At 34.4% G+C, this 121896-nt stretch overlaps 1 protein-coding gene and 1 non-coding gene across 18 annotated transcripts; both read left to right on the forward strand.

The window, feature by feature from the left end:
* The first annotated feature begins 40295 nt into the window (after positions 1 to 40295).
* CYLC2 (cylicin 2) lies at positions 40296 to 119758 on the forward strand. Of its 17 annotated transcripts, none has more exons than XM_045043782.1 (12): positions 40296 to 40391; positions 50067 to 50107; positions 51480 to 51601; positions 53027 to 54878; positions 57884 to 57945; positions 60096 to 60143; positions 71127 to 71195; positions 71315 to 71471; positions 73350 to 73494; positions 85024 to 85157; positions 86258 to 86372; positions 86704 to 86867. In XM_045043782.1, the coding sequence occupies exons 1-4, from the start codon at positions 40375 to 40377 to the stop codon at positions 54248 to 54250; spliced, it is 1404 nt and encodes a 467-aa protein (XP_044899717.1). In that variant the 5' UTR covers positions 40296 to 40374; the 3' UTR covers positions 54251 to 54878; positions 57884 to 57945; positions 60096 to 60143; positions 71127 to 71195; positions 71315 to 71471; positions 73350 to 73494; positions 85024 to 85157; positions 86258 to 86372; positions 86704 to 86867. The 17 variants fall into 17 exon arrangements, with proteins under 17 accessions (XP_044899717.1, XP_044899719.1, XP_044899726.1 ...); XM_045043784.1 differs by lacking the exon at positions 60096 to 60143 and adding an exon at positions 83898 to 84049; XM_045043791.1 differs by lacking the exons at positions 60096 to 60143; positions 86704 to 86867 and adding an exon at positions 119680 to 119758.
* LOC111557636 lies at positions 79622 to 79726 on the forward strand. The gene has a single exon (XR_002737875.2). It is a non-coding gene; the product is annotated as a U6 spliceosomal RNA (small nuclear RNA).
* Positions 119759 to 121896: the final 2138 nt, after the last annotated feature.

The following is a 121896-nucleotide window of genomic DNA, read 5'->3' on the forward strand; positions in this document are numbered from 1 at the left end:
TCCTATGAAATCAAGTGTGCAATCATAAAATAATAATAACCAATAAATAAGAGCTTTTTATAGGTTTAACACTGTTCTAAGAGTTCTATACAAATTAAAACACTTAAGTCTCACATCAACCCTAAAATGTAGGTACTATTATCACATATTACTACCTTATAGATGAAGAAACTGAGACAGAGTAGTTGCATAACTTAACCAAGGTTTTATGACTAGTAATTAATAGAGCCATAGTCTGAACCCAGATATTCTTGAAAAAACCCACATCCTTAAACATTGCTATAGAGTCTCTCCACAGAAGGGCTGTGCTCAACTGGACAGGAGGCAGGTGTGTAAGAGTCTTCTATTTCTGATTTGCAAGAATACTGCTTTATTTAATAGATGATAGGTATATTAGTTAGGGTTCTCTAAAGAAACAGAGCTAATTGGATATATATAGAGATTTAGAAAGGATTTCTTATGAGGAATTGTCTCAGGCAATTATGGAGGTAGAGCAGTCCCACAATCTGCTTTCTGTGACCAGGCGGCCCAGAAAAACCAGAGGTGTAGTTCCAATCCAAACCCAAAGCCTGAGAACCAGGGGAGCCCATGGTGTAAGTCCCAGTCCCAGTCTGGTGGCCTGAGCACCAGAAATGCTAATGTTTGAAGGCAGGCATAGATAGATGTTCCAGTTCAAGCAGAAAGAAAATTTGCCCTTCTTCTGTTCTATTCAGGGCCTTCATGGACTGAATGATGACTATCATATTGGTGAGGCAATCTTAGTCTGTGAATTCAAATACCAGTCTCTTCTAGAAACACCCTAACAGAAACATCCATAAATAATGTTTTATCAGCTATGTGAGTATCCCTGAGCCTAGTCAAGTTGACACATTAAATTAACCATCACAAAAGGGGTTCCATGTAACTAGAAAGTGTAAAGAGGCCTTATAAAAGTACTATAGAAAATAGGGTCTTTTTACATGGTTCTGGTGTTAACTGAAGTTTTACAAGGAAGGACTGAAGGCAGATACTCATAGCAAAAGAGAATTATAAAATGTGTCTGAAGCAGTTGTCACTAATTTAATCTCCTAGAAGGTGATTCTGCTATTATGACAATTTTTACGATAGATTAAACTCTACTAGTTTTGATGTTTTTTTTTTCACGAGAGATGGATTTTGAGTACTTAGAAAGCTTTTCAAGAGAAATGATATTAAAAATTGTATAAATGCAACATTATGATACAGTGATGGTAGCTGGAGGCACTCTCAAAACTGGCAAAATTTGTTTCCTATTGCAAAGGACGAGATAACTAAAAGATGGTACTGAACATGTAGAAGCTTATGGGACATTCATCCATCATGATCTCTCTCATCTAGAAAAGTCCTAAAGTAAAATTTCTGGTGGCCATAAAGAAAACTATATGAGTAGTGGATTCATCAGTATCTAGCAGCCACTGACATGTAAATTCCATGGTCAACTTTTAATCATTACTTTCTTAGAGACTGAGGAAAAAGTAGTTACTTGGCATGAATATGTGTAATGCATAAATAAATTGCAACCTGCAATTGAAATTCCAGTGCCTCATGGTAAAAGAAACTCATACATGCTAAACTCACATCAAGGCAGTAAAGATCGTTGTTATTACAAGTGTAGTAAAATACAAGGGCCTTGGTGCATTGTGCCAGGTGACTTGAGGGTGAGATCAGATAGCAGTGACACCACTATGCCTAACCTGTCTTTCAAGCTCTATTACCTTAATTTGGGGTTAATGAGGAGTGAAGGCATCTAGAGGGGAGCCCTTATTGACAGTCACATGGAAAGCAACATGGCATTGTATTTAGTTGTGCAGGATTTAGAGTTAAATTTGGTATGATTTCTACCTCTAACTCTTACTGGAAGGTAGTGCAGACAAGCCTCTTCTGTAAAATATGGATAACAATGCCTCTCTCTAGAGGCATTCTACCTAGATTCTACCTACCAAGGATTCTATGGTAGAACCTCCTTTGAAGGCCTATGGCTTCAAACCCAAGGGCTGTGCATTTCTCTTTTTGCAAAGCTCATAGTTGAAGCTAGGTCTGAACAATTTAATACTTCATGTTAAAATAAATGTCAAAGGGCACTGGTGTGACATGGACACAGTTCCATTCCTCATCACTGCTTCCTACAAAGAGATACCTGTAATATACAGTGCATGAACGCTTTTATATATATTATTTTTGAAACCGTGATCATGACTAAAGTAAAAGAACTAGAACAGAAAAAGGGCTTACCTTTGATACTGTGCATTATTTAATTTACATTTTGCAGCATGTACCTTCCTTACTTCAGATGGCATCAACATTGGAACGAATGAACTTTTAAATAAGTTACAGCACACGAAAGACAAAAGGAAAAGGCCATCCCGGACAGAAAAGGAAAAAAATGAAAGTGGAAAACACTTTCTTGAAATTCAATAAAACCTCATGAGGAGACCTGCCAGTGGACAGGAAAAAAATGAATAAAAGCTGATTTTCTTACAGTTACAGTTGCAATGAAAACTGATACAAGATCGTTCAGCTAAAAAAGTAAATGCAACTTGAGGAAAGATGCACAGGTTAATGGTAGAGAACTTCCAAGACTGCAACACCAGACAGAGCATTTTTCTAACTCAGATAATTTGCATCATGATTAGAAACCAGTGAAATATGAATTAGTGATAAAGATACTTGCACGAGGAAGACTTTTAGTAGGATGGGTTGAGTGAGAGGTCCCAGTAACAATGGAGAAATCAAAGAAAATATCAATGTTCCATATGTAAGTTAAAATTGGTTTTTAACTGCACATAATGAAGAGCAGACTTCATTCAACTAGAATAATTTCCTTGGAATTCTAAAGAAAGAGGTTGCCCTTAAAATATACAACAGATTTAATATTGATAGATACTATGTTGGAGTCACCTTAAGCAAGCAGCAGGGATAATTAAAGCGTATGTTAAGGAATATTAAAAATAAAGTTCTCATATAGTTGGTCCTGAGAAAACTCTGGCCCTTATTTAATAAATTAATAAAATGGTACTAAAATCAGAGAAAGTTAATAAATATTATAAACATTGTTTTTGTTAACTGTACTCAATGTTCTAGAATGTAATTTTATCTATTATCCTAAGTCTGTTCTATGTAAACAGAAGGTAAGATGTAATTTATAAATTTGTGAAAATATGTATAATTGTGTCATGGATAAGGAAAAATTAAATTTCAATACATTTTTAATAATAATAGTAAACCAACTTATAATTCATTGGAATAAATTTGAAAGTTACATTGAAATAAATCTAATTCTGCATGTTGCTGTCCAGTTCTCCAATGTTTATAGCAGCACTCTCAACAATAGCCAAATTATGGAAAGAGCCTAAATGTCCATCAACTGATGAATGGATAAAGAAATTGTGGTTTATATACACAATGGAATACTACGTGGCAATGAGAAAAAATGAAATATGGCCTTTTGTAGCAACGTGGATGGAACTGGAGAGTGTGATGCTAAGTGAAATAAGCCATACAGAGAAAGACAGATACCATATGTTTTCACTCTTAGGTGGATCCTGAGAAATTTAACAGAAACCCATGGGGGAGGGGAAGGAAAAAAAAAAAGAGGTTAGAGTGGGAGAAAGCCAAAGCATAAGAGACTGTTAAAAACTGAGAACAAACTGAGGGTTGATGGGGGGTGGGAGGGAGGGGAGGGTGGGTGATGGGTATTGAGGAGGGCACCTTTTGGGATGAGCACTGGGTGTTGTATGGAAACCAATTTGGCAATAAATTTCATATACTAAAAAATAAAATAAAATAATAAATAAATAAATAAATCTAATTCCTCTTATTTTTTTTTTCAAAAAAACTGGTGAATTCAGAAGTGGAGAGAGCATGAACTAAGGAGACAAGCAGATATAGGATCAAATGTGTTAAGTATCAAATGATGTAATATATAAAACAGTAAATATATCAGAGTAAATACAGAATTTACTGTAGCATTTTCCATCTTTGTTGTGTAAAATATTTAGGGTGTTTCCTTATTTTTTTGAAATGAAAGAATGGATAGTATTATTCAATTATTAAGCATGAGAAAAAAAGAGATATAAGCCATAATTCTATTCACACTTTCTGAAAGGGGAAATGTAAATAAAAGAACACTACTAGATATTTATCCAAAGGATACAAGAGTGCTGATTCCAAGGAGCACATGCACCCCAATGTTTATAGCACTATTGACAACAGCCAAAGTATGGGAAGAGACCAAATGTTCATCAACTGATGAATGGATAAAGACGATGTGGCATGCATACACACACACACACACACACACACACACACACACACACACACACACACACTGGAATATTACTTGGTGATCAAAAAGAATCGAATCTTGCCATTTGCAACAACATGGATGGAACTAGAGTGTATTACACTAAGCAAAATAAGTCAATCAGAGAAAAACATTATTTCACTCATATGTGGAATTTAAGAAACAAAACAGACGAACATAGGGGAAGGGAAGGAAAAATAAGATAAAAACAGAGAGGGAGGCAAACCATAAGAGACTCTTAAGTACAGAGAACAAACTGAGGTTTGTTGGCAGGGTGTTGGGGGGGATGGGCTAAATGGGTGAGGGGATCAAGGAGAACACTGGTTGGGATGAGCACTGGGTGTTATATGTTAAGTGATGAATCACTAACTTCTATTCCTGAAAACATTATTACACAATATGTTAACTTGGATTTAAATTTAAAAAACAATTTAATAAGTAAAAATATGCAACTGTAGTTCATTTATTCTCCCTTTCCCTCCCCTCTTCCAATACAAACACTGTTGTCCCTAACTTCATCTATACACATGAAAATGTTACCAAAAGTAACATTGGGGGTAAATCGCTACCCCAAAGAATGTGAATGTGTGCATCTTCATTTATACTGAATATTGCCAAATTCTCATAAAAACATTTTACCAATTTACCTCATAGAACATCTTCCTCAATGTATATTAGCAATTTATTAAAATTATTCTTCTCACAGCCTTTCTCAGTTGGGGTTTCTTATCTGAATCACAGAACACAAAATGAAGTGAGTGACAATCCTCTTAATTCTCCCAAGGATGGAATATAACTAGTGCCGTTTTAAATGAACTGGAGAGAAGTTAATTCATTACAAATGTTCAAGGCCTTAAGGGATTCTATCTTAACACTCTCCTGAACCCTGATTGAAAAAGTTGTATCATGAGTGGTAAATGATAAAATGATATCCTATTGAAGAGCTAATTTGCATTTTGCTCATTAGAAATGAGTTCCACTCTTTCAATTCCTATATGCCAAGTTTTTAATTAGGCTTAAACACTACGTATCTTAAAGTACCAAATAATACTAGTTTCAGCATCAATCCTACTCCACTCTAACCTGTTCTGCTTATTTTTTTTTTCATGATACTCCTGCATTTAGATTCCTACGTGCATATCTATTTCAAATGTATTTCAAAATGCATTTTCCTTAATTCTACTATTTTTTTTCACATTTCATATACCTGAATTAATGATGTCTCTTAAAACTAATTTATGATACAAAAATTTCATTTTCAAAGGATAGATATAACTAAATAGGTATGTCTCACAAATTAGAAAAATGAGGAAACATGGGACTATAAAACACATGAACACTTGCTTTATATAAAGCAGTCTTTTCAGTTAAATAAGTACACTCATATGGTTGATCATTAATTTAAATGAGTATACTTGTACGGTGGTTTTTGTATATATACTATCTATTTATCATCTATCTATCGTCTATCTATCGAGGGAATCTCTATTTTAAACCAAAAAAGAGTAAATGGTTATTGAATTCAGTAATAATTATGTCTTTGTAATTCCACTTGCAGCCTTTTATATTTAAAGGAATAGAAATGAATTTAAGAACTCTTTATGCCAAAAATCATTAAAATAAATAAAAATATGAGAAACAGTTTCATACTACAGGATAAATGAAATGTTAATTCCTTTAATAGTTCTTGTATTTTTAAAAACTAAGTAGAAAAAGGGCCCTATGAGTACAAAGATAGAAGGCATCCATCTACAAGCTAGAAAGATAGCTCCCACCAGAATTCAAATTTGGTGGCATCTGCATCATGTATTCTTGCCTCCCAGAACCATGAAGACTACTTATGGTAGTCTGAGCAGACTAACACATTTACAAATGCTTTAAATGTGCTGGATAAATCATCTTCAATCCTAAAATTTTTAAATCCATGACTTTAAAATAATGGGATGTTTCCTAGCCCTAACACTAATAGTGAAAAGATCAACGTGAGGATGGTTGCTAATAAAAATCATATTGTGATTGTTCTGAAAGTTATGTTAAAAAACATTTAAAAGAAATCAAGAAAATAAATAAAAAGTATTCTACAGATGAAGACCAGTAATATTTGCCATGATTTTCACATTTAAAAAAGGAGCTATCTGTAGTAAAACTAATGAAATAGTTTAGTAATGTGATTAGTTAAAAATTACATATTGAGAAACTTATACTATTCTCTAAGCAAATCATAGAAGTGTAAAGGAAAAAAAGAAGACATGTATATGGCTAACAGACTCATGAAAGATGTTCAACATCACACATCATCAGGGAAATACAAATCAAAACCATGATGGGATACTCCCTCACACCTATCAGAATGGCTAAAATTGTTACAGGAAACAACAAATGTTGGCGAGGGGGCAGAGAAAGGGGAATCCTCTTACACTGCTGGTGGGAATGCAAACTGGTACAGCCACTGTGAAAAAAAAAATACGGAAGATCATCAAAAGTTAAAAATAGAACTACTCTCCAATCCAACAATTGCACTACTAGGTATTTACCCAAAGGATACAAAAACTGCTGATTTGAAGGGCACATTACACTGATGTTTATAACAGCATTATCAACAATAGCCAAATTATGGAAAGACCCCAAATGTCCATTGACTGATGACTAAATAAAGATGTAGTGTGTGTGTGTGTGTGTGTGTGTGTGTGTGTGCATGCGCATGTGTATACACACGCACACACATACACGTATACATACAATGGAATATTAGCCATCAAAAAGAATGAAATCTTGCTATTTGCAATGATGTAGATGGAGCTAGAGTTATGCAAAGTGAAGTGTAGGACCCAAGGAATTTAACAAAATCCCCTACCCCTGCACAAGCAGAGCAAGACTAACTCCATTTTGAGCTACACCCACCATCTCATGTATAACCCCCACATGACCTACTTATTGCTTGAGACACTCGCCCACCCTAGTCAAGCCGCTGAGCACACCCTTACTGGAAACCGGCTCATATAGGAATGCGGAACCCCTAACTGCCAAAGAATGTAAACCCCGCCTTTTGCCCGCCAAACTTGCACACCAATTTCTAAAACCCTCCTTTTGCCCACCAAACTTGTGCGCCAATTCTGACCAGATTAATAGCCTAGTTCGAACAGTTACTATAGGGTAAATTGTAATTCAACTGGCCACCTGCGTGTGGACGGACATGACTATGCAACTTTCTGTGTGTGTTACAATCTCATTGGCCACTGGCCCCTATAAAACTGCTACCCCTTTTAACCTAGGGGTCCAAGTCCCTACTCCGCTGTGTTGGGTATACTTGGGCCCAAGCTCGAGCTTGCAAATAAACCCTCGTGCGTTTGCATCGGTATCAGCTCCTTGGTGGTCTCTCGGATTCGAAATTGGGGACATGACAGAAGCAAGTCAATCAGAGAAAGACAGATACTATATGATTTCATTCTTATGTGGAACTTAAGAAACAAAACAAATAAATGTAGGGGAAGTTGGGGGGCAGAGGGAGGCAAACCATAAGAAACTCTTAACTATGGAGAACAAACTGAGGGTTGCTGGAGGGGAGGTGGGTTGGGGGATGGGTTGAGGGACATTAAGGAGGGCACTTGTGATGAGCACTGGGTGTTATATGTAAGTGATGAATCACTAAATTCTACTCCTGAAACCATTGCTACATTATATGGTAACTAACTTGAATATAAGTAAAACCTTTGGGGAAGGGGGAAAAGGAGGACCCTTGTGATAAGCACTGGGTATTAAATGTAAACCAATGTTACACTATATGTTAACTAACTAGAATTTAAATAAAAACTTAAAAAAAAAGAAATATGAAGGAAAAAAGTTCACAGATAAGACAAAAGTTTTTAAATAATTCAAAATAAATGTAACAAACCTACTGCGCATTTAGGATGAAACCTCAAATTTTTAACAAAGTACCTAAAAGAACTTTGAATAAATGGAGAAAGCACAAAGGTTTCCTCCAGTTTTGATTTTTTTTTAAATTTCTGTTCTTAAATTGTGTGTATGTGTGTCCACATGTGCAAGTAACTCAAACTCTTTATTAAACCATTAAGTGGTGTAGACTCCTTGAAGATAATTTTGGGCAATTTAAAAATTGTGTTTTACACTCTTTCCCAAACTTTTAACATTCAAAATATATGAATGCTTAAAAGTACAATGTTGAGGGGCGCCTGGGTGGCGCAGTCGGTTAAGCGTCCGACTTCAGCCAGGTCACGGTCTCGCGGTCCGTGAGTTGGAGCCCCGCGTCGGGCTCTGGGCTGATGGCTCGGAGCCTGGAGCCTGTTTCCGATTCTGTGTCTCCTTCTCTCTCTGTCCCTCCCCCGTTCATGCTCTGTCTCTCTCTGTCCCAAAAATAAATAAAAACGTAGAAAAGTACAATGTTGAATTAAATTCATCACTAACCCATAAAAATGTCCAAAACACATGGCTACTTGACAAAGTATCAAGCTTGTATCACATAATTTCCAATGATTCTAAACAACTTACTCCAGAAAATCTCTCCTTTCCTGCTCTGAGTAAACACTTTCTCAAGGCAAAAAACATATTTTAAAATGATTATATGTATGGCATGCTATACAATATATTGTATATATATAAACACACAGTTGCTTATAGATTTATTTAGGATCAGTTTGCAGAGAGCCCAGTCAAACATCACTTAGCAATTCAGTGGCAGCCAGAGACTGTGAGAAACCATTTTCTTTTTTGCTATGTTTTCCATTCTTTTTTCTTTAATTTTTTTTTTGTTGTTTAATGTTTGTTTATTTCTGAGACAGAGACAGAGCATGAGTGGGGGAGGGGCAGAGAGAGAGGGAGACACAGAATCCGAAGCTGGCTCCAGGCTCTGAGCTTGAGCTTGTCAGCCCTATGTGGGGCTGGAACTCACGAACTATGAGATCATGACCTGAGCTGAGTCGGTTGCTCAACCGACTGAGCCACCCAGGCGCCCCAGCATTCTTTTTTCTAATGCAACTTCTGCCTTACTTTTTGACTCAGCCTATAGTTTTATGCCAGTTCCTGATATGAGTGACCATATGACATCTTGTGAACTGAAACACTTTATGAAGTTATAACAGTAATATTTTAAAAGGTCCTCTTTTAAAATTGTGACTTAACTCCACCATTTCCTGCAATTGTAGATATTTTTTACTTACAGTGTACTGAAAAAGATCTTTTGAGATGTAGCAATTTCAATACCATGATGGACATATTTTAATAAAAGTGAAATGACAGAAAAGCACACGTTATTAATTAATCAGTCAAAAATAGCTAATAGCAATTTGACTCTATTTATTTTAAATTTATGTAAGTGAATGACCTCACAATGTGAGTCTGATACTGTCCTTATACAACATAATTCTCTGGTATAATATTTATGTAATATTTCATATATCATGTTGTCCTGGGTAAACTAATAATTTTTTGTTTGAATCTTTCCTCAGTGCTAGTACATTTTCTCTCCCTCTCTCTCCTTCTCCCCCTTCCTCTTCTTATATCCACATAGATGAATTATCTCCCATTTACACCAATTTCCTTGAGGCCAAATTTACTCCATGTTTTTAACTCCATAGCACAATATGCCAGGTTAATATAATCAGTGAATATTTGTCGAATTTTACTGTATTTCATTTATTTAGAGTTGATGTCAAATAGGTATTTAGAGCTTGATAGTAAGCTAAATTAATCATATCTGAAAGACTGATAAGAGATAAATGATCAGTATAATTTTCTTCTGGCTTAATTCTTGCAACTCACATATTAGCCTTAGAAATGGGAGAGGAGCAAAAAAAAAAAAAAAAAAAAAGAAATGGGAGAGGAGATATGAGTACAAACCATAAAACTCCGCATGATATGAGTTCATTTTGTCATCCTCTCTAAATACAATTCAACACAAGTAGAATACATTATTCTATTCTACCTTGCAATGACTTTGACAACTTTATATGTAGCTGCTTGGTAAATGCAGTTGAAGGGATAATAAATTTAAAAAACCCTTCTTGATAATGTAGGTTTGTATTATTGAATAATTGGACTTGTATATGGTAAAGAGAGAGACCAGTGACATATGAAGCATCCTAGGAGTCAAGGCTTGAGGACAAAAATACATTAGATTTGAAGTGGAGAAATCAGCAAGTACCCAGCTAGCTATATATCAAAAGGACAATCTCCATTTTACAATTATAGTATAGTTTTTATACTCTCACAATGTAATTATTTCTTTCAAGTAATTATGGTATATTCTATAGATATATTCTATACACTTTAAAATCTCCTTTTGAATTTTCACATTTTGATTTATAATTCTTACAGATATTATATAAAAGGGAAGGGCAATATGCGTTCTTTTTTATTGTGGTAAAAAACATAACAAAATTTACCACTTTAATCCTTTTTATTTTTTTTTAATTTTTTTTCAACGTTTATTTATTTTGGGGACAGAGAGAGACAGAGCATGAACGGGGGAGGGCCAGAGAGAGAGGGAGACACAGAATCGGAAACAGGCTCCAGGCTCCGAGCCATCAGCCCCGAGCCTGACGCGGGGCTCGAACTCACAGACCGCGAGATCGTGACCTGGCTGAAGTCGGACGCTTAACCGACTGCGCCACCCAGGCGCCCCTTTAATCCTTTTTAAAAGCACAGTACACTAGTATTAACTGTATGCATATTATTGTGCAAGAGATCTGTAACGTTTTTCATCTTGCAAAATGGAAATTCTCTACCCATTGAACAGTAACATCCTTTTTACCCCTGCCTCCAGCCCTTGGCAACCATCATTCTATTTTCTGTTTCTAAGAGTTTGACAACTTGAAATATCTCATAGAAATGAAATCATGCGGTATTTGTGTTTTTATGTTATTTTTTACTGTCTTATTTCACTTATCATAATGGCCTCCAGATTCATTCATGTTGTAGCATACAATAGGATGACCTCCTTTTTTAAAGCTGAATAATCTCTCAAAAAATAATAAAAATTTGAAAGAACTTGAGGAAGGAGTTAAGATGGCAGACCAGTATGGGGACCCTGAGCTTGTCCCGTCCCTGAAACACAGCTAGACTAGCACCAAACCATTTTGAACACCTAGGATGTTGATCTGAGGATTAACACAACAATCTACATAACTTGAGCCACAGAACTTCCCAGGTATGTGGTGCAGGGAGGTGAACTGGGGTAGAAATAAACTGCAGAGCTACAGAGGGTAGGGAGCAATTTTTGTGGAGAGGAAATAGAAAAAGAAAGGGGGAGAGCACAGCACATCAGGATTGCACAAGAAAAGGACTCCCCCCGAAAGTAGCTGGAAAGAGAGAGAGACAGAGAGAGAAAATGCTCACAGGGGACTGAGCAAGAAATCTGTTCCCCACAACCACTGATGGGGAGAAAGGAGAGGGTTCCAATACTGCCAGTTTCTATGAATGGGGGAGCGCAGAGTCCGAAGGTTTCAGAGCTCAGTGCCTGGTGGTGCAATGGTGAGGAAGTATGGTGAATCCCCAGGAGCAGGCAGCACAGTCTGAGAGGTCCAAGTACCACACAGGGAAAAGCTGCTCCTCTGATTGGACTGCATCTGGTAGAGGCCATATGGCCTCCCTGTGGGCAAAGGTCCCAGTGGACCCCAGAGAGAAGCCAGGTTTGCTGGTATTGGAACAAAGATGCCAGAGTGTGGTGAAACCTGGAGACAGCTGCGTGTTTTAATTTGCCATAATCTCTGAACCTCTGCTATTGCATGATGGTGCAAATGTTTTCTGGGGCAAACTGGCACCCAGCCATTATGCAGCAAGCCACTCCCCTAGAGAGTCAGGGTGGGTCCAACCTGAGGGGGTTGGTCTCTGAAGTGTGAGGTTTTATTTTTTTATTAGTTTTTTGCATGTTTTTATTTATTTTGAGAGAGAGACAGAGTACGAGTGGGGGAGGGGCAGAGAGAGAGGGAAGCAGGCTCCAAGCTCTGAGTTGTCATCAGAGCCTGATGTGGGGCTTGAACTTATGAACCGTGAGATCATGCCTTGAGCCAAAGTTGGATGCTCACTGAGCCACTCAGGTGCCCCTAAAGTGTGGGGTTTTGAAAAACAACCCCATCTGAGGTAAAACTTTAGAGAGAAGTGCTACCTGGAAGGCAAACAGCTTGGACAAGGATAGAAGTCGACAGAGCCCTGAGACAAAGGAGAGATGCTTGATCACAGGTAGGTGATCATGAACAAGCCCCATCTGGGGTGCCTGGGTGGCTCAGTCAGTTAAGCATCCAACATCGGCTCGAGTCATGATCTCGTGGTCCGTGAGTTCGAGCCCGGCGTCGGGCTCTGTGCTGACAGCTCAGAGCCTGGAGCCTGCTTCAGATTCTGGGTCTCCCTCTCTCTCTGACCCTCCCCTGTTCATGCTCTGTCTCTGTCTCAAAAATAAATAAATGTTAAAAAAAATTTAAAGAAAACAAGACCCATCTGTATTCTACCTACAAGAGACTCATTTTAGACCTAAATGCACCTACAGATTGAAAGCAGGGATATGTAAAACCACCTATCATGCTAACGGACATCAAAAGAAAGCCAGAGTAGCCATACTTAGACAAACTAGATTTTAAACCAAAGACTATAACAAGAGATGAAGAAGGGCGTTATATGATAATTAAAGGGGGCTAAACATCAAGAAGATCTACAATTGTAAATATTAATGCCCCCAACTTGAAAGAGTCCAAATGTATAAATCAATTAATCACAAACAAAAGAAACTCACTGATGATAATACCATACTAGTAGGGGACTTCAACACCCCACTTACTACAATGGACAGATCACATAAGCAGAAAATCAATAAGGAAACAATGGTTCTGAATGACACACTGGACCAGATGGACTTAACATATGTATTCAGAACATTTCATCTGAAAGCAGCAGAATACACATTCTTATCAAGTGTACATGGAGCATTCTCCAGAAAAGAGAATACTGGGTCACAAATCAGCCCTCAACAAGTACAAAAAGACTGATATCATACCGTGCATACTTTCAGATCACAATGCTATGAAACTTGAAATCAACCACAAGAAAGAAAAAAATTTGGAAGACCATAAATAATTGGAGATTTAAAAACATCCGGGCACCTGGGTGGCTTAGCCAGTTAAGCACTGGACTTTGGCTCAGGTCATGATTTCATGATTCATGGGTTCAGACCCTGCATCAGGCTCTGTGCTGACAGCTCAGAGCCTAGAGCCTGCTTCGGATTCTGTGTTTCCTTCTCTCTCTGCCCCTCCCCCACTCATGCTCTGTCTCTCTCTCTCTCTCTCTCTCTCTCTCAAATAAGTACTTAAAAAATTAAAGAAATCCTACTAACACACGAATGAGTTAATCACAAAATTAAAGAGTAAATTAAAAAATACATAGAAGCTAAAGAAAATGAAAACACGACAGTCCAATACTTCTAGGGCACAGCAAAGGTGGTTACAAGAGCGAATTTATACCAATCCAGGCCTTCCTAATGAAGGAAGAAAGGTCTCAAATACACAAGTTAACCTTACACCTAGAGAAGCTGGAAAAAGAACAACAAATAAAGCTCAAAGCCAACAGAAAAAGGGAGATGACAAAGATGAGAGCAGAAATCAATGATATTGAAATTAAAAAAAAAATTGAATAAATCAACACAACCAGGACTTGGTTCTTTGAAAGAATTAACAAAATTAATAAGCCTCTAGCCTGACTGATCAAAAAGAAAAAGGACCCAAATAAATAAAATCATGAATTAAAGTAGAACAATCACAACTAACACTGCAGAAATATCACCAATAAGAGAATATTATGAGCAATTATATGCCAACAAATTGAACAATCTGGAAGAAATGGACAAATTCCTAGAAACATATAAACTATCAAAACTTAAACAGGAATAGAAATATGAACAGACCCATAACCAGTGACAAAACTGAAGCAGTAATAAAAAATCTCCCCACAAAAAGCGTCCAGAGTTGATGGTTATCCAGAGGCTAACATTTAAGGAAGACTAATACCAATTCTTCTCAAACTGTTCTAAAAAACAGAAACAGAAGGAAAACTTCCAAACTCCTTTTATGAGGGCAGCATTACCTTGATTCCAAAACCAGACAAGACTCTACTAAAAAGAACAAGAGAACAATTTCCCTGATGAACATGGATGCAAAAATTCTCAACAAGATCCTAGCAAACAGGATCCAACAATAAATTAAAGAATTATTCACCACAATCAAATGGTATTTATACCTGGGATGCAGGGCTGGTTCAATATCTGCAAATCAATCAATGTGATATTAATAAAACAAAGGAAAAGAACCATATGATCTTCTAAATAGAGGCAGAAAAAGCATTTGACAAAATACAGCATCATTTCTTGGTAAAAAACCCTCAAGAAAGTAGGGATAGAAGGAACACATCTCAACAGCATAGAGGCCATATACAAAAGAAATATAACTAATATCCTCCCCAATGGGGAAATACTGAGAGCATTCCCCCTAAGGTAAGGAACATGACAGGAATGTCTACTCTCAACACTGTTGTTCAACATAGTGTTGGAAGTCCTGCCCTCAGAAATGTGACAACAAAAAGAAAAAAAGGCATACAGATTGGCAAGCAGGAAGTGAAACTTTCACTGTTCATAGAGGATAGTCCACATGAAAAAAACAAAAGACTCCACCAAAAAACTGCTAGAATTGATACATGAATTCAGCAAAGTCACAGGTTATAAAATCAACATATGGAAATTGGTTGCATTTCTATGCATCAATAATTAAGCAACAGAAAGAGAAATCAAGGAAGGATCCCATTTACAACTGCCCAGGAAACCATAAAATACCTAGGAGTAAATCTAACCAAAGAGGTAAAATATCTATATTCTGAAAACTATAGAAAGTTTATGAGAGGACACAAAGAAATGGGAAAACATCTCATGCTCATAGATTAGAAGAACACTGTTAAAATGCTGATACTACCCAAAGCAATCTACACATTCAATGCAATCCCTATCAGAATGCAAAGTATGGAAAGAGCCAAAATGTCCATCAATGGATAAATGGATAAAGAAGATGTGGTATGTATGTATATGTATATGTGTGTGTGTGTGTGTGTGTGTGTGTGTGTACACACACACACACACACACACACATACAATGGAGTATTCGGCCATCAAAAAGAATGAAATCTTGCCATTTGCAACTACGTGGATGGAACTGGAGGGTATTATGCTAAGTGAAATCAGTCAGTCAGAGAAAGACAAATATCATATGACTTCACTCATATGAGGACTTTAAGAGACAAAACAGATGAACATAAGGGAAGGGAAACAAACATAATATAAAAATAGGGAGGGAGACAAAACAGAAGAGACTCATAAATATGAAGAACAAACTGAGGGTTACTGTAGAGGTTGTGGGGGGGTGGGCTAAATGGGTAAGGGGCACTAAGGAATCTACTCCTGAAATCATTGTTGCACTATATGCTAATTTGGATGTAAATTTTTAAAAAATAAAAAATAAAACATGTTAAAAAAAAAAGAATGCAAAATAACATCAGCATTCTTTACAGACCTAGAACGAACAATTCTAAAATATGTATGGAACCATAAAAGTATCTGAATAGCCAAAGTAATGTTGAAGAAGAAAACCAAAGCTTGAAGCATCACAATTCTGGACTTCAAGATGTATTACAAAGTTGTAATCATCAAGACAGAATGGTACTGGCACAAAAACAGACACACAGATCAATGGAACAGAATAGAAAAATCCAGAAATAGACCCAAAGCCATATGGCTAACCAATCTTTGTCAAAGTAGGAGAGAATATCCAATAAAAAAATGTAGTCTATTCAGGAAATGGTGTTGGGAAAGCTGGACAGCAACATCCAGAAGAGTAAACCTAGACCACTTTCTTCCACCATACACAAAAATAAACTCAAAATGGATGAAAGACCTAAATGTAAAACATGAAACCATCAAAATCCTAGAGGAGAAAACAGGCAATAGCCTCTTTGACCTCAGCTGCAGCAACTTCTTACTTGACATGTCTCTGGAGGCAAGGGAGACAAAAACAAAAGTGAACTTTTGGGACCTCATCAAGATAAAAAGCTTCTGCACAGAGAAGGACACAACCTACAAAAACTAAAAGGCAATTGATGTAATGGGAGAGGATATTTGCAAATGACGTATCAGATAAAGGGTTAGTATCTAAAATCTATAAAGAATTTATTAAACTCTACACACAAAAGCAAATAATCCAGTGAAGAAATCGGCAAAAGACATGAATAGACACTTTTCCAGAGAAGATATCTAGATGCCTAACAGATAAATGAAAAGATGCTCAACATCACTCCCCAACAGGGAAATACAAATCAAAACCACAATGAGATACCACCTCATACCCATCAGAATGGCTAAAATTAAAACTCAGGAAAAAACAGATGTTGGCAAGGATGTGGATAAAGCAGAACACTTTTGCACTGCAGGTGGGAATGCAAACTGGTACAGTCACTCTGGAAAACAGTATGGAGGTTCCTAAAAAAATTAAAAACAGAACTACCCTATCACCCAGCAATTGCACAACTAGTATTAATCGAAAGGATACAAAAATGCTGATCCGCAGGGGCACATGCACCCCAATGTTTACAGCAGCACTATCGACAATAGCCAAATTAAGGAAAGAGCCCAAATGTCCATCAACTAACAAATGGAAAACACATACACGCACACACACACACAATGGAATACTACTCGACAATGAAATACTACTCGACAATGAAAAATAATGAAATCTTAACATTTGCAACAACATGCATGGAACTAGAATGTATTATGCTAAGCAAAATAACTCAGAGAAAGACAATTATATGATTTCACTCATATGTGGAATTTAAGAAACAAAACAGATGAACATAGGGGAAGGGAAGCAAAAATAAGATACAAACAGAGAGGGAGGGAAACTATAAGAGACAGAGAATACAGAGAACAAATAGAGGGTTGCTGGTGGAGTGTTGGGTGGGGGGATGGGCTAAATGGATGATGGGCATTAGGGAGGTCACTTGTGAAGAGCATTGGGTGTTGTATATAAGTGATATATCACTAAATTCTACTCCTGAAATCATATTACACTCTATGTTAACTACCTTGGATTTAAAAAAAGAATGGGCACATGAAATAGGTAAGGTCAAGTTAGAAAAAATATGGGAAGTCAAAAAGATATTATTGTATGTGTACTTCAGAATTTGTTAGTAAACTTTTAGATATTTTTTAAACAAAACGTTTTTTTAATTACAAAAAGTTTTAAAAAGCAGAATAATATTCCATTCTAAGTATATACCACATTTTATTTATCCATTCACCCATTCTTCCATTTAAGGTTACTTCCACCTCCTGGCTATTATGAATAATGCTGCAATGAACATGAGAGAACAAAAATGTCTTAGGAATAGTGATTTCGTTTCCTTTGAAACAAACCCCAGTAATGGGGTTGCTGGATTATATGGTAATTATATTATTAATTTTTTAGGAACTTCTTTTAAAATTTTTCATAAAGGCTGCATCATTTTATATTCCCATCAACAGTGTATAAGGCTTCCAATTTCTCAGCATCCTCTCCAACATTTGTTATTTTAAGTTTTTTGTTTGTTTGTTTGTTTTGATAGTGACTGTGGTAAAAGTTGTGAAGAGAAATCTCACTGTGGTTTTGATTTGTATTTCCCTGATTAATGATGTGGAATATCTTTTCATATATTTTTTGGTCATTTTTATATCTTTGTTGGAAAAATGTCTACTCAAATCCTGGGGCCAATTTTCTTTTAAATCAGACATTTAGTTTGTTGTTGTTGTTGTCGTTGCTGTTTTGGGGTTGTAGGAATTTTAAAATTTTAGATATTTACCCCTTACATATGGTTTTCAAATATCTTCTCCCTTTCCATAGGTAGCATTTTTACTGTTTATTGTTTCCTTTGCTATGCAGAAATTTTATTTTTATATAGGCCCATGTGTTTATTTTTGCTTTTGTTCCCTGTGACTTTGGTGTCATACTCAAGAAATCATTGCTGAATCCAATGTCACAAAACTTTTCCCCTATATTTTCTCTTTGGAATTTTATACTTTCAGATATTATAATTAGGTCTTCAATCCAATTTAATTTTGTCTTTTGTATCATTGTTAGGCCCATATTTCTGGCTCTTAATATCACTCTATGTTATGACATGGAAAGGAAACATTTCTTTCCCATTATAATACACTGCAACCAGCTGATGTAACACCAAATATTAGTTTTCTTACTATCCTAGTTCTATTTGTTCTCCTTTTGATAGATTTGTATTTTCCTTTTTTAAAAAATTTAGATATGCTTCATTCTAATGCACTGTTAGATTTACCATTAAATTTATTCTTCATGCTTCTATTTTAGGAATTGGTAAACAAACTTATCAAAAGATAACCATTTCCTTGAACACCTATGGTTATTAGCTCTTTCAGCTTTTATGTGAGTATAACATTTAGATCTTTAAGAGACTGTCATCCATTGAAAGGGGTTATTTTAAGTTATTAAGTTTTATTTATCTAAGTAATAGAAACTCGCATCACTTTTTCTTAACCATTAGTCACTGAAGTGTTTTTTTTTTTCTTTTTCTTTTTTTGCCTCTGACTTAGGAATGGCTGATAAAGAGAGGCTCATCCATTGTGAAGCTCTGAAGACATACCTGTCCTTTGCTTCTAAGGACCAAGGTGATTCAATTATCTTGCTTACAGTAGAATGACTGACATTGAAAATTACAGCTTTCTTCTTAGAGTAAGTAAATTGTTGAGATTCTTTTTTCTCTCTCCAACTCTCATAGATAGATGGAGTGTGTATTACAATGTGTGCATACAAACTCTATATACATATATGTGTATATAACAAAGTAATACAAATGCAGTATTTCTCAAGATAAAAGTTAATACATTAAAAGAATACCAGGCAGACACCTCATGCTTTCCATCCTCCTCTTTTGTAACTTATACATATCTCTGGGGAAACTGCATGGCATAGGACTTGTGTACTATGACTCTTAAAACCATCTCCTTTTGCAGGTGACTCAGGACTTGCAGCAAAGATTTGTTCAGATTTTCCAGCAATTTCTGTTTCATGTTTATGCAGTAATAGGAACTCATCTGTTTTGATGATATTGATTCCATTTAGAACAAGTCTAACCTCAGAAATGTTTCTTACACAAAGCTAACTTTGCTTATATACAAACTGAGGGAGTTCTAATCAACAAATCCACCGAATCATGAGAAATTCAAGTCTTACAAAAAGCAAGCAGAGATGAACATATTATGGCTCAACCGGCTGAGCCACCCAGGCGCCCCTCAATAAACTTTTTTTTAAAAAGGACTGAAAATCTATTGTCATTGTCCATTCTCTTATACATCACTCCCAACACCACCAGACTAAGCTATGGAGGACAGGGATAACATTTCATCCTCTCTTGTATCTGCAGACATCGGCAAGACACTAATACCCAAACTGTGGTCATTAAATAATAGCGTAATATATCTATATTGGTTTGATAAATTTATTTTCCTGTTTTTCTCCTTTTCATATCATAATTAAGTTTCTGTAAAGAATCTGTCCAGTCATTCTAGGAATGGTTCACTCTGTGTTTAAACCTAAGAAGTTAACATACAGATGAACATTTTTAGTATTTTCTCAGGTGATCTTCTTTGGACAAGGTGATCTTTGGATTTTTTTTCCCCTTGTGTTCTTTTGTATGAGTGTGTCTTTTTCTTATTGTTGCTGTTGTTGTTTGTTTGTGATTCAACATTAGACCTACCCTCTTAACATATTTTAAGTTCACAATAGGTATTGTCAATTACACGTACTGTGTTGTACAGCAGATCTCTAGAACTTATTCATTTAGCATAATAGAACCTTTATACCCATTGGGCAAAAAAACAATTCTTATTTACCATGTTTAACACTTTACTTCCAAAATTCCCAACAAAATAATCCTTGAGCATTTGTTATATACCAAACACTAGCTAGGGACACTCTTTATATAAAATTGTATTTAATTCTCACAACAACCATAAGAAGAAGTTATAATTAACAACTAAAGTTAAGATCACAGGTGTAATAACGTTTTAAATTCTATAGCTATGCAAAAATAACTCATATAGATACATTCCCACTATGAAACTTGTTATAAACATATTTCTGGCTTCATATACTTTCACACATATGTAGAAAAAAATGTAGATCTACTGTAAACATCAGCAATTGGGTACATCATAAGTATGAATTTTATTCCCTCAAGAATTAAGAAACACTCAGAATAGCAGCTACAGAAATCTATATCCATATGTACTCTATCTCTATAAAAGCCTGCATTTCATTTATAAATTACTCATTTTGTATTGCTGAAGTTTTATAAAAGGAGCACATCCAACCATTTTGTAGGCAATTACATGACAAATTAATGACAAAGGCTTTATGACCATGTTTTTGGAAGAAATAAAAGTATGCAAATACTTATTTACATATATATTTAGAAATTGAACAGCTTATTTCTATCATTCAAAATCTTGCAAGAAGGTGTGAATGGTACTTGACATTGTTATGGAAATTATTAGGATATAATGATTTTTCATAAAGCCATTACAGAGTAAATCTATATCCAGTTACCTGTGTTATAATAACCATTTTGTGAGGCTGAGTATCTTTCCCTTCCAACGAAATTTAAGATCAGTTTTAGCTTAGGAATTTGAGAGCCATCACTATTAATGAATCAAATTCAATTGTGTGTATTTCCTTATATTTAAGATGAAGATGTTATGGTGGATCAGTGTTTTTTTTAACAAATATATATATATATATATATATATATATATATATATATATATATTTTTTTTTTTTTTTTTGAGAGAGAAAAAGCAAGTGAGCATAAGTGAGGGAGGAGCAGAGAGAGAGAGAGAGAGAGAGAGAGAGAGAGAGAGAGAGAGAATCCTAAGCAGGCTCCATGGTCAGCGTGGAACCTGATGTGGGGCTCAATTCATGACTGTGAGATTATGACTGGAGCTGAAATCACGAGTCAGACACTTACCAACTGAGCCACCCAGGGACCCCAGAGGGTCAGTGTTTTTAAGACTGCAATATATGACCTGCCTCTAGGTTACAGAGTTTGTTTAATAATCTCTGACCAGTATTTTAAGTGATAATCTTAGAATGTACTAAAATAATAGAAAAGAAAATGAAAGTATGGTTCATGCATAATGAGGATAATTTTTTATAATACACAGTGATTTTTGTATTCATATATATTTGAGTACACTGGTCAAAATAAACAAAAAGTATATTGTTGTGGGTCATGGCCAAAATTTTCCAAATCACTGGTTTTGTGAAGACAAAGATTCCTTTCAGAATCAGATGAAATTTATGCATATATATTTCCATACCAATTAATTATGATTTGCCAGAGGTCCTCCATGGATTAATCCCTTGTTGAACACAGAAATGTAGGTCAAATCACAATAGAATATATATGTCCTAATTGCTTTTCTAGCTTTAAATATTCTACTAATGGTATTTTTGAAGTTATCAAATGGCCTAAGTAGGAGACAGGTGTCAGATAAAATCTATTAATTATAATGAAAATAAGGAAAAACCATGAATTGCAGCTGAAATGGGCTTAAGATGACTTAATTTGAGTGGTGATAAAAATGTAGCTGAGTTGAAGAAATAATAGATCAGGAGATGTGTACTGAGAAGGTTATAAATTTGGGGCCAATGTTGAGAGACTAATAACCGTTATTATTTAAATACCTATATATTAGGCATACAGTATACAGTAATAACATAAGAATTAGTAACTAGTGATACAACAATGAAAAAAAGAAATGAAAATTCCCCTCTGTGGATCTTGTGTTCTAGTGGGATCTATGGAGAAAAGTTGTGTGTAAGATGATATTGTAGTTGAATGCTGACACGGCAGGCATACTGATTATAGTAAAATGGAAACAGTAGTATGGATTATGGAATTATGGAAACAGTACTATGAACCAGAGAATTTTAAATTAGTTTGGTAATGTTAATAAGAAATACCGGAAAACATAGCTTGGAGCCTGTTTGCAAACACCTAACACAAAGGCAAGAAAATGATGAAAATGTTTGATACACTAAAACTACCATTTTTATTTTACACATAATATTCAAATCTTCCCTCAGGGTGTAAGAGCATTTTGATGGTATTATTGAAAAATTTAAATAATCCTAATTGTAATGAGTATATTTTTTGTCTGCAGGTCTGTATATTAACAGAATGTTTGAGAAGTCTTATGGAGGATTAAAATAATTTATATATGCTCTAGTCAGTAAGGAAAAAATTAAAAATTAGTTCTCAACTTCCAGAAAATATTCTCATGCTACATAAATTTGTCATGTCTATTCTCTTCACACAGTATTTTAATATTTTAAGTACAGAATGAAAAATCTAGTATTTCTGCAAAAATAAATTAATTTTACAAATATGAACTAGAAAAAACAACTTTAGAATAAAACATCTGTTGCACTGTTTTCTCATTACATTCCTTTTAAAAAGTTAACTGCAAAATTTTACATGTTGGATATAACACAATTCATCATGTGTAATTATTTTAGCATTTTACTGAATTCTATTACAGTTTTAACATAACGGATGCTAACGTTTGTGCTTGAGAACAATGTAAGTGAATCACTGATATTTTATAAAAATAAACAACTATCATTTACCTATATTCAAACTACTTTTTCATCTTTGAATAAAGATATGCTAAACACATATGCATACCAACACTTTATCCATATCAACCCTTCTCTTCTGTGTAATACTATTTCTTACACTTTTTAAGTTTATTTATTTATTGAGAGTGAGCATGAGTGGGGAAGAAGGAGGCAATCCCTAGAAAGCTCTGTGCGCAGAGCCCAATGTGGGACTCAGTCCCACGAACCGTGAGATCACAACCTGAGCCGAGATCAAGAGTCTGATGCTTAACCGACTGAGTTACCTAGGCACCCCGACTATGTCTTACACTTTAATTACAAATATATTTATATGTTTATTTTCGTGTATAGACTATTATCTTCCAGAAGGCAAAAAACATATCTTTTAGGTCATTTTTAATTGGTTGAACTTTTATTGTTCTTCTTTCATAATTGCTGTAAATTTGTTTTGGCATCTTTGAAAATGAGCAAAATGTTTGAGAAAACCTCAGGTATTCTTTGAGTGCAGGGAAACTTAAATTTTGTTGTTGTTACCAAGGATCAATTTTTTAGTTTTATTTTATTTTTTTGCAAAGTATAATACACATTTTTATTTTTAATTTTTTTTTTAAATTTAAATTCAAGTTAGTTAACATGCAGTTTAGTCTTGGCTTCAGGAGTAGGACTCAGTGATTCATCTCTTACATATGACACCCAGTGCTCATTCTGCAAAGTGCCTTTCTTAATGCCCACCACCCATTTAACCCATGCCCCCAACAACTCCCCTCCAGCAATTCTTAGTTTCTTCTCTGTTTTTAAGAGTGTCTTCTGGTTTGCCTCCTTCTCTGTTTTTATCTTATGTTTCCTTCCCTTCCCTTATGCTCATCTGTTGAGTTTCTCAAATTCCACATAAGAGTGAAATCATATATTTGTCTTTCTCTGACTGAAGTATTTCACTTAGCCTAATACCATCTAGTTCCATCCACATTATTACAAATGGCAAGATTTCATTCATCGCCAAGTAGTATTCCATTGTATGTATATACCACATCTTCTTAATCCATTCATCAGTCGATGGACACTTGGGCTCTTTCCATAATTTGGCTATTGTTGATAGCTCTGCTATGAACACTGGGGTGCATGCACCCCTTCGAATCAGCATTTTTGTATCCTTTGGATAAATACTACTAGTGCAATTGCTGGGTGGTAGGGTAATTCTACTTTTCACTTTTCAAGGAACCTCCACACTGTTTTCCCAAGTGGTTGCACCAGTTTGCATTCCTACCAACACAGTGAAAGGGTTCCCTTTTCTTTGCATCCTAGCCAACATCTGTTGTCTCTGGAGTTGATACAAGGTTAGTATCCAAGATCTATAAAGAACTTACCAAACTCAACACCCAAAAAACAAATAATCCAGTGAAGAAATGGGCAGAAGACAACTCTTAAAATTTAACTCTTGAAAAATGTAGTTTTTTTTGACTATTCCAGTTTTTAAAATGAGCATGTTTACCTTTTATAAGAATAACACCATTCCTTTTTATTAAAGCTTTAATATACTAATTTTAATACCATATTATATTTTTATAAGTAACTTTTTAAAAATGACTACAGGAAAATTCCTATTCAACATGAATGTTCATTTACTTGACCAGAATTCTACAGTCAGCTTCTTATTCTAATCCCCAAGAAGTAGTTCTCAGTGCTTATTGGATAGATGAAGACTTAAAAAGATACTTCCATTGTTTGTAAGGTAATATTATGCCAAAATTTATGCTCAAATTAATGGGCTTCTTTTATTTTACTTTACTCAGCCTTTACTCGCATGAAGCTACTACTCCCTATTATTGTGTCTTGGGCATTTTGAAGAACATTAGACAAGAAGTGGGAAGGGAAACTATTATCCTTATATACTATTATGCTATTGTTTGTAGTTTGTGTCTTGTCCTGCATAATCTCAGTTTAATCCATACCATAACCCTGTAAATCACGTTTCCAAATTACAAAAATATTAACTTTACAGTGCCAAATATTAAAGAAGTCTAATACTGAACCTAAATACACTCAGATGAGTAGAAAGCTTTTAAATGGTCACTCCCTCTATTCTCCTCACAGAATATCCTCAAGGCAGAGTAGTTTTGAAGGCCCTACACTGGACTCTAGCAAGAATGAACTTTTATAAATCAAATGATCACACCGCTTAAAATCTCCCAATGACACAGGGTGCCTGGGTGGCTCAGTCAGTTAAGCATCTGACTTCAGCATAGGTCATGATCTCATGGTCCGTGAGTTTGAGCCCCACATCGGGCTCTGTGCTGACAATTCGAAGCCTGGAGCCTGCTTCAGATTCTGTGTCTCCCTCTCTCTCTGACCCTCCCCTGCTCGCACTCTTTCTCTCTCAAAAATAAATAAACATTAATTTAAAAAAAAAATCTTCCCATGACTCTCAGTTATTGGAGGATTCCATACGAAATCTCTCCTGCTGGGGTGCCTGGGTGGCTCAGTCAGTTAAGCATCTGACTTCAGCTCAGGTCATGATCTCACAGTTTGTGAGTTTGAGCCCCGCGTCAGGCTCTGTGTTGACAGCACAGAGCCTGGAGCCTGCTTCAGATTCTGTGTCTCCCTCTTTCTCTCTCCTTTCCTCACTCTCTGTCTCTGTCTCTGTCTCTGTCTCTCTCTCTCTCTCTCTCTCTCTCTCTCTCTCCCCCTCTCAAGAATAAACATTAAAAAATATTTAAAAAAAAGAAATTTCTCCTGCTATCTTTATGTTACATTGGTTTCCATAATTTGTTCATCACTAACAATATCAATTGAAGCAGAAAATGTCATTTAAAGTTATTAATAACATTGATAGATTATAAGGGATTTAACCCATTCACTGCTCAAGTTACAGTTATTTACTTATTCACACACTTAATGATCTAAAAGGAAAAGCACTTCCATCCATGAATTTTTGCTTTAATAATAGTGTTGATTCAGTAGAAATGGAACTGAAAAGAACATCAAGTTCCTTACTTTTCTTTTACACACGGGAACACTGAAACCAAGATTAGTGCCTTGTCTATTTCTCATGCAGGGTGACAGAGACACTAAATAGGTGGGGAACTGTATATAACTCCTTGAATTCCATGGCAACATATTATTCACATTTTTCACAAAGATCACTATTTTGTCTTATGTTTCTAAACTGTACATTTGCCCCCTCCTCTACCATCACCTTAATTTTTCTTTGCACAGACATTATCCCAAATTTACCCCTATCTAAATCCCAACTTAATCATTCAACACCTTTTCTTCCAGGTGTTCCACATACAACTGCTTTATTTTGCTCCTTGCTTTGTTTAGACCTCTATGGCTTTATAGATGTTCATATACTTCTTGTCCCTTGACAAGCAGATTAAATATTAACTTTCTATAACACATTACTCTCTGAATTCTCTGGGCAGGAATGGGTCTCTGTGATTACATAATCTCTCAGACTTGCTTCTGCAAATAGAAAAATTATGATTTATATGCATAGTGGTTAAAAGAACTGATTCCAGAGCCATATTACCTAGGTACAACCCCTCAATCTGCAATTTAATCAAATGTTACCCTTAGGAATCAGGATAATAATAACAGTGGAACCTGTTCTGTTAATTGAATTATAACAAAATGTAAAGTAAATCTTTGATAATTGTTTACTTTTACTTTTATAACACTTTTTAAATTTGTTTGAAATTATTTGCTCCCATATTTCTCTATTTTAATATATTTAAGGAAACAAAATTCATGCATTTGCATATCATAAATAATACAATTCCTGATATGCCATAGAAATTTAATAAATACCTGTTGTATGAGTGAAAAGCTGCATATCTATAATCCTGTAACAACTGATTTAGCCAAAGCGGTTTCTCTAGAATCCCATGTTAAGAAATACTGTGTTTTGACATTCACAATACAAAAGATGCTTGGGTTTGACAGATGCCTGCATTTGGAGAATATCCCCAAACAAATAGATGTACTTTAACATCAAAGTGAAATGGAATAGTGTAAAAAGAAGATTTTGTGATCAAAATCAGTTCTCTTCAAGGCAATGTATTTTGTTCTATGGTTGTCACTTGTATAAGTTTTTCTGTACTTGGCATAGCAGCAAAACCAAAATTTGCACGTTATATCTTGCATGTTTAAACATCCCTTTCACTAACCGTTTAATTACTGTCACTTAGGTAACCCCCCAAAAAAATACATTTGTCAGAGGAAGAAGATTCTGAAGCTAATAAATTTGCAGCTAAGCACAAAGGAAGGAAAGCAATCTTCTAATTATGTAGTTTAGGTAATTTTCCAAGCCAAAAATGATTTATGGATAAATGTCATTCATTGATGACAAACTATTTATCCAATAGCATTTGCATTCTCTTGGCTTTAACAGAAACATGAAATATAGTATAAAATGTATTAAAAGATGAACTAAGAATTCTTATTTATATTTTTTTCCTAGATTATTCCTTATGAAAAGTATCCCCAAATGATGAATACATTTTATATGTAGATTTTTATTTTAATACAGGAAAAGAAAGATGTTTTCATTTTTCCCCAAAAAAGACAATGTGATGTCATTACTAATAGATGTTTACATATGGTAATGATGACTCACTCTAACAATCCCCTATAACAAAATTAAATAATCATTTACAAATTTATCAAGTCATAGCATAAAACAAGAGTTTTCAACATGGTCCCCTGACCAGAAAGAAGCATTATATCCACCTGGGAACTTGTCAGAAATGCAAATTCACAAGCCTACTAGAGAATCATTAAATCAGAAACTCTGGAGTTGGGTCCTAACAATTAGTATTTAATAGGTTCTCAAGGTGATTCCAACATGTGCTAAAGAAATATTCCCACATAGAAAGATGCATACTGATAACCAGCATTAAATGGAGGAGAGTAGATGTATGTTAATTGTCGAGTTTAATGGAGCACACTAAATCACTGGTTTAAACATCTAAGGTTCTTAGAGATAGTATGAAATTGTTGGATCACTATGCATCATCATATTTCAACTATACTTCAACAAAAAGAGTTCTTAAAGTTTATCAATAATTTTGTCTACATTTACTGATAAAATTTTGAGAATAAGAATGGTTAGATCTTTTATATACCGATACAAGTTAATCAGTATTTTGGAAACCACTTTTTCTATGGCAATAACTTGATTTCTTCCATATGTCAAAATTCATCAGGCCTGAAAACACTCGATCTAACTTTATTAATACACATATGTTTTATGAGACTACTTTGACACTTAACTTTGCAGACATTTGGACAAGGGGGTGAAAAGCCCAAACTAACTGCCTCTTTCAAATTCTAAGTTGTGTTTCCAAGAAAGACAATGGTAAAGACTGTGGCACTTATTTACTTGATCTCTTATTCAATAGTTTATTTGATTTCTAATTATTAATTTATTCAAAAAATATTTTTCATCATTTATTTTCTTCCAGGCAGCAGGTAAGAGGCAGACCGCTCCTGATGCTTCCTGAATGGGTGACATCAACTTAAAGAAAGGAAATTCTTGAGGGTCACAGAGAGGCCACCTGCTAAATTTCCATAGTCCCTGTAGACCAATGCCAGGTAGTTTCTAAATGGATCTGAGGTATCTTCATATTTTAAAGATAGAGCTACTGATGATTCACAAATATATAAAAAGCTATGAAGTTTGTTTTGCATCAGTCATTATATGAAACAGAAGAATACTTCAGTTTCAACTCACTGATAATCCCCCCATATTTACATGTTCATATTTGATGTGGAAATTCAGACGTTACTTCAATAGTTAAGTAAAGGTCTGCCTTCAAATCCACAGACACCTTCAGAAATGCACAAACCATGGCAGGCAGTAAACTGAGCACATGACAAAAAAATCTCTAATAACTTCTCAATACATAGATATATTAAATATATTTAAATGAACACATAGTTGTGCTTGACACCAAAGAAACTTTTTATAACCCATAAATAGATATTTTTACCAAAAGAAAGCTTTATAAATAGAAATATACAGATTTCCGATAGAAGCCTAGATAGCTTTATGAGAAATTATTGGGAGTTCTGTCTCACAGGACCTAGACAGATGTGCGTCAAGATTCTAGTAATTTGAAAAAGAAGCCCTAAACTCAAGGGAAAAAAATAAGGAAAATAACAGCCACCATATAGATCTATTTGGATAAGATATTTTGTAAACCAATAATAGTATTAGAAAGATCTAATTTTTTTGCACTCACAATTTTGGTTTATGTTAAGAGACATCATTAATCAGTAGATAATTCAATCTTACTTTAATCTGTAATGCATCTTCACTTTCTCTGGGAAGTAATTTTATCCCTAGGTAAATTCTGCATTTTTTGTGGTATTCTCATTACATTTGTCTTTTCAGTTTTAAGTTTTTAACTTTCAGTTGGTTAACATAGTGTAATATTAGTTTCAGGTGTACAATATAGTGATTCAACACTTTCGTACCACACCTGGTGCTCATCACAACAAGGGCACTTTAATCCCCATCACCTATTTCACTCATTCTCCCACCCATCTCCCTGTTGGTAACCATTAGTTTGTTCTCTAGAGTTAAAAGCCTGTTTCCTGGTTTGCCTTTCTCATTCTTCCTTTTTTCCCTTTTGTTCATTTGTTTTGTTTCTTAAATTCCACATGAGACAAATCATATGGTATTTGTCCTTCTCTGACTCACTCAGCTTAATACTTTCTAGTTCCATCCATGTCATTGCAAATTGCAAGATTTCATTCTTTGTCATCACTAATATTCCATTTTGTATATATGCTACTTCTTCTTTACTCATTCATCAGTCGATGGACACTTGGGCTGTTTCCACAATTTGGTTATTGTAGATAACGCTGCTATAAACATCAGGGTGCATGTATCCCTCTGAATTAGTGTTTTTGTATCCTTTGGGTAAATACCTAGTGCAATTGCTGGGTAGTTGTATTTTTAACTTTTTTGAGGAACCTCCATCCTGTTTCACAGAATGACTGCACCAGTTTGCATTCCCACCAACACTGTGGCTCCCCTTTTACTACATACTCACCAACACCTATTGTTTCTTGTGTTGATTTTAGCCATTCTGACTGGGGTAAGGGGATATCTCATTGTAGTTTTCATTTGTATTTCCCTGATGATGAGTGATATTGAGCTACGTTTCATACATCTGTTGGCTATCTCTACATCTTTGGAAAAATGTCTATTCATGCCTTCTGCCCATTTTTTAATTGGATTATTTGTTTTTGGGGTGTTGTTTCATAAGTTCTTTATATATTTTGGATACTAACCCTTCATCAGATATTTCATTTGCAAATATCTTTTCCTATCCTGTAGTCTGCCTTTTATGTCTTTTGCAGTTTTATAATCACCTTTATTAGATACATTTACATATATGTTGCTAGAATCTACATTTAATATTTGAGTTTATCTGGGAGTTTGGAGTTTAAGAGGAAAACTGAAGTCCTGGGCATTATCCCTGGTACCAAGAGACCTTTTTTATCTTAAAGAAACTTTCTAGTGTTGATTAGTTGATATATATGCAGGAACCATGAGATTCCAGGATATGACACTGGTGAGCATAGCTCTGAAAAAGTGGTTTAGATAGCATTTGCAAAATCATCTCTTTTTCTTTCTAATTCCCTCACTGTAAATTGAAGAATGTGGGTTGCTATAAATTTATAGAGTATCATTAAATAAGAGAAACTGTTTACCTGATTTGTCTACAGTGGGCAGGAGAAAAATAATTTCAAATGTCTAATGACTAAAGAGATATGAATAGTTGCTAATGAATTACACATGGGAATATGTGATGGATATTAACTGAAAACATCTATGCACAACAGTATCAATACATAGAGTTGTTTACGTCTAATCCTTTCACACTAAATGTTAAGATCCTTTACATACATGTATAATGCAAACATAGTTTTCATGTGTCTTTACAGATATTCTCTATTTATATTCTTAATTAATTAATCTGTGAACTCTGGTGAACTATGCCAAGTTGATACCTTTATCTACATTGATATAATTACTGTTGGACATTATTATTCTCTTACTCTGCTACTGCACATAGTTTATAGGTTCATAGTAGATCAAGGCATGACATAATGCAATAGATAAGAAAAAGACTACATAATAACAAAAGTTAGTGTGAAAAAAGATCTGACTAAAGTTGCAAAAATTGTGATTCACATTATACTCTCCTCTAACATCTGCTGGGGCTACGACAAGAATACAGCTGTAAGCCCACATGCCATATAAATTAATCTATAACTTGTATATCAAGTTAAGGAGTTGGCCCAGCAAGCATTCCTGCCCAGGGCCAAGTTGCTCTAGACTTTTTCTGATCCAAGAGCTGACTCTGATTTTTCTCATCCCTACCCCTCTCACCCTATTCCTGCAAGCTCTTTGGAGAACTATGCATGTACATACATGCACATACACTCACACACACATATGCATACAGGCACACAGACATACACCCACACCCACACACATATATGCTGGAGCTCCATCAGCCCTGAACCTCTGGCCTAACAGCAAGTTTGGTTTAAGATCTCTCTCCCATGAGTTTAGTTTGATCAAATTGTCACTGACCTTTCAAAACACTCTTACAAGACCAAATTGAAAAAAATATATAGAAAATTTTGTATTTCTGTTTGTGACCCAGAGTCTTCTAAATTCATTGATTTCTTTTGAGAAGCAAAAACAAAAATGTGAACAGTTTTGTAACAACAAAATATTAAATATACATATACAGGATTTAAGATGATTTCACAAATATACACAAGAATATAGGTCTAAAATATAGGCAGATAAATGATTAAAGTATCACATTTGAAAAGCTGTTGTATCAAAATGGTTTAACATTTGCCATTCTAATTTGCAATCTGACTGAGTCACTTGTTTGTATGCAATATAACAACTACATTTCTATAGTGGTTATTTTTCTATTCAGTGTTTTAAATTCAGACTTAATTATTCATGTCATATTCTAATGACATTTTCTAGGTCCTTCAATGCTTCTGCGTTTATTATTGGATTTATTCTCTAAGGATGAGTTGTCTCTTTTCTCTCCCTTAATTTATTTATACAACTATTTATCAACTCATGGATAGTTACACTATTTCATGGATTACAGTCCAACACACATATTATTTTGTTTTCAAATTGTTCCAGATTTTGCTGTTGGAAGATCTTTCAGCTTGGCTCCTATGTGTTTTCAACCTATTCCCACCATTTTTATTGAGCAATTCAATTTTCATTTTATTTTAATCATAAATGGGTTTCAAGATAATGATAAGTCCAGAAAATATATAAATCTGTATTCATACTACATCTCAATTTAATAAGTATTTGTGTGGAATAAATGATATTCCATCATTTAAAATCTATTGATTATAATTTTACTTCTTTTGTGGTATAAACACTATATTGTGATTTCAAAGCTGTTATCTCTGTGAAGTGAGTTAAGAGAACAAATTCTGTTATGTGTATTTTTGTATTTTTAAATTGCTTTCTAACATAAGTTTTAATTTGATGTTGAGAAAGAGTATTTTATTCTTTATTTTTTAATTTTTTTAATGTTTATTTTTGAGAGAGATAGAGACACAGTGTGAGCAGGGGAAGCGCAGAGAGAGGAGGATACACAGAATCTGAAGCAGGCTCTAGGCTCTGAGTTGTCAGCACAGAGCCCAACGCGGGGATCAAACTCACAGACCACAAGATCATGACCTGAGCCGAAGCTGGATGCTCAACTGACTGAGCCACCCAGGTGCCCCATGAGAAAGAATATTTTAACCTGAAAAGAAGTAATACTTTCTGGATAAGGGGAAGACTTTTTTCTTCTGTTTTAACTTCTTGAATTTGACATATCTGTGGAACATCTTCAAAAAAACAGATACGCAAAACCAACAGCTGGCAGTAAATATCTGTTAATATCTTGGTTTTTATATAAGGGACCAGGGCTTAGAGAAGTATTTGATTTTAGAGCCAGAGAAAGAAAAAATATTGATGAGCCTAATTTCATAGTTTTGCTCATTGTGAATGATGTTAATGTAAGTTTTGGTTAGGATACAAGTTGTTAACATCAGGGGGATTTGGATAAATGTGACAATATATTATTTTACAATTTATTGGCAATTCAAAAATGAGTTAAAATAAAAAGTTAAGCAAACTTATATATTCACTTGAGTTTTCTTGATACCTGTGCTATTTGAAGAATTTTGTGGGTTTTTTAATGTTTATTTATTTATTTGAGAGACAGAGAAAGAGAGTGAGAGAGGGGAAAGAATCCCAAGCAGGCCCCATACTATCAGTACAGAGCCCGACGCAGCGCTCAAACTCACAAACCTTGACATCATGACCTGAGCTGAAATCAAGAGTTGGATGCTTAATGGACTGAGCCACCCAAGGTGCCCCTAGAAGAATTTTGTTTAATTTCTAAATAGCTGGTGACTTTCTGGATATTTTCTTATTATTTTCTAGTTTAATTCCATTATGGCCCATGAACATACTTTGCATGATGTATATTTTCAAGATCTTTTTATGGTTGATGATATGCTTTATTTTGGAGAAAGCTGCATACACTTACCTAAAAACCTGAATAAATATTCTCCTATTGTTTGGACTGAATATTTTAAAGGCTTATTTATTTATTTTGAGAGACAGAGAGCTCTCATGAGTGGAAGAGGGGCAGAGAGAGAGAGAATCCCAAGCAGGCTCTGCACTGTCAGCACAGAGCCCAATGCAGGGCTGGATCTCACAAACCATGAGATCATTACCTGAGCTAAAATCAGGAATAGGATGCTTAGCTGACTAAGCCCTCAAAGCACCTCATATTGGACTGAATATTTTGGCTCAGGTCTTATGGTTCAGGAGATCAAGCCCCATCTAGGTCCCTGTGCTGACAGTGCAGAGCTGTTTGGGTTTCTCTCTTCCTCTTTCTGTCCCTCCCCCACTCATGTGTGTGCTCTCTCCAAAATAAATAAGTAAATATTAAAATAAAACAAACAAAAAACCCATAGTTAACATCATACTTAATGGTGAAATACTGCGAGCTTTTCCTCTTGGGTCAGGAATAAGACAAGAATGTCAACTCTTACCATTTTTATTCAACATAGTACTAGAAGTCCTAGCCACAGCAATCAGATAATGAAAAGAAATAAAAGGCATTCAAATTGGTAAGGAAGAAGTAAAACATTCACTATTTGTGGATGACATAACACTAAATATAAAAAAAACCCAACGACTCCACCAAAAAACTACTAGAACTCATCAATGAATTCAGTAGGGTCACAGGATACAAAATCAATATACAGAAATCTAATGCATTCCTATACACTTAATAATGAAACAACAGAAACAGAAATTAAGAAAACAACCCCATTTGCAAATGCACCAAAAATAATAAAATACCTAGGAATAAGCATAACCAAGGAGGTAAAAGATCTGTATTCTGAAAACTATAAGACAGTGATGAAAGAAACTGAAGATGACACAAATGGGATGGTATTCCATGCTCCTGGATTGGAAGAACAAATGTTATAATGTCCATACTACCCAAAGCAATATACAGATATAATGCAATCCCTATCAAAATGTCCACAGCATTTTTCACAGAACTAGAAAATTCTTAAATGTGTATGAAACTATAGAAGACTCTGAATAGCCAACACAGTCTTGAAAAAGAAGTACTAAGCTGGACATATCACAATCCCAGATTTTAATATATACTACAAAGCTGCCATAACCAAAACAGTATGGTACTGGCACAAGGAAAATATAAATCATGGAACAGAATAGAGTCCAGAAATAAATCCACCATACATGGTCAAATAATCTTTGACAATGGATGCAAGAATATCCAATGGGAAAATAAGTCTCTTCAATAAATGATGCTGGGAAAACTGGACAGGTACATGCAAAAGAATTAAACTGGACCGCTTTCTGCATATACAAAAATAAACTCAAAAAGGATTAAAGACCTAAATGTGAGACCTGAAATCATAAAAGTCCTAGAAGAGAGCATAGGTAGTATTTTGGCAATAGCAACACTTTTCTACATAGGTCTCCTGAGGCAAGGGATATAAAAGTAAGAATAAAAGAATGCGACCACATCAAAATTAAGTTTCTGCACAGCAAAATAAAAAATCAACAAAATAAAAAGACAAGCTACTAAATGGGACAAGATATTTGAAAATGATATATCTGATAAAGGGTTAGTATCCCAAGTATATGGAGAATTTTTTGCAACTCAACACCAAAAGCAAATAATCCCATTTTAAAAACTGGGCAGAAGATATGAACAGGCATGTCTCCAAAGAAGACATACAGATGGTTATCAAACAGGAAAACATGCTCAATATCACCTCTCATCAGAGAAATGCAAATCAAAGCCACAATGAGCTATCGCCTCACACCAGTCAGAATGGCTAAAATCAAAAACACAAGAAACAACAAGTGTTGGTGAGGATGTAGAGGAAAAGGAACAGTCATGCACAGTTAGTAGCAATGCAAACTGGTGCATCCACTGCGGATAACAGTGTAAAAATAGAATTACTATATGATCCAGTAATTCCAATGCAGGGTATTTACTCAATGAAAATGAAAAACACTAATTCCAAAAGATATATGCATCCATGTTTATTAACGAATTATTTACAATAGCCAAAGTATGAAAGCAATCCAAGTGTCCATCAATAGATGAATGGATAAAAAGATTTAGGGAACACACACACACACACACACACACACACACACACACACACACTGGAATATTATTCAGCCATAAAAAAGATGCTTAACTGACTGTGCCACTCAGGTGCCCCTATGTAATATTCTAGGAAATATAATCCTTGGTTATATTTCTTGGTCTGATACCTACTTTGTACAAAGTTAATATAGTCATTCCAGCTTCTAGTTGTTATTTCTTCTTCTTAATTTTTTTAATGTTTATTTTTTTTTTAGAGAGAGGGTGAGCAGCAGCAGGGGAGGGGCAGAAAGAGATGTTGAGAGACAGAATCCCAAGCAGGTTCTGTGCTGATGTGGGGTTTGATCCTGCAAATGGTGAGGTCATGACCTGAACCAAAATCAAGAGGCTTAATCGACTGAACCACCCAGGCAAACATTCTAATTATTATTTCAATATGTTATATAAATTTCCCTTTTGCTTTTAATACATCTATGGCTTATGTAATTTTTTTATGAAAAGTTTTCTATAATTCTTCTTTTTCTCCTTTGGTAGGTCATGTGTTGTTGTTGTTGTTTTCCCTACACCTGCTCTTTCACCAGTGTTCCTAATCATTAATAATCAGGAAAATGTAATTTAAAACAACAGTGATATACAATCACATAACTTCAAACCAGCTAAAATTAAAATAATTCATAAAAACCACTGTTGAGAGGACAGGGATGAACAAGAGATCTCTCTCACACACCACCAGTGATACAGATACTTTGGAAAATTATTTGGCATTGTCTAAAGTTGAGCATCATTAAACCCCACCATCAAATATTTTTATAAATGTTATATATCAACATACACATATGATCATGTCTGCCAAAATACACATGAAAAATTGACCATAATAATTAAAAATAGTTAAAAATTAGATGTAAAATAAATTCATCAATTTAAGAATATATAAACAATGTTATATACATATAATGCTATAATACACAAATAATTACACCTACAGAAAAATTATGAACAAACTGCAAACATATGCAACTAGATGGATGAATATAAAAGTGTATATTGAAAGAAACCCCATTAAAGAAAATACATATTGGGCGCCTGGGTGGCGCAGTCGGTTAAGCGTCCGACTTCAGCCAGGTCACTATCTCGCGGTCCGTGAGTTCGAGCCCCGCGTCAGGCTCTGGGCTGATGGCTCGGAGCCTGGAGCCTGTTTCCGATTCTGTGTCTCCCTCTCCCTCTCTCTCTGCCCCTCCCCCATTCATGCTCTGTCTCTCTCTGTCCCAAAAATAAATAAACGTTGAAAAAAAAATTAAAAAAAAAAAAGAAAATACATATTACATACTATTATAGGATTTCAAAAACAGACAAATAGTATAATAGTTATGATAATTGTGGTCACTTTTGGGGAGGACATAAGGTTAACAATTTGAATAGATCATAGGCTACCAGTAATAATCCCTTTGTAACTGAGATCATTGTTAAAAACTTTGTTCATTTTACAATATTTTATCATGCTGATCACTTAACGTTTTAGTTACATTTAAAAATAATAAGAAAACTTAGATATTTATATAATTTTGTGGTTAATCTTTACAATAATGATACAAACTACTATACAATACAAATAGCTTGAATTATATTTAATAATTTTATTTCTACATTTATAATACCCTTGTTAGGTGTCTTAAATCTTTTAAGCAACACAGAGAGAAATAAATAAGTTGATGATACATGGATACATAAATAAGTTAATAATCACATATATATATTGTATACATAATTCTGTGAACTCTGAAACCAGCACAAGCTTGAATAATCAATCTATCTATCTATCTATCTATCTAATGATCTATCTTTTATGGGCAAAATTATATAACCATACTTTTAAATTGGTAATCTATTATAAAATGTTAGGAAATAGCTGAAAATATCAAGGACCAACTGTACCCACTTCATACTGTATTATTATAAGAAAAAATGAGTTAATATACACAAATTATTTTATAACCTATAAAACACTTAAAATATATTATCTATTTATACTTTTATATTTTTATTTTACACATAGTTTTTAAATACAATATTTATATTTGAAGACATACTAAGCCGAATGGCCTTTTAAAAAACAACAAAATGCTTGTAGATAATCATAGTGCTGCTGGATAGACATTGGCAAAATCTTAGGACATAAAAATAACATATATCAGGCTGATATATTTCTCATAAGCCTCAAATAAAGTAAGACTTTAGTCTAATTTTGGCTTTATGTGAAGCCATCGGCAGAATGTGAAGAATGACCCCCAATGACCTTTCATTTTGAGCACAGGTGGGCCTTGTGACTCTGAAGAGATATTATCCCCATGGTTATGATCTGTTATGAGGGACAGGTGACCTTCAGAGAGATATCTACAGGAGCCTAATGTACCCAATGAGCTGTTTAGAAAACAAAATTTTCCTCATCTGGTAACAGTGGACGAAGGGAGAAAAAGAACACAGATATGAACTAGGAGAAGGATTTGAAACGCTTATGGTTTGAAGAGGGAGGGGGTCATCTGAGAAGGAATGTAGGCACCTTCTAGGAGCAAAAAGTAGCAGACACTGATAACACACAAGAAAACACAGACATCAGAACCAGCCACAAGGAACTGAATTCTGCAAGTAGAATGTTGCTTGGAAATAGACTGTTTCTCAGAGCCTCCAGGTAAGAGACTAGTCAACAAATTGACTTCAGCCTATGAGACACTGAGCAGAGGAACCAACTGAACCTGAGATTTCTGAACTACAGAATATGAGATTATAATTTTTTTTAATGTTTATTTTTTGAGAGAGTGAGAGAGAGCGAGCATGAGCAGGGGAGGAGCAGAGAGAGAGAGGGAGACACAGAATCTGAAGCAGGCTCCAGGCTCTGAGCTGACAGTTCAAACTCACGAACCACGAGATCATGAACTGAGCTGAAGTCAGAAGTTTAGTCAAATGGGCCACCCAGGTGCCCCCAGAATTATGAGATTATAAATGTTTTCTATTATAACACTAAGTTTGTGATAATTTGTTATACAGCAATAGAAAATTAATACAAGCTTAGAATAAAAAGATCATTAGCTCTCTGAGATCTTAAAAGATTACACACAGTTAAAATGAGAGATTAATTCAAGAGGTCATGGTGCAGAAGGCAAGTATTGTTGGCTGCCCAGTAATGATCTGGACCTTACTCCATGCTGACAGAAGAAATGCACTGGGTATACCTACTTTCATAAACCAGGTATTTATTATAAAGTCTTAACAAAATACTGTGGATTCAGAAATCATACTTTGTTAATCATCACTTTGCAAAAAACCAACAGCATTAATAGGGTTAAGTTAGTGGATAATGAAGCCATTAAATCAGAGAAACCTGAATTACTAAACATTGTTTTGGAGGAGCACCCGGGTGGCTCAGTCAGTTAAGCGCCGGACTTCAGCTCAGGTCATAATCTCGCAGTTCGTGGGTTTGAGCCCTGTGTCTGGCTCTGTGCTGACAGCTCGGAGCCTGGAGCCTGCTTTGGATTCTGTCTCCCTTTCTCTCTGCCCCTCCCTTGTGTGCTCACTCTCTCTCTCTCAAAAATAAACATTAAAAAAATTTAAATCTTGTTATGGAAACCTCCTACCTCAACCACCCTAGAGCTTACCATGGTCTGAGACATAAGATAGTAAGTTTCACTGAGTTAAAACCACTGAGGTTTTTGTAACTGATCTCCCACAGTAGCTGAAGCTTAATCAAACTATTCCTTAAGGGGAAAAAAAATCAGCTGAATTTCCCTAAAAGGAGCAAGATAATGGCAGCATGTTCAAATACTACTTGTATTTGCATTCATCTGTTAGTGGGGTGGAGGGTGGGTATAGTAAAAATGACCTGAGATCTATCAGTAACTTGATAATTAAAAAAGATTAAGTTTATTTATTTTGAGAGAGAGAGAGAGAGAGAGAGAGAGAGAGAGAGAGAGAGAGAGGAGGGAAGGGGTAGAAAGAGAGACAGAGAGAGAATCCCAAGCAGGCTCTGCACTGCCAGAGCAGAGTCCAATGGTCATGAACTGTGAGATCATGACATGAGTTGAAATCAAGAGCCAGATGCTAAACCGACTGAGCTACTGACGTGCTCCTAAATTCAAATTTTAGTAAGCACCTAGCCTTCTTTAAAATCTTGTATCTATGAGCAACCCGTGTGTTTAAGATGGGAAAAGGTAAAAGGCACAAAGTTATACAAAGAATTTAACAAAAGACACATGAATATCAAGGAAGTTAGGATTACAATTTATTTTAATAGATACTCAGATTCATCTTTTTGTCTTATTAGTCAATAAATTAAAATTACATGAAAAACAGAAACAAGAATTTTATAAGATGTAAAACCAACTGGTTATTTTTAAACCATCAGTTGTAGTCTGTCAGTAATAATGAAAGAAAACACAAATCTTAGACTGAATATTAGAAAACATAAAATACAAGTTAAAGTGATTGCTTTTGTTTTCCCCTTTAACTCCCAGTGCTCTTGGCCTCTTTATGATGTCACCTCTCAACATCAATAATTTGAACTTACAGTGCTTACTTAAGTCCTGGCAAATCATAGGTGGTGGAAATGTCTGTACCAAGATTGTAAGTCCTCTTGTCAAATTTTATATTTTAAAATAACTGAAATGCTCTAGTTAGCTTTATATTCTCTTTAGTATAAAGAGATGTCCATTATTATTCATTATAAACAAGAGAGTATGTGTTTAGCACATACATTCTCAAGCAACATCATAGGCTGTTTTGATCCAAGACTTAACTAATTCATTCATTTCAGTGAAATATATGCATAGTTTTGGATAAATATTTTTGAATGTGATCCTTACTTCATTTTTTTTATCATACTGTATTTTGTAACATACAGAATAAAATGTTTCATGGTTCTCATTCAGGGAACTTTCACCTCTTGGAGCCTATTTGGAAATCTCTGGGAATGTTTTTTTTTTTGTTTTGTTTTTGTTTTCTGTTTTGTTTTAAACTTTATTTTTGAGAGAGAGAGTGGCACTGAGAGAGGAAGAGAGAGACTCCCAAGCAGGCTCCTCACTGTCAGCACAGAGCTCGATGTGGGGCTCAAACTCATGAACTGTGAGATCGTGACTGGAGCAGAAATCAAGAGTCAGACACTCAACCGATTGAGCCACCCAGGCGCCCCTTGTTTTTTTTTGTTGTTGTTGTTGTTGTTTGTTTGTTTTTTTAATGTCACAGTGACTGAGGAGTCTACTGACTTTTAGAGGGCGTGTATCAAGGATGCTAAACCTTTGGTAATAAGTGGGGCACCCCAACAGAAAGAAGATCAATTAAATACTAACTGTATTCCCCTTGAGAAATACTGAGTAGGCAAAAATACTTTGCAATGAAAAGCAGATTATGCAGACATGGGAAGTTTGACGATAGTAGCTTCCTCACGCTTAATTTATGTTGTGTTATAATGAGGTAGGGAAAGAAGACCTTCAATTATGTAAGCCTTTTAACTATGTAGACTTGGAACAAAGGTGAAAGTATGAACTATGAAATAGAAAGAATGTAACTGGTTTTTATTTTGGACAGTACTTTTGAAGAAAAATAAAATACAACTCTTGAAGATAAACAAAATGGGCTTTAAAAGTCCCTAGTGCCTACTCCATTATAATGCACTCATAAAGGACTACCACCAGTAAAAGGGTTCAATGTATGTGTAATAATTAAAGGGTGAGGGACTTGCTGATGATTACAAAGCAATCTGTACTTGGGCATGTAACATGACAGAATTACACTGTATAATAATTACTTTAAAATGTTGAAGCACAATAAAATATTGATGGCATTACTATTATCATGAGCACTGCATGACTTTCAGAGAACTTCACACAAAGAGTTAAAAACTTATTTTTGGTTCTATGACTATTTCTTTATGTTGTTTTCTGGTATAATCCTAAAACTCTCATGTATCATAGAAGGAACGTGTGGTTCAATTCATAATCAAATGGCCTCATTGTTAGCTAATGAAGCACACATACAAGTCCTTAATAACAAAATCTTATATTTCTTTGGGTTCAAACGGCAACTTTCAATTCAGTTACAAGAGAATTTGAGAAAATAATTTTGTGCTTTTTCCTCTGAATTCTATGACAGGACCTTAATTCTGGACTTACATTTCTGTGTCATGGCTATCAACTTATAGTTGATAGAAGAAATTTTCTCCTTTCAGTTCAGTTTTCCCCCTCCCCACTTATTCCTCTTTAATACCCTTGTTCATCAAAACCTCAACAGCACCATTCAAATGTTTCTCCTCTTCCTGCCTTTTCCTCCAACTCAGGTTGTATCAGTCAACCCAATCCTTCCTTTTCTAATACTGAATAGACCTAAGGTTACTGAAGGAAGTAAGAGAGGTTTTCACAAAGAATGGGGCTATCTAAAACGTGAACTTCTTAAACTTCCAGTATTAACTTTTGGATCCCATATTGACTATACATTTTTTTCATCCCTCGAATTGCATTAATAAGGTCCTCTCCTACCATCTTGCCTAGGAATTCACCTTGATATAGAACAAGGTATAAGAATCTTAACACTATTGACTTATTAGGAAGGGTAACTACTTATAGGAGGACTGGGAAGGGGGCAGGGAGGCACTCTGCAGTGTAAGTAGCTAGCAGCAACCCTGGTCTCTACCCACTAGATGCCACTATCAGCACTGCGTGTACATCCCCCGCCCCCAAACCAAAAGATACACACAATTGTGATAAAAATATCTCAGACATTGCAAACGTCCACTGCAGGCAAGGCATTAATAATAAACCCAGGTTGAGAAACACTACTCTAGAAAATGTTAAAAAAAAGACAGTGAATTTCACCATACTATACCTAGAGTCATCTTTCACCAAGACAATAACCATGTGACAGTTGAGTTTTGCCTTAAAAAAGAGACCTCTAGAGCAAATACAAGAGTGACTCAGACCCAGTCTGTCCCTGGAAAACTTTCTGCCAAGTACTTTATGGCTTTATTTGTCATATATCTGATGCAAAATACAAAAATCCAAAGTCAGCCAGCAGGATATGTTATGAAACTCACATATAATGATTGTAGCCATTTCAAATCAAAATAAAGTAGGTATAAGATTATTGAGAGCCCTTATTCTTTGAATTTATTATACATTTCAAAGATATACCAGAGATACAGTTAAAGGTAAGAGTAAGGGCAGGTTTATTGTATACAAAGATTAAAAATTTTAAGACTAAGAAAAAAAAGTCCTACAAATACAGTTACACGTTTACTCCTTTAAAAGGAAAAAAAAAACAACTTATTTCCAGTGGTAATATAAAAATAGATTTTTGTCATAAAAAATAAAGATCCCCATGTCTCCTACTTTGGGATCTCAATTTTTTATTTAGGAAAACCCAAACCCAGTTTCCCTTTCTAACTCATGAATGCATGACATTCCACAATGCTAACAATGGGCACCTTCTTTACTTAAAGCTCACACATATGTGGAATCTAACACAAAATGAAGAATCAGACCTATAAATACAGAGAACAAAGTGATGGTTGTCAGAGGGGAGGAGGATTGTGGGGATGGGCAAAATGCATGAAGGAGAATGGGACATACAGGTTTCAAGTAATGGAAGAAATAAGTCATAGAATGAAAGGCACAGCATATGGAATACAGTCAATGACACTGTAATAGTGTTGTATGGTGACAGATGGCAGCTACACTTGCTGTGAGCAAAGCATTACATATAAACTCATCCAATCACTATGCTACACACCTGAAATTAGTGTAACACTGTGTGCCAACTATACTCAAATAAAAAAAATTAAAAGGAATCTTGAGATTAAGGGAAAAAAAAGCTCAGAGACACTGAGACTGATTTTGAAATGATTAAATGTGTGCACTACACCTGAAGTGAAGGCAGGTTTTTGTGGCACCTGTTTTCCATTGCACTATGGTTAAGATGAAGTACTAGTTACTATGTTTCCATATATATATATATATATATATATATATATATATATATATATATAACCAGAGATCTTAATTCAAAAACTAGGTATATCAAGACAGAACAACCTTTTGACTTGTTGCATTTTTTAATGAATTAACCAATTGTTTCAAAATAGAAAATATAAAAAAAAATATGTTGACTGTGTGTGTGTGTGTGTGTGTGTGTGTGTGTGTGTGTGTGGTTTAATAAAAACTTTAAAAATGGAATCTAACTGCATCCTGGTCTAGAAAATTTCTTGATGTCCCAGAGAGGTAAAGGGAGAGATGCTATTACCAGCAGGACCAGATTTAGGCAAAAAAGTAGAAAAATGCTATCTATTCCCAACAGGTTAAATTTATTGAATTGCTTATGACATATGTAAATTTACACAGGAAGTGAGAACTAGAGTATTAAGATCATGGCTATTTTGGGATCCTATAAAATCTTCCCAGTGAAAATGAAAGAGAACTAAACTTATTTGTCACTGACCCTAACCTAACCAAACTTAAGAAACGTTAAGAATTTTCAACACCATTAAGTTACATTGTGTCACTTTCTAATCAACCACTCTGCCCCTCCCCCACAACAGGCTGTTAAATTACCATAGAGAGCCTTGCCTATGCTTGAAATTCATACAAATTAGATCATACAGTATATACTTTTGTGTTTCTGGATTTTTTCTTTCAGTATAATTTCTTTTTGATTCATTCATGTTGCATATATCAATGGTACATTCCTTTACATTGCAGAGCAGTATTCCATTACATGAATATACCACACTTAGTTTTTCCATTCTGCTGATAGACATTTGAGTTACTTTAGTTTTGGGTTATTATGAATAAAGCTGCTATACACATTTTGTCCAAGTCTTTTTGTGAACTTCTCCTGGGTAAGGTACAGTGGAAATGCTGAATCACACATACAGCACACATATGTTCAACTTTATTTTACAAACATCAAGTGGTTTTCCACTATTGTACTATTTCCACTTTGTACTATTTTACACCTACCACCAATGCTGAACATGTCAGATACTCTACACCTTTGCTGTTATGTCATTAGCCTTTAATTTTAGTTGTTTTGGTAGGTATAAAGTACAAAGGATGTCTGTGAATCAGAAAATATATATTATGTATATGAATTAAAATATAGGTTTATACATATGCATGTGTGTGTGTGTGTGTATATATATACACACACATATATATGTGTGTGTGTATATATATATATATATATATATATATATATATATATAATTTTCTTCAAAAATTCACACAGAGCCCAATAATCTCATAGACTGTGAGATCATGACCTGAGCCAAAGTTAGACACTTAATTAACTGAGCCACTGAAGCATCCCTTTTAATGTTTATTTTTGAGACAAAGATCAAGCGACCAAGAGCAAGCATGAGCAGGGGAGGGGCAGACAGAAAGGGGGACAGAGGATCTCGAGCGGGCTATATGCTGACAGCAAAGAGCCTGATCCAAGACTTGAACTTGTAAATTATGAGATCATGACCTGAGCCAAAGCCAGACACTTAACTGAGCTACCCAAACGCCCCTTAGTTTTCTTGCACATATTTCAATAAATTTACCTCTAAGTAGTTTTTTTTTATGGTATTGCAAATTATACTGTGTTCTTAAATTTATATTTTTAAATTTTTCCAGTTATATTTAAAAATATGTAATTTTTAAAAAAATGTTATTTAAATCCAAGTTAGTTAACATATAGTGTATTAACGGCTTCAGGAGAATAATTTAGTGACTCATCATTTACATGTAACACCCAGTGCTCATCCCAACAAGTGCCCTCCTTGATGCCCATCATCCATCATGGCGATCCCCCCACCCAACACCCCTCCAGCAACCTTCAGTTTGTTCTCTGTATTTAAGAGTCTCTTATGGTTTGCCTCTTTGTTTTTTTTCTTCTTATTTTTCCTTCCTTTCCCCATGTTCATCTGTTTTGTTTCTTAAATTCCATATGAGTGAAATCATATGGTATTTGACTTTCTCTGACTTTCTTTGCTTAGCATAATACTTTCTAGCTCCATCCACGTTGTTACAAATGGCAAGATTTCATAACTTATGTAATTAGAGCCTATATCATACAATCTTATTACATTCACTTAACAGCTCTAAATAATTTTTTAAGTTCATTTATTTTTATTTATTTATATTATTTAAAAAATTTCTTTAAATGTTTCTTCATTTTTGAAAGACAGAGGGTGAGCAGGGGAGGGGCAGAGAGAGAGACACAGAATCTGAAGCAGGCTCCAGGCTCTGAGCCTTCAGCACAAAGCCTGATGCAAGGCTCGAACTCAAGAACCATGAGGTCATGATCTGGGCCGAAGTCAGATGCTTAACCAACTGAGCCACCCAGGTGCCCCAATTTATTTATTTTGAGAGAGAGAAAGAGAGCACAAACAGGGGAAGGGCAGAGAGACAGAGAGAGAGAGACAGAGAATCCCAAGCAAGCTCTGCCTTGTCAGCATCGAGCTCAACACAGGGCTTGAACTCAGGAACTGTGAAATCATGACCTGAGTGGAAACCAAGAATCAACCAAAAGTGGGATGTTTGACTGAGTCACCCAGGTGCCCCTTCCTAAATCATTCTTTTTGTAGATGTTACTGGATAGTCCACTCAAGCACGTCTTCTGTGAACAAAGACAATTTTACTTCTTCCTTTCCAATCTTAACGTTTCATTGTCTTATGGAACAAAATAGTCTGGATTGCAAGGTTGATTAGAAAGAGTGAGCATCTTTGCCTTATTTCTGGTTTCTAGAGGAAAGATAGTCAACATCCACAACTGATTTTAGAAATGAGTATTGTCCGGGGACATTTTATCCATTTGAGGAAGGTGTCTTCTATTTCTATTTTTCTCAGAGTTTTAAATTATGAATTGATATAATTTTTTTCAAAAATTCTTTTGCGGGACACCTGGGTGGCTCAATTGGTTAAGCATCTGAGTCACAGAGAACTCTCTCTCTCTCTCTGCCCCTACCCCACTTGTACTCTCTCTCTCTCTCTCTCAAAAGTAAATATTAAAAAAAAATCTTCTATATATCTTGAAATTATTAGATGAATTTTCTTATTTGTTATTTGGAGTGACTGTCTGGGTTGATTTATACATGTTAAACCAAACTCATATTCCAGAAAGTAAATTTCAATGACCATGATGTATTTGCCATTTTATATATTGTTCAGTAACTGGTTAACAAATTGCTAAGGAAGTTTTGTGTCTGTGTTAGTGCAAGATATTAGTCTATATACTCATTTCTCATAACTTCTCAAAACTTCTTTGAGAAGTTTTAGTGTCAGAATTATTTATATTTGTGTCAAAAATGAGTTGAAACTTCTTTCCCCTACCTCTTGTTTCTCAAAACCTTGTGTAGAGTTAGTATTTTTCCTAAATTTTTTTTAAGATCCGAGTTTAGGTCTGTGCTTTCCTTTCTTGGAAGGTTTTTGATAATGGATCCAATTTACTTATTATGGAGCCCATTCACATATTTATTATTTAATCATGTGTTTTGCTAAATTAGTTTTACAAGGAGCTCATCTATATCATTTAAGCTGCTGAACTTTTTGCCATAAAATTATAAATAATATTTCCCATTATCCTTTAAAATCTACATAGTTAAAAAACTTGCATCAATCCTGATATTGGTAATTTGTATTTTCTCTTTATTTTATCAGTCTAAGAGTTAATCAATTTTAATAATTAAAAAAAACAAATTTTGGATTTTTAATTTTCTTTAATTTTGTGTTCACGTTGTTTCTGACTTATAGCTTTATTATTTACTCCCTCTAACTTTGAACTTAGTCTGATATTTTCCTAATTTTATTCATTTATTTTTCATATTTTCCTAATATTAAAGCAGGGATTTAAAACACTGTTTTAAACTTTTTTCTAATACCAGTCATTAAAATTATAAATTCTCCTTTGTGAACTGTAGTCTACAATTTTTGATACTATGTTATTGTTGTTTCTTTTCGTAAATGTGCACTGTGATTTGATGATAGGTTATTTAGAAGAACGATTTTTTTAAAAAATTGTATATTTTCTATATAGTGACTTGATTTCTAATTCAATTACTTGTTGATTAAAGAACAACTATAGAAATTATACAAGGAATAAATGGATCATGCCTATGTACATTTTAAATCACATATTTAATATTGTTTCATGAATCTGAAATATTTCCTCTTTCAGAGTATTTAAAACAGAGATGTTCATAACTATAGCTGAACATCAAAATTTCTTCAGCAATATCTTAACATACATTGGCTAGATCCAATCCTAGAGATTCAGATTGGCCAGATCCAGACTTAGAGATTCAGATACAACAGGACAAGTGATTTTAATGCATGTCCTCAGTTAAAAAGAAAAACCATCACCAGCAACAAAACCCAACTGTGTGGATGGAGCTACAGAGTATTATGTTAAGCGAAATGAGTCAGAGAAAAACGAATACCATATGATTTCACTCATATGTGAAATTAAGAAACAAATGAACAAAGGTTAAAGAAAAAGAGAGGTAAACCAAGAAACAGACTCTTAACTACAGAGAACAAACTGATGGTTACCAGGGGGAGATGGGTGGTGAAGTAGGTTAAATAGGTGATCGGAATTAAGGAGTGCAGTTGTTGTGATGAGCACTGAGTGATGTATGGAAGTGTGATAGCACTATATTGTAACCGTGAAACTAATATTACACTGTATGTTAACTGGAATTTAAGTAAAAGCTTAAAAAAAAAACTAAACCAGATAACTTATTGGTTAATACATCCTAAATTTTATTCAATTAAAATCATTTAAATTTTTATAGAGTGACAAAAATGTGCCAAGTTTTGTGCTAGGAAATAGAGCCTAAATAAAAATATCAAGATACTTATTTTAATGTACTTTATTTTTCAATTTTTTTGAGTACAGTTGACATGCAATGTTACATTAATTTAAGGTGTACACTAGACTTCTCTATTCATTATGCTGTGTTCATCCCAAGTGTAGCTACCATTTGTCACCATAAAACATTATTACAGTATCATTGCCTATATTCCCTATACTGTGCCTTTTATTCTCTTTTATTCTAGTGACTTAGTCATTCCACAACTGGAAGCCTGTATTCCCACTCCCCTTCACCCATTTCGCTTTCCCCCACAAACCATTAGTTTGTTCTGTTTATGGATCTGGTTCTGCTTTTTGTTTACTCGCCGTTTTTTTTTAAATTTTACTATGTACTTAATTCTTAATATTTATATAATGTCAAAATAAGTAAGATCCTTGTGTATGTGTGTTTGTGTGTGTGTGTGTGTGTGTGTTTATGCATGCCTGTAAGCTCCAAACTCACACACGATCAACAATGGCTTTATTTTTGTAATGCAATGAGATGCTGTAAAATAACATTTTTTAGGGGTACCTGGGTGGCTCAGTGGGTTGGGCATCTGACTTGGGCTCAGGTCATGATCTCACTGTTTGTGACTTCGAGCCCCACATCAGGCTTTATGGTGACAGCTCAGACCCTGAAGACTGCTTTGGAGTCTGTATCTCTCTCTCTCTCTCTCTTCTCCCCTACTCCAATTCCGTCTCTCTAACTCTCAAAACTAAAGAAACATTTAAAAAATGTCTAAAATAACCTTTTTATATGAAATATTAATGTATGCCTCCAATGCAAATATTAGATAATTAAATTCCGCTTTGTGGGAGCAAACATGCTCATATAGTACTGAAACAAATGGAAACTTTTAAATGAAAAATACTTTGCAAAATAGTTTTTATTTCTCAGATATTCCTGAAGAACAAAAATTAAAATAAAAATCCGTATCGATACTTATGGTGCACACTGACACACATACACATTCACACACATATAAGTATGTGATTGAATGGTTCAGATTTGCTTAAGTTCTGAGAATATTTTGAGGATCTGATTTTGCTTAAGTAATGCTTTTAAAGTGACATATTTGCTAAATTTCAATTGCAAGTGAATCTGGAGCATGAGGCAGAGAAAAATAATTCAACTATGATGTCACAATTCTTTTTTAAAGTTTATATTTCAGATATGGCAATTTGGTAACTTTCTAAACTGTTTTTTATCTACTTTGTTTTAGTTATGTTAAAGTTTGTGCAAAAGACACACATGTACTCATTTCTGTTTCTTCTAGAGTGAAGTAATCTTACATAATAGTAGAGATCTGAGAATGCAAAATATTTCTCTAGTTGGTGATGGCAAGTGCTTACACATAATAGTGATCATTAGAGTGATTATATATAAATTAATTTAAACTTTCCCTCTTATTTTAATAGCCAAAAAATAAACTTTGGAACATATGATAATTACATTCCAGGTAAGAAAGAATTTAATATTTACTTTTGAAACATGATTAATTTTAGGATTATGATTATTTTAAGGATAAGTGATTATTATCCTCTATTCAAAGGGATAAAGCAAGAGCTCTTACAGAATATTATTAAAAATAAACCCTTTTACTTATAAAGCACCTTACTCATGGACTCAGCAAACACTTTCTAAGATATTGTGTTTTTAAATCAAACAAAGTTTAAGCAAATAGGTTCAGCAACATAAAGGTGTTATGTTAGAAATCATACGTTAGAAATAAAAAAATCAGATAATCTTACAGTTGAAAAGTAGTCTAGAAACTGGATAAACAACTCACCAATATCCACAATGACTTGTACTACATTCCTGCTAGACTATATCCCCCTGATAATAGGCCAAAAACCCAACAATCTGATGTTGAAGGCCTTCATATATCAAATGATTTTCCCTCATATAGTGAGATTAAATATCTCTTTCATTCTGTATATTTTCTCATCGATCCTGTTTTCAGGAGACTCATGGGAAAAGTATATTTTCTCTTACACAAAGTACTACTACTGCACGTGTTTAAATGCAGTGAAAATCTCTCACTAGTTTCATTTGTACCCTAAATGTCTCTAAACCATTCTCTTATAGTTTCCAGGTAACTTTACCCTCACAGTCACAATTCTATAGGTACTCTTAATTTGTTAGATTTTTTCATTAATATGCCACTTACATTTTTTTTCAAATTTTTATTTAAATTCTAGATGGTTAACATATAGTGTAATATTGGTTTCAGGAGTAGAATTAAGTGGTTCATCACTTATTTATAATACGCAGTGCTCATCAAAACAAATGCCCTCCTTAATACCCATCACCCAATAACAACAATGCTGTTATTAAGTGCACAACATTTACTCTTGTAACTTGGAAAATTATTAACTAAAGGAATCTTAAGCAGTAGCATTTAGATTCAATCATATATTTACAAAATATTTTATAACAAGTACTGTGCTAAGTACTTTGGAGGCTACAGAAGTAGTTACCATATTTTCTGATCTCAATAGAATTTATTCTAACCTAAAGAATCTATAGCAAGAATCCAGACCTGGAGAGACAGATTATAATATAAGAAAGCAGTAAAGATGTTTCTTTGCATTTATATCACAGACTATATTAGTTTTACAATGACTAGTTATCTGTAAAACTGATCAAAATAGAAAAATAAATTTTTACTTTCTTGTACTGATAGCAGAGAATTCCAAATATTAATAAAATAAATGAAGCCATAATTCGTATCATTTGTTTATTCATGAAGTCTATTATCTTACTGTCGTTTTAGTTCTGATGAAATTCTACTTACTCTAAAATGTTTGTTAAATATTTTCTTATTTTAGTCAGTGAATTAAGCAAAAAATCATGGAATCAGCAACACTTTGCCCTGGTATTTCCCAAACCACCACGGCCAGGAAAAAAAAAGAGATCAAAACCATCTCAACTACGAGACAATACAGCTCCTGTGAGTATTGAAAAGATCATATAATCTTACTAGTGATAAACTTGTGAAATCATGTATAGTTATGTGCTTTACAGATCAGTGCTGACCAATGGGATTTCTGTGATGATGGAAATATTTATGTCTTTGCATTCCAATATAGCTATTGAACATTCATTTTGAGAGGCTAGTCCAACTGAGGAATTGAATTTTACATCTCAACTCAATTCAATTCATTTCTCTTGAGGCTTATATACCATATTGGACAGCACAGTTAAAGGTAATTCAAACTCTACTACTTGACAAAAGTAGATATATTTTATTTTCATTTCACTGTATAAAAATTGGCCTCTTATTTCATATTATTTCTTTAGTAACACCACACTATAGAAAAGTGTGTTCAAGAAGCACAAAAATCGGAGGATCCTAATGCTGCAGTTAATAAGAACATTCAGAAAATGTTCCCTAGCTAAAGAGACTCCCTCATTAAAGTTGTGGGGTTATATTATACCCTGATGAAGTTTTAATACTTCCTCAATGTAGAATTCAGTATTCTGAATACTTGAAGATAAATATTTCTTAATGTGTGTGGAGACATCATGGGATATGAAATGTTAAAAAAAAAAAAACTTTCACAAGATAAATGTATCAACTCTTGTTTGTTATAGGGAGTGTTTCTAATCAGTAGTGATCCTAGCTTATTCTGTAATCTCACACTCCTTGCTTTTCCTTTCTTTCTTTATTCAATTTATTTTTCCATTATTTGTTATCATTACTTGCAAAGTTTGCTTTTTTTTTGCAATTAAGATTTTGCAAATACTTGGTTAGGAGTTGAAAATAAAATGTACCATTCTGCACAAATTTACTTGCACTGAATGTTACAGATTTTATCATTGTAGTTTCCTATCGTAAAGATATCAATTTATACCTTGCCAAACAGTAGCAGTTTTAGGCTTGTACTTTTAACCACATGTAGCAATCCAAATTCCAGAGACCTTGAATGTGATAATAGAGAACAGGATACGCCTGAACATGAAACTATTAGATATTATAGAATAGTTTCTGAGTTAGCCTAGTAATGGAGAGTGGGCAGAATATTTTAAGAATTCTCCAGAACACTGAGGAAAAAAAAGCCTCCCTGATTGTGAAATCAGAAATTCTGATATGTCATTAGTCAGTGGAGGTCTCTACCAATTTTAACATAATATCTCGAGGGAATTATGAAGATCCTCTAAATTGAAATAAGGCCCACAATAATACATGAATATCAATTAGTCATAAAAAGAATGAAATTGGAAAAGCAAAATAAACTATGAGATCTACAATGTATCCACTTATCAAAATCTAAAATCTTTTAATGGTTGAAGTTAAAATGTATTTGATATCTGGTAATAAAGGCTGTGTAACTTGCACACAAGTTGTTCATCATTATTCTAACCAATATTTCAGAAATATGATGAAGAGAAATTAAGAGAAGGTCCTAAACGACCGTTATGGATGCACAGTTCTTTAATGAGAATTTCTGAAAGACCATCTGATTATTTAGCTGCCAGGATATGGCCCCAACATAAACCAACCCATCACCCCAAGGAGGTTGCTAAAGTAGCAGATGTACACAAACCTGTATCTCCAGCAAGAGGTAAGAAAGATAAAGAACACAAGAAAGCAGACAAGAAAGATAAATCAGAATCAGAATCAGAATCCACAGTTTCAAAGGGGCCACTAATAACTAGGAAGGAGTCAAAGAAAGATAAGGATATAGAAACAGGAACTAAAGGTGAAAAAGATGTTGCAAAAACAGATGTCAAAAAAGAGAAGAAACATACAAAGAAGGGTAAGGAGTCAGCTACAGAATCTGAAGAGGAACAAAAAGGTGCAAAAAAAGATACCAAAAAAGAAAGAAAAGATTCAAAGAAGGGTAAGGAGTCAGGTACAGAATCTGAAGGTGAAAAGAAAGATGCCAAGAAAGGTGCCAAGAAAGAAAAGAAAGATTCAAAGGACAAGGAGTCGGGTACAGAATCTGAAGGCGAAAAGAAAGGGGCCATGAAAGGTGCCAAGAAAGATAAGAAAGATTCAAAGGACAAGGAGATAGGTATAGAATCTGAAGGTGAAAAGAAAGGGGCCACAAAAGATGCCAAGAAAGATAAGAAAGACTCAAAGGACAAAGAGTCAGGTACAGAATCTGAAGGTGAAAAGAAAGATGCCAAGAAAGAAAAGAAAGATTCAAAAAAGGGCAAGGAGTCAGGTACAGAATCTGAAGGTGAAAAAAAGAATTCAAAGAAAGATGCTAAGAAAGATAAGAAAGATTCAAAGAAGAGCAAAGAATCAAGTATAGATCCTGAAGATGAAAAGAAGGGTGCCAAGAAGGATAAGGATGGGAAAAAAGATTCAAAGAAACCGGGAGAAAAAGATGATGAGTCAAAAGACAAGAAAGAATCCAAGAAAGATGCAAAGAGAAAGGTGAGTAAAAAAGAGAAGAAAGATGAAAAGCCCAGTGGGACAGATATTGAATCAAAAGATGATGCCAAGAAAGATGCCAAGAAGAATGCCAAGAAGGATGGCAAGAAAGATGGCAAGAAAGATACTGACACAGAATCTCCTGATGCAAAGAAGGATGCAAAGAAGGATACAAAGGATGCAAAGAAGAATGCAAAGGCAAAGAAAGGCAAGTAGGCCTTGGATAAAATTCAAAAGCATGTTCGATAGAACAATTTTAGCAATCTGATACCAAATCTATGAGTGACAGGGGGCCTCAAAGAATCAAATAATTTTTAAAATGGAGCAAAGAAGAATACAAAGGAAGACTCATAAAATCATAAAAATATAAAGAAGAAAAGAAAAATTAAGAGATGATTCAATGAAGAACTTGGAGGATACATATGCTAAGTTTGGGGATATGAAGGATTCAATGAAAAATCCCTAGAAATGTTCAAAGAAGAATATTCAAATCAGGATGTAGAAGTTAATGACACTGGATCTGTGGATAGCAAAAAACAAATATATCAAGACTTCAAAAAAATCCAAGGAGGTAGACATTCAATCTATACAATCAAACGGTGAAGCTGCATCCACAGATTTAAATAAAGAACTATAGGTGTATCAGAGGAAGTCAAAAAAATTTCAGAAAGTCTTTCAAATAAATACAAATTAAAAGTAGCATTCTTCAAAAAAAATACGGAAGGAAGGAAGGAAGAAAAGAATTGCTTCCTTGAGAAACTATACCGTCATCCCTGAAGCGTAAACAGACATACCAGGTTGATGGAAATTAAATTCCACATCCAAGCCAAGACAAACACACTTGGTAAGTTAGTTTTTTTTTTTTTATATGAGATTTATTGACAAATTGGTTTCCATACAACACCCAGTGCTCATCCCAAAAGGTGCCCTCCTCAAAACCCATCACCCACCCTCTCCTCCCTCCCACCCCCCATCAACCCTCAGTTTGTTCTCAGTTTTTAACAGTCTCTTATGCTTTGGCTCTCTCCCACTCTAACCTGTTTTTTTTTTTTTTTTCCTTCCCCTCCCCCATGGGTTCCTGTTAAGTTTCTCAGGATCCACATAAGAGTGAAAACATATGGTATCTGTCTTTCTCTGTATGGCTTATTTCACTTAGCATCACACTCTCCAGTTCCATCCACGTTGCTACAAAAGGCCATATTTCGTTTTTTCTCATTGCCACGTAATATTCCATTGTGTATATAAACCACAATTTCTTTATCCATTCATCAGTTGATGGACATTTAGGCTCTTTCCATAATTTGGCTATTGTTCAGAGTGCTGCTATGAACATTGGGGTACAAGTGGCCCTATGCATCATCAGTACTCCTGTATCCCTTGGATAAATTCCTAGCAGTGCTATTGCTGGGTCATAGGGTAGGTCTATTTTTAATTTTCTGAGGAACCTCCACACTGCCTTCCAGAGCGGCTGCACCAATTTGCATTCCCACCAACAGTGCAAGAGGGTTCCCGTTTCTCCACATCCTCTCCAGCATCTATAGTCTCCTGATTTGTTCATTTTGGCCACTCTGACTGGCGTGAGGTGATACCTGAGTGTGGTTTTGATTTGTATTTCCCTGATGAGGAGCGACATTGAGCATCTTTTCATGTTCCTGTTGGCCATCCGGATGTCTTCTTTGGAGAAGTGTCTATTCATGTTTTCTGCCCATTTCTTCACTGGGTTATTTGTTTTTCGGGTGTGGAGTTTGGTGCGCTCTTTATAGATTTTGGATACTAGCCCTTTGTCCGATATGTCATTTGCGAATGACAGACTTCCTGGATAAAGGATTCTCGGCTGCATATTTTTTCTGTCTAGCACCCTGAAAATCTCGTGCCAATTCTTTCTGGCCTGCCAAGTTTCAAAAGAGAGATCAGTCACGAGTCTTATAGGTCTCCCTTTATGTGTGAGGGCACGTTTACCCCTTGCTGCTTTCAGAATTTTCTCTTTATCCTTGTATTTTGCCAGTTTCACTATGATATGTCGTGCAGAAGATCGATTCCAGTTACGTCTGAAGGGAGTTCTCTGTGCCTCTTGGATTTCAATGCCTTTTTCCTTCCCCAGTTCAGGGAAGTTCTCAGCTATAACTTTTTCAAGTACCCCTTCAGCACCTTTCCCTCTCTCTTCCTCCTCTGGGGTACCAATTATGCGTAGATTATTTCTTTTTAGTGTATCACTTAGTTCTCTAATTTTCCCCTCATACTCCTGGATTTTTTTTATCTCTCTTTTTCTCAGCTTCCTCTTTTTCCATAACTTTATCTTCTAGTTCACCTATTCTCTCCTCTGCCTCTTCAAGCCGAGCTGTGGTGGTTTCCATTTTGTTATGCATTTCGTTTAAAGCGTTTTTCAGCTCCTCGTGACTGTTCCTTAGTCCCTTGATCTCTGTAGCAAGAGATTCTCTGCTGTTCCGTATACTGTTTTCAAGCCCATCGATTAATTTTATGACTATTATTCTAAATTCACTTTCTGTTATATTATTTAAATCCTTTTTGATCAGCTCATTAGCTGTTGTTATTTCCTGGAGATTCTTCTGAGGGGAATTCTTCCGCTTGGTCATTTTGGATAGTCCCTGGGTGGTGAGGACCTGCAGGGCACTTCCCCTGTGATGTGGTGTATAACTGGAGTCGGTGGGCGGGGCCGCAGTCAGACCTGATGTCTGCCCCCAGCCCACCGCTGGGGCCACAGTCAGACTGGTGTGTGCCTTCTCTTCCCCTCTCCTAGGGGCGGGATTCACTGTGGGGTGGCATGGCCCCTCTGGGCTACTTGCACACTGCCAGGCTTGTGATGCTGGGGATCTGGCGTATTAGCTGGGGTGGGTAGGCAAGGTGCACGGGGGCAGGAGGGGCAGGCTTAGATCGCTTCTCCTTAGGTGATCCTCTTCAGGAGGGGCCCTGTGGCAGCGGGAGGGAGTCAGATCCGCTGCCGGAGGTTTGGCTCCGCAGAAGCACAGAGTTGGGTGTTTGTGCGGAGCGAGCAAGTTCCCTGGCAGGAACTGGTTCTCTTTGGGATTTTGGCTGGGGGATGGGCGGGGGAGATGGCGCTGGCGAGCACCTTTGTTTCCCACCAAACTGAGCTCTGTTGTCAGGGGGCTCAACAGCTCTCCCTCCCTTTGTCCTCCAGCCTTCCCGCTTTCCGAGCAGAGCTGTTAACTTATGACCTCCCAGACGCTAAGTTGCGCTTGTTGTGGGAACACAGTCTGTCAGGCCCTTCCGCTTTTGCAAGCCAGACTCGGGGGCTCTGCTTGGCCGGGGAGCCGCCCCTCCGCCCCGGCTCCCTCCCGCCAGTCCGTGGAGGGCGCACTGCCTCGCAGCCCTTCCTACCCTCTTCCGTGGGCCTCTCGTCTGCGTTTGGCTCCGGCGACTCCGTTCTGCTAATCCTCTGGTGGTTTTCTGGGTTATTTAGGCAGGTGTAGGTGGAATCTAAGTGATCAGCAGGACGCGCGGTGAGCCCAGCGTCCTCCTAAGCCGCCATCTTGCCGCTTCCCCAGTTAGTTTTGTTTTTTAAGCAAAACTGGATTAAACAATAATTGAGTCAATTTAAGGTTTGAATTGAAATATACCATTCTTATAAAAATCTGTGTCATCTGCCGAGTATGTTTTGCTGGAATTTGGTAGAACTGAGTAGAATTTACTTACGGCTTTCTCATTATAGAAATTACTGATGAATTTGGTAACAATAACACAAGAATGAAGACTTAAAAGTATCAACAAAAAGGTTAATTAGAATTACTTACCATGAGAGAGGAGACTGAGTTTTGATACATGGAAACTAACAATTTATCAAGAGTTTGTTGTTTTTTTTTCTTTAAACAGAATATAGTAGCCAACTTCTCTCCATTTAAGACAGGAAAATCAAACTTTTCCAAATTACCAAGGTAAGTAAATTTATTTTTTATTTTATTTTATTTATTTTATTTTTGGGGGTGTGCAGGGAAAGAGAAAAGGGAGGGAGAGGGAGAGGGAGAGGGAGAGGGAGGGGGAGGGAGGGGGAGGGGGAGGGGGAGGGAGAGGGAGAGGGAGAGGGAAAGGGAGGGGGAGGGAGAGGGAGAGGGAGAGGGAGAGGGAGGGAGAGGCAGAGGGAGAGGGAGAGGGAGAGGGAGAGGGAGAGGGAGAGGGAGAGGGAGAGGGAGAGGGAGAGGGAGAGGGAGAGGGAGAGGGAGAGGGAGAGAGAGGGAGAGGGAGGGAGAGGGAGAGGGAGGGAGAGGGAGAGAGAGGGAGAGGGAGGGAGAGGGAGAGGGAGGGAGAGGGAGAGGGAGAGGGAGAGGGACAGAAAGAATCCCAAGCAGGCCCCATGCTCAGCACAGAGACCAACATGGGGCTCAACCCCACAACCGTGAGATAATGACCTGAGCTGAAATAAAGAGTCAGATGCTCAACTGACTGACCCACCCCAGGTGCCCCGCACCATAAGTAAATTTAAACAAGTCATATTAAAGAGACACCTGATAATTTGCTAATACATATACAAAACCAAATTATCCAGAATTCAACAGGGTCTAACAGAGTGAAAGCATTTACATATTTTTTATATATGAAAACAATTAACTTTGTATTTTTATAACTATGTTAAACTCTCTCATGATCCATAAGTCCTATTAATGTGACAAAAAAATAATAAAAAAAAAGCAATATAAAGCACAACGCAAAACTCTCTGAATGCCCAATTAGTGGAAATTAAATTTCTTTAACATTCTCTCTCAGATAAACTCAATATTGTTGCAGAACTTGCTAAGTGACTTTCTCTCACTTTTATGCATCCCAATATAAATTCTGAATACAAAATAAAGCTTCTCCTTGATACTCCTATTCCACATACTTTCAAGAGCTAGCTTTCTGTGAACAGAAGTATAATTATGTTGCCTGGTCTTTAAACATTGGCCCTGTTCCCCACAACTACTCAAGGATTCATGGCTATTGTAATTTATGGTCTTCCAGGCTGCCCCACCTTGCAGATCTGACTCAGCTGTAATGACATAGAGTCAAATCCTGTCCCACTATTCTCTCCCTCTTCCAGGAAAATCATTCTTTTTCTCCCTTTGCTTTATAGTAAAATACTATATTCAGATTTTCAAAATGTTCTGAAAATGTTAGCATCTCTCCGAGGATTTAGGGAATCATTTAAAATCCCCTAGGGGAGCCTGGGTAGCTCAGTTAAGTTTCCAGCTTTGGCTCAGGTCATGATCTCATGGTTTGCGAGTTAGAGCCCCACATCGGGCTCTGTGCTGACAGCTCAGAGCCTAGAGCCTGGAGCCTGCTTCGGATTCTGTGTCTCCCTCTCTGTCTGCCAACTCTCCCCCACTCATGCTTGTCTCTCTTCCTTTCTCTCTCTCTCTCTCTCTCTCTCTCAAAAATAAAGACTAAAACATTTTTAAAATCCCCTATTCCTTTAAAAAAAAGCCCTTAGATTATTGTCTAACATAGTATTCAAAAGTCAACTTTTAGGTTAAAATTTAATGTATAGTACAATAATAACTGAGCTCCTGTCTTTACCATTCTACTGAAATGCATGAAGGTCCCCCGAGAACCTCTTGGAGTTCCAGTTGCAATGTCTTTTTATTGTAACCCCTCTTTTCTATGTATTTCTCTATATTTATTCCATCTATTCCCATGGCTTTATACATCATTCTTATTCTGCTGAATCCTTCGTTGTTTTTTTTTTTAAGTTTATTTTTGAGAGAGAGAGACAGAGACAGAGACAGTGAACGGAGGAGGGGCAGAGAGACAGGGAGAAAGAGAATCCCAAGCATCTGCACTGTCAGCACAGAACCTGATGCAGGGCTTGAATGCATGAACTGTGAGATCATGACCTGAGACGAAACTAAGAGTCAGATGCTTAAACCCACTGAACCACCCAGGTGCCCTGAATCCTGTATTTTAAATCTAGTACTGACCTTTCCATTTAGATCCAAAATAATGTGTCTAAATATTAAGTTAAAGCATATACTTGACTGTCTTCTAGACATCTCAAAATTAACAAGTCTCAAAGAGAACTCAATACCTCTCCACCCAAACCTGTTTTCCCCAGGTATTCACCAACTCAGTAAATGATGACTGCTGACTCAATCAAAAATTGGTGGGTCATTCACAATTATTTTGTTTCTCCATGCTTATCTATTATTAAGTCCTGCCTGGCTACCACCAATATTTAAATTGTTCTGCTTCACTCCATTTATACCACTTTTACATTAGAAGTCCAATCAGTCATTATATTTCACTTGGAAATCCCAAAGCCCCCTAAATGCAGGTAAAACCGCCTACTTCAACTCTTGTAACCACCCAACACCCCTTCTCAACACAGAAATCATGTTCCTCCGTTACTCTAAGTCTTCTAGTGTATTGATGTCACATGTAGCATAAGCTTGCTTGCTTTCTTTTTCTTTCTTTTTTTTTCTTTTTGCTCTAGCTTATATAGCCTTTAATTATCTGGCTTCTGACTACTTATCTGCCTTCATGTGGTAGCAAAATTGTCTACCATGGTCTTGTCACACTGGATTTCTTTCTGTATTTAACCATATAGATCATTACACTTTCAAGGCTTCACACTGTTTCCTCTACCTATAACACAATTCTTCTAGAACGTTACACTGCTGACTCCTAATTATTTATACTTAGCTTAAATTTTACCTTTCCAAACATTTAAAATATATTTTTAGAGTATTTTTAGGTTCACAGAAATATTGATGATAAGGGGCAGATTTTTCCCATATATCCACCTATACATGCATAGCTTCCTCCATTTATCAACATCCACCACCCGGGTAGTATATTTATTACAACTGATAAGCCTACATTGACATATCATTATCACTCAAAACACATAATTTCCATTAGGGTTCACTCTAGGTGGTGTACATTCTATGGATTTTTAATGCATAGTGACATATATCAACCAACAGTATCATACAGAGTAATTTCACTGCCCCTAAAAATCTACGTGCTCTACTGTTTCATCTCATCTTTCCCTTATACATGTGGCAACTGCCGATCTTTTCACCATCTCCATAGTCATATAGCTGAAATTATAGAATAGGTAACTTTTTCAGGCTGGCTTCTCTTATTTATCTACATGCATTTAATATTCTCCCATGTCTTTTCATGGCTTGAAAGCTCATTTCTTTTTAGCATTGAGTAATATTACATTGTCTAGATGTACCACAGATTATTTATCTATTCACCTACCAAAAGACATCTTGTTTGACTCTAAGTTTTAGCAATACTGAATAAAGATGCTATAAACATTCATGTGCATTTTTGCATGTACATATCTTTTCATCCTATTTGAGAAAATACTATGGAGTGCAATTGCTGGATTGTATGATAAGGATATGTTTAGTTTTTTCAGAAGTAATGTATGCTTAAAAAATTGCTAAGAGGGGATCTTATGTTTTCTTATCATATAGATGATGATAATAATATATAAAAAAGGTAGGAGGAAACTTTTGGAATTTATGGATAATGCTTATGATACAGATTGTGGTGATGGTTTCATACGTGTACACGTATCTCCAAAATCATCAAGTCATCAAGTTGTACACATTAAACTTGCACAGCTTTTTGGGTGTCTCATATATATATATAATTCTAATTCTGTTATTTATTTAGCTCAAAAGGATATGGATATGGCCCAATCTCATTTGACAAGGCTCCTCTAATGTAACTCTACTCCATTTCAAAGGGCATTGTTTTTTTTAAGTTTATTTATTATTATTTTGAGAGAGAGAGACAGAGAGCACACAAGTTGGAGAGGGGCAGAGAGAGACAGAAAGAAACAGAATCCCAAGCAGGCTCTGCACTGTCAGTGTGGAGCCTGATGTGGGGCTCTAACTCACCAACTGTGAGATTATGATCTGAATGGAAGTCAGACACTTAACTGAGCCACCCAGGTGCCCCACTTTACTCTATTTCTAATGGTTAGCTTGGAAGTTGTGTTACCTAGCTTAGTACCCTCCATCCTATTTATAGACTGGTATTAGTAGACTTTTATTTTAATTTCCCATTCCCACTCCATAAGAGAAATTAAGATTTTATCCCCTCTACAATTCAGGGGGAAAGTACACATAGTTTTTTTTGTTTTTTTTTTTTTTTGAGTCTTTATATGTAGCTCTGATTTCTGAACTAAGTTACTTAATTCTTCCATAAGGACTACTAGGATAACCTCTAAATGACTTTATTCATCAGCTTATACCTTGACCTATGGCAGAGGATAATAGCTTTTCTCCAAAGCTGTGTTCTATTTCCCAAATGTAGGTTATGAGTTGTTAGAAACACATGGAAATGGTTAAAGAAAAAATTATATTGCCACTCATATGAAATGTACGTTTTTGGCCATTAAAATAAAAATATAATACAGCAATATAAATATCCTCCTATCGATGACAATTATACATGTCTCTAAGAAGTATCTAGTTTTCTAACTTTTAGTTATTTGCTAACTTTTCTTCACACATAACAACGAGCAGCAGAGACAATTAGTTGTCAATTATAGGGTGTTTTTCTAACCCTCTTTACCTTGTCTCCTTAGTACCAAAGCCAAAAGTGGAAGTGAAACAAGTTAGCAGATCAATTCAAAGGCAAAAATCCACGTAAAGGACAACCTCCTACTCAATAATCCTGCCATATCTTTCACTTCTCAATTTAGCCTTTTAATCACACAGTTTGAATGTATAAGATATTTTTCCTCTTTTACTGATTCATTTTCCCTCAAGTAAAACTGAGAGCTGTAAAAGTGAAATACAGATGTGAAAGAATTGCTAGCTTTGTATGCTTGTTAATATATGATTAATTCACTGCAAAGGCTTGGAGTGGTGGCTAAAGATTTTCAAATGTGACTAAAACCACAGAATATCATAAAAAAAAAGAAATCATAAAACAAAAACAAATCTTTAGAAACGTGTATGTCCTGAAAGAAATATGTCAATCTTCTGGCCTCCTTATGTGAAAAAATAAAGTAGTATAATAGATCATTAGTCATGTCTGATTTTATAGAATTCTATAAATATTCCACATCATGACTTATCAACTGCAGTGGTATGGTTACTTGCAAGGTGCTTTCGAATTATTTTTCTCCTCTGTATGTGTATGTCTGTGTGCGTCTATGTAATATTGTCAATAACACAGAACAAGTAAGAAAATCTGTTAAAAGTGAATGTCATGAAAGATGAAATGACTGATGGATTTGAGAACTCTGTTTTATGTAGGGGGAACAAATATCACATTATGTCCAATTTTCTAAAACTGTAGGAAAATTTAGATATTATCCATTTTCTTTAATTCTAATAAAACTATCAACAATAATTTTAAACATATAAATAGGAAATAAGTACTAACATCAATAACAATTGATTTTGCACTCAAAACAGTATTTTCTGCTTGTGTTTCACATAACTCAAGGCACCACTTATCTGTTTTATAGATGGAAATAGTTCAAGCCTTGTCCTAGACTTCTAAGATGCTACTCCAAATGAAAAACAACCTAGTTATACCTGTATTACAATTCACACTCCAGCACGAAGTAGACATCTGGAGATTAACATGACTTCTCCATGCCATTCATTATCTCCTTTCAGTTGCTAGTATTCATGAGCTTCTTTCAAAGGGTCACAATTTATCCTTCCATGTCCTCAATGATATCTGCACTGCAGTATATATATTATCTCCTTAAGAAATGTTGCTGTAAAACTAATTGAATTAAAAACATTTTCTCCCATTCCACAAATTGCCTTTCACTCTGTTGATTGTTTTCCTTGCTGTGAAGATATCCTTTGAAGTAGTGCCACTTGTCTATTTTTTGCTTTTATTGCCTGTGCCTTTGTTGTCATACAATCATTGTCTACACCAAAGCCATAAAGATTTTCCCCTGGATTTTCTTCTAGGTTTTAGATTTTGCATTTTTTAGATTTTAATTCATTTTAAGTTGATATTTCCATACAGTGTAAGATAAGGTAATTGCCCACTTTCATTCTTTTGCATGTAAATGTTGTTTTCCTAACACCCTTTGTTGAAGGGACCATCTTTCCCCATTGTACTCTTGGTACCCTTGTCAAAGCTCAGTTGACCATTTTGTGTGGATTTATTTCTGGGCTCTATTCTGTTCCACTTGTCTATATGTCTGTTTTTATGTAAGTACCATACTATTTTAATTACTGTAGCTTTGTAATAAATTTTGACATCAGAATGTTGATTCCTTCAGCTTTGTTTTTCTTTATCAAAACGGTTTTGGCTATTTGGGGTATTTTACGGTTGCATATATATAATTGTTTTTTTCTGTTATAGTAAACAATGCTATTGAGATTTTGATAGGGATTGCACTGAATCTAGAAAATGCACTGTGCAGTATAGACATTTTAACAATATTAAGTCTTCCAATCCATAAACATAGAATGATTTCTATTTGTTTCTAATTTCTTTCATCAATGTTTTATAGTTTCAGTACACACAATCTTTTACCTCCTTGGTTAAGTTTATTTTTAAGTATTTTATTTTTGATGCTATTGTAAATAGAATCATTTTCTTAATTTCCTTTTTCAGATAGTTTATTACAGAAACACAACTAATTTTTTTAATTAAAGTATAATGGACATACAATGTTATGTAAGTTTCAGTTGTACAACATATTGATTCAATAATTCTATACACTACTCAGTGCTCACCATAAGTGTAGTTACTATCTGTCACCAAACATTATAATATTATAGACCAAACCCTCTATCCTGTACTTTTCATCTTCATAACCACTTATTTTATAACTGCAAGTTGTATCATTCTCTTTATGTATTTTACTCATCCTCCTACCAACCTTCTCTTGGGCAACCATAGTTTGTTCTCGGTATCCAACAATGTCTATGTGATACAACTATTTCATATAAATTTCACCTACATCAGAATCTAAAAAAACAAATGAACTAAGAAGCAAAGAAACAAAGTAACACAACTGATTTTTGTATGTTGATTTCACATCTCAGGAATTATTGAATTTGTCCACTAGTTTTATTTATTTATTTTTTGAGTTCACAATAAGGGTATAGTGTATTTATTATTATTTGTAAATTGTGTGGTATATACCCTATATATAAAGTGTATAATAACGTTATGTATAAAACACATACATTTTTTCTGAGAGAGACAGTTGTTAAACATTTATCAACAAACCACCACCTGTGCCTCACTCTCATATAGGGAAGGGGGGATTTGTTTTGTTTTCACTCTTAGGACAATTATCTCTTTTTATTGAGAAATATCCAATTTCAGATTTCTGCCTATTGGCCCCTTGTTGTTTTCTACAGTGTCAAAAGAGCTTGGCTTAAGGGCTACTACAAGGAAAAGAAGGCAGCAATTACCTATTTTCTTTATAATTAAAAGTGGCTTTTAAGGATGAATGTAGTTGACCCTTGAAACACAGTTTGAACTGTGTGGTCCACTTATATGCAAATTTTTTACAGCACAGTTCAGTAAATATACTTTCTCTCCTTATGTTTTTCATAATATTTTTTTCTCTAGCTTACTTTATTATAACAATACAGTATGTAACACAAATAACATACAAAAATATATGATAATTGACCACTTATGTTATGGGCAAGGTTTCCAGTCAACAGTAGCTTACTACTAAAATTTGCAGGGGCGGGGGTGTCAAAAGTTATACGCAGATTTTTGACTATGCAGGGGATGGGTAAGCACCCCAAATTCCTGCATGGTTCAAGGGTCAACTATATGTACACACTGCATTATCTTTGCTAATAATCAAGCTGACCCAAAATGTATTAGTTGTGTCTCTGAAATTATTTTATGAGTTTGAAAAATATTTATGTTTGTGATATTAGAAAAACTTAAAAAAATTTTTTTTTTACTTTTTAAGAAACCAGTATGCACTCTGAGAACCAGAGTACCTACATTTTAAACCTGCAAACTACCAACTCTGTTATCTGCTTAAATAACCTCTCTGTACTTAAGTTTCCCCATCTGTGAAATTAACATGATAATAGAATCTATGGCACAGGGTTGTTGTGATAGTCAATGTGTGTAAAACATAAACAGTGCCTGGCACACAACAGAAGGCTTGCTATTATTACCATTGCTATTACTACTACAATTGCCGCTGCCCCACAAAGAAGTCAACTCACTGACATCTTTTTTGGGTTCTAATACTACAGACTGTGTGATCTTTGGTTAAGTCACTCTTTCTACACCAGCATGGATCTAAGGTTAGGACTCTTTTTACAGTTTACTTTTAATATCTGTAAGTCAGTGAGTTAACTACTTTGTTCATTAGTTCCACTAATTTTTTGTGGAGTCTTTTGAATTTTCTACTTATATGTTCATGTCATCTACAAAGATAACTCTTTCTTTCTTTCTGTATTAAATGCCTTTTATTTATTTTTCATGCCTGACTTCTCTAAGACTTCTATTAAAATGTTGAATATAAGTTGCTGGAGTGGGCATCCTGGTCTTGTTATAGATCTTAGTGGAAAAGCTTTGGGTGGCAAGGTTGAGTAAGATGTTAGTCATTGTCTTTTCATATATGGCTTTTATTATGTTGAGGTAAATTCTATATTTCGTTTTTAAGATTTTTTATCATGAAAACACGTTGAATGTTGTGAGATGATTTTCCTGCAGCTATTGAGATGATCATGTGATTTTTGTCATTCATTGGTGTTGTGTATTGCATTACTTGTGTATTTTAAACTATCCTTGCATTCCCAGGGATAAAACCACTTGATCATGGTGTATGAGCCTTCTAATAATGTGTTGTTGAATTCAGTTTACTAGCATTTTGCTGAGGAAGTTTTCATCTATATTAATCAGGGATATTGGCATGTAATTTTTTCTTATAATGTTTTTATCCAGTTTTAGTACCAGAGTAATGTTGGCCTCACAAAATGAGTTTGCAAGTATTCTCTGCTTTTCTATTTTTTCTGGAAGAGTTTGAGAAGAATTGTTATTAATTCTTCTTTAAATGTTTGTTTTAATTCACCAGACAAACCATGTGGTCCTAGACTTTTCTTTCCTGGGAGGTTTTTTTTATTATTGAGTCAATCTTTTTTTTTTTTTCCAACGTTTATTTATTTTGGGGACAGAGAGAGACAGAGCATGAATGGGGGAGGGGCAGAGAGAGAGGGAGACACAGAATCGGAAACAGGCTCCAGGCTCTGAGCCATCAGCCCAGAGCCTGACGCGAGGCTCGAACTCATGGACTGCGAGATCGTGACCTGGCTGAAGTCGGACGCTTAACCGACTGCGCCACCCAGGCACCCCTGAGTCAATCTCTTTACTCATTATTGATCTGTTCAGATTTTTTATTTCTTCATGATTCAATATTGGTAGGCTGTATGTTTCCAGGAATTTATCCATTCTTTGGGGTTATCTAATATATTGGTGTATAACTGTTCATAGCAGTCCCTTATGATTCTCTTTATTTTTGAAGCATCCCTTGTAAATGTCTCTTCTATTGTTTTATTTGTGTTTTACCTTGCTTGCTTTCTTAGTGTAGTAATAGTTTTTTCAAGTCTGTTTATCTTTTCAAAAGCCAAGTCAGTTTTAATTTTTTTCTATTGTATTTTTGTACTATATTTCATTTATTTCTGCTTTATTATTTCTTTCTTCCACTGGCTTTGGGCTTAGGTTGTTCTTTTCTTAGTTACTTGAGTTGTAAAGTCAGGTTAAGATATCTCTTCTTTTTTAACATATATGTTACTGTTACAAGCTTTCTTCTTCCTACTGATTTGGCTCCATCCCATATGTTTTGGTATTTTGTATTTTTTTAAATATGTATTAAATAAATTTTTTTAATGTTTATTTATTTTTGATAGAGAGAGACAGAGCATGAGTGGGGGAGGAGCAGAGAGAGAGGGAGACACAGAATCCGAAGCAGGCTCTAGGCTGAGCTGTCAGCACAGAGCCCATTGTGGGGCTCAAACTCACGAACTGTGAGATCATGACCTGAGCTGAAGTTGGATGCTCAACCGACTGAGCCACCCAGGCGCCCCATTTAATGTTTATTTATTTCTGAGAGAGAGCACAAGTGGGGTAGGGGCAGAGAGAGAGGGGGACAGAGGATCCAAAGCAGGCTCTGCACTGACAGCAGCAAGCCTGATGTGGGACTTGAACTCACAAACCATGAGATCATGACCTAAGCTGGAGTCAGACACTCAAATGACTGAGCCATCCAGGTGCTCTTGGTACCCTGTGTTTTTGTTTATCTTGAGTTATTTTCCTATTTCCCTTTTGATTTCTTCTTTGACCTACTAATTGTTCAAGAGTGTGTTGTTATAGTTCCACACATTTGTGAATAAACCCATACATATACAGTTAATTGATCTTTAACAAAGGTACCAAGAGTACACATGGAGAAATGATAGATTCCCAAAAGTGATGTTTAAGAAACTGAATATCCACATTCAAAAGAATGTTATAGCTTATATCATATACAAAAATGAGCTCAAAATGGATATAGGATCTGAAAGTGTGAAACTCCTAAAAGAAAACATAGGAAAACTTCATGACATTGGTCTTGACAGTAATTTCTTAGATTTATCATCAACATGCAGTCAACAAAAGCAAAAACTAGACTACAAAAATCCTACAACTCAGCAACAAAAAATCAAATAACGAACTTAAGAAATGGTGCAAGGACTTGAAGAGGAATTTCTCCAAAGAGAACATAAAATCACCAACAGACACAGGAAAATATGCTTGGCATCCCTAATTTCCTCCCAGAAAAACAAAGATAACAAGTGTGGGTGAGAACATGGGGACATTAGAACCCACGTACATTGTTGATACAAATACAAGATAATGCTGTCACTATGGAACTCAGTACAGAGGTTCCTCAAAAAATTAAAAATAAAACTACCAAATGATCTAGCAATCCCACTCCTGGGTATATATCCACAATAATTGATAACCGGATCTCAAAGAGATAGCTGCACTCTCATCCTCACTATGGTATTAAAAAGCCAAAATATGAAAACAACCTAAATGTCCATCAGTGAATGAAGAAAATGTGACATATGCATATAATATTTGACTTTAAAACAGAAGGAAATGCTGTTATATGCAATTACATGACTGAATCTGGAGACATCATGCTAAGTGAAATAAATATGTTACAGGACAAATACTGCATGATTCCACTTACATGAGACATCCAAAATAGTCAGGCTCATAGAAACAGAGTAGAATAGTAATTTCGAGGGGATGGAAGGAGGGAGATAAGGGGAGCTGTTCCTCAACAGGTATTAAGTTTCAGTCATACAAGATGTATACATTATAGAGATCTGCTGTAAATCATGTATTAACAATACTGTACCACACACCTATAAAAAAATTAAGATAGATTTCATGTTAAGTGTTTTTACCATAATGAAAAAAAAATGAATATCTAGGATTAGATAGCTAACCTTGAAAGTGCTACCTAATCTACTAGCGAATCTCTAATTGTACCTTTTTCATGGAAAAGTACTTTTCTTGGTTTTCCAATCTGATAATACCCCTTTTAGATATATCAAATTTTCTAGCCTTGGATTTTCTAAACTATGTAGATATTTTAACAGGTGAAATCTGAGAGAATTTTTCTAATGCTACCTATTGAAGAGACTGAGGTCAAATGAGATTCAGTAATATACCAGTTTTTGTAGTTTCTCAGTGACATAATTTGGATGAGGATGCTGATCTTCAAATTCCCATTCCACTGGTTCTGCTTATGCCTACTAAGGAAAAAGTTTGATTATTAAATGTGTGTCTTTATTCTCCCTTCTCACATCATCTCTAATCTAAGTTTTCTTTGGTAGCTCTATTCAAAAAGAAAAAAGGAATTGATATTTTCAGGCTTTATTGAAGAATAGAAAATAAATTAATGTTCTAATCAAAACCATAGAAATATACATATTTTAATCCTCAGGAAAATATATTTGACAGATAAAATACAGCATTTCCTAGTAACAATGTTGTTTTTTTTTATTTCATCAGTAATATGGATTAAATGTCCAAGTAAACTGACCTTACTATTTTTTTTTGCTTCATATAGAGCTAATTTTTAGTCCTAAATATATACATTCTAGGAAATGTACTTAGAGATAGAGTTGGAATTTTTTCAAGTAGAATGTAAACAAAATGTATAAATTCAAATCATTTAAACAATTTTAATTATAGATTAATCTCCAAATTTCAAGAGAAACAGATATTCTTACAACAAATTTGGATGAATGATACACTGTCTTGTTTCTTGCTATAAAAATTTTTAATTTTAAGATAAAATGTTTTACATTAGGTTTGATAATGATTATCTGCTACCAAAGAAGAAAAATTAAGCTCTATTACTGCAACTTTTCTGAAGACTGAAATTATGACAAAATAAAAAGTTAAAAACAAACTACTGAAAAGTAAAATGCTCTGACTTAGGCATAATCACTATTAAAACATTATATTCTTTGTATCTGAAAAAAAATCTTGACTAAATTAAGTACTATCTCTGTCTCTCTCTCTCTCGTGCGCACACACACACACACACACACACACACACACACCCCTAACAGATATATCTAGTGTTCATGTATATGTATGTGTGTGAGTAATCAAATTACCTCTTTCTTCACCATTTTTTGTGAATTTTTACAATATCTATAAAATATGCACCATTCATGGATATCCTATGACAAGGCCCTTAATTAAAAAAAATAAAAAGCATGGCTATTGGTCCATGTACATCTAGGAATTTTTTTTTTTAACGTTTTTATTTATTTTTGAGACAGAGAGAGACAGAGCATGAACGGGGGAGGGGCAGAGAGAGAGGGAGACACAGAATCGGAAGCAGGCTCCAGGCTCTGAGCCATCAGCCCAGAGCCCGACGTGGGGCTTGAACTCACGGACCATGAGATCGTGACCTGAGCCGAAGTCGGACCCTTAACCGACTGAGCCACCCAGGCGCCCCAGGAATTTTCTATATATATACATATACATACTATCACCATATAGAATGGAATAAAACACTTGAATTCCTAAGTTCTATAGTCAATAACTTATTTTCTTTTCACAAAATTCATATGATTTTTGTATTGCATAGACACTGCTATGAAAGAAAATATTTGCAGTAGACGTTGTATAAGAAGAGTGAAGTAATAGCACCCGAGAGGTACATCAAGTTCTAAATTTAGAAATATTGGTGTAGTTGTTTGAGTGGTGTAAATTTTTATTCCATTAAACTCATCCCCAGAGGCAATCATTAATTCTTTGTAATGTTCTATCATTTAGAGAATATTATAAGAAGATGCTAAACAGCATAGAGATAACTGCAAACATGAGCATGGAAGAACTAAGGAAAGATATGTAGAAAAAGAACACTTATAAAGGTCTTTCTGGAAGTACAAGGGAACCTTGGTGAAGATTTTTCATGGTTTTACTATTTAAGGTCTATGATATATACTCAATTTTAATTTTGCTGATTTACATAATTTTTAAGCGCAGGATGGTATACAAGAAACCATCATTTAGGTCATACATAAACCTTGTCTGCTGGTCATCCAAATTCATCAAAATATTCTCTGTCCAACCTCTGTGTACAATGCATTAGTTTTTGCAATGAGTCAAAATGTCTTTAAATTATTATCAATTCAATTTTCTAGATTTAGAAACATTTCTTATTATTGGCACCATAGAAAATAATTTAAAATAGTAAATTATTTGCATGGAAAATAGGTTTTCCATTTTGTTTGCAATTAATTCATATAACTACGTAGAGTAGGAGATGGTCACATCATTTTCCCTATAAGTATCTTGCTGTATACTCTAGAGAAACCAGAGGTAGCAAAGATATTAGTAAATCTAGATTTTATTACGAGGCAATTGTAAGACATTTGCTCCACTAATGAAAGGGGATTGACTCAACTTTGAGCCATTCTTGAATTGTATATAGAACTACGTTTCCTAAAAAAAAAAAAAAAGTGCCTGACTTCCATCCATACAAGTATTAAACTTTATTTGTGCTTTTTGGTTAGATATAAGTCACATAAAGAAAAAGAAATTATTTATTTAGACTCTAATTATTATTCTATATTTTAATATTTCTATTTCTCACATTATTATACTATTATATATCATATACTAATATAACTATTAAATTATCAAAAGACTACATTTGAGAATAAAATAAACTATTTCTTCTGTATATATTCAATATTGAAATTAATGTGAATCACTAAAAATATTATTACATATGAAAACAACATTTCACATTCTGGTGCTGTGAATAAACATAATCTAGTTGGTTGAAAAGGCTATTTATTTGCTTTATTATTTGAGTAGTGGCAAACATTTAAGAAAGCAGTTTTTATATCTGTGGTCCTAATTCCATATCAGAAACATCAATAATAGTAATAAAATATAGAAAAATTTAAAAAATTATGATATATTTAAAATATATGTCACAACTTGTGGATATATTCAATCTTATTTCTAGGAGGTATCAAGTACTGTTCATGAAAAAAGCCAATAGTAAGTCACTGAAAAGAGACAGAAAAGTTAGAAGTTATTTACTGAGAAGTCATATACCACACGACTGCACAACCAGGAAAATCTTTTAAAAGCAATGGCAAAATACAAAAATATTTCAATATAATAATAATTCATATCACTACTCAAATAATCAACAAAATATTTCTAAATTGAAATAACAGCAATAGCAAAATCACCCAATATTTATTTGCCACTAACGATTTTCTAAACACTTTTCTTGTACTGTCATTTAATCCTCATACCAGTCCTAACATGTTGTCTCTGTTTAACTGAACATAGAGCAGTTAAGCTAACAGGAGAAAATTTTCAAAAATAATGGTAAAAGCAGACTTTCATTCTGAATTTAAATCTCATAGCACACTAGGATTTAGACCAAGATTTTGTGGCTTAATTGTTCTGGGATTTGGGGAATTTGTTCTTTAACACCTCGCCTCAGTTTCTTCATAGCATCATTACTTTATCTGCAAAAATGTACAGTTCTGTTAAAATTACATAAAATTACATCACATATGTAAAGTTCCCACTCTACAATTTTTTAAGAAAAGCAGTTGTTCAATGCATAACTGCTTAATGCATAACTCCATTATGTTCAATGCATAACTCCATTAGTCTCAAAGGAACCTGTCCTGCTACTACTCTTCCCACTGCTGATAGCCTTTAGTGTGTCTCTTCACAAATATTGCACTCTGATTAGTAAGTCATAGGAGTTGTATTTGCAGGAATATGCTATAGAGAACAAAAATACGGAAACTGAAAATATGCATTTGAATCCTAGCTCAACCATCATGTCATCATGAAGGAGGGACAAGAAAAGAATATAAAACACAGAACTCAAGGCAGAATGGGAAAGTACCATCTCACATCCAAATACCATTAATTCTAAAAAGCATTAGAAAAAATGAATTATGCCTGGAGACAAGGTAAAGATTCATCTATTTATCTATCTATGATATTATTAAGGAATCAGCTCTAGTTAACACGATATTTTCCAAAATATTTCATGTTTTCCCCTTATCTTTATGTATGTCATCAAGAAATACCTCTGAAGGGGTGCCTGGGTTGTTCAGTCGATTAAGCCTCCTACCTGGGGTCAGGTCATAAAGTCACAGTTGGTGAGTTTGAGCCCCACGTAGGGCTCTGTGCTGACAGCTCAGAGCCTGGAGCCTGCTTTGGATTCTGTGTCTCCCTCACTCTCTGCCCTTCTCCCACTCACGCTCTGTCTCTCTCAAAAATAAATAAAAATGGTAAAAAAAAAAATACCTCCAGGGATGCCTGGGTGCCTCAGTCAGTTGAGCAACCGACTTCAGCCCAGGTCATGATCCTGTGCTTCATGGGTTCAAGCCCCGCCTGTGTTGATGGCTCAGAGCCTGCAGCCTGCTTCAGATTCTGTTTCTCTCTCTCTCTGTCCCTCCCCCACTCTCTGTCTCCCATAAATAAACAAACATTAAAAAAAATGTAAAGAAATACTTCTATAATTCCTTTTTTTTTTACATTTCAATTAATCAGTTTACAGTATCTTAAATTTTGCTAAGAATTGAATAGAATAAGAGAAAACTGACATCTAGTGTCAAATAAATTATATAATGGTGAGTACAGAGATAAAGATTACTAGAAAATTGTTTCATGTATGGTTTCTGCAAGTAGTGAATATTGATAACAGGCCAATTGGTTTTGCAATGTTTTGCTTTGATACTGATAGTTTAAAAAAATTATTTTGAACAAGACTGAAAGTGGGGGCAGAGGGAGAGGGAAAGAGAGTATCACAAGCAGGCTCTGTGCTCAGCACAGAGCCAGACATGGGGCTTGATCTCATGACGGTGAGATGGTGGCTGACACAGGTCTGGATCTCACCACTGTGAGATCATGACCTGAGCCAAGAGTCTGTTGTTTAACCCAATGATCCACCCAGGTGCCAGACATTGATACTCTTTAAAGCAGTCATTCTCATATATATAAAAGGAGATTTCAATGAATGAGAGTTGCAGGTCAAATGATATAATACTAGCAAATCCATACACACACAAAAATCATGCTTATACATTATTGAAATACCCTAGTCTAAATTAGAGGGACTTAGTTTGGTTAACTAGTAATCAGGAGAGTGGGGTTTAAGTCTAAGGTTAGTTCAGACAAGCAAAGTTCAGTGTTTCTTCAGTAGCATAAAAGCACTGAAACAAATTCTAATATCTCAACAAGTTACATTGTATGGTTTTAAAACTCATTAATAAAATGAAAAACAAATATTTTTAATAATGTCAAGTCATATAGACCAAAGTCAATATTGCATTTTATGTGGTATTTTAATCCATGGTAATATAAAATATTACAAATGCCAGAGATATAATATGAACAAAGATAAGTGATTTCTTGTAATCCTTAATAATGCCCATGCCAACTACTGGGAATTATAAAACAAGAAGTAGTAAACACATTATTTCTGACAAAGAAACTAAATACCAGATATTCTGCTGCTCTGACATTTCAGAAAACTGATACTCAAGATTATATTTTTAAATGCCAGCATGCTATTACTTTATGTGCTATGTGAATGAGTTGCATGCATTCAAAAAAATGATGGAATTTAGTTTATCTTAAAACAGAGCATAATAAAATAATTATAAGTTAGAATAAAATTAACAGGACTATGTCCCATTTTAGTACAAATATAGGGAAATACACTTTTTATTCATAATAATTTTGTTATTTTAAATATTTTCTAAACATATGGTTTTACTCTTATTCAAATACATTTTTTATGCATTTTAATTGTCTTATTGTGAAAGCTATGTATCTGAGGGCAATAGAAAGAATTCGGAATTCAAGTGTTACATTATAGAAAAATAATAAACTAAATTTTCTACAGTAAATTCAAATGAACAATTCTAAGAAATTTTAATGATAGTCACTAATTATATATTATATATTTGATATATAATATATATAATATATATAATATATATATAATATATTATATATTATATATATATAATATATATAATATATATATAATATATTATATATTATATATATATAATATATAATATATATATATTATATATTTGATTTGAAAAATAAACTGTAGATTTTAAATGTTCTTCTAAAATTTTATGAAAGTACAATAAAATTTATGATAGATTTAGCATACAACACAATCATGATACACAGAAATACTTATTGAATAATTATTACATTAAACTTTTATTATAAAAGGATATAAAACTAGTTTAATAAAAACTGATGGCATATGCAATAAACATTTACAAAATTTGGACAAGTCTATGTAAGTAGAGTGTAAGTATATATGTGTATATATATATGTGTAATGTATATGTGAATGCATATGTGTGTACATATAATGTGTTCTATTTCAGAAATGCTACATTAGAATTTTAGGTTGATTCCTTGGAACTCTTTATTCTAGAAATATATAAGTATCTCTAAAAATTTTAAAGCATATTTAAATCGACCTCTGACTCAGGAGGTAAACCTTGACAGAGGTAAAGACCTTCTATAGAAATTTCTAGTAAGCTAGTACGTACTTACAGAGTAGGTAAATCCCTCACCCCTTAGTAAGATAAAACTTCTCAGAATAAATTGTGTTTAAGTACTATCCATAATTTCCTTAGAAGTCCATGATGTGGCAAGCTTAACAGCCTTTGTTTTTGCAACCTAGTTACTTTTCTCAGGACACGTGTGTTAAAATAATTCAAGAGAAGCTGACAAACTGGGAGGTCTGACAAACTAAGAATTCTATATGTAAAATTCCTTCTCTCTCTCTCTCTCTCTCTCTCTCTCTCTCTCTCTCTGTATGCATGCATGTGCACCTGTTTCTTTCTCTGTCTCCAACCCCATTGGTTTTTTTTCTATAATAGTTGTTATGGATTGGTAAAGACAGGGCGATGCCTTTGGGTGGTTTGCTCTGCCTAGGAAATTAGAACCTGGAACTCCAAAAGAATGAAGGTGACACATCTGAATCCCAGGAGCACATTCTAGTTTTTCCCTACAATTATCAAGTACAGTTTGATCTAAACAATATGCTAAAACTCATGAAAGGCAGATACATTGTATTTATATATCATTTCATACAAATGTTATATTTCACACTAAACAATAAGCCACCTATTACGAATATTTTCCGTATCAATAAAATATATCAAAAATATCAATAAAATATAAATATAAAAAAGTTAAAAATAAGAATTAAACAACAATAACATTAAAAAATTGTAGGTTAATACCAAAAGCTCACTGGTATCGATATTTTGAAGTCAATAAAAGAATCACTAATTAGGGAAATAGAAGTTTGAAATGAGAGTCACTACCAATAACATATGATTCAATTCACCAGGAAAATATGATAATTCTAATTTTTTATGCACCTAATTAAAAGTATTTCAAAAATATAAAGCAAAAATTGACTGAAGTAAAAGGAGACACAGATCCACTATCCTAATGGGAAAATTTAACTCATCTCTCTCTGTAAATGATAGACATTAAATATCAGTAAGAATTTTAAAAGTTCAACATAATCAACACCTAAATATAATCTATAAATTATCCAACTTTACACCTAATAACTAAGAAAATATATACCCTTTTCTCTACCATGCAAGGTCCACTCATGAAAACTGTTCTCATTCAAATCTTGAAAGCAAGTCTCAAAAAATGAAAAAAAAAATCATATGTTAAGTTACAAATAAAGAATACACATAGTTTTGGAACATTCTAATTGGAAATTAATAGCAATCCCTATATAAATTAAAGAATAAAATTTTTTAAATAAAATCAGAAAGATAAAGAAATGACAAAATTATACAATAAAACTTGTGAATCTAATTAAAATTACAGTAGGGAACTTTCTATAATGCAACTTAGCAAGTTAGAAAGACTAAAACAGAATGTAATAAAATATCAAAGGATAAAGAGAAAATTATAAAAAAATTAAAAATATATGATCAACTTATCAACAAAAGTGAGATTCACAAAATAAGATTCATAAATCTTTTAAGATTTACAAACTAAGATCAATGAAGAAAGAGAGAAGGCAAAAAACAGATCACATTAGGAAAGCAAAATAGTGTGAAAAAAGGGGACAGCAATATTAAAAAATAATGGATGGAAATTGTGAAATATTTATCCCAATAAATTCAAAAACTTGCACTTCCAAAAAAAACCTAATATTTGCCAAAACTGACTCAAAACAAAAAACTTAAGTATTACTCTAACCATCAAAACCCAATATGGTTTTTAAAAATCATCCTACAAAAAAGGGCAGGTCCAAGCAGTCCTACCTTCTAACATTCAAGGAACAAACAAATCAAATTCACACAATTATTGTAAAGTCCAGAAAGAGAATACATCTATGTTACTTTAACCAAATCTCTTAACCTTGGTATCAACATAAAAATAATATTAAAGGTAGAATTATAAGCAAATCTCACATATAAATATAGATGCAAATATCTTAAAATAGATACCTTCACACCAAATTAAGAACAACTAAAGGTGATAATACACCTTGAATAACTTAAACTTACCACAGGAATTTGTTTTTTAGTATGAGAAAAAAATTATTATAAACTGACTAATTTGTAAATGAGAAAATCAAGTAATCATCCCAATGGTTACCAAAATGGGGATTAAGGAATCACAACCTGTTATGTTAAAAACATCTCACCAAAATAAACAGAAAATAGAGTTTTCTCAATGTGACAATCCTTAACCATTATAAAACTGGAAAAAAAAAACATAATGTGAAATATTTAAAGTATTTATTTTATGACAAGAAACAAGTAAAAGGCATCCATTTTTACTGATGTCATTTCATATTCTGCTGGAGACACTGTCCAGAGCAAGAAGTCAAAGAAAATTAAGGGGATAGGAAAAAATAAGTCAGATCCTTTTTTATAAATGATATAGTAAAAAGAATCTACAAGTATATTTATAAAAATTTTAGATTGTACAAAATTATTAAAATTAACAATGGAAAATTTGCTTCTATACAAAATTAATATCTGAAATTTTATTGCACTTTAATGTTAAAACTACAAGCATTTCTAATATTTAATTAAAATATATCACTTAACATAGAAACAAAACATCTAATGTACCTAAGGGGTAAAATCTAAGAAAATGTGGGTAAAATTTTTACAGAGCAAAATGCATTTATAATATTTATATATAGTTTATATATTTTATGTATAGTTTATATTGAGTATACATAAAAATTACTGATATATATTGGAGGAGACATTAATAAATCAAGAGATATGTACTCATACTCAATATAACAAGATCCCATATTTATCATAAATGAGATATAAATTCAATTTAATTCTAATCAAAATTTCAATAGGATTTGGTAGAAATTAATAAACATAAATTTAAGTCATAAAATGCCAAGAATAGTCAAGGAATTCCCAAAGAGTAAGACTTATCTGCCACATAACTTTCAAGTATTATTTTTAAAGATGCCATATATGTCAGTGTCATATGACAGCACTTTAATCAATGCTATTTTCAACCCATGTGACTGCAGAATTTAGAGCCGAGATTATATATAGGATTCCTATAAACTTACAAAAAAACCCATAAAGTATCCAGATGATAAATGGACATACACAGAGGCAATTTACAGAGAAGGAAATATGAAAGCCTAATAATTATTTTTATGATATCACCTATTGAAATGTCAAATACATGTAACTTAAAATATAATTTTTAGCAATTCACACATATGTGATGACGTTGTCAAGAAAGACAAAACATAAAACAAAATTGAGGCTAGTAGTCCTCTAGATGGAAGAAGAGGATGTTGATTTTTGTCAGGGAAAGGCCAGTAGGAATTCTACAATGACCAGAAAGTTCTGGATTAAAGGTGATTAGTGGGCACACAAATATTTTTTTCTTATTCCTTATGTGTCACATGTTTCTTATATTTTATGATATATTTTCATATAAAATGCACAATTTAAGGAATATCATGGTAAATTATTAAAAAAAATTAAAAAGACAAAAATGTAGTATGAAAAGTTCCCAGAGAGACCTTGCTTCAGCAACACATAATACTAAAAGTGGAAAGACACAGAGAAGATTAGCATAGTCCCTGGACAAGGATGACACAAAATGCTTCCAGAGAGAGTAAACCTCTTTACTCACAACAAACTCAACCACAATAGTATATACTACAGAGAGCTAAATAAAACCATTTTCAGAAATGCAAGCAGTGAAAATCTACCATGCAATGACGTTCTAAGAGTGAATTACTCTTAAGTGTATTCTTGCACACTAATAAATTCATCAATGAAGAATCATGAAATATAAGAAATAATGATGAGAAAGAAAACTGGTAAAATGTATAGTTAATACTAATAACTATTAACAAAAAACAAAACTCAACAAAACAAAAATGGGCCTTTCTCTGATTTTTCATTCTGAATGGAAATAAATTTGATTCAAGAAAGAGTTAGGTGGTCCCATTTTAGTGTATGGCACAAGATGTATTTTCCACTGCAGGTTCTGCCAGAGTCTTTCATTGGCGATACAGACTGTTCAAATTATACACACACAGCAATTGTGTGTGTGTGTGTGTGTGTGTGTGTGTGTGTGTGTGTGGCTGTGCGCACACACTATAGATCCAACAAATCCTAAAGAGAGCATAAGTAGAACACACCGTACCCTCCTTTATACAAAGGTGTTCTGGCTAAGCTTCAGTAAATACATGTAATATTTTTAATATTTGCTATCTAAATGCTACATGAGAAGATGAAGGGCTATGTTGATCAAATTCTGTATCATTTTAACCATCCTCCTTCCTTGCTTGGCTTTAGTATACACAGGTTGATTAGTAATGTAGTTTCGACTATTGTGCTTACTCACAAGATCACAATTGGGGTTAAAAAGAATAAGAATCTTCATTTTTTTCAGCAATTTCAAGGTATTAGTTTCAGAATTCAGGCCTTTTCTAGGGCCAAATAAGATGTATCTCACATCAAACTTATTTCACATTTGGCCTCTGGCATAAAGGGGAATATAAGGTCCAGCAAGTCCATTGTTTGAGATTTCCTTTGAAATATTAGGCAACAGGTATGGATTGAATTATCTTCCCAGATGCTTTCCTTTAATTCTTTCTGTATGAAATGCTAGGGCTCTGTTATTTAAGACTGCAACATGAAAATAGAGCCAAAAATGTATTCTGGTTGTTTTGGAGCAATGAAGTTTAACGAAGGCCCAGTTTATGAAAAATTTGAAGATGGTAAAAAATTGTGAGAAAGACCCTAAACCACACTTTACGTTGAAATTCTGAAGGCTTAGGGAATGTACCAACTGGAACTGAAGTCATACCATAGAATAAATATTGCATTATTGAATATCTGCTTATATATTTGCATCTTGTGAATATAATGTTGCTGCCATGAAACTATGCAGGTGCTTAATAAAAATCATTTTACTTGAAACATGAGCCAGTATGGAGCTGTTGCAGATAGAGGCTAGGATATAGGTTGACACAAAGAAAGGGGTTATGAAGTTTAAATGAGGTGAAAAGAAGGAAGCTTCTCTTCTGCCCTCAGCCCTCTCCATGTTTTCTACCCACTTTTCTTTTTTCTTTTATTTTTTTTATACCAATTCTTGCCAAAATAAGTTGATACTTGATTTCCTTATCTAGTAATCTATGCATGTAATGCTTACTGTTCATAAGCCTGTAGAAGAGGAAGGGTCAGTGGCAGAATACACTGCTGGGCTACTCCTTAGACACTGATTCCATTTAGAATTTTTCAAAAATAGGATGCTTATGCTTTCGATTTGGTGATGCTGCTAGATTTTGTTTCTGCCACTATTACTGGAAGGAAAAACAACAGTGGTCCCACAAATTTCTAATTTCTATTCTGACATATATGCCCAGGGGCATATCACTCTCCCCCCATTGGAGTTGCTTAAGATTTTATACTTCCATAAAACCTGGACTTGGTATAGGAGAAGATGTCTACTCTTGTAATCCAGATGTTTGCCTCATATTCTGTTCTATTTTCAAGGATGATCAAGAGCAGGGACATCCATTCTCTTATGAAAATCGTTTATCCTCAGCTTTTGAGCCATTTACAAGATTCCAATGGAAAAAAAGGATATTTATCATGTGCAAATTACATAATTTTAACATGTTTGAATATTGTAGTCAATTTATATATGTGCATATATATATATACATATATATATACTTATATACATATATATATACTTATATACATAGAAAGTGCAGTCTTTGTCAGAAAATATATATTTAAATTAGCTATATTGATAAAAACGACAATTATTGGAAGGATTTGGAGATATTGCTCAGAATCCAAGAAAAGAAAGGTAGCAAAAATCCATGAGGCTCTGGAATCAGGAAATACAATGTTGAGAACTCAGGCCATAACACAATACAGATGTTTAGGGATTAAAGCTTTGGATAGTGGAAGCTTGTTAATATTGAATCACGAATAGGTCAGTTCTTTATTAACTAGAAAATAATATACAACTGTAGTGAGTTTGTCATAAAGGGTATCCATATTAGATGAAAGGATAGAAATCATCCAAAAATGTTCTCTAACCACTTCTACGTAAGGATTTCCTTGGTATTCATACATGTATTGAAGGATTGACATTTAATGCTCAAACTATCCATATATGCACACATACATCCCTATATATAACTAATTGATTGAAGTTTTCATTTTCCTGATCATTTTTACATATAAACAAAACTTGCATTTCTTCTCTATTTTTTGCTTCTATAAAGTTGAAAGTTGCTTGGATTTTCTTAAGTTACTATGTAACTTTGATAATGTAGGCTTTCCAAATACTACAAGACATGCACTATATTATTTTTCTTTAAAAAAATGCTTCATGTTTGACATTGTCAACGTAGGCTTGATGGCTAAGTCACTTACTATTGAATTTTGGTACTTCAGGTTAAGGGAATTTAAGATTTTCTATAGAGGAGGTGACAGTCATTCTGCAGCAGTTCTTGAAAGCTGATGAAACCACCTAAGTGACAAAAATGGGGTCCGGTTGAAGCTAACCAATTTTGAAAATTGGGGGAAGGGAGGATGGCTAAGTGGATAAAACACTATTAATACAGTTCTAAGTAGGGTTCAATTTCACAAGAGATGTCAGAAATCCAAAACCACTACTCTGTGGGTTTACAGTGTGAAGTTTTCTAAAGTTTCCTTCTGAAGTATACAAAAAGTTTGCCTACCAATAAGATGGGATTAACCTAAGGCCCATAAACATCCAGAATTTTATTTGTATTATTTGTATTTGTATTATTTGTATTTATTTGTATTATTTTTTACACAAAGTTTGGTCTCTTTGAGAACATGTTAAATCCAGAGAAGAGACGAAAGTAATTCTTAAGAAACATTACTCAAATTCCCTTGGCAACATATATCTTTGTCAAGTCACAAAAAATAATTTGCTAAAGCTTGGATTATTCTTTTTTAAAAATAAGAGGGGAGTAATCATTTTAAGATAGAGAATTGCTCAAAAGCTTATAAATAATGTGGAATATCCATTTATCTCTACTGGTCTTTTTTCAGTAATTTTTGTATTTTTCATCGTGCTCTGTAAGATCTATTTTTAATCTATTGGACAATAATTCATGAGAAATTTGGAAGAACTCTGGTGTTTTGATCTTGAATTCAATATGGCATCTGGAGAGATCTAATAATTTTTAATAAAGCACAGCTTCCATTTCAACCTTCTCCTTGTTAAATGATTTATTTTTTAAATTTTTCTAAATTAAAAAAATTTTTTTTCTTATTTGAGAGAGAAAGAGAGAGCAAGAACAGGGAGGGACAGAGAGAGAGAGAGGAAGAGAGAAGATCTCAAGTAGCCTCTGCGCTGACAGCCAGGCTCAAACTCACAAATCATGAGGTCATTATCTGAGTGGAAATGAAGAGTCCTACTCTTAACCCACTGAGTCACCCAGGTGCCCATTCTTGTCAAATGATTTAAATGAAACTCGTGACTTCTTCAGCCTAATCTGGAGCCTCATACGTGATAAAATCAAAATTGCCTATGGAGATAAAGTATAATATGTTACAAATGAATAATATTTTTAGGAGAGAATATTGAGGGGGGTAACCAAAGAGTAACTCCTAGTTTTCTTATTAGACAAAAGTATCAGAGAAAAAATAACAGGAAATCTACTCAAGGTGCTGAATCTGTTCAAGAATTAACTTTATGGTTTTCAAAAAGTTATAAGCTAAATTTATACATTTCCTAAGTTATTACATGCAAAAGGAGATAGTTGCCACAGTAATTACATTTGTAATTCCTATAGCTGGCAATAACCAGAGAAGGAAGTTTCATGGTGTATAGAGAGGGTAAAAGAACATGGAATGGTGAAGTTCAGCCTTTGGATAAAGGAAGTGAAAAAAAAAAAAAAAAAAAAAAAGCCTGGGCATTGAAAATGTATTTTCATGGAGAAAAAAGGTAAGATGTGGTTTTTACTGATACCACAATTAAGCACCACACGATATGTTTGAAAATCTAACGATTTATCTAAATAAAAGCATCCTTAAGACAATTTCAATATAAATCATGTCCAAAATATTTACCTTGAATGTTCCTTGGAATGCCTATGTGAGTATGTCAAGTGATATGGATCACTACCTTTCAGCGTAGGGATTTTTATGTAATTGAACCACAGTTGATATACAATTTTAATTTTACATTAGGTTCAGGTGTACAACAATGTTTCAACACAGAATAGGACACTTTGGCTTTGACTAGCTATAACTTTTAGAAGATGTTCTCCTTAGATCCAGGATTGCACAAATATCAGTATCTCTTCAACTTCAAATATATGCAAAACCAGAAAAAATTGGGAAGATGGAAATTAATGTGTACTGCTGGTTCCCAGTTCAAGCATAGATCTGGAGATATGAATGAATGAATGGATGTTAAAGTTGATAAAGAATGGAAAACGTGGGTAGAGAGAGTGGCCTAAGATTGAGGAAAAGCAGCAACCTCTCTGGTAGCAGTTGTTTACCACTATGGTCAGAAAGTAGGCTATGGGGCAGATTTTTTAATTTTTTTTAACATTTATTTATTTTTGAGACAGAAAGAGAGCATGAATGGGGGAGGGGCAGAGAGAGAGAGGGAGACACAGAATCTGAAGCAGGCTCCAGGCTCTGAGCCATCAGCCCAGAGCCTGACGCGGGGCTCGAACTCACGGACCGCGAGATCGTGACCTGAGCTGAAGTCGGACGCTCAACTGACTGAGCCACCCAGGCACCCCAGATTTTTTTCTCTAACACATTGCCATGGGAACATCATTGCCTACTCCTGCTCTTTCTGGGCAGAAAAAAGATACAAAACTAACATAATGCTAGCACCAGAATTGTTGTGAGGTGCAGGTAGCAATTAATGCAGGATGATTATTCTTCTCCTGACCTTTATTCAAGGCTTACAACCAAACCAGGAGAACAGCTTTAATGGGAGTCATTTGCTAAACCACCTAAAGAAAGTGAAACAAAGATGATCAAGATTATGACTATGTGAAATCTCCCACCCATCAGAAGCCCTACTGTAATTGCATGTAGGTAAAGTGTATTAAGAATTTTAAAACAATGCATTTTTCATTTATCGATTTTTTTTCTTTTATTCATATTTCTTTATTGTTTCCTTTAGAATTTTCATAGACTTTTTTTGTGTGTATGCACAGTAGTAATCCTAGAATTGGTATATTTTCTCCCATTTACTACTTCTAAGGACAATATACTCTAGTATAGAATTTAATTTTTTTTGGTTTATTTCTGATAATTCCCAATTAATTTCATATTGTTGTCTTACCTTCTCATTAATCATTGCTCGTAAAAAAGTAGCAAAAAAGAAAAGGCTGTATGCCAATTGATTCAGTTGATTTACCAGGGAAAGTAACTTCCTCTTAAGAAGAGAAATTCACTTTGTCTTAAAGTACGTTAACAGAATAATGGGGTAGTTGAGCATGAAAGATGAGGCCTTCTAAACATAACCCAGATAGAAGGTGTTTACTTTACAAAAAGTCAATTTCTCTACGTAAGAAACAAACAGGATTTTTTTTTTTGGAGTTGGGGCTGGGGGTGGAGAGGGAAGGTGATGGTTAATGCTGGAGAAAGTTATCCTAAGAGGCAAGAGTAAGACACCAATAAAGGGCATAAGAAAGCCAGGGAAAAATTATCTTTTATGTGTAATGGACATCTAATTTTAGGAGAGTGATATTTAGTATGTAAGGTCTTTGTTGCCACATCTATTGTTATTATCTGCTAGCCCCATACTTACAAAGAAAGACATTTGTACCACTAGTTTTGTTTAATGGCATAAATGATGTTTAATTGGGAAAATGGTAATTATAAAGAGGACAGAGAAGGAATTTCAAAAGGAGGCTTAAGGTGAGCAACACTTGTGAAACAAGCTTATAAATGAATTAACCATTAATATATATCTCCTATTAATACTGAATCTTTCTGAAATTCAGAGTAATAGAGAAAATCTCAAAGATGATTTAATTATACTTAAAGATTTCTTATTTAGATATAAAGGGCATCCTATAATGCTGAAGGCCTAGAATCACCTGGAATATGTTTATTTCATAAAGAGCTCTTTAATTTTCAAACAAATAGAGTTTTTATTTGTTGCCTCTGATTTTCTTTAATAAAGGAAATGATCTGGAAAAAAAAAGAATGGCCATCAACTATATTCAGCATACTCTGTTTATCTCTTCAGAAACTTCTCCTTCATGATGTTTCCCCCCATCACCCCAGTGAAACATGCAGTAAGTATGTCTGTGTCTCAAATATCTTCTTAGAGGGTACATCAGTCATATTGGTTTGGGACCCACCTTAATGACCTCATTTAGCCATAATCACCTACATAATTTACTTATCTCCAAATACAGACACATTCTGAGATACTGGGGGTTAGGATTTCAACATTTGAATTTGGAGGGACACAATTATGCCCATGAAAAAGGACATATGAAACTAGTTTATTTCACAGATTTAATCACTCAGAATCCTCAAGTGCTGGGTTTGGAACTCACAGCTTCAGTAGAGGAACAGAAGAATTTTACCATCTGATGTGACTCTGCTCTGATTATATTTTAGGACTACCATGAAGATATACTAAAAATTCTAACACCCTGGTGGAGTCTAAAATCCCATTCAGTTGCAAATCTTCCTGTCATGGGAGTTGATTGCCAGCTCTAATTTTGAGTGAACGCATTAAACATGATGGTGAAAATATCAATTAAAAAAATCTACTCTCCATACTACGTGTGTCTATTTCCATGTGTGTTCTTCCCTAACTTACATTCCACCTACACATAGTTGTTTGTGGCTTCTATTTTGTCAAACTCTTAAAACATTCTTAGTTAAAATCATCTATTTTTTTTTCTACTATCCTACCTTAACCTTGTCTTCAGTTCTTGCTCCTTAAAGATTGGGATGTGGGGGGACACTTTTCTCCTTTACCACATAATTCTTTTGTCAGGAATTTCAGGATTTCCTCAAAGTTTGCAGTTCTATGCTTGACATTCTCTAATTTCAACACTGATGTTTTTCATTTTATATTCTCATATTTTTGTAATTTGGGTTGGTTCTTGTATGGATTTGAAAACTTACACTTATTCTAGGCTATTATTCCCAAGAATTCCCCCATTACAAGGTTTGTATCTACCTGAATGCCCCAAAGATCCCAAAAATGCCAGTATTCAGGTTCCTAATTCCTAGTTTTCCCCATTTTTAATACAGTCCTCCTTGACAGTTTGAAATTTAGCAGATAAACTTGTGAACATGAAGTAGTTTTGAGTTAATTCAAAGTCATCATCAGGGAAGAAAATTCTTGTCAATAAAATTAAAATCTGTACCCATCAATACTAGTATAGATCATTTCCCTTTAACAGATTGCTTTTGTATTTCAAACATTTTTTTTCAATTTAAATATTAAGCATTTACAATCAAGTGCTAATTTATTTTCAATCCTACTTCCACTATTTCCCCACCTTTCTTCTTTAATCCAACATTATATGTCAACATTCCTTTTCTTCCAAAATATATTTTATCCTTCCTTTCCCTGGTATTTTTACAATACTATTTACTCGATCTGGAATATCATATTCTTCCACTGTATCTGTTAAACATTTTTATATCCCCCGGTGTTTCTATTTAGGCAGCTAGCCTCATGAAGAATTTCCAGTCCATCTTCTATAATCTGAGTTTAAGGTCTCAAGGGGCATCTACTAGAGAAATGTTGAGCTCTCCTTATCTTCATGAGCAGAAATCAGCATTAAATACGGACAGCAGTGTAATTCTTCCAAAGGAATTATATTTGAACTCTCTATCAATTCCTCTAATCAGGACTGGCTCCATTGATGAGTAAAGTTGCACAGTGTCCAGCACTTAAAAAGGCCCTACACTTGGGGTTTCATGTTCTATAGACATCATTTAAAAATTATCTTTGAATTGGCGTTTTATAAATGAGTCCTATTAGACAATGCAGGACTGGAATGGGTAGGATCAGATTTAAGTGAGAGCCTTGCAGTGTCTGGGGCTGGGCAAGGTTGCAGCTTCCCTGACTCTGGCAGTTAGCTGAATAGTACCTTCCAAGGGGATTTGATGGGGAACTCTTCACACATTCCCCATCCAGATACTGAGTGCATCCCAGCATGGAATCTGCAATCCTTTGGAGGTCTGCAGGGTTAGGGTGGTGGGCTCTGGAGAAAAAGAAACTGATTCCCTGCCCCAAACCAGGGCCCTGCATTTTCACTTTGTACTGGGCCCCGTAAATTATATAGCCAACTATACCTCCAATGAATACCAATTAATCTAAAGTAATAGGAGGAAAGGAGGGGAAAAAAGTATTAGGAACTCCTTTTCTCCCATTCACACAGTTCAACATTTAAAATTAAGTAAGAGTATCATGGGTAAAAAGGCACTTCACGGCCACTGTCTGTATTTTTTGTCATTTGAATGGTTTCAATAAATATTGTTATTCTGTTAAATTGAATTAATATAGTTCTGAAGGTAAGATCTGTACGTATCTGAGTAACTAGAAAGCAAACATAAGTGTATTCTGAGAAAAAAGAAAAAAAGATTCTCTAAATAAAAGATATATATAAAAGTTGTTTAAAAAAGCAGATGATGTAACTGGCACATTATAAGTGTTGATGGTTAGTGAAAATAAAAGACTTTTTAAGGAGATGAGTGAGGTCTTTGTTATATAATTATATATCAGAAAATATCTCTCAGTGCTCAATAAAATTCACAACACTTGAGCAGTAATTTTGTGAAGCGTAACAAAGGGGGACCTACCAAAGTAGTGCACTAGGGTGCTGATCAGTGATAGCCTATGAACCCAGCATAGTCGAACTGTGTTATTTCACCAGGACTAAGAACTCAGCCCAAACATGTGAGCTTCCTGTACCATCTTTGCTGCAGAGAACAGGATAAAAATGAACTATCACTAAAAATAAGGGCAGACACTTAGATATGATTAAATATGTTATGGACATATCATATACACCATAAAAACTATACTGAGACAGATACTGTTAACATACAGATAAGGAACCTAAGGCACAGAGAGGTGATTTGCACACCACACAGAGATTACAAGTGGAATAAACAGGATTTGAACTATGTATGACTCTTCATCTCAGGACCTATACCCTTAACCTCTACATCTCTATCTCTCTATTGATTCTTAGTTTCCTAATATAGGTAAATGTAATTTCAAGTTTTTCCTCAGACAACATCTGACTTATACTAACTTGGATCTTTTTTCTCTCATTCTTAGTCAACATGGGGAAACAGCCAAAAATGCAAAACCATTCTAATACGTTAGGAGTCAGTTCCCTCTCTCTCTCTCTCTCTCTCTCTCTCTCTCTCTCTCAATTGCTTGAAAGCGTGTAGTCATATTTCTGATAGACCAGTAGCAATAAGACTAGATTTTTGAAACAGTTTATACTATAGTTATTTTATGTTTATTTTAGTCTGCAATTTGTATCTTTTGAGTTATATTATATTACATTATATTATATTATATATTATATTATATTATATATTATATCATATTATAAATGATGATATTTGCTCAGGATTGGTCAATATGATATTTTCCAATTAGATAATCATTTTAACTTCTACATCATTTTTCGTAGTATATTGTCCAAAAACGGGTAAAGGTATCCTAGATTAGACTTCACAATTACTATTATACTGAGATTGTACTGAGGACTCCACAGCATACCATTTGACAGGTGGTATTTATTAAATACATGACATTAGAGAAGGCAGAAAATAACAAAGGCAGAGACAGACATGATAAACATGTCTGTATTTCACCTATGAATTTTAGTTTTCAGTGACTTTGACAGTTAAGATAATGCGAGGCTAGTGTCACTGCTGATTTTTTTTTTTAAGTTTGTTCAGAAATTCATTTTTCTTACCTTCGAGTTAAAGAGTCAGTGTTTCTAGCCAAGATAGACAATAACAGGGTCACACAAGGTATAGGAAACTACAGAATATAAATTATTTTTGTGACTTTGACTAAAAATAAAAACAGATTCTCATATTGGTGTATATTTTAAAAATACTAGAATGTATTACACTTATTATGTGTCAGGAAATATGACCCTAAAAAGACAGCACTCTCTCTGCTTAAATTGCCTTAATATATTTTCTTGATCTACCCTAAAAATACACTCTATCATTCTGTTATTTTTCCCTGATCTGACTTAACATAATCATATATTCCTTTTCTTTGACTCTGTTTGCATAAAAGTAAGTGATGGTTAATCAATCACCCTTTTCTCCCTACTTTCCAGGAGTCAGCCTGCCTTTGCACTCAACCAACTTTCCTTCTCTAGACAAATTTATTACGAGTAGCTCTGCTTCTCTTTGGAGAGGTCTGCAAGAAGTCTAAAACTTCAACTGAGGTGTGCCCTGCTGAACCTTATTCAAATGGCCTGGGGATCTCACCGGTGGATGTAGATAAATAGCCATGGCCTTTGCAGTATGAGCTCTTGATATTCTATTGGCTATATTTAGCTTTACCTTTTATTGCAGGAGATGCTGAAGCTGAATGCAATCTTCCTGACGCAATGTTGAACAAAATAACATGTCCTACTTTTCTTTTTTTAAAGCTGTTGATTTCAATAAGTCCCACAGAGCATATAGGCGTGAGCTTCTAGCTTTAACTTAATGCTAAGTAGACAACACTGGATAAACTACCCCGACTTCCATTTGGGATTAAAAGCAAGGACAGGAATAGTAAATATTCAAACTTAGATGCATGTGGTTGTCCCAGACTTAGGAATCAGGGTCCTATATGGTCTCACATGAATTCTAGGTTTATAAACTATGTATGAGAGACAAACATAAGTTTTCCCATGAAAAGGTGTCTGATTTTATTAAAACACAAAAAGAACTGATGGCTCACTCTTATTGTTGTGAAAATATGCCAATTTCTTAAGTCAAGTTAGTTAAAATACTCATGAAACTATTGCAAACCCGAAGGATAAGAAAGCAATTTAAAAGGCCTGAAATTAAAGCACTGCCCCTGGAAACCAATACATCAACGGGAAACTAGAGTGGATTCTGTCATACCGTCAGAATGAAAACGAAAAGGAACGCAGAAGACACATAAACTAAAAGTGGAAAGAGTTTTCCTTAAGACAAATGAGAAATCTTAAGAGACAGATTAGATACATATAAAATGAAAAATGAGATACTGATAGCCAAACAGACCAATATAAAAAAAAAGTAGGCTTACATTACTGCTTTTAGGGAAGACACTGGACAATGTGTCTTAATTAGTAATGTGGTGTGGGATTAATAAAGCAGCACATTCTCAAGACAGCTCTCTTTTGGTACAATTGTGGTATTCAAAAGAAAAACTGAAACTAAGTGATTTGATTACGTACGTTTTCTAAGAGATAATTTGCACATGTGCAAATATCCCTCAAGATATTTTAAAGCATCATAGATCAAATGTTTATGTCAATTTAGTTTAAATGCAAAAAGCATGGATTCTGAAATAGACTGCTGTTTTGATAAATAAATTTATAAATAAATCTAATTTATTTATTTATTTATTTATTATTTATTTATTTATTTAATAAATAAATAAATAAATATCAGTCTCTGCTAGGCTCCTAAATATCACCAAATTTATATTGTGGGACATAAATTTTGCTGGGAAGCTTGTTGAGGGCTAGGATTTAGCTTGTTTTTATTTATTTATTTTTTATATTTTAAATATTTGGTAGTACGGGCTGGTGCAGTAACAGTTTTCTTTCACATTAAGCTCTATAAAAGTGATATTCATGAGAGACTTGGCACTGGTTCTAAACAATTTCTGATGTCCTAAACAACTTAGCACCACTCCATTGAGAAACACCTAAGACTGAAATTTCCATTTGAATCCCAACTTTGCCTATGCTTTGATCCAAATTTATCATACTAGAAAATAAAAGCTAAACTTGGCTTACTAGGTTAACATCATCAATTCAGTTCACCAGCCATTTGCTGAAGTTCCAGTATCGTGTATTTTTTATTGAGGCTTTAGCACTTGATGCCAATGCCAAAACTGTTCAGTTAAGCTGATGCCAAATTCTTGCACAGAAATTGTGATACTATAAATGTTGTAGTTGAACCCATTAAGATTTGGTATACTTTGTTATTCAGCAATGGTAAGCGAAGCACAGAGCAAAGAATTTCATAAAAAGCTTTGGCTTGCAATCTTAATATTCTGCTTTGTTGAGCTAGTCTGAACCATGGCGTGAATTATTTTAGCCGCTCTTCAGGTCCTCAATTGTATGACAATGCAGTATAAAGGCCTGCTATGATTCTAAACCCTTATATCAATCCTGGATCTTAAAATCTGCAGAAATTTAGAAAGTAAGAAACAACAAACTGGACCAAACCATTCCACTCACAAACTATACATACTCAACCCCAGAAAAAAGTTTTTGTTTTTGTTTTTTTTTACATTTTTCTCACTGCTGTGAACAAAATATCTTATTCCACATAATTACCCTTACTAGCACTCTGGTACAGAAAAAAAAATCCATGATATTCGTGTATTTATTGCACAACAAAAACTCGACTGAAACATTTATTACTTCTTTTTTTTTCAATATATGAAATTTATTGTCAAATTGGTTTCCATACAACACCCAGTGCTCATCCCAAAAGGTGCCCTCCTCAATACCCATCACCAACCCTCCCCGCCCTCCCACCTCCCATCAACCCTCAGTTTGTTCTCAGTTTTTAAGAGTCTCTTATGCTTTGGCTCTCTCCCACTCTTTCTTTTTTTTCCTTACCCTTCCCCATGGGTTTTTGTTAAGTTTCTCAGGATCCACATAAGAGTGAAAACATATGGTATCTGTCTTTCTCTGTATGGCTTATTTCACGTAGCATGACACTCTCCAGTTCCATCCACGTTGCTACAAAGGGCCATATTTCATTCTTTCTCATTGCCACGTAGTACTCCATTGTGTATATAAACCACCATTTCTTTATCCATTCATCAGTTGATGGACATTTAGACTCTTTCCATAATTTGGCTATTGTTGAGAGTGCTGCTATAAACACTGGGGTACAAGTGCCCCTATGCTTCAGTACTCCTGTATCTCTTGGGTAAATTCCTAGCAGTGCTATTGCTGGGTCATAGGGTAGGTCTATTTTTAATTTTTTTGAGGAACCTCCACACTGTTTTCCAGAGTGGCTGCACCAATTTGCATTCCCACCAACAGTGCAAGAGGGTTCCCGTTTCTCCACATCCTCTCCAGCATCTATAGTCTCCTGATTTGTTCATTTTGGCCACTCTGACTGGCGTGAGGTAATATCTGAGTATGGTTTTGATTTGTATTTCGCTGATGAGGAGCAATGTTGAGCATCTTTTCATGTGCCTGTTGGCCATCCGGATGTCTTCTTTAGAGAAATGTCTATTCATGTTTTCTGCCCATTTCTTCACTGGGTTATTTGTTTTTCAGGTGTGGAGTTGGTGAGCTCTTTATAGATTTTGGATAATAGCCCTTTGTCTGATATGTCATTTGCAAATATCTTTTCCCATTCCATTGGATGCCTTTTAGTTTTGTTGGTTGTTTCCTTTGCTGTGCAGAAGCTTTTTATCTTCATAAGGTCCCAGTAGTTCATTTTTGCTTTTAATTCCCTTGCCTTTGGGGATGTGTCAAGTAAGAGATTGCTACGGCTGAGGTCAGAGAGATCTTTTCCTGCTTTCCCCTCTTTTGATGGTTTCCTGTCTCACATTCAGGTCCTTTATCCATTTTGAGTTTATTTTTGTGAATGGTGTGAGAAAGTAGTCTAATTTCTACCTTCTGCATGTTGCTGTCCAGTTCTCCCAGCACCATTTGTTAAAAAGACTGTCTTTTTTCCATTGGATGTTCTTTCCTGCTTTGTCAAAGATGAGTTGGCCATACGTTTGTGGGTCTAGTTCTGGGGTTTCTATTCTATTCCATTGGTCTATGGTCTGTTTTTGTGCCAATACCATGCTGTCTTGATGATGACAGCTTTGTAGTAGAGGCTAAAGTCTGGGATTGTGATGCCTCCTGCTTTGGTCTTCTTCTTCAAAATTCCTTTGGCTATTCGGGGCCTTTTGTGGTTCCATATGAATTTTAGGATTGCTTGTTCTAGCTTCCAGAAGAATGCTGGTGCAATTTTGATTGGGATTGCATTGAATGGGTAGATAGCCTTGGATAGTATTGACATTTTGACAATATTTATTCTTCCAACCCGTGAGCACGGAATGTTTTTCCATTTCTTTATATCTTCTTCAATTTCCTTCATAAGCTTTCTATAGTTTTCAGCATACAGATCTTTTACATCTTTGGTTAGATTTAGTCCTAGATATTTTATGCTTCTTGGTGCAATTGTGAATGGGATCAGTTTATTTGTCTTTCTGTTGCTTCATTATTAGTGTATAAGAATGCAACTGATTTCTGTACATTGATTTTGTATCCTGCAACTTTGCTAAATTCATGTATCAATTCTAGCAGACTTCTGGTGGAGTCTATCGGATTTTCCACTTACAAGATCATGTCATCTGAAAAAGTGAAAGTTTAACTTCATCTTTGCCAATTTTAATGCCTTTGATTTCCTTTTGTTGTCTGATTGCTGATGCTAGCACTTCCAACACTAATTTAAACAACAGCGGTGACAGTGGACATCCCTGTCGTGTTCCTGATCTCAGGGAAAAAGCTCTCAGTTTTTCCCCATTGAGGATGATGTTAGCTGTGGGCTTTTCATAAATGGCTTTTATGATGTTTAAGTATGTTCCTTCTATCCCAACTTTCTCGAGGGTTTTTATTAAGAAACGTTGCTGAATTATGTCAAAGGCCTTTTCTGCATCGATTGACAGGATCATATGGTTCTTATCTTTTCTTGTATAATGTGATGTATCACGTTGATTGATTTGCGAATGTTGAACCAGCCCTGCATCCCAGGAATGAATCCCACTTGATCATGGTGAATAATTCTTTTTATATGCTGTTGAATTCGATTTGCTAGTATCTTATTGAGATTTTTGCATCAATATTCATCAGGGATATTGGCCTTTAGTTCTCTTTTTTTGCTGGGTCTCTGTCTGGTTTAGGAATCAAAGTTAATACTGGCTTCATGGAATGAGTCTGGAAGTTTTCCTTCCTTTTCTATTTCTTGGAATAGCTTGAGAAGGATAGGTATTATCTCTGCTTTAAACGTCTGGTAGAACTCCCCTGGGAAGCCATCTGGTCCTGGGCTCTTATTTGTTGGGAGATTTTTGATAACTGATTCAATTTCTTTGCTGGTTATGGGTCTGTTCAAGCTTTCTATTTCCTCCTGATTGAGTTTTGGAAGTGTGTGGGTGTTTCGGAATTTGTCCATTTCTTCCAGGTTGTCCAGTTTGTTGGCATATAGTTTTTCATAGTATTCCCTGATAATTGTTTGTATCTCTGAGGGATTGGTTGTCATAATTCCATTTTCATTCATGATTTTATCTCTTTGGGTCATCTCCCTTTTCTTTTTGAGAAGCCTGGCTAGAGGTTTATCAATTTTGTTTATTTTTTCAAAAAACCAACTCTTGGTTTCATTGATCTGCTCTACAGTTTTTTTAGATTCTATATTGTTTATTTCTGCTCTGATCTTTAGTATTTCTCTTCTGCTGGGTTTAGACTGCCTTTGCTGTTCTGCTTCTAGTTCCTTTAGGTGTGCTGTTAGATTTTGTATTTGGGATTTTTCTTGTTTCTTGAGATAGGCCTGGATTGCAATGTATTTTCCTCTCAGGACTGCCTTTGCTGCATCCCAAAGCGTTTGGATTGTTGTATTTTCATTTTTGTTTGTATCCATATATTTTTTAATTTCTTCTCTAATTGCCTGGTTGACCCACTCATTCTTTAGTAGAGTGTTCTTTAACCTCCATGCTTTTGGAGGTTTTCCAGACGTTTTCCTGTGGTTGATTTCAAGCTTCATAGCATTGTAGGCCGAAAGTATGCATGGTATGACCTCAATTCTTGTATACTTATGAAGGGCTGTTTTGTGACCCAGTATGTGATCTATCTTGGAGAATGTTCCATGTGCACTCAAGAAGAAAGTATATTCTGTTGTTTTGGGATGCAGAGTTCTAAATATATCTGTCAAGTCCATCTGATCCAATGTCTCATTCAGGGTCCTTGTGTCTTTATTGACCGTGTGTCTAGATGATCTATCCGTTTCTGTAAGTGGAGTGTTAAAGTCCCCTGCAATTATCACATGCTTATCAATAAGGTTGCTTATGTTTGTAATTGTTTTATATATTTGGGGGCTCCTGTATTCGGTGCATAGACATTTATAATTGTTAGCTTTCCTGATGGACAGACCCTGTGATTATCATATAATGCCCTTCTTCATCTCTTGTTACAGCCTTTAATTTAAAGTCTAGTTTGTCTGATATAAGTATGGCTACTCCAGCTTTCGTTTGGCTTCCAGTCGCATGATAAATAGTTCTCCATCCCCTCACTCTCAATCTGAAGGTGTCCTCAGGTCTAAAATGAATCTCTTGTAGACAGCAAATAGATGGGTCTTGTTTTTGTTTTTGTTTTTGTTTTTTGTTTTTTTTTTTTTAATCCATTCTGATACCCTATGTCTTTTGGTTGGCTCATTTAGTCCATTTACATTCAGTGTTATTATAGAAAGATATGGGTTTAGAGTCATTGTGATGTATGTTTTATGCTTGTAGTGATGTCTCTGGTACACTGTGTCACAGGATCCCCCTTAGGATCTCTTGTAGGGCTGTTTTAACATTTATTATTTCCGATACCTGTTTAGCTGATTATGTACTTTTTTAATGTAGATAATCCTATCACCTGTAGCATGGGAAAAACTCTTGTAATACTTAACTCTTACATAATTTTCCTATAATTGCACTGACTAGTACTCATAGAAAATGTAAATAAGAATAATACAAATCATAACTGGGAATAGTTTTGTTAAAAACTTTAATGTAGCTACCTTTAAGGTCCATAGTTCAGGGCATTATATGCTTACTTGTTTTATGTATTCCATATGTGATTCATTTTTATAAACTGCCAAAAATAATCCCACTCCCCTCATTTTATCAGTGGACTTTTAAAAGTTTTTGTTTTGCCCAGTAATCTCTTTTCCTATTAAGATGTTGCGGCTGGAGGAACAAAATAGATGGGACATCATACAGGATCTCCATTACACAGGATGTCCAACTGTGCTTCTGACTCTTCTTTTCCATTCTTGTTTTGGTGTAATGCTAATTTCACCCTGTCAAAGCAGAGTCAGCAATTGTGACTTGACACCTACTTTGGTTTTGATTTTATTACAAAGATTTTAGAAGACAAGTCATGAAAAGCATAGAAAATGCTGAATTTTATACTGCTAGCCTCCTGTCTTTTTCATTGACATTTTGCTAAAAATTTAAATGTAATCTAAATTGGATATGGCTCCAAAATATCTTATTCCAAGATAGTAATAGCTTCCAAGTCACTAATCCACCCAAAGCTTTTCAACTCCTTCATTACTTGGCCAGACAGTACCAATACTAATCATATCCTTCTAAAAGTACTCTCACCCTCAAACACTATAAAACAATAGTATTGTGACATGTTTGTACTACGCGGGTTGTTTCTTTCCATTTCCATGGTCACCTTCTCTGTCAGCTGATATTTAAAAATTGAAATATCTCTAGTCCTTTTTTGTGCCCCCCATGCTTTTCTTTTCTCTTTTCCTTTCCTCTGTCTGCCTTATCACCCAACCCAACTATATAAATATTCCTACCTACAAGGAGATCCTATCTACTCCAATGGTTTAAACTCCATCACCACCATCTCTTAAATATCCATCTTAGGCTTTGAGCTCTCTTGAACTCTGATCTGAATATTCTACTAGTTCTTCATATTCTTTAATTTTTCTCCTTATAAATACTCCAAACTAGCAATGTCTCAAGCTAAAATTTTTATGCTCCTTTCTAAAACTGGTCTTTTTCTTTTCTCAATATCCTGTATCAGAAGTTACAACTACTTTTCAATTAGTTGTTCAAGCCAGCAATCTGCATGCCACGATTTCTTTTTTTTAAAGCTCATTTCTCAAATCTCCTCCCAAATACCTCTCAGATTTATTTATTTCCTTACAGACCTATTGCTACCACCCTAGTCCAATGCACCAATACATAGGACACATGAACTATCGAAACAGTCTTCATCTTCCTGCTTATACTCTGGTCCCTTTCCACACTATTCCCAGTGGTAAGCAGGAATGTTGTGGTATTTTTAGTGCAAATCTAATTGTCATCTTCATGCTTAAGTTACTTATTGGCTTAACTTTTACACACTGAAAAAATATTACTTTCTAGAACCCTCAAGTTCTTACACCTACATCTCTCTCAACAAACTCTTCATTGATTCACTAGAATTCAATTATGAAGGACTGCTTTTTGTTTCCATAATGCAGCTATTCTCCCTCAAAGTTAAGATGTTATCAAGGTGAACTCGCGTAACATTTAACACTCATTGTTTCTTGTATCTTTATCTTTATGGTGTTTGGTATACTTTATTTTGCTTTTTAATTAACTCTTTTTGTCACTAATTGGATTTCACTCTACTATAATTTTAAGCATGTGACTTAATTTCACACTTACTATAGTTACAATCATGTTCCATTTTTCAAAAATACTTTTGTAATTAGTATTTTCACATACACAAACATACACAGACACTCACTTCTATATGGCTTCACAGACATTCCCATATTAAGCTTTTATTATAATGTTTCTTATGATTTATACCAGCTTTTTATAATACTATACAGCAAAATTAATAGCTGGATTCTAAGCATTATAAACACAATGATTCCTTGCCAAATGCAAACTATTTTATAGCTAATGGAATCATCTCACAAATGTCTCTGTTCATTATTTTGCCTGAGGGAAGGAGTAAACATCATGATGTTAGTTTTCATTATTATCATCTTTGTCTCCTCTCCCCTAATTTTTTATGAGGTATTTTTGGCTATTGTCTTTTCTTTAGAATCATTTTTTTTTGTTAAAATATGTGTAATTTATCTACTGGTGGAACAGTTGGCATTGTTGAAGTTAAGCTAGTATCAGAAACCTAGGCATTATTTGCTACTTAAATCTCAAAATATATGGGGATTAGATGCACCCACCACTATGGTAACTGTTGAGGTACTAAAAATCTCACATTTCAAAAGGCATGTTCCAATTTCTAGAATATCTCAATGTCCCAAACCTATGCTATATTTTGCTCCAAAGTTTTGGAAATTTGCCACTTTCTCCTTCAGGGTATACTAACATTGGAAAAACAAAGTAAGGCTCCTAACATCTCAGAGATATTTCTTCCAAAATAGTCCTGTCACTGTTAGGTGTGGGGTGTGTTTGCATGTGTGTGTGTGCACAAACATGTGTGCACACGTGTTTATGTATCTACTTATACTACTGGTTTTCAAATGTTTAACTGAAAATCCTATGAAGAAGTAAGACTTCCAGAGTGACAGTTTGAGGAACTTGGGGAAACCGCTCCCACTTGTAAGGTATCTATTAAACAGATATAAAAATTGGCAATAACAATTATTTAACGTCTTTGGGGATTTATTAAAGAGCATGCAATAATTTAACAAAATTGGCCAAATTTAACAAAATATCTATTGGGCTTAATATGCACAGCCTTGGCACTTGATCTAGAGGCTTCCACCATCTACTCACAGTTCTGCCAGTGACTGTCCTCCAGCTCCATGGGTAGAAAAGCTATTCTGGGTAGATTAGGCTGATGAACACCAGCAGATCCCATTACTCCTTATATTCTCCTCACTGTAGAAGGCTTATATCAAGTGGGTAGTAGCAGTGGGACAATGGTGCTATCATCCTATCTTCAAATTCTAGTATGGATCCAGTGGGGCAGCTGGTGAAAAGTGGAGTCCCCCTTTTCTGCTGACTTGTGTGTTGCAGGACAGTTGCTCTGACAATCTTGCCAGTCAAGTGTCAGTTCTAATCTCTAGCTTCCTTTGGCAGAAACAATAAATTTGGCAGCCACTGAACATGGCAGAGCCCATCCACCCATTTCTGCACTAGAGGAGGTCCACACTGGGCAGTTCTCACTCCTCCCCATCCCCACCCACCCCCAGAAGCAGCTCCTCTCCACAGGAAAGAGATCTGTAAGGCAGCTGGGGAAGATCACGTTCCTGCCTTCAACACCCCAAACATGCTCCTTCTGCTGTGTACTCAGAGGTTCTTCCCAGGGTGGGGTGTGAGCAAGCGCCAAAAACTAACCACTCCATAGATCTTACCAAGTAATTCAACTTTAATCATATCAAGTTGTGAAACAATTTATAACCAAGACATGGTCGTCAACAATAAAGCAATCAGCTAGCAATTAATGGAGGCTAACATCTGGGTTTGATACCAACGATGCAGATTTGCTGGAAGCTTAATGGGAGATCAGGAGAAAAGATTGTCAGAGTGCTCAGCTAAATCCAAAATGAAATTAGAAAGCAAACATATACACAGTAATATTTTTAAATGTTAAGAATAAATTAAACATAACAAGTATAATAAACTACACTAAAGTTATAAAACATTTTTAAAGGAAATAAGATCTAGCTAAATGGAATGATATCCTATACACAAGACTAGAAGACTTACTATTGTTGAGATGCCAATACTCCTCAAATTGATCTTCAAATTCAATGCAAAGTCTATTAAAACTTCAACTTCCTTTTTTGCAGAAATTGACAAGATGATCCTTAAATTTACATGAAAATAAAGGGACCCAGTATATCCAAAATAATATAAATACAAAATCATGAAAATAATAAAATAATATTGAAAAAGAAGAACAGAGAAGTACTCATGCTTCACAATTTCAACACTTACTACAAAGGTATAATAATCAAGATAGTGGGGCGCCTGGGTGGCGCAGTCGGTTAAGCGTCCGACTTCAGCTAGGTCACGATCTCACGGTCCGTGAGTTCGAGCCCCGCGTCGGGCTCTGGGCTGATGGCTCAGAGCCTGGAGCCTGTTTCCGATTCTGTGTCTCCCCCTCTCTCTGCCCCTCCCCCGTTCATGCTCTGTCTCTCTCTGTCCCAAAAATAAATAAACGTTGAAAAAAAAATTTATAAAAAAAAATAATCAAGATAGTGAATTACTGATATAATGCTAAATGAATAGATAGCAATGAGAGCCCTGAAAGAAAGAAACCTTAAACTTATACTTCAATGATTTTTGATAAGGGTGCCAAGATAATGCAAAGTTTAAATATAGTTCTTTCAACAAACTGGGTTGGAACAAGATAACCAAGGCAAAGGTATGAAGTTGGACCCATACCTTTTATCATATACAAAAATTAACCAAAATATGCCATAGGCCCAACAGCTAAAAAACTATAAAATTCTTAAGCAAACACCAAGGAATAAATCGCTGTGATTTGGGTTAGTTTGGTTTCTTAGATAGGACATCAAAAGCACAAGCAATAACAATAAAAACAGATAAACTGGATCTCATGAAAGTTTTTAAAAAACACTTCTGTAGTTCAAAGAACATCACCATGAAAAAGAAAACCCACAGAAAGAAAATATTTGCCCTAAGACTATATAAACATGATAGGCAACTCAATTACATAAATCATTGAAATGGACAAAAATCTGAATAGACCTTTCTACAAAGATGATAGACAAGGGACCAATAAGCATATGAAAAGGTGCTCAACATCATTAGCCACTAGGGAAATGCAATTCTAAACCACAGTGAGATGTCACTTCATACCCACTATAATGGCTAAAACAAAACAAAGATAATGACATGTGCTGACAAGGCTATGGAGAAACTGGAAGCACCATGTATTGCTGGGTAGATACAGCCACTTAAAACAACAACAACAACAACAAAAAAAACCCTCCATGGTAGTTCTGCAAATAGGTAAACATAGAGTCACCATATGAACAAGCAATTCCACTCCAAGAGAAATGAAACATGCAGCCATACCAAAACAACAAAAAAGTATTTATAAGTTCATAGTAGTATCATTCATAATAGCCAAAAAGTGAAAAGGGCTCAAATGCCTATCAAATATGAAAGGATAAATATAGTATATCCACAAAATGAATTATTAGACAATTAAAAAGAAAGAAAAACTGTTACCTGCTACAACATGGATGATAAGGATCAAGTCACAAAGGGCAATATATTGTATGACACCATTTATATAGATTGTCCCATATAAGTAAATCTATAGAGACAGAAGTGGATTAGCAGTTGTTTAGGACTATGGTAGGAGTGGGAGTTTCTGGAAATGGGGAGTGAATGCTAATGGGTATTGGGTTTCTTTTTTGGGGCTATGAAAACATTAAAACTAATTGTGGTGATAGATACATGACTTAGAAATATACTAAAAACATCAAATTGTATACTTAAATGGACAAATTGCATGGTATTTGAATTGTATCTCAATAAAACTTAAAAATAGAAATATTACTACATTTTTACATTATGACACATACATGTTTGAATTTTCCATAGTTCAGATACATTTCAGAATTTTTAGGCCCAATTTTACAGTATAATCACTACATACTCAAACTTAACTTTATACCACTTAAGTAATAATCTCCTACCTCATTTGCATTCTCAAATATTACTTTATTGTCTAGAATTTTAATTATAATTCATGTGTAAGCCACAAAGTACTTATGTTTTTACTTATATTGTTTTTTATAACTTGTTGCATATCCCATGTTGCTAAGTAGTTGCTTTATGTCTTCCAAAATCAGAGAACATATAATTGATTACATTTGCTATTTTTTATTTCTGAAATACAAACTTTAAGAGAATAATTTGACACATATACAATATACTTATTGTCCTAACACACCTTTCTCGCTATAGTTTTATATTTCTCCCCCACCTTTCCTCTTCTTCCTCTACTACCTTCTACTCCTACTACTTCTGCTCCTTCCACTATCCTTTCTCTTTTTCATCTTTGCCTCCTCCTTCTACATACAATCCCTAGAGTTTTATTTTATATTTTTAAAAAAGAAGTTATTTGCCAACAGAGAACCTTATTTTTGTTCAGTACTTTTTAAAATAATTTGGAAGCCATGTAGTGATATGTTACTTTTGTGCATTATACTTGAAGCCATATTTTCACACTTGAATCTCTACTTCTCTAACTCATCATGTTAATTTTTTTATTGCCTTCTACCGAGTGAAATAAAGAAACTGACACAATACTATACTCCCACCCCCCTCCTGCATTGTTTCTAGTTGGTTAAATCTGGGATGGCTAATTTTTGCCTCAATTTCTCCTCTTTATTCTCTTTTACTTTTCTTATGGCAATTATTATTATAGTTTTCATAGATTGATTACCTAACACAAATATTTTGAATCTTACTAGGATTCTTTTTTACACATAGTTCTGATATTCCATAATTTTGCTTCTCAGTATCTGTCATTTTAACTAATTATATTTTGATTCTTTATTTGTTTTTATTCATTTCCTTATTGGCTTGTAAACTCCTCTTTATACAGATTTTCAGGGAAGTCATTTTTAGTGGCACCCATTGATTTCAGTTCAGTGACGTTGCTGTTCCCTTTACAAATTTATAAAGTACAGCATTTCAGGTCTTTCTCTTTTCTTATCCTCCCCATCCCCAACTTACTCTCCCCACCTCCCTGATGAAATGATTGGAAGTTCATACTCTATTGACCTGTGACTTTGATTTTACTATGTTCATTGGAGTAACATTACAGAATATTCCACTGGAAGACAGTATTAGGAGTTCACAAATAAAAGTATGAGGTTAAAAACAAAAACAAACCTTGAAAACACAAAACAGCTAATTTCCTCAGAACAGACTTTTTCCTTGCATGTGTCTAAACTTTTCACTGTTTCAATTAAGGCATTTATTCAATCCAAGAAAGGTTTCTTATGATAAAACTGTGATTATTTCTGATTTTAATGTTCTTGAGTCAAATACAGTGATATTAAATTTCTATACTTTAAATCTGATCTTTCACTTACAAATTTGTTTCCTCTCTAAATGCTCTAGAGATTTTTGCCATATTAATTTGCAATCTGACAGAGTGGCTTTTTGTACTCAGTATCACTAAAAATTTTTGTAGTGATGATTTTTCTATTCAGGGCTATGACTCAAGATGTAATTATATTATTGAATTCACAGACTCCTAACAGCAGGTCATTTCATTCAGATCTACTTCATTTCTTCTACTTTTTCTATAAGCCACTCGTCTATATCTATTACCTGATTTTTTATTTTTAATTTTTTTTCAACGTTTATTTTTATTTTTGGGACAGAGAGAAACAGAGCATGAAGGGGGGAGGGGCAGAGAGAGAGGGAGACACAGAATCGGAAACAGGCTCCAGGCTCTGAGCCATCAGCCCAGAGCCTGACGCGGGGCTGGAACTCACGGACCGCGAGATCGTGACCTGGCTGAAGTCGGACGCCTAACTGACTGCGCCACCCAGGCGCCCCTATTACCTGATTTTTTAAATCACTAATTTCATAATACAGCAATAAGAAAGACAAATATATATGGTACCTTAAATTTACTTTTTTATACTGATAACAGTAATTGATAACCAAGTAGGAAAAAAATCAATGAGGTATAACTGTAAATAGCAGTAGCAATCAACCTGATCTGACACTTATAAGATCTAACAGTAGCAAAATTATTTTTTTCAAGCTTACACAGAACATTCACCAAGACAGACCACATTCAAGTTCACAAACATGCCTTAGGAAGAGAACTTAAAAAATAAATGATACACAGTATGTTCTCTGATCACAAAGGAATTAAACTAGAAATAACAAAAAGATAGGAAAAAGTCCAACATTTAGAAATTAACAACACACATATAATGAGTGTATCAGTCAAAAGACAACTTTCAAAAGGAATTTTAAAATATTTTGAATGAAGTGAAAATGAAAAATCAATTTACCAACATTTTTCATGAATGGAGCATACAGAAGAAAAATTTAGGATTAAATATACATTAGAAAAGAAGTTAACATCTAAAATCAATAACCTGAGCTTCCATGTTAGGCAAACACTGAGAGAAGTGCAATTTAAGCCTATGGTAGAAGAACAAATAAAAATTATAGCAGAAATCAGTAAAATTGAAAATGGGGAAAAAGAGAGAAAAATCAATAAAAAACAAAAGCTGTTTATTTGAAAAGATAAAAAAAATACCAAATCAGCAAATCAGAAATAAAAAGGGGATCATCATTACTGATCCCACAGATATGAAAAGGATTATTATAGACCACTCTATGTCCAAAACTTTAGTAACTTTGATGAAAGTCAGGCCAATTACCTGAAAGAAAGAAACACTTTTTACAACAACAACAACAACAACAACAACAACAACAACAACATGAATAGCCCTTTATTAAAGAGAGAGATTAAATCAATTATTTAATCTTTCCAAAAAAGATATCATCAGGTCCCAATAGTTTCATTTTTAAATTCTACCAAACATTTAAGGACCTTTTCCAGAAAATAGAAGCAAAGGAAGAACCTTCTAACTCATTCAGTGAAGTCATAATCACCTAAATATCAAATCCAAATAAACACATTACAGTGAAGGAGAATTATAGACCATTATACCTCATGAACATAAACAGAGAACATCTTCCAAAAATATTAGCAAATAGAATCCAACAACATATATAATGATTATAAAACACAATCACAACTTTTTACCTTTTTTAAGGTGTGCCAGGCTAGTTGACATCAGAAAATCAGTCAGTACAATTTATCACACTTCATAAATCTACCAATTGACATTAAAAAAGTGTTTGAGAAATCCCACACCAACTCATGAAAAAACTCAGCAAATTAGCAGGAGAGAGTAACTTTGTCAATTTGATAAAGAACATTTACAAAATATCTACAGCTAAAATCCCACTTTACTATGAAAATTGGATACTTGTTCCCTAAGATCAGGAACATGTAAGGCAAGGATATGTTATCTATTTACTCATACTGAACATGACCCTATATGTTCTAGCTGGTGCAATATGACAAGAAAAGTAAATATGAGGTGCACAGATTAGAAAGGAAAAAAAGAAACTGTTTCTATTTTCAAATGGTTGTATAAATATTTCTTTATGTACAGAAAATTACAAATAATTTATAAAAACTAACAATAATAACCTCCTAGGACTAAGTGAATATGTAAGGTCACAGGATACAAAGTTGATACACAAATCAATTGCTTTCTTATGTAACAGCAATGAAAGGTAGGAGTTTGAAATTTTTTAAATAACATTTACAGTAGTATATCCTCCAAAAGTATTTATTCATACATATCTATAACCCGGTATAAATACAAGAAACCATATAGGACCTCTGTGGAAATCTCAAAACAAAGTGAAAACTTATTATAATAGCAAACAATATTTAAATATATGGAGGGATATGTTTCATGTTCATGGACTAGAAAGTTCAATATTTTTAAAATGTCAATCTTGATATATGGATTTAACAGCATTCCAATCAACATCCCAGAATTTATTTTTTAGATATCAATAAACTAATTCTATTTTTTTCTTAATGAAAATGCAAAGGACCTAGAGCAGCCAATATAACATGGAAAAGGAACAAATTGGAGAACTCAAACTACCTTACTATAAAGCTACGCTTATTATAAAACTATCTTAAATAAGGCAGTGTGGTACTCATGAAAGAAAAAATAATTAGATTTTACTAAAATTTAAATTTTCTGCTCTGTGAAAGAGACTATTAACAGGATGAAAAAAGCTATAGATTGCCATAAAATAGTTTCCAATCACTTACCTAGTAAAGGGCTAGTATCCAAAGTATTCAAAAAACTCTTAAGATTTAAAAGATCTAAATAGTGGGTACCTGGGTGGCTCAGTCAGGTAAGCATCTGACTCTGGATTTCCACTCAGGTCATGATCTCCCAGTTCCTGAGATCAAGCCCCACCTCCAACTCTGTACTGACAGCATGGAGCCTGCTTGGGACCCTCTCTCTCCCTCTCTCTCTGCCCCCCCCCCACATTCTCTCTCTCTCTTAAAATAAATAAGTATATATATATATATATATATATATATATATATATATATATATATATATATATTTAAGGATCTAAATAAAATAGCTAAACAACATCTCAAAATGAAGTTATAAAAATGGAAAACATCTTGGGAATAGATACTTAACATTTGTCATTTGGAAACTTACAATTAAAACAGCAAAAATATATCACTGCACAACCATTAGGGATGTCTATAATGCAAAGGAAGAGGAAGAGGAAAAGGAAGAGGAAGAGGAAGAGGAAGAGGAGGAGGAGAGGGAAAACTGAAAGGAGGAGAAGGAGGAAGAAAAGGCGGCAACAATGTCAACTGTCAACTACTGGTGAGGATATGAGCAACAGGAATTCACATTCATTAATAACAGGAATGCAAAATGATAGGAAGTTTGATATTCTTGCCAAATTCTAAATAGTCTTACTTTGCCATCTAACAGTCACATATCGAACTGATTTCAAGTTATGCCTATACAAAAACCCATATATAAATCTTCACAGAAGCTTTATTTATAATGTCAAAACTGCAAACAACCACAAAGTCTTTCAAAATGTGAATGGATACACAAGCTTTAACACATCCATGTAACATTGTTCAGTGATTAAAACAAAAAACAAAAAACAAGACATCAAGCCATAAAAGAATGTGACAGAAACGTAAATGCATATGTTAATGGTAGGAGAATCTGTATTGTGTGAATGGAGGTCTGGGTCCTTGGATTCCTCAGGAGATTTACAGTGAGATCCATGCTCCAATAAAGGGCCAGAAGGAAAGTAGCAAGCACAAGTTCATTAAAGCAAGAGTACACAATCAAGATAGGAGAGCAGGCAGATTCCATGAGGTGGAATGGCCTCTAGGTTGTTTTGGAATTGGATGTTACTGGAAGTCTCTGGGCTGGGAGGAGCTGTGACCTAGGTGGGGTGGTCTCTGATGGAGGCTGCTTCCAATCATTTGGGGGACTCTCCCACAGGGGTTTTTGACACTACAAAGTTTGTAGCAGAACTGTCATGGCAGCCTTTCTCCTGGGGGGCAGAGCTTCTCGAGGGGTTATCCCAGGGCAGAGGTGGAGGAAGACAGTGCATGCTCTGCACCTGTGGCTCTTGATCTGTCAGCCCCAAAGGTCTTAGAAACCACAAGTTCAGGGTGGTGTACCACAGGGATTTTAATGTGTAGCTGACTTCTCATGGTCATATTTCTATCATTCCCCATCAAGGACTTAGGACTCTGCCTCAGTCTGTTCCTTCCACTGCTCATGTCTAGTTTCTACCTAATACATATTGCAAAGTGAAAGAAGCCAGTCTGGAAAAGCTACATACTGTATTATTTCAAATAAATGACATTCTAAAAAAGCTATAAAAAAAAATAAGCGGTTGCCAAAAGTTTAGGAATTCGTGAGAAGTTTGAATACATGACACATGCGATTTTTCAAGACTGTCAAACTATTTTGTATGGTACTGTAAGTAGAAAACATCATTAAGCTTTTCTCAAAACCCACAGAATTTAGAGTACATATAGTAAAATTATGTAAAACAAAAAACTATTTAGGAGATTATGGGGTCACAGTATGGAATGCAGAATGTGGCAAAAGAATTTCAGTTTATTACCAATGTATGAAAGAAACTCCATCAAGGAAATGAGAAGAATAAGCTGCTGACCTAAGAGATTTTGGAAATTAATAATATCAGTAAGATTAAAGACCACAGTTATTTTGCAGAAGCACTAACGATAAAGTTGTTTCCTACATGGATATAGTTAACAATTCAGATACCACTATACATGTATACTTGAATAATTAACTAAATATCTGGCTAAATGATCTCACTTTTCAAGTGAGGGGTTACAGACAAGCAAAGGGAGTCATGTAGTAAAGGATTAGAGTTGGAGACTTTACTACAGATCCATGCTTAACTTAAAATAATATATATATATATATATATATATATATATATATATATATATATATATAGGTTACATATAGAAATGTATATATGTGTGTTTGTATATGTACATGTATACACAAGTTAGTATATACTTACAAACACAATTCCCTTGCCTAGAAGTAACAACACCATAGTAGCAATGTATACACGTAACACACATATTTTGATTTCTATTTCTTCCTTCCAGTAAAAGAAACAGAGATCCTTACAGAATTGGTTGACTCTAGGACAGGGCAGAAAACATGCAAGATGAACCTATCTGGCACATTTTGTTGAATCAGAAAATAAGCATGTTGAACATTTTAAAAACAAAACAAAAAAACCAACAGAGTATGTCAAAAGGTGACAGGAGCCAAATGAAAGAGTTCCAATAGCCAAAACTGGAAGAATTAAAAAAAAAACAACAACAAAATAGACAAAGTAATATTGGATACTACCTCAAAGTGTAAATAAATGAGTCCATGCTAATATAAATACTTGAGTAAACAAATGGGATGGATATATATATATATATATATATATATATACACACACACACACACACATCCCACAGAAGAATTGCAAATAATTTATGTAGATACTCTGCCTTCAAGGAACTATGGCATAATTCTCCATTCTTCCAGTGTGGGTCAATTGCATATAGTGAATTTCTTCCAAAGGATACATTATGTGAAAGGAGAACAAAAAAATAGTAACTTTACAGGAGAGACCTGAAAAGTACTATCTCAAGGTAGATGACCAATATTTACATCACTAGTGATAACATATTAATACTGTCACCCTTGATAGGATGTGAGAATCTGATTTACCCTTGGGGTCTTTCTCTCCAAAAGCAGGTTACCCCAGTTTTACCATGAGAGAAAACATCCAATATTAGTATAATGCTCTGTCTACAAAATATCTGACAAGACCTCCTAAAAAAACATCAAAACAAGGAAAATTTAAGAAACTGTCACAGCCATGGGGATCCTAAGAAGACAGGACTCCTAAATGTAGTGTGATCATTGGGACAGAATCCTCAAACCAAAAAAAGATACTAAGAAAAAAAAACTTAGGTCTGAAAGAGTATAAACTTTAATAATAATGTATCAACATCAGTTCATTAATTGTGACAAATACTAAGGTAAGGTGTCAATCATAGGAGAAACCAGGTGTGGTGCATATGGAAACTCTGCTATATTTACACTAATTCTGTAAATCTAAAATTCTTCTAAAACAAAACATTTACTAACAAACTATATATAACCACACAACAAAAAGAAGGTAAAAGAAAAATATTCCAAAAGTGTGGCTTTATTTATTAGGTGAATAAATACAATGTGATTTGAAAGCTATTTACTCAGTAAAATTATAGTCAAGGAGGTATAACTTTAGACCTTCTGTCTCTCATTTCTCCCATAAGCAAGGAGCCATACATAGCTCTCTGAATTCTGAATTAGAATTCCTTTTTAGAAACCTCTCATTATTCTAAGAGTTTGACTTGTAGGATAAATGTAGGGCACAGTTGGATTGACCCATAAGCCAGAAGGCATTTTTCCCAGGAAACTCTCTACGCAGCAAGTTTCGTGAAGAAGATATGGAGAGGGAAGAAGCACTCTAACCCTATTTCTTCAAGGGCTACATTCTCCATTTAGTTCATCTCTAATGCAGATTTGAACTCTTAATGAAATTCATTAGAAAATGTTTGCTCAGCTGTGCAGGTTGATCCAAAGTTACAAACGTGCCTCAGAGCACAGTTTTTGATTTATGAAAACTAGAATGTGTTGAAAGCATTTTTTGATGGAATCGAACAGCAAGCTGTGGCATTTTAACATTACCATGTGAATTTCAGATTCTAGAGTTTAAGATCAATGGAGCCAATCATTATTTGGGGAAAATATTTGATATTATCTTACTAACTGGATGTCATAAAATCGGATGTTTTAAAATTTTAAGTAAAATGGGGTATTAATTTTGTTTGAACTATTAAAAGTCAAATGCACCAACAACATTTGCATGTTATTTTCATCTAAATTGCTTCATGCAAATTATAAAATAATCTAAGTTATCAAGAAAAAACCGTGGACTCATTCACTGAAGGGACTCTATTTTTTTAATGTAAATTGTCCACCGCATCGGTAGGGTACAGACATTTTAGCATTTGAGTTTACCTGCATTTATCACAAATTTAGCCAAAATTTGAATGACTTCTCATTCACATAAGATGCCAAAATCCTTCAAAATAAATTTTGGATAATGACCACCAATTTAGAAAATAGGGCAAAATATTCTATAAAACACTGCAAGTCATTATCTGCTCCCATATTTTATCTACTCCATTGACTCACAGTTCACATTAGCTAATCATATGTCTGCTTGCAAGTTTAAGGAGCCATGCAACTTTCTTGCCCAGGCTGATCTTTGGCTTTCTTCTCTACAAGGTTGGTATGGAGAAGGGCATTAATAATTTAATAGGTATGATATGAGGATTAAATGAGATATTTTATGTTAAATATTTATTACAAGGGGTGGCACACAGAATTCCTGAGTAATGTTAGTTGGTCGGAGGAAGATGAAGAAAAGGAACTTAAGGAACACATTGATTGGGTATCTATTTTGAACTAAGCACTGTCCTAAGTGATAAAACCATAAGACAAGAGGTAGATTCTGTTTTTACAGAAGGCTCAAGTCCAGTGGAGAAGAAAGAACTGCAAACCAATAACGACAAGAAAACATAATAGGCCATACAGTAGACTGGAGAAAAAGAGCAAGTCCCTGCATGGAAATAAAGGAGATCAATTAAATAATTTCAATACTTCATCAATTTCTATTGATATCAAGTTGAAGTCTCAGTCTTGCTCCAATTTTTAGAACAGTTTCCGTTAGACACAGGAATTCTAGAACCTACCTTAACATCCCATTTTTAACAAAACAAATATTTGTATCTCTTTCTTCTTCCAGGCTTATCTGATCTCCTTGATTCAAGGTCTAACTGGGGCCCTGCCCCATAAATACTTACAGATGGTAGTTGATCACACTGCTGATAATTCCAAGCATATTATCCCAATTCCTTTCTACTTTTCTCAAATCAACTTTTAAGTTTTCAATTCTTCATCTTGAAAGATGAGAAAATGGAATGCTGCATGAAAATCAAATATACCACCAAAGGCTTTTATGTACCTCAGAAATATCAATCAATGTAAGACAAAATAGAAAATGGAACATGTTGTTAGAATTCACATGTTATATATAATGAGAATACAAACCTCAACTTAAACCTTTCAGTATATAATGCATATTCCAATTCTGAATTCTATAGTTACTTAATAATGTTCAAAATATTTATTTTATGATAAAATTATATATATATTTTTAGAAAATATAAAAGATTTCAAAGAGAAAAAAAAATTAACCATAATCTGACAATCCACTAAAAACACCACTAAGTATTTTACAATAAGTTTATTTTTTTCTATATTTATATATGGTTTTTAATATATACACTTGTATAACATTTTTTTAAATTTTTTTTTTACTCTTTATTTTTGAGACAGAGAGAGAGAGATACACAGTGTGAGTGGGGAGGGGCAGAGAGAGGGGGAGACACAGAATCCGAAGCAGGCTCCAGGCTCCGAGCTGTCAGCACAGAGCCCGACACGGGGCTCGAACTCACGAACCGTGAGATCATGACCTGAGCCGAAGTCGGAGGCTTAACTGACTGAGCCACCCAGGCGCCCATTTTTTTTCTTAAATGCTATTCAACAACATTCATTTATCCTGCATAAAATTTCATTTCACCGGCACAGAAATTAGCCACTCCACTTTTTAAAGTTATTTGGTAATTTTTGCAATTATAAATTATGATACATTAAATTTCATTATATATATATATATATAATTTCATTATATATATATATATATAATTTCATTATATATATATATATATATATATATTCCCAGAATTCTAATTTTTTTCCTTGCAGAGATTCTGCATGGTATAAAAAATACACCATCAAAAAAACAGCGATTTTGAGGCTCTCAATACAACACAAAATCCTTCCAACAATGCAGGAGAATAGCAATTTTAACATATAGTATCAGCACTTACTATCATTTTCTTTCTAAATATCTGCACATTTGGTAAGCAAAAACAAAAGTCACTGCTACTTCCATTTGTTTACCTTTTTTGTTTTTCAGTTGAAATATTCATAATTTATTACTGAAAATTTCTATTTCTTCTGTGAATAATCTGTTATTTTCCTCATTGAATAATACTGTCTTATTCATTTTTTTATTATCCTAGGTATATTAAGAATATGGAAGTTTTGTTATATTATCTGTATCTTTCCTAATATTATCTTTGTCTTTTACTTATTTTTTTTCTTAATTTAGAGAAGGACTTATATTCTAGGCTTTCTGATCTGTTAAACATTTGATTTTTCATTTCCCTTTTTATTAGAAATGTTCTAAATATTAAAAAAAACAATCAGAAATGTTTGTTCCAGGCTTGATATTAAAATATTTAGTCCAACTGTAATTTGTGTGTGTAATATAAAGTAGAAATCCACTTGATTTTTTCCCCTCTAAATGCTACCTATGTGTTACATACTGGGTGTCTGTGATCTCAGAATGGCTGTAGAGAGAAAGAAACTAATAAAAAAGCTAGAGCCAAGAGACTGGCTCAGAAAATTGTTACCATACTTCAGAGGGATGGATTTCTGCTTTACTTGTCATTGCAGACTTTATAACCCACAGTTCTACCTACACATGGGGACTTAGTATTTCTATACTTATTTGAAGCTACATCTTAAATATTGTTTCAGAAAATGTAGCATATATTTTTAGTTCGAAGATATTCTTCTTTATTACTGCCAAATATGATTAGTAGAATGAACCTATATTTTTTTTGCAGTTGTGGTAAAATACACATAATATTTATCATCTTAACCAGTTTTAAGTGTACTGTTCAATACCATTAAATATATTCACACTGTTGTGCAACCAATTGCCACAACTTTTTCATCTTGCAAACCTGAAAGTCTGTGCACATAAAAGAACTCCCCATTTCTTCTCCCTCCACCCGAGCCCTGGCAACTTTTTCTATGAATCTGACTACTATAGAGACTTCATATAAATCGAATCAGACAGTATTTGTCTTTTTGTGACTGGCTAATTTCACTTAGCATCACTGTCTGCAGGGTTCATCTATGTCATAGCATGCGAGAGAGTTTCCTTTCAAGTCTTAATGAGACTTCATGTATGCATATGCCATATTTTGTTTATCCATTCATCTTCGAAGGGATACTTGGTTTGCTTCCACCTCTTGGATATTGTGAAAGGTGGTGCTATATGGGTGTACAAATCCCTCTTTGAGACACTGCTTTCAATTCTTCTGAATGTATTTCCAGCAGTGAGTGATACTTCTAGATCAAATGGCAATTCTATTTGTAACTTTTTGAGAAACCTCCATACTGTTTTTCATAGAGGCTGCACTATTTTACATTAAACTACATTTGAAACTATATTGTGAAATATAATTTTCTCTCCTCTATTGTCGAAAGAACTGGTACCAGCTTTTCTATTTTATGTTATTCAACTTTATGGACACAATAAAATCCTAAAATAAAATTCCTTAGCAGTGATGCAAAATTAGTTTTTAATCAGTTACTATCCCAGCCCTGTTTTTCAGAGTAAGGGCTAAAGCTGTTTTCTTTTGCAAGGGATGAGAATTTTGAAGTAACTGTCTCATTTCAGAATCTCTCAGATGCGTGTTTGCTCAGTTGTGTTTTAAAGTTTATACTTTTGAACTTCATGTGACAATAAAAACCAACTACAAACATTGTTTTCCATCAACCATGCAATAACCCAACCACATATTATACACAATTTAATTTTGGGCTCTACCACTAGCATCAAAGAAAGCTCTGATATTTTGGTTACGGGCATGGGCATATTTTGCAAGGCAGCTGTCATCATATTTACCCAAAGCCCAAGACTGCTTAAGTTCTTGTTGCCTGCCAATTGCAGATTCTGTAGTGTCTTTGAGTTTCTGAAACTCTTTTGGAACTGGTTCCTATTGTTTCCTCTGAAACAAGATTTCTGGCAATTGCTTAGCTGGTTCTGTAAATGACCCTTATCCTGAATTAGCAATATTTTCACTAGATGCTAAATGGCATAAAACTTTTTCTGGCTAACAAATGTGTAGAAAGTTAAAAAAACGTTAATAAGCATAATAGCTGTTCACAATTGTACCTCTTTCAAATAGATCCAGAGCTAGAGAAATGTTCTTAACAGTAAAGCAACTACCCAGGCAGTGTACCTTTCTACATGGAAATTCCATGAGAATCCCTTCAAGAAAATAATTCTGGATAAATACATAGGAGGCAATGAGAATAAGATGAAACACTGAAAATCAGATGAGAGAAGATCACAAATACTGAATTTCTAACCTACAAATAATAAAGACTTTGAGGGAAAAAAAGTTCAACCATCTTTTAGGTATTTAAAATTAAGCTGTGTTTTGATTATGAATAAATTAACTACAAACACTAAAAATCAACAGTATACTTACTTTACTATTACTATGTTATATACCTGGTACATTTAAGAAGGTATCCACTAACAGACAGACAGGAATTGAAAGGCTAAGTAATAAATAGGTCATTATGTAAGTAACCACTAGCCAGGTCTTTAGGTAGATATATGTGAAAACATTTGTATCACTTTATCCAAAAGCAGTGAGTTAAACTCTAAGGGAATACTATATATATGCCAAAGAGTAATATATTTATTTATATTATACACTGTGGCTAATGGACAAGATAATGAAATATTCCCATCCATAATATACCAGAAAATCCAATAAACAATAGCTTAATAACCTCTTAACATTACCAGAAATCAACCCAAGATTTCTAAGTCCAAAATATTTCCAAAAACTATAATAGAGTAGGAGAATTCCATCTGGTATACAGAAAGGAAATATCCTAGGGGAGATGTGGGTATACCAGACCTAAATGGAAAGGCTTTCACAAATACTATAAGAGCCCTAAATTTCAAATGACCTTCTATCAATCTAAACCTTAATATCATTTTAACTTCCTGTATCCATTATGGTAAAGAAGTGGAGGAATCATGGGATTGAGAAATACTGCTTCAATATCTACAATTTTATATAATTCTTTGTCATTATATAACCAATATACCATAACCAAAATACCTCTTGTTCTTAGTAGAAACAAAAAGACTAAATTCTAAATAAATATACATTTATGAAATCTAGGCATCAAGATGTATTTTGTTTGGTACTAGATGAAATTATTCAAACTGTATATTAACATTTTTCTTCAATCTAACAAATTATAAGAAATTTATTTATATTTATTTACTCCAAGTCCCACTTTTACTTTTTTTATTAGTAAAGTAGTTAGGCACGTTAAATGTTAAAAGTACATTTTACATCCTTACATCTATTAGACAAAAGATGTAACATTTTACCATATATGATATACAATTACCATACCACATTACCATCTTTTCAAATAAGTGATATAGATACTACTAAAAATCACTCTGCAATCTTTTCCTACATTCTCTGCAGAAGTAGCAACTATACCAAAGTAGATGCGTATTTTTCTCATGAATATTTTCCTTCATAAGTTTATATCCATAAACAATATATCCTAAGCCTTCATGTAGAAGGTATTTTACTATATGGGAGAAATTCAACAGTATCTCTATATTTGGCAGGAGTCAGGAGAGGTTAAGTGCTATGACAAACCCAAAATTTCTGTTTTACACAGTAAAACTGTCCTTCTAACTTACCTCTCAGCACAGAGCAGGCGTATAGGAAGGCTCTGATTCCTGCAGGCATTCAGGGAGGGATCTATATACCTTTCGCCTTAAGGCTCCACACTGCTCTATGTACAAAATGTCTTCTGTATTTAGTCGATGGGGAAAGAAAGTGCAGGATTCAAGTGGGGAGGTTTTATAAACCAGGAATGGAATTAGCATATATCATGACTTCCCACAGTCTACAGGCCAGAATTCAGTAAACTGGACAAAATTTCCTGCAAGGGAATACTGAGAAATGTATTCTAACTGGTCCAATGTATAGTCACTTCTCTAGTATTTGATGGTCATCTATTTTCCCCTTTGTGAACTGCATTTAGTGTACTTCACCATTTTCTCCTAGGTTGCTCAATTCTTATTGATAGCGTTCTTTAAATATTTCCCAACTAATTGTCATTTATATGCATTTCTCTGTAATCTCTACCACTGTACCTTGTCCTTTTTTCTCCATTTTGTCATACAAAGTCTTAAAATATTTATATAATAACTTTATCTCTTTTATTTATTTTTGTCGTATCTTTTTTATCCTAATCCCATATATCCCAAATAGGATATCCTATTGTCTTTTAAAAAGTATTAGAGGTATGCTTTTCACTTAAAATATATGTCTGTATGTAAGTGCACTCTGTGCTTTAGAAGATGATATATATTTTGCTTAGATTGTCTTGTCTATTCTATTATTTTTGAAAATCCAAATACAGAGAATTTTGCAATGCCTTTTCCCCCCATGCCTTCCAACTTTTTATTTATGTGCTACATTCTAGTTACATCCTGTAACATTAGTCTGTAACAACACTACTTAGTCTTTCAACTTTTGTCCTTTCGGCTATTCAGCCTATTTTTTAATTTTTAAAAAAGCAGCAATTATATCTATCTTTCCTAGGGCCTCCTCTTTTATTTAATGAAGATGATTGTTTATTTAATTCCTTACAATTTAAAATGGGTTACTCTGGGAGAGCCTGGGTGGCTCAGTCAGTTCTGTGTCTGACTCTTGATTTCACTCAGGTCATGATCTCACAGTTTGTGGGGATTAAGCCCCACACTGGGCTCCATGCTGGGTGTGAAACCTGCTTAAGTTTCTCTTTCTTTCTCGCTCTCTCTCTGCCCTTCCCCCACTCATGCTCACGTGTGTGTGCTCTCCCCCACCACAAAAAAAAAAAAAAAAAACATATAAATAGAGTTACCCTGAAACATTCTTTGATTGTTTAATAAATCTACAATTGGTTTAGTTTGTTTCATCTTGTACAGCATGGCTTTCCTAAAACCATGCTTTTCACTGAATTTATACTTAGCATCTGGGTAGGATAACCAACTCATTCTAGGTTTCCCAGGATGTTCTTGTTTTTAAAACTGGAAGTACACAGCTTAGATATTAAGGCCTGAGCAAATTGGAATAGTTAATTGGAATTGTTGGTCTCCCCATTCTAGGTCAAAAGTCTCTGATGTTAGTCCTGGGCAGTGGCTTTTTACGTAAGACCTTAAAGCCTTCTGGATATTACTTAGGAGGATTTTTATTATATTCTTAATAATCTGTCAATCAATTATTTTATGGCCACTTGTAACCATTTATTGAAAAGCTGATCCTTAACTAATGTACATAGCAGTTTATTATTTTATAACATATAATATATATAATAATGTAAATAAAATATATTTTATTTTAACAGAGAGGCACTAAAATACTGTGAGTGTATAATAGCCTACTTCTTGTTTCTTAAAGAAATATGCTAGAATTACTTCTTGTAAAGGATGTGTGGAGTAGCAAGTACAATTTTCTAAGAAAAAAGACATTAGGTTTTATATCAATCATGACAATGTCTTAAGAATAATAAGCTCAACAGACTTTCAAACCAGAACATAACACAATAGATAAACTGTAAATGAAAGTAAATTATTACAAAAAAGTATATGTCTGGCTTGATTTTATAAAATGTATGAAGGTTCAGGTACTATAACACACTATTTTACAAGCATAAGGTCTAAAAGTATGTAAGATATGTTACTGAACGCTATTGAATGATAGCCCAGCAAGGAAAGTAATTCTGTTTATAGTATAAATAAGGAAAAAAGATATTGAAAAACAATGTGACTAACCATACCCAGAGGAAACCATTCAGGCTCAATTTAGCCTTCTATTCCTAATAATGCTGTCTGTATATTCAATTTTGTGACTGGAACTCAGAGAAAGAGTTTATATATATGCTTAACCATATAATAAATGCAGCCAATTCTCCAAGTTCATGTTCGAAAGTAGATGTGATGAAACAATATTGAGTAGATCTTCATAGTTTAATTCTGGGTGAATGCTGCCACCGACAGAATTGGGCTTTAAATACTCTGAAATCAACTGATTCTGCCAGTGGCCATAGATCATTCTTATTAATGTCTCCCAGATGCAGAAATCTCTGGACATAGGAGGTAACTCTACAGTTAGAATTCGTAATCAGGCACTCAGGGCATGAGATGCAAGAACCAACATGGCAAATGTAAGCTGAAATTAGACGTGTGGTAAGGCACTCAAACCTTAGACAAGTAAGAAATACTGGTACAAATTTAATAAAAATATAAACAAGAAAGAAACTTCCAAGATAAGATACATGAGATCTTCAATTACTGAAACAGAAAGGACTGACAGAAATCTATCTTGATGTCCACTCTTCACAGTTATAAATAGATTAAGAAGGTCCTGACTCTCTTAGCATATCTAAGTTCTTCTTCCATTCCAGGTCTTCTTCAACCATTTTGAAGACGGATGTCAAATCAAACAGTATGAGTAATACAAAGATATATGAATGCTACAAGTTACACTATTGTCTGTACACTTCTTTCATGATCCAGTCCAACATTTGAAACACTTCTACAGATCTGATTCTGACAGGTACATTTATATTTCTCTGAAGTCTCACCTTGCCTTATCCTGTTTAAATTAAGACAAAGGAGTATTTATAAACCTGTATCATCCTACAATTCTCTAACTGAATATTTTTGGAAATAAGTTGAAGGAATTTTGACAGGGACTCAAGAATGTCAGATTACTATTTTGTTAATCATCACTTCTGAGAGATTCCCAGGAAAGCTATACATGTAAGGAATAATGAACATGATGATATTTGAAAAGTATTTAGAATTGCACAAAAGCATAAACCTCTAATTTAACATTTTCTGGGAAAGACTAAGGTAGAAGCAACTTAAACCTCAACGTTTAAGTGCAACCTACAACTCTCCTGGACTCCAGATATTATCATTTTACGATCATCTACATTGTCGGGGGGGGGGGGGGAAGGATATGATGGAACTCTTACTTTTTTACTTTCCAGAAGGAATTATGATCCATAACCAGATTAAGGAAAATTTATAATATTAAAATATCAAGACTTTATGTTTAAGTACTTCAGATAAATTCATCATTTTCACAAAATGAATAATTTCATGATGGCTCTGAGTTGACTTTACCTTATTTAAAAATAGCTCCTGTACTTCATCATAACCATTAGAATTAGCTAATATTACAGGTGATATATCCTGAATGCATAACTTAAGTTTGCAAACTTGCTTAGAAGCAAGTTTAAAATTAGAAATTACTCCCGTATTAGTACCCTGGAAATATTTGAAAGATATGACACTCTCCAACAATGATGGAGGCACACTAAGGCAGTGATTTCAACTATGGGTTGAAACTACAGGTTTCAAGGCATGCTTATACATAATGCAGGATGTGGGAGGTGGTGCAAATGAGGGGAGCCTGAATAAATGCTGGAGGATGGGGCATATACGTAGAGTTTGAAAAGAAGTTCTTCTCATAGTATACACATAAAACACTCATCAGTTAAATAAAATTCTAATTTAAAAAAGAAACTGGATCAATGATAAGAAAATGGAACTTCCAAGTTAAAAAAATATTTTAAAATAAAAATTTTCACTCATGAGACTGACAAAGATTAAAACCACAACAAAAAATTTAGTTCCTATTACTGGGGCACTAATGGATATGGGCATTTTTATACACAACTGGTATGAGTAACATTATAATTGCCCTGGTGCACAATTTGGAACGCAAGATACTTATTTTACAGGGTAACCTGACAAGGAAACAAAAAGAAATGTAGTTTTATTGTATAATCAGGAAAAACATTTATAACTTTGTACTCATTACTGTCTAATTATCTAAAGGCAGATTCATCTGTAGCCAAGAGGAAATGCCTGTCTCTTATTCTTTCAAAGCCTTGTTCAATAGTTGTATTCTCACTCCAACATTACTGCTTAAATCCTTGACCACCAAGCTAAAGGAGTTATCATCTGAAACAATCCAATTTTCTGTCCCATTATTCATATATTTATATCAGAGTTCTTATTATCAACTGAGGTAATTTTCATATATATTAACTGAATTATTCGATTGTTTTTCTGCTTATTTGTTCCTACCACCAGAATGTAAACCCTTTTATCAAATTGTACTGCATAATTTAGAGTTTGTTTCTGCTCTTTGAGAGTAAAAAATGACTGGTTTTTATAGGTGTAATCTGATTTTAAATCAGCAATTATTGATTTTAGCAATCAATATATACCTATTGTTAGAAGAATATCAAGTTTCTCCCATAATCAAATAAATAGATTTTAAAAATCAAGTTCTAGTGAGAACCAACAGGGTAAGACACACTGACACTATTTACATGGGACAAGCATATCTGATACAATGGGAGGTCAACACTCTGTCATTACCTAGAGACCCACTGACAACAAACACTAGTCAACAGAACTTTAGACACTAAATCCAGCTGTCACGCTTTATCTCCAACTGACCCTGAACATATGCATGATTTCTTCAAGATTAAACATCCTGAGAAGAAACAACTGATTAGTTGTAAACATGTAATTGAGTCATGTTATGTGCAATTTTTCAGGGTATCCAAAAAAAGAGGTTTTCTGCTTTACTTTGGATTAAT

Source organism: Felis catus, chromosome D4, assembly GCF_018350175.1.
Source record: "Felis catus isolate Fca126 chromosome D4, F.catus_Fca126_mat1.0, whole genome shotgun sequence".
NCBI lineage: Eukaryota > Metazoa > Chordata > Mammalia > Carnivora > Felidae > Felis > Felis catus.

Bases quoted from the DNA above. Each gene is read 5' to 3' on its own strand.
- CYLC2 (XM_045043791.1), top strand. The intron at 50,108-51,479 runs GTAAGAAAGAAT...TTCTTATTTTAG, and splicing joins ATATGATAATTACATTCCAG to TCAGTGAATTAAGCAAAAAA. The intron at 51,602-53,026 runs GTGAGTATTGAA...CCAATATTTCAG, and splicing joins TACGAGACAATACAGCTCCT to AAATATGATGAAGAGAAATT.